Source organism: Catharus ustulatus, chromosome 5 (assembly GCF_009819885.2).
Source record: "Catharus ustulatus isolate bCatUst1 chromosome 5, bCatUst1.pri.v2, whole genome shotgun sequence".
Lineage (NCBI taxonomy): Eukaryota > Metazoa > Chordata > Aves > Passeriformes > Turdidae > Catharus > Catharus ustulatus.
Window position 1 is genome coordinate 67,449,561 of NC_046225.1, and position 144,179 is coordinate 67,593,739.

Here is a 144,179-nt window from a genome sequence, read left to right on the forward strand (position 1 = left end):
CCCAAGGAAGAGTAACCCAACTAAGGACAGAAATAATTGCTCTAGATAATAAGACCTGTAGAGAGCTAAATACAGCAACATCTACAGTTGTTTCTACTGCCCATACTACCAATTTCCTCTACCAGTTTCTAAAAGGAAACGACACCAGTGGACAATTCCTTTGTAAATCAATTTACGGGCAGAAGCAACAATTTTTGGTCTAGATTGGAATTAGTTTAAATACATGGGTTTAATAAATACAAATATACACATCTGTATACATTAAATGTTGTCACATGTGTATAATTTCAACATATACATTATATACAGAAATACATACAGTACATGCTCCTCCTGACAACACTATCTCATTTTTCCAAGTGTCACCAAAAGGTGTGATAAGAAAATGAAGTGAGGTTAAACATAGGATCTGACTGAGAACCAAAGGTATAATTTCTCTGTAATGAAAGACTTAAATACAACTAAAGACAAATGCTGTGCTAGATTTCCTCATGTAAAGCTTAGGAGTCATGGCATTCCCTGGGCGGTGAGTAAAAGTTAAATCTGGCCCTGTGTAGTGTCTGAAATTCATGGATATTTGTGTTTGTGTCTAAAGCATTATGGATACAACAGGTAATAAAAGAGGTTGTGTAATCTAACACTTTAGCCAGTCCCAAAGTAGACCACAGCAGCCTTCTGATTCTTTACTGCTGCCATGTATTTGTTTGCATGAGAGTGCTCCAGATGACTCCATGGTCTCAGTTAGGAAAGGTCAAATGGTTGTTGACTACTGGGGAACTTGCACCATTTTGTCTCTTAAAATGCTGTGCAGCAAATAAGAGCAGTTTCCTAAGTATCTATAGTCTGATCCAGAGTGACTAGTCCTCTTTTTTTACCATTATGTCTCAAAATAAAGGAATTCAAAAGAAGCTACAGTAAAGTGGATCACAAGAATGCCTCCTTAGTACAGTTTGTCAAGACAAATTAATCAACATATTCCAGTTTTAAAGCACTTGAAGAAAAAGTGAGATGCAAAACAAGATGTAATCTGTACAGTAAGATGGAATTCCAAAAGGAACATGAATTCAAGCACGAGGGGAAAAAATGAGGACAATACAGATGTCAAGACATTCAGTAGCATGGCTTTTGTTCATCTCCAATTACAGCACAGCTCATGCACCACACATCTTACAATTTTACATACTGTACATAATATAGAAATATTTAAGTTAAAATTTCTTTCACTGATATACTGTACTCAAATTTGAAATCCTGAGAAGAAAAAAGAAAAATGTGTGGTTATGTATGTGCACTATATCTCTGGTATCACCAACACATACACCACTGGATATCAGAAAGTCCAGAGAGAGATATCACATGCTGGAAGTGTAAAATCATAAAAGCCATTTTCTCTTTTCCTTGTTTGGAAGAGACATTAGGAAACAAATTCTATTCTGTACTACACAACAGTATATACAGGTACATAAAACTATGAAGTTGGCTAATGACTCAGGTTGCAATAAGTCTGTCAGTGTCTTACTGGCTGCACCACAGTGGCTTCAGCTGCATATTGAGAAGAAGAGGAATACCAGCTACCTTGCATGTGGTACTAGCTTATATCTTACAGCTAGGATGTGTGGCTCCCCAACATCACTTGAAAAACACTGACATACTTCATTCCACTTAGAGGTGCTTGGTGTCAACAACAACTACACTTGACTTCTCAGGTGATTTCCAGTGCTGCAGAGCACTTGTCTATGCTGGAAGGAAAACTCATAGGTCCGTATTTATCACAAATGCAACCCCAGGGATTTTCTTGATCTTGCATTCCTCATAATTCATATTCCAACACTAGTCATGCAGTTCCACTACACATCAGGATGTTCAACATGCTGTGACCTTGTGGACATTTTGCAAACAAGTGAGTAGGCGATGGTATGGGGTTCCTGGAGACGCTACCACCTCAAACACTGACTGGAAGGCTCTCCGATCCAATTCTTCATCGATCTGGTGTCGATAGAAGTCTATGGCCACCAAACAGAAGATGTTAACATCTACTTGCTCTGATTTTCCCATTCTGCTGATAATATGTGGAAGACTGAAATAGAAGTTAAGGTCATAAAATGACAGACATTGCTCCTCTTTTGGTTTAGCAGTTCAAACACTGTTCTCCATTAAACAGTTTATTCTTACGTTCACCAATGACATTCAAGTGCAAAATGTTGTCATTTGGCAATTAGCTGCTACTACATAAATCCTATTTCTTCATTAACAAACAATCTCCTATCCTCAGAAATTAATTTCAAGCTAGTAGTAGTTTTCTTTATCCATTGGAGCAAACAATGCAATCAGCAACTGCTGAGAGCCAAAGAGCACTGCTGTGATTGAGAGTCATTAGGATGTTTCAAACATGACAAATGGCCACTTTTTTGTCTGGTCACAAAATGCACCAGTTATTGTTCTGCTTGTTTCAGGGGTTTGTTTGTTTTTAAATAAACCCAGCACTAACACCACATATATATATATCCATTGCCAAGCTCACTGTTACTGCAGTACACAGCCAGGGGAATAACTGCAAAATACAGTTTGTATGCAGAGGATAATTCTCTTGATTTTGAGTTTGTTGGCTTCTTGCAATATATTTTATCTTGCAGAAGGAATAGAGACCAAAGCTTTTAAAGGTCACAGCAATACTATGTTGGTGAGTCTTTTAAAAAGTCCTTCAAAGTAAGGACTTTCTCAATCATCTTGCTTAGTGAAAAGGAACTGATCTTAAAGCAGTAGTTTAAAGCAGTAGTTTTAGATAACTTTGTTCTTATAATCTGTTTAGATGTTCTCTTTTTTCCCCACAAACCCAAGGTACCAACAGCACAAAGCAATATACACCATCACTATCTGCAGTAAAACTGCCTTTTTTGTGCCTTACACTTGTACTCTTATTCTTCAAGGCTCTACACTATAATTACCCAGAAATGGCATACATTCAATCTTTTTAGGATACATTGCTGAAATCCATTGACTGGTGGAAGCACTGACAAAAAAACAGGAAAGACTCCACATTGCCATTGCCACAGGTGTTCTTTGTGTGAAATTAGAGAGAGAGAGCATCACCCAGTCACGGACCATCGAGGATTGTCCAGTGCTATGCAGTGTCTGGAACACCTGCAAAATATTGTACACAGGAATAGAGGGTGGATGGATATGGGAAAAAGTTCAGTTTCTCTTGTAAAGATTCTCTCTGGCTACAAAGCTCTGAGGGTGACAAACTGAATTCCTGGAGACAACCCTGAGTCTAAAGAATAAGTGAACTGGACTCATGACAAATGTGCCAAACTGAAGTAATCTTATAGAAACATACAATTTGTGTGGTGTCTCTGTTTTTTATAGATTACATGTGCACATGCACTCTCCAGTGATGCACAAGTCCAGTAGGTGCTGAAGAGCCAAAAGCCCAGAAGCCCAGCTGAGGCACAGAGGCTTGCCTGTTGCATTCACAAGGTGATGGCTTACTCAGATCCAGAATCTGAGCACCAGGATCACAACCACTAATTTTCTCTTTATTTTCTCATTATCAGTGACTGAACTGTCCTGCTGTGAGCTTTGGCTTCTAGGTGACGTGGCAATTCTAGCCCTCAATGCTGTCTAGAATCCAAAACAGGACAGCTCAATCACTGGGACTGGTTTGTTAGATCTAATTAACAAAAGTGGTATATGGCCCTGAGCTGTCAATTATTTTAGAAATCTTCTGAAACATTTAAGAAAAATAAATGTATCAATACTACCTTATAAACTACTGTTGCCATGAACTGTGGGTATGGCTGCTGATTGGACAGAAATTCTCCAATGACTTTGTTCATTACATCTTGTGGGGGGAAGAAATCATCAAGGAACTGCGGAAGAATTCGAGCCACTACTCGAGCTTCAAAAGGAAATCCCTTCCTGATCCTGAAAATAATAAAAAATTAAATATTTTATGATTAAATTCCAGTACGTATCGTGTTCTTTCCCGATTTAATTGGCAATGGAAAGAACATTTCACTTTGATCTGAGTAGGCAAGTTCTCAGCACAGATGAATCCAAATCTTCATGCAATCTTAATAACAGACTACCTAAAGAGGTCTGTCAAAGCTGTCAGAAGCTGCTACAGGCGTGTCCTTACCCCACACTCTGCCCTTCTCTTTTTTAAATAGTCACATTTTTTGAAGGTCTGGAACTGCATCAGAGATGAGACTTACCAGCAGAATGCTGGAAAAACTAAACAAGAACAAAAAAGGACAGGTAGCACACTCCTCCTAGCTATAAGCAGAACACTAGTTTTCATTCATAACATCTTGACATTTTTTATTAAAGATCAGAATGACCAGCATATCAAACGAGAAAAGCAAGTTGCATTTCTGTGTAAAGTGGGGAAAAGACACTCCAACCTACAATTTTGTTTAAATAACACTAATTGGAAAGTCTTTCTAGTAAAGGCTGCATCTGTTGATGCATCAAGATCAAGTTACCATCATGTGATTCTTCCCTGCAAAAGTTATTTTTTGCTTGTAGTAGTCACATTTGTTTTGCCAGCTCTTCAGAGTGATATATTCAAAAACACTCAAGCACTGCTCTAGTTCTGTTCTCACCAAGTGCAGAAGTGAAACCCTCCTCCAGTTTTATGGAAAAACCACTGAACACTTTAAAAAATGTAAACCATTACCCACAAACTACTACACAAAATCTTAACATGCTATACTCACTTAAGACAGCTTGAGATTGTCAGATCAAAACAGAGGTTTTGAAATGTTCCCATTAATGAGTTCCATGTGAATACAGAAGTTTACTGTATCCTTCCACTGCAATTACTTAACAGCCTCAGAAAGAGCAACTCTTGTGAGGGGGGAAGGGGAGAAAGAAGTTTTAAACTCTTAGGGTGGTTTGAAAGATTATTTCCTGTAAATTGGACTTACATCCTTGATTATGTAGAAGACATCGTGAAAAGTGCTTAAGAGTTTGACCTGAAGGGAGCTGGAAACACATTTATGAAGTATTATGGTTTGTGCAACACATAGTATCAGTTAGGACACGTCTGGTTTTCATTTACATTCCTGCACATTTGTGCTGCCTTCAGCAATTCCACCAGTGTTACTGTGTATAACTTTTATGCAATAGCAAGCAGAGAAACATCATTAATTAACTGTAAGAACTGTCAAATAGAGAAGTGACCACACAGCAACAAACACCATCCTCTCCCTCCCAGAGCCCCATTTACACATTTTGTCCTCTTACCTATCAAAAAGGACAGATACTCGTTCCATAGCAACAATCACAGATTCACTGTCAGGAGCACCAGGATTTGCATCTGGGATACGGCTGGGGCTGATTTTTTCCTTTCCTAAACCAAAATAATTTGTTACAAGTTCACTGTGGATGTTAAGATACACTTCTTTTACTCTTGGTAACAAAAATAAATTAAGAAAATTAGCACTGTTAGTAAGCCAGTCTCCCAGCAATTCAGAAGTATCAAGAAGTGAATACCTGTGTACATGCAAGTCAGCATTAATCCCAGGGCTGCCATTGCTCTGTGGGGGCTCTGCACATTCACCCTGTCAACACTCAGCTTAACCAGCGACTCACTGTCCAGCCTGGAAAGCTGCTCTGAAAGAAGGAGCCGTTCCAATCCTCTCAGGACACAGTGATAAATAATGGATGGTGTTGATTCATCACTTCCAGACACCATGACTCCACACATCTTAAATAAAACAAAAAAGCCAACTACTTGATTTTGAGGTGTATTTAGGTCATCTTCTAGCACCATACCACAACCACATCAGGTATTAAAAAAACTGATGAAACTAAACCCAAGAGCATACCTACACCTCAGTATCCAAGCTCAGTATTCAACATAGCTATGTGGTGATCTCAGGTTACACAACCACCCCTGACTGGAGGCATCACAACATACCTGTATAATTCCTGCAGAGAATTCAGGCCCTACATCAAGTGGGTAATTCTCAATCAAATAGAAAGTAGCTGCACACATTACCAAAATGTGCTCTTGGTTATGGATATTCACACAACTGCAAATGAGCAAAAACACCAGTGGTCACACCAAAGTTGCTTAGAACACAAACAAAGTCACTATAAACGATTTCTAGAAATACAAAGTATTTTTGGAACATGAAATGTTTTGAACATTAAACCCTTTTTAAAATCACAGAAAGTATTGCTGAGATGCCGTAAGAGAACATTATCATGAACATGATAGAAAAATTAGGTTTAAGTAACACAATTTATCAAAGACAGAGAAGCCTGTATTATCAAACAGTCTTCTCACCCTCAAATATCATTTCACTCTGTAAATTAAACCTAAAATTGGATGATATTTTCAATGAAAATGCCAAAACCTGCTTGATACAACAGCCTGCTCTAAAATGTACTGGCAACCGCCAACAACAGAGAGCCCTTTTGTTCACACATAAACATGCAACAGTTTGGAGCCAGGGGGAAAGGGAGAAGAATCTTACTGTGCTACTCCTCTCAGATTGGAGAGCAGATACTCGCTGATAATTGGAATGAGTTGCTTTGCTGTCTCGTCGAGCAAGTCACACTCAAGGATATAAAGAATTCCATGCAGAGCTCCAATCCGACTTGGCATATGGGTGCTTCTTAGGGTTGATTCCAGCAGTCGACTTACTGGTTCAGCCACAGCTTTATCCTAATGTATCCAACAAGAGTATTCATTAGAAGTCAGCACTGGTTTAAATACTGGCAAGTCCTGTCATTCAGAAATACTTGGAACAAATTAAACAGCAGAAAATAGGGAACGAACCAGAGCCTGGCTTAAACTACTTTGAATGAATTAGTCACAAGACTAATACAATCAGACAAGAGATGAATTGCAGATTAGCTAGAAAACCGATGATACTTTTATTTGTACATAGTTATGTCACAATTTAAAATTAAAAAAATGCAAACAAGATAAGGATTAGTTCAGTAAATAGTATGTGCTTTTAAGAATATAGGAGTTGAATGATTGAAATTTTCTGGCCTTCCAGCTAAGCACAAAGGATGCTTCCATCTGAAACAGACTGGCACCAGACAACTCTACTCTGCCATTTACTATCTGTTGACTCAACTCATAGCATACAATTCCATTTATTTGTTCTCTGAGACAACTGGTACCCAGACCCACACATCTTTTCGTCCATCTGTGATCTGGATGAGGGAATCAAGTGTACTCTCAGTGGGGCATGAATGTTGATCTGCTGGAGGTGAGGAAGACTCTACAGAGAGCAATCTGGACAGGGTGGATCAGTGGGCCAAGGTCAGTGATCTGAGGTTCAACAAGGCCCAGTGCTGGGTCCTGCCCCTGGGTCACAACAACCCCTGCAGTGCTACAGGCTGGGGCAGAGGGGCTGGAATGGGCCCAGTGGAAAAGGACCTGGGGGTGCTGGTTGAGAGTGGCTGAACATGAGCCAGGTGTGCCCAGGTGGCCAAGAAAGTCAATGGTACCTGGCCTGGATGAACAGTAGAGTGACCAGGGCAGTCACTGTCACCCTGTACTTCACAGAATCATTAAGGTTGGGAAAGACCTCTAAGATCATGCAGTTCAGCCTTTGACCAAGTACCACCATCAACTAAACCACAGCACTGAGTGCCATGTCCAGTCGTTTCTTGAGCACCTGGGATGGTGACTGTACCACTTCCCTGGGCAGCCTGTTCCAATGCTTAACCACCCTTTCATTAGGAAGAAATTCTTCCTAATAGCCAACCAAACCTCCTCTGGCACAACCTGAAGCCATTTCCTCTTGTCCTGTCACTTGACAGAAGACACTGACCCTTACTTTGATATAATCTTTCAAGAAGCTGTAGATAGTCATAAGGTCCTCCCTGAGCCTCCATCCTTAGGGAAACAGTTTAGTTAGGTCAAGGGTTCGACTCAATGATCTTAAGAGTCTTTTCCAACCTAAATGATTCCACAATTTTATGTTCAGTATTCACAGGTCAAGTTGGTATCGGACATGTCACTGTTAGAAAATACCACAACTTACTGGAACATGCAAAAGCCATTCTGAATTTTAGTTTTGGAAAGTCTTTTCCTTACTATCTAAGTAATTAGTAGAAATTACTTGCTTTACCTTGTCCCTTTACTCATGAAGTATCTAAGATACAGGTCAGTTTGAGATAGTGTCTGCTCTCTAGTTGCTCTTTTAAAGTAGATTTTCTATGTAACAGAGCTTAGAACAACATGCAACTCTTGATGGAATCAACCTCTTGTTTTTTAAGTCTCACCAAGCTGTTACACTCAGCTGTTTGAGAAGGTATTATTAGCCCACTGAGTAGGAAATGACAGCCTAGTCAGAATAAGCTGATCTCTAAAACTGTTTCTGTATGTTTGCCATCACCATTCCCTGCCTTCCCTTGCACAGCTGCTGCTGCAATGGCTACTGAAAGCCCCAACCCAAAAGCCTTTCAGAATTTCTTTTACCACCACTACCCATATAGCTTTATATTAGCCTCAGAGTTTCTAGAAGTGATAACTCCTTCCAAAATGATTTGAAATTTTTTTTTCCTAAATAATTCCACTCTGAAATGTACACTGGAAAGTACCTCTGCTCTACACATTCCCAGACAGAAAGATGCAGTAGAGGGAAGAGTGAGGGAAAGAAAAGGGATGCCTGACTATCTGGGGTTAGATATTCATCACATGCACTGTCCCAGCCTCCCATGAGATTACAGCCATTCACCAGTAATACAAATCTAGCAAAAGCAGTTCCACAAGTCCTCATTTCTGGCCTGAAATGTAACAAATGAGGAGTCCAGGGCAAAGGCAACATTGAACTGAATAAGATAAATAAAGCACGTTAAATTATGTGCTTTTATAATATATATATATTTTTAAAAAATCAAATCAAACAACCTTTCTGTTTAAATACAGGGCAATTGGAGATAATGTTTGCAAACTGTGAAGGCTCAGAATACATATCCTTATTCTTACAGCCATGCACATCAGCTAAAGGACATTCTTAGAGACAAACCACTCTTACCAAGTACACCAGGTTTTGCAGTAGAAGTTGAGTTAACCTAAACAGTCAGGAATTTACAATAAACTTTCTGAGAATTTCTTACCATTCCAAGAACAGCAGCAGCTTTACAAGTGGCTGGTATCAAATATTGTACAAGAATCTCATCTTCTGATGGATGCACCTTTCGCAACTCTGTCAGTGTTGTGTACATCATCTCAAACTGATTCCTTTCTGTAAATAAGTCTGACACTGCCAGAAGCTGTATGGAAATTAAAATTGAATATAAAAAAATCCCATTAGCAGACAGTCAAAAATTGACTCTCCCTTCTGTTATAATTGTGAGTAAAAGATTCCTCGAGCGATCCATTAAATGTGTAAACCTTTACTCAAAGGTCTAAAATAACTATTAACTATTGCTATCCAGAATTAATGCCATCATTCATCTCGGATAATAATGACCTCCAAGAGGTCCTTTTTACCAAAAATTTACAAAATCAAAGGTACTACAGTAAGTAACACTGGGACATGAACAAACACTGCTATTTACAATATGCTAAACCATCCCAAAACATACAACACATAGTTCTCTTGCAAGGATAGTTTCATTTTAAGTCATAAGAATGGTAGTGAATAATGGCTGTGAAGACACATTGCACACCTATGTTCTTTAGTTTTGCTTCTACACTTAATAATCAACTTAATTCTCAAATACATTGTTGTTCCATCTTCATTTTCTTACAAAGGGATAGCATAAGCAAATCTTGCTTTAGCAAGCAGTCAAGTAAAATATCAACTGACATTAAGTAACAATAAAGTATTTGTAATGTAGCAGCAGAATATGCAATCCAGATGCTTATATAGCTTAAATCACTATAATGCTGTAGTTGCACAAGTTATGTTTCTGTAGTGCCCACAGAATAGCACTGCCAAGAAAATTCAGTGTGTTCCATATATTAAAAGATGCTTTATAAATGCTGCTTAGCTCTGAACACTTGGTAACAAATCCTCATTTATATCTCTGAATAATAATTCAGACTTACAGATCGCACCACTTCACTGATCAAAATGACTGGTGTTCTCTTGCTGGGGTTGGATGGCAATATCCACTGACTGTAAAGTTCAAGCAAGAACTGAGAACAAGAATGGATATCTACACCAGCCCGGTGTTTCCTGCATGGAACAACAAACAAGTGTTACAAGAGCTATTCTTAAGCCCTGCTAAAACACTTGCTTTGAAATAACACAGTTATTTACCAGCACCCAATTTATAAACCTGGCTTATTGAACTCAACATGAAGAAATAAAGCCTTATCTATGACTCAAAAGAGAGAAGAGACAAAAAAAATAAGATACCTGGTGTTGATAGGAGAAGTTGGTGGTGAGGAAGGAGCAGGTACATCATTCTCATCTTCTTCATCCTCACCCCACTCTTCTTCTCTCAAGGGAGTGATATTATTTCCTAACCATATGGAGTGTATAGAGACCTTGCAATATACACAAAAGAGAAAAACAAAAAGCAGAGAAGTGCATTTAACACTCCAATAGTCAGCCTACAAAAATCTTAGAAGCCAAATATACTTTTCATTTAAGTGACAGCCAACAGAGTCCTCTGGCTGAGGAGACACCCAGTTATGACCAGCCCTGCATCACTCAGAGCTTTTAGTTTCTATGTGATGTCAAGCAATGCTTCTTAACTAATCTTTCAGAACTGGAAGAAATGTAATAAAAAATAAGTTTTTGAGCTTTTAACAAACCTGTCCCAGTTTATAATCCATATCTCCTATTTCTCTTTCAGTATTAATCTGCAGTAAGAGTTTTTCATGGCTGATAAGAGCACCTGTAACAAAACACAAGAAGAAATTTTTAAAAGTGCATAACAAAGCACATGTGAAAATGGTTTCAATTCCTGCAGCCCGGATTTCCAATTTGTTTGAGAGTACCTTTTCCACCTTTTAAATGTGAAAGAAATCCACTCTCCCCTTCTCCCCCACAAACAATCACTCACCTGTAGTAGCAGGAGAAAGTGATGGAACAGGGTCCCAAGCTTGGTATAAGTGATGAGTAGCAATATTATCTCTCTTAGACACCATTGCCTGAATTTCCTGTTCAACAATTCCCCTGATAACACTCAGCTTCCTCCCAAACCTAAAAGCCCAAGAGAAATCCATTTTAGCAGATTTTTCCTTTGACAGTTTTGTGCAAGTCTGGCTTGCACATCTGCAATGTTCTGTCTATGCCTATTTTCAGTATCAGGAAAATTAAAATGTTGAAAATGTTGAAAAATACACTGTTTACTAGATTTTACTGTTACCTTTTTCAGATAATCTTTTAAGTCAGCAGGTTCACACTGCTAAGTCTATGCAACTTCTATGTAAATAGAACCATCCATATATACTCTTACTTAGAAAACACAATCTACACATATTTTTGCTACAACTAGAACTAAGCAACTGTCATTATGTATTAGCCACAAGTTTTATGCATTTGAAAACAAGTGAAAATAAGTGAAAACAAATACCTTGTGTCCAGAGCTTTTAAAGCTTTGTTGCGGGGCTGCTGCTCCAAACAACTAACTGCTGGATTGCCTGCAACAGGTATGGTCATTGCACTCAGCACCAGGGAGGTTATGGCTTGTACTGCAAGAACATTGATTTGGGTCCTCTCTGTATCTTCCTGTAAAATGAACTCACTGTAATTTGAATTGTTAAAAAAAAAAAAAAAAAATCAAGAAAATCCCGAGGCTCTGAACATTAGTTTGTCAGGTTTCACTAAATTATCATTAATAGGACTGACTCCTACCTTTTTCCCATCCAGAAATCTATGTGACATAAACAATGCACACAAAGCACTGACTGCAGCAGCAACATATCCTTCTTTCTCATCAGTCACTCTGCATGCATCCTTTCTTGTCCCAACAGGATTAAAACCTCAAGATGTCCATTTTGGAACATTTTGAAGTATTTAGCTACTTTCTTTGCTGCTACCCATTTAGTTACTTTTGAAACAAAGCACCTGACCACAAAAGTGTCTGATCCTTTTCAGAAGATGTAAGATGGACTAATGTTCAACTTTCAAAAAATTTTCTTTTTCTTTCAGAAAATATTAATATACTGAAATTTACAAGAGTGCTTAAAACAGCTGCAATTTTGAACATACTGGTCTGCCTGGAAAGCAAGGGAGCGATGTTGCTCTTGTTGCACAAATGCTCTCTACATGACAAATAAGGAACAATCATTAGCTAGACTGCCCTAACAGGCCATTATGCAGGAAACAGTTAAGTCAAGGTGTCCAAGCCTTGTAACTAACAGAAAATGCTAACCCACAGAAGAAGGATGATGATTCTCTATTCCTTTTTGAAATCTGACACCTAGGAAGGAAGAGAAGCAAAGCCCTTTGTCTGCTACTCAGGATCCACAGTTTGTCCTCTGAATTCTTCAAACTGCTTTAGGCTCTGCACCTATCATCAGGACCATGAATAAGCCTAGAAAAACAACCTTTCAGTTCAAAGAACTAGAACCTAGTAAAATCAGTTTGCTAGCAGGTTAAGACAGCTGAAGAGGGAAAAATCTCTTTCATGACAGCCAAGCTCACTCTCGAGTTTTCACAGAATCATCAAGGTTGGAAGAAAGCTTCAGAGACCATCCAGTACAACCATTAATGCAGCACCACCATAATCACCCCTATACCACGTCCCTAAGTGCCACATCCAGACCCCTTACTGAACACTTTCAAAGACAGTGACTCCACCACCTCCCTGGGAAACTTATTCCAATGCCTAACCCCTCATTCCGTGAAAATTCTTTTCCTAATATCCAATCTGAACCTCCCCTGGGGCAACTTAAGGAGTTCTCTTGACAGAGGAGACCATTGATTCTTTTCCTCACTATTTGCATGCTTGCAGAGGCTCTAAGGCAGAAGATGGATGTGCCTGAACTCACCAGGGTATAAGAAGAAGGAAATACAAAATAGAAAAAATTCTTCAGTGTTAGTCACTTCTTTTCTGCTTTACAGTTTTATTAACAGAAACACTTTTATTGGTTTAGTAAAATTTCATTTAAAAAATACAATGAATGCCATTACCTCTTGCTGGTTCTCCTCTTGGTCCATTACAATGGGCTGAGTTACAAGCACACCAAGCAAAGTAGCCCAAGTCTCTTCAAACTGAGTACGGCTGATCCAGCCTATGGAAACACTCAGAGATAGCCATTGATGTCTCAATACAAAGTTAAACAAGAAACAGCATAAAAAAAGGTGCATTATTTCCACACAGTTAAGTTTCATACCATTTCCCATTCACTCGGGTGGTTTTTGTAATGGAACAGGCTCCCCAGGGAAGTGGTCACAGCACCAAGCCTGACAGATTTTAGTAAGTGTTTGGACAATACTCTCAGTCTGTGCAGGACCAGGAGCTGGGACTCAGTGATCCTTGTGAGTCCATTACAGTTCAGTTTATTCTGTGATTCTGTGATCTACTAGGTATGGATGGGAATGGCAGAGAACAACACTGCAGCTTCTCTCCTTCAGCTCCAAGAAGGTGGAGAGAACTGGAAACACTGTGCTTAAAACACTCATAGAATGATTTGGGCTGAAAGGATTCTTTCAAGATCTTCTAGTCCAACCCAAATGCCTGATATCTGAGCTGAAGGCAGGTTACAGAGGTATCTTATCACAGGACTTTCTACTATGCATTAATAGAAAAAAGTGGGGTGAAGCAAAATATTCTCAAACATGCTCTCAAGTGTATGCTCCAGAAACAAGTGGTGATTCTGCAAGAGCCCACTGAAATCTCCCTGGGTTGGAATAACTTTTGGCTTTATTTCTATAATTTATTCTCTTCATTGAACAACATATAAGAATTACTGCAGAACAATTCCTAACCTGTTCTGAAATATTATCTATCTTCCACATAAGCAACAAAAGTAAGCAAACAGCTTTAAATATAGTTATTCAGTAGTTTCAAAACACAGGTAAATGCCCAGTAAGAGCCAAGTGTAGTCATTTAATTTTCTACATACCAAGTGTATTAATTCGATAGATAAACTCCTTAAAGATTTCCTTTTCTTGAAGAAATTCTACTGGGATTTCAGGAAAAACTGTGCCAAAGTCACCTGAAGGCTTTGGTGACCAGCCTAATTTCCAGACCTAAAGAAATATAATAAAAGTTTAATTATCAAAACCAGATATATCTATATATAGATAGGTTCTAAATATACAGGCACCATTCAAAGGCAACAAGACAACAGTAAATAAAGTAGTTCTCCAAATAGAAAAATACTCAAAGGAAGATGGAACATCTAACAAAACTTATATACTATGTAAACCATATTTCTTATTTTAGGGCTTTTTCCATCATACTTCCCACTGCAAATTAATTATCCAGTTTTATGGTCCAATTTTAGATATAGAAGCAAGTAAGTTTCTGTCATATATTTCAGGTTAGAGATTGTGCAGAAATGATGCTGAAACAGAATTCAAGGAAGACACCTCACATACTATTGATGCCTGAGACAGCACACTGATACATGAGAGAGGGGCCAAAAATGGCCAGAAATGGCCTTGCACATGTTGTTAGTCAGTGTTCAGAAAGAAAAATTGATTGATCAAACCAGCTTAAGGTTGAAGTCCTACTGTTGCAGAAGTTAAGAAGCAGCACTATGTTTGGTTTTCAAAGTTTTTCAAGAACTTTTAAAGTCCTGAAAGCAAAGCATAATAAACATACCAAAGGAGGTACTCTGGTGTAGCTGTTCACTAAAGGCAGCCTTGCTAAACTGATGATGATGTTCTTGAGGACAGGAGTGAGAAATGCAGGGATGCTGCTGTTTCTTTTGTGCCCCAGTGACAAGACAGTCTGTAAGCATTCCACCATCTCAGCTATCATTTCACATGCTGCAATAATGTGTTTTGTTTCTTTGTCGGGAGAGAAAGAAATTCAGTTTTACGAATCCACTCAAAAGCCAAATAATTTAAAAAGACAGAAACACAAAAAATTCTTAAAAAGGACAAAACCACAATAAGGACACATACTAAGAAATCTTCAAAATTTTAAATCCCACACTTAAAAAAGCTCAGTCTGTAGCATGCTACACAGCTAAGAGAATCCCCCAGAAGCAAAATCTGCATTAATGTGTAACTTCCAAAAAAAACCAAACTATATGCAAAAATATGGCAACCTATTATTTAATAGACATTTACCAAATAAAAATAAGGTCTCAGATGAACTTTCATTGTTAAAAATAACAGAAATTGAAAGGGTACCTAAAAATATTTCTTCAATGAAAGTAGAAGGCAGAAACAAAATTCACTGTTTACTTACTCTGTACATTTGAATCAATTTCCCCCTCACTTAAAGGTTTTGAAGTATTCTTCCTTTCAGGACTCAGAAGTTGATTACCAGGTTCCACAGCAACTGAATTGGAGAAAAATATTTGAGTCATAGAACTATTAACTATTTCCTATTCCATTTTTTTAATCAACACCACATAGTAGTCAAATGTCTGACATATCCAAGGCATTTGCCAAATTCAAAGTAAACACTAAATTTTAAACAGAAAATTGAAGTAGTAAAAACTAAATTTGTCAAACAAATAATTAATAAGGACTCAAAGAAAATACTCCATGCATGCAGCATTTGATCAATGATGACTGGCAATCTATTAACAAAATTATTCTCCTAGCTGATCAAACTGCACTCACCTGCTTCTATGATAAATCTAATGCAGTTAATTAAGGAGCAAGCATATGTCACATGAGCTGCAGAAGACAGCAAATTCCAGAGACTAGGCTGCTGTAGTGTCAGACAGCAGCAATCCAGAGCAGCTTGAAGATCTACACTCAATGGAATCTGGTCATGCACTAAATGCCATGATAGTGCCTGTACAAAAAGAGAAGTTTCCCATTAATAGCAAATTCTCACAACAGAGCAACTTCTAAACAAGGCTGACATTTTTTTTAATTCAGCAAAATTTACAGTTTTAGTAGCAAATAGTATTGGTTTTTTTCTGAGAAAACACTATTTATGTTAAGTGCAAAAAAATTATGACATTTATATACTGTTTATTAAGTGTCCCAAAAATCAGTGCAGGACCCGTTCTCCCAAATGCCAGTATCATTCCTTCCATCCATCCATCAAGCTCTCCTTGTATAAAGCTGTCCTTGTCCCACAGCCCAAATCTGATTTACTAGCACAAATCAAACACAAAAAAACACAGAAGAAATTTCTACAGTTAAGACAAAATAATTCCCCCAATTAAAAATTACTCAGTGGTGATGAGTTGAAGAGAGCTGTTCTGTCTCCCAACATTTCATCACATCTTTAATTCTAGTGCTGTTTCTTACCTCTACTGACATCACTACGAATTTCAGGATATCATCCTCTTTGTCAGGAGGAACACGGAGACCAGCTGGTAGTTTTGAGAGTAACAACAAATACTGAGCCAGTGCACGACAAAGTGTCATCATAGATTGATACATCACCTCATCTCCTATAAAACAAGACTGGATGAAATCTAGCAGTTTGAATTTTTTTCCATTCAATAAATGTTTTTCAGAACTATTTCATAAGCACTTTTATGCCAGGTATCTTGATTTTTTTTTTTAATAGTAAGTTCATGTATTCACAAGACATCTGTAAAGTATCTTTGCAGAGGGGAGAATAAACTTTAAAAGATCATTATTTCTATTACCAAAGATATCGCTCAGTTTTTTCCAGTAGGCTGAAGGCTCAGTTGGCAATAGTGGCTGAAAAACCTGGTGGTTGGCTGGAAGGTTTTGTACAGCAGAAGACACATGATCCAGAGTTACCCTCCGAGCTGTTTCAAAGAGGCTGCTCTTCTGCTCCCTTGAGATCTCATTCATGCCAAGGCTTAAACAAGGTGCTAACAAGCTAAGGTTGAATTCCTGAAATGAAACCGGAAATAAAAAGAAATTTATTTTAAAGTGAAACTAAGTATCTGGTAGTATTATTCTAACATACTAATGTGGTGGTAAATTTACACTTTATTGAATAACTTATTATTAGCACCTCTGCTCTGCTGTGGTGTAACAATATGGTTTAGCACACGTTGACTCCAAATTTAAATTTCAACCAGTACCATACTGGAAAGAAAAATCAATATCCTTACTCCAAATTTTCAGGACAATGTGTGACAATATAGGACGATAAAGCTTAAGGATGACATATACACAAGGAATACTCGAGCAGTAAGTTTTCAAACAGGCAAGTAAAACATCTTTTTAGAAAGTGCTTCCCAACTATTATTTCTGCATACCAGCAGCAAATATCATAGTGAGAATTTGAACAAAAGACATTCTTAGATACAAGCTGTCCTTTATACCAGATTTACTGTCTGTAGGCTGTTACTGGCTTACTGCAAGTCATCCAGCACAGATACTGAAGAGGTTACAGAAACAGCTGGCCTTGGAAAAGACTGTATGGCAAAACAAGATTATGTAACATGGTAAAATTGGATGATTCTGATTGCAATACATAAATAAACCTTTGCTTCCATTCTACCTACCCAACCTGTACTACTAATAAGTTACTATTAGCAACACTGCTAGACACAGACATCCACTGTTCTACACAAGTATCTACTATTTTAGTTTCTAAAATTAAGTGAATTGGTATTATCAGCACAGTTTATCAGTATCAGTATTATCCAAATTTGAAGTGTTTACATTTAAGAATGCAAACATTTCAGAATGTAATCTATGAATGTTCCTATGAATAGGAACACTTGAACTAATTCCATCCTCTTCCTCTGACAAAGAGGTTACCTTGCTGGTCATGAAGGAGTTCAGGTCAGGTTGAGGAATCCTGTTTACCAGCTCTGCTCCTTCCATCAGTGCTGAGTCAGACTTGATGTAACACTGTGACCGCACTAGCGACACGTACCAGTCCTTCAATAATCAAAAAAGGACATTTCTTACATACTTGTTTTCAGAAAACAACACAGTATATGGGGGGCAGAGGGAGAACTGCTCATTAGCACTGAATGTCTAAGACATCCATACACTTCATTAATATTAAAAAACCCCTTAAATTAAAAAGCAAAGCAAAATGAACAACTGGTGAATGGAAATGGAAAATCTTAAATTGCATCAATGGATGTTCAGTGACAAGTTGACTTGACATCCATAAAGTCTGGATGGGAAATGAGGAAAAATGAATCTTAATATATAGCGTAGGTACTTGTATTAGGATCCTAAAGCTGAGCAGACTATCTAGAAGAAAAGTATGGAATACTCAGTAGTCACACAAATACAACAGTAATAACAGAAAAACCAATACTATAACCAAGGAAGAAAACTCTTCAAATATTCAAATAAATAAAATGTAATATAATAAATATAAATAGAATACATTGTATATATATATATATATATATAAAATATTAAAATATTTTTTTAAAATTGCTGACATTAATTCATTAGAACATAACTAAACCTGTCAGTTCAAGGAGCAGCTAGACAATGCTATTAGTCATAGGATTTATTTTTAGGTAACCCTGTGAGAAGCAGGGTTGGACTCGTTGATCCTTATGAGTCCTTTCCAATGTAAGATATTCTATGATTCTGAGAAATATGCAGAAGCTGTGGGGGAAGCACACAAAAACTACTTTTGTTTAGAAATTACAGCGACAGACAAAGGAGATTTTGGGGGTAATTTGAAGACAAAGTTATGGGTAAATGGTTTCTGGGCACAGCATTTTCTGCTGCTGTCCAAATAGGTCTCAAAGCCTTCCCTAAGCCAATGACTGCTCAGTCTCATCCAAACTCTCAGTTAATCAAATAATTTCTGCCATCTCAGATACATATGTTTCCTATTACTGTGCATCACTGTAGAACATGGAGGGATGAAAAGGAGAAATTATTTATACCATGGGACAAAGTAGAAAAAAGGAAGACACAGAAGCCCCCAAGACTTGCTCATAGCCTTCCACTTCACTTGGAAATAAACATGTCTAAGTTCACAAAAGACAGAAACAGTTCAGTATTCTTGACTGTTCTCTGAAAGTAATTTAAAGCTGAGAAGGAAAAACTGAAAAGCAATGTTTAATTTCCAAGAGATGGCCAACAACTTTCAGCAAATGAATAAAACTAATAACTGCAGTAAAACACATCAAGAAAACAAGATTATTTATCTGTCTCTATTGAATTGTATATAAATCCTTCCATTAAAGCTGAGCAAAGAAGCTAAACTTGGTAAATTTTTCACAGCACTGTCAATATAACAAACATCTATGTTTGTGCTAATTATCCATCCTAAGTTTAACAGTCAGCCAACACACATGAAATTAATCACTGATCTATATTTGAGATACAATATGACAATACTGAGAGCATTAACTGCAAAGTAAAAATAAGCTGCATTTAAATATTTTGTAAGGAATAAAGCTTGTTCATAGCCAAGGCACTTCTAGTGACTCTTTCTAAACATAATCTTACTTTGTCTAGAGCTACACTCTCTAAAGCTGGTTGGTCTTCTCCATCTAGTGGGTGTGAGGTAACCAGAGGTGAAGGACTGGTTGTGTCCGGTGCTACCATAAGACGAAACCTATCCAAGAGCGAGTAGAGTCTTTGGTGTCTGAAAACAGAAGAACACACCAGCAGAGGGCTTAGTTTTGTAAATAATTTAAAACCAGAAAGACATCCAGTGACTCAATCCCAGTCCCAGAACAGAAAAGGAGTCAGATTGTCAGGTTTTTATTAGACACATGTAGTCATATGATGTAAACTTTCTTCAGGTATCAAAGGCCAAAATTAATTAACTCAGCACCACCAACAAATAAAGATTTAAGCTTAATTTAGTGCTAAAAATTGTGATATACTTAAGCTTAAAATACAGCTTTCTTTATCCAGCAAATCTTTTAATGAGTAAGAAGAATCAAAGTTAGTGTACAAATTATTTGACTGCAAAAGAAATACATTTTAACAGATGGTAATCAAAAATCCACTAAAGCTATACTACTGTTTTTAAAAAATGATCCTTCACTATACTAAAAACTCCAGTTTCTGGATTTATGTCAGTGTCAGAGGTGTATTTTTTTTTTTAGTGCAGGTTTTTGTTTGTTTGTTCGTTTGTTTTGTTGGATTTTTCTTTTTTTTTTATTTTGTTTTTCAAATTCCACTACTGCTATCAAGAACTTGTACAAAGTATTTTGGCTTTTTTTAAAATTAAATAGAACATTACCTATGTAGACACCTTACTACTGATCTACTGCAGTCTCACATTTCAGATTCTTTCCCCTATTTATTTCAATCAACAGGTATTAACCTCAAACAGCAATGACAAGAGGAGTAAATAAGGATCTTTCCAACATCAAACACAAGTTTTTTTAAAAATGAGTAATTTGCTCCTTTTTATACCAGCAGTTTAAACAGCCAGGAGACTAAACAGCTAAAACTTTTAACAGAGTTGTCTGGGAGAAAAAAAAACAAACAAACAAAAAAACCCCAAACCCACTTAGCTTGAACTGACAATATTTTGCAAGTTTGAGGAAAATAAAAGTTGGCTTTAGTAAAATAGATTTTGTCAAGAAATTAATTTGCAGCTGCTGTCTCTCAAAAGTTAAATACTGAGTGGGATGCATCACAGAGAATCGGACGCAACCCTCTAGAGCTTGCTTTAGTTCTTAAGAAGTTCTCACTGCAAATTCAGCACAGCCAATACAACTGCCCCTTGGGCCAGAACATCTTATAAGAGGCTTTACTCCCAGTTTACCCCCAAAACCAATTCACTATCTGACCTCCAGGAAAAAAGCCCAAGTGTTGGAAAACAGAGTTAACACAATTTGTATTAGAACATTACTTAGTTTGACATTTTAATGGTATTACTGATATTATTCACCTTGCTGCTAATCCACTGTTTTGAAGGTACTCCTGAATTCTGTCCAGTTCTTCAACTGGTAATTGAGCAATGCTATTCTGTATGAAAGAATAACAAGAATTTTATGGGACAGTTATATGTAAAATCCCCAAAAATACTTTTACCAGATTAACAAAGTTACAGGCAGATAAAGTCAAATAAACAGTCACATGTCTATATACTAAATTGTCTTGAGTTGCAATACAGAATGTGACCAAAAGTATGTATTCTATCACCATCTATGATGTTGAAACCAGGTGGGGCAGTGATCTTTATCTCCAGAGGGGATATCCTCTGCTAATGGGCCATCTGTTAAGACCAGGTGGGGCAGTTTCCTTTATCTTTTCACAACCCATCCTTCCTCCAGGGAGTTATCTTCTGTTATTGGGCCATGACATTGTGAGATGCTCCACCCAGGGGGAGGCGACAAGTATTTCCTACATAGATAAAATCTGAGATCTGGAACATCAGAGCAGCCTTTTTCCACTGGATTCCAGACCTTTCCACATCATGACTGGACCTTCAGAGGAAAATTGTACCCTTCTATAGAACCACTGCTTCCACCACTACAGAACCACATCTGTCACTTCAGGAGGATTGCAGCCACCATTTAATGGGACTGCTACCAACACCCTGACTGACCGGGTGTCAGATTGTATTCTGACTGTCAGTGGTTTGGTTCTTTTTTTCTTTTGTATTACTGTACTTTTATTTTAATTTTTTTTCTAATAAAGAACTGTTATTCCTATTCCCATATCTTTGCCTGAGAGCTCCTTAATTTCAAAATTATAATAATTTGGAGAGAGGGGGTTTACATTTTGCATTTCAAGAGGGGCCCCTGCCTTCCTTAGCAAGACATAAACAAAATTGTGTCAAATGAAATCACTTAATCATATTTTGCTGTACTTTAAATCATTGCTTTTGATATCACTGGTACTACCCAAAGTGCTTCCCAGGCATGGATTTGTGTTACCTGCAGAGTTGCTGCCAGCAGCATTTCCACACGGCGGCAGGCCAGCGTGTCCACCATGCGAGCCAGCACTCGGAAGGGAGTGCACAGCAGCTTGTCCACGTACAGGGTCAGCACAGCCCCAGACTGGCTCAGGTGGATTCCCTCCAAGCACTGCAAGGTCTTCTTCAGGGTTGTGGGCTACATGTTAAAACAGCACAGAACAGAGAAACAGAGAAAAAAATTACAATCTATTGGGAATACAAAGATCTTAAAGTTAAACGGAAAGGCATTCAGAAAAAAAAATATAGCAGACAACTACCTGATCAATATAATCTCTGTGTGAATGAGTTACCGGGTTATTTAATTAATATGAACACTCAGTTGTTTGATGTGTAAATGTAAAAGCTTACTTCTAAAAAAGTAAGTAAAACATAGAAAGCAAGTCTTTCAGGGGGAAAAAAGCTACAGATTTAAGTGAAATGGCAAAAAGCTTTGAACACATTAAGAAGCTTCAACTCTTTCTGGAAGAAGGCAGGAACATGTGCATAGTGAAGACACGTGACAGTACAGAAATCCAGACAACCCTTGGGGATTTTCTAAGCATTTGTTAAGAAACAGCAGCAGCAACTCAGGATCAAAAGGGTGTGTAAATAATTTTTTAAATTTCTTATATTTTTTTGAATATGAGCACCAATTCAGCACTAATATTCTAAAGGGAGAAACACAAAGAGAAACTAGTTTGACTCACTAAACCAATCTTGGTTTAGAGCAGTCTGTTAATACCAGCTATTTTAATTTTACTGTCTTTCCTGATAATCACCAAGCATTTCACACAGTGACTACATCTTCCATTAAAACATATTCAGTTTAGTTTTTTCTGTGCATTCTCAGCGTTTGAGGCCCAGACTAATATCATGTAACCTTAAAGATGCCCTAGATTTGCACAGAGACAATGGAAAGAGATAGGAAACAGCACTGAAGCTACTCAGGGTGCAGGTGGCATAATTATCTCTACATTATTATCATATTAATCACAATTGTCTCCCACAATTATCTCTAGAGAAAGTCCAGCAAATGACATTTCCCATGATTAAGAGAGATACATACAACATTACATCCCTATAAAACATCATCCACTCCTTTTAATTTGAAAACTAAATAATAAACAGAAATAATACCCTGAATTTCTCAGTGATTTTACCTCACCAAGTGGCTACAACTTTCAGAAGAGATCAATGAGGAAGGCACGAGCTCACAAATCATTTTCATATTGCCAGGGCCTATGAAGATGGACTGGTTCCTACTCCTGCTTTTGTAGTTAGTTTGCTATTTATACTACTAAGGTAGTGAAATCAAAGTTGAAAATTATAGTTTTAATTTACCCATCAGATATTGATTATGTGGGATAATATCTATGAAGGAAGAAGAGCAGCTTAACCATCTCCACTTGAATTCACAGATTTGACAGACTGGAACACATCTAATACTGAAGTTGCTAATATAAGGTTTGCTGCTTGCATTTTTAACTAAGTGACTTTAAAAATAAAATTTGAAGTTAATAAATTACCCAGAAATGTCAAACTTTGCATACTTATCAGTTAAACTTACACTGACATGAAGTGACTTAATTCTTTACAAGAAGTCAAAAAGTTAAACTTACAGCTGCAAGATTCTCACACCGTGACTGAATGGCCTGGATGAAGAGACCACTGGCTGCTGAATTCCTGTGAACAGCACTGATAAAGTCTTGTACTGGAGGCTCATGGGACAGATGAATCAAGTCTTGAACATGATTCACAATAAGCCAGGTCAGGTGTTCTGAATCATGTAGGTTTTGACACTAAAGGGGAAAAAATTAAAATCTGATTTTAGTAACACCAATGTTAAGATTTTAATTACTAAACATGACACAACATGAAGCTTCTTTTTACAAATGTTTTGCTCCGGTTGCAAATTAAGGTATTGAGCAAGAACATGCAACTTATTTTTCTAAAAACACTGAAAAGCAGATTAGAAACAAGTGAATTGAGAAAGTTGATTCAAAGATGCTGCTTTTAATGAAATAAGCATGCACACAGAATTGTCTTGTAAAATGTGATTTTCATTTAGGCTTCTTAAAGATTTCTTATTACTACTGGCCTTTAACACAAAATGAAGAATTTTTGGAAAGCAAATCCAAAGAGATCTGTCAATAATTAATGTCAAACCTCTAAAGGCTTGTGTGTATCAATAAGCAATAGAATGCAATACAAAAATATTGGTAGAGTTAACTAGGCAATGCTGAGAGCTTGCACAGTACCTCACTAAAGAGGTTTTGGAGAATTTTACCTTGGCAAGCCTCTAATCTGACTCTAGTGACTGTCCATTAGTATTTGAAGCGCTTCCTAAACAGCTTTCTGTTGAGTTGAACCTGAAAGGAATGTAGTTTCCGTACCTCAAAACTGATCTGAGGTGCAAAGCCAAGTGTAATACCTCCTACTGCTGAAGATGCACTACACAAGTTCCCAATGAACTAAAACTCTAATATTGAGGCAGCAAAAGGCCAAAGCCCCAGAAATTGTTCCCACTGGAGAACCAAAATGGAAGTTTAAACGTTAATGTAAAATCTCTTTTCTTACAGTGTAGAGATGGAAATGCATTGTCTCCTGGACACTGTGCAGTGCTACTGATGCTAGGAAGTCTGGAACTACTTAGTGTACTCAAAGTACCTCCCAAGTAAGGGATGTGATACCCAGAAGGTAATCAGTTCAGAACTGAAAATCATGCCAAATGAAGTCCTATCTAAGCTTACAGCAGCACCATCTGAAAATAAACTTACAGTAATTTCACGAATACAAGCCGCACCAATTTGACCAAAATTTTGGTGGAAACCCGGAAGTGCGGCCAATATTCCGGGGCGGTTAATACATTAACAAAATTCTAAAAGCTGCCAACACGGAAGTGAGAGCCCGCGGCAGCCCCAAGCCAAGCTGGAGCCCGGCCGGCCCCGGCAGAGGTGGGAAAGCCTGGCAGAGGCGGGGCCAGCAGTGTGGGGGCGGGCGGCAGAGCCTGAGCCAGAAGGGCGGGGCAGGGGGGGCGGCAGAGCCCGGGCCAGCAGGGCGGGGGAGCCCGGGAGAACTGGGGCTAGCAGTGCAGGGGAGCATGGCAGAAGCAGGAAGGCCGGTGGGTGGGGCTGCCTGGCAGCGGGGGAAGCCCAGCAGAATCGGGGCCAGCAGCGTGGGGGAGCCCGGCGGTGCGGGGGCCTGCAGTGCTGGCCAGGGCAAGGAAACGCGGCGGCGGTGCAGACGGGAGGGGGCGGCCGGCGAGCCCGCCGGCAGGGCTAGCGAACGCGGCGCGGGGTGGCCGGCGAGCCCGGCGGCGGCGGCAGCACCACCCGGCCAGCCCCGCCGAGCCGTGGCGCTGAGCTGGGCCACCCGGCCGGCCCTGTCGGCAACCATGAGCGGGCCGAGCCTTCCTGGCCCCGCCCCGAGCCAGTAAAGCCCGCTATGCCGCGATCCGGTTACTAATTGGCCAATTTGTGAAAGCTGCGCACGGATTCTCGCGACGAACGAAAGTGAGGCTAATATTCGGGGTGCGGCTTATCTATTGACAAAGACAGCAACGTTGTCGAGGCACTGGAAGTGCGGCTTATAATCCGTGCAGCTTGTATTCGTGAAACTACTGTACTAGTTTCACAGATCTTCATTTTTTACTTAACACACTTCACTTTTCAGTTAACACATATCAGTAATAAATGACTGTCAGCATGATAAAATAACTCAAAACTGTAGTTATAAAAAAATCATAATTCAAAACTTACAACATAGTCACAAAAGAGAATGAGTGCTCCTCTTCTCACTATCTCACGATTGCACATGCCACGCTTAGATTCCAAGTCAGATTCATCACTGTCTCCAGATATATGAGGGCTAAGCAATTTTGTAGTAGAAAGGCTGTGTCGCCTGCAGAAAGTACATTGTGTGTTGTTACTGTTTTCTTAGTATGGCTACTGAAACATAAACATCCTAAGTGCTTGGAGTATCCTACCCATGACCTTCCATGACATGTCTTTGCCTGTAAACTTCATTCAAACATTACACTTCCTTGAAACAAACACTTTGCTATATTTTTTAGCAATTGTTAATTACTTCTTCAGACAATCCAAAGAACTAAATGAGTTATTTAAAAGAAAAAGATGTACTGATGCATCTCTGGTAGGATAATAGAACCTATTACTGTATTTTCTTCTCAAACCAAACCAGTGTTCTTAAGCACTTATTCTAGTGTCAGATTAAAAGTGATGCCCAACCCAGAAAAGAGATTATACTGGTAAATTAAAAAAAATTAATTACCGCTATTTAAGTTGATAGAATCATCAAAGTTCCCTCTAAGATCATCAAATCCAACCTTTAATCTAGCACCCCATCATGGCTCACCACTAAGCCATATGCTGAAGTGCCACATGCACACATTTTTTCAACACTTCCAGGGATGGTGATTCCACCTTTCCCCAGACAGCCTTTTCCAATGCCCAAGTAGTAACCCTGCTTTGCTCACACTCCTGGTAATTCCATCTTTCCACAAATTAGAATAATATATTTTCAATATGTAAGGTTGAACTGAAGCAAGAATCTCACATTTGTGAAAGTATTGATGCACTTTAGTTGTAGAGCAAGATCAGACTGCCCAACACGCACCAAAAACGTCTCTCAAGTAATTTGTTCACCTCCCTCTACAGTTACCACAGAGGAAAACCCATCCTCACAGAAAGTCCCTTCCTTATCCACTAGAGGATAAATCATTCCAGTGCCTGACAGGTGGGATAAACTAACTTCAGACCAAAAGAGTTCTCATTTTAGTACCAATCTCCAAATTTCAGACAACTAGTGTTAAGTGAGGTTATTACAGTGCTCTATGCTAATGAACCAGCATGGTGCTAATACCATGTTTTGACAACATTTAGCAACAGACCCACTGAGAACAGATAATCCTGCAGCTACAGTTACAATTATATGATCAGATTATATTGTAACAAACACAACAGTGTCCATCATCTCCACTGGCTGGTTATTTCCTAGAAAGTGAAATATGAGGTCTCCATATAAACATGAAATGCTAAGTATTTTGCTATAGTTATTTCCATAGTTTTAATAAAAATTAGTACACAGATGAAGCTTTCTTGCCTTAGAAGAGGAAAGATTACCTAGCAGCTCTTTTGAGGAGCAACTTGACTTCAGGACACATTTCCTTAGTTTGGAAGTCACACCAATATCAACACAGACAATGTGTGCACACATAAACTAAACACAGAGCTACATCTCATAATCCAAGCAGCACCATTCAATGGGCTCACAGTCTTGGTAGAAAGCAGCTGGATTGTTTTACTATGATGTTAGAAAATATAATTATATGAAACACAATTCTAGGGAACAAAACCAAAACTTACTTTGGGGTTTGATGCACTTCTGACCACCAGTTGTAGTTGGTATAATTGACAAGAAGCAAGATGTGACACCAGAGGAGAACTAAAGAGGGATGAGTGGGAATCATGGACTGAACAAGGTCACTCAGACTTTCAAGTGTATAGAAACTACCATCAGATCCATCTCCTGTAAAAAGTCTGGTGGCTGCAGCTGTGATTCTTCTAAACATCCCTGAAAGCAATAAAATCATGTTAGAGTAATAAAGCTCTAGTCTGAATTCTGAAGTTTTACAATTATTCAGGGTAGAATTCCTGCAAGAAAGGTGAACTATCTGCAGTTTTACAAATTTAAGGCAAATGATGAAATTTGTCCAAGGGTAGTGTGTAAACCAGTGTTCTGGTGTAAACCAGAAATTACCAGCTCTCAGACTCAATAAATAAATATCTACATAGGTTTCATGACAATTCTCACTAATCTGATACATGAAAACCTTCACTGAACTGAAAACTGTTACCTGTGGACCAGGGTTAGTTTGTTTGTTTATAAATTAAAACCCAGATGTTCTACTTAAGAACCCGAGGTAACTACTACTCTGCATGTTAGGAAGAAAACCTACAAGTATCCTACTTCAGAGGATGGCCTTCCAAACACATTTAGTTGAAACTGAATTTATTCTCTTTCATCCAATTTCCAAAGTGCAAAAAATAGGTATTTCTGCCATTACCCTGAAAACAGAACACTCAGCAAAAAATCAGAATTTTGCTTTCTGATTTGCTGATTCTAAATTTGTAGAACAAAGATTGGGAAAAAAAGAAATCAGAAAATGGTGGGAAAACAAGAAAAGTTTCTAAAGGTATAGGCCTTTTTGAGTTTCTATGAGAAGATAAGTTCAGGGAAAAATTTTTTTCATAGTCAGTGAGAAACCGAGAGCTAATGAGAATAATGAAGGAAATCTGCAGTCTTGCTTTCCTTGCCAGACACACAGAAGAATGAAGCTCTAAATTCCACAGCCATGTGGACCAATTTAAGCTGCTCCCAGGACTGATAAATACACAATGTAAATAGCAAAGAATGGGAAAAATAGCTGAGTCTCAAATCTCTGGTTCCACTTACTAGCAAAGCAGTGCTAGCCCTATTCCAGCTCCCTGCATTTGCAGAAACTACACCATCTAGTGACTTCCTACAGCCATGAAAGCCATTGCATGCTCATCTTTTTACTTTGTCCATGCCTTTATTTCTAACTTCAAAGGAACATATTGAGAATGTTCACTTATAATCTAGTAGCTTCCTACAGTTAGAAACACAAGAGTCAGCAATGCTCACATTTTGAAAAAACTGCAATGAAAAGACAAAACATCCAAGTAGAACAGTGGTTAGAAATGACAGAACATACCTTTATGTTTCCAGACACAAAGTGCTGTAAGCTACACTCATAGTTAGGAGAATATAACTTAAAGAGAAAATAATGATGGAGGTTTTAACTGAACAAAAGAAAAGTATTACAAATTCAGGCAGTTAGTTAATCCTCAACCTAAATAAATATGTTATGACATGAAAATACAGCCCAGGTGTCTGAAGAACTTTTTTTTTTTTTAACTCTGTTACACCATACAGGTACCAGTGGTAATAATATACCTGAAGTTATTTGTTGTTTTACTTTAAGTTAATTTCTAGAGATCATCTAATCCACATATTCCAGTATTTTAATATTTAAATTCAATTTTGCATGAAAATTTCTACATAATTCCTGGCAGGACTCCCAGTGCAGCCTGGAAGCCAGTCACAGCAGCAGAACTAGTTGAGCCTTCCTTTCAATTATCCCCAAGCTTCCACTGTGGAAGAACCCACTGCCCCAGCTTCAATCACCAGCTTCATTTTCTGATTTCATTGCTCCTGGCTTGACACTATTTAATCACTTTACGCCAAAACATCCTGGTGTAAGTTGTTTGTTACACTATTTGACTCAAATATTTCTCCTAAACATAAATTAATATATAATTAAAATAGATACCATTATAATTGCATAATTTTATATATTAAAATAGTATAAAAACATATTAATAGTACTACTGTAAAAGACAAATGGGAACAGAACTGTCACTTTGTATGTCCAAAGCACACCTACAGAAATATTAATTTTGTACTTCTTCACACACACTCCTGGAGTCTTTGTACCAAGACCCTCAGTTTGGAGGACTCCCATTTCACAGACCAAGGCAACAGAACACAGAGTTCCTTGTCCATGTCTGCAAGGAAGCCTATGAAGAACCAGGGACTTGTGCCAAGACCTTTTAAATTGCAGACAACTAAGAGTAAACCAAAGCTGCATTCCAGTTGCAAGCTGAAAATCAGAAGGCAAAAAGGGCAGTCATAGCAAAGAAAGAATAAAAGAAAGGCAAGATAGTACCACTATTCAGAAAACAGGCTAAGGAATCAAGCTATGGACTAAGGAATTACCAAAGGGATAGACATGGGGTATCCAGTAGAAGAAAAGTTAAGGGAAAATTTCCAAACCTGAAGAAAGAAACTAGAGGCCAGCTAGCTGGAAAAGGGCTACCTTTCCTGGTTTTCTGGGGTGGTTTTTTGCTTTTGGTTGGTTAGTTTTTTGTTTGGTTTGTTGCAGTTTTTTTGCTTGTTTGTTTTGTATTTTTATTAATTATGGCACAACCCAGGAACCTTCCTTGTCATGAGTCTGAGTTAGTGGTCTGCAATTCAGTATTCTAAGTTAGACATACCAACCTAGTTCCAAACTGAGACAAAACATGAGAAATATAGCTACAAATTTTGAATGCTTTGTGTTTTTTGGACTGAAAAAATTTACATATTTAAAAGGAGAGACGAAGAGTCACTACTTACATTTTATTCCACAAAGACAGAAGAAATGTGTAAAATATGCCCTGTATGCATGAGCACCATGTTTGGTAAGTTCTCTACATGGAGTAAGACATAACATCTTCAGCACTTACATATTCCTTCTCAGTATTTCAATGCATTGATGAGTTGTCTTGGAACTTAAAAACCACCCTACCACTGCATGCTATGACATGGGCAACATTTCAAGTATTACCTGATTTGAAGATATGTATTAAGCACATAAGCAGTGTGCCCAGCTCCTGGCAGTAGAAAGTATGCTGCTGCTCATTCATGTCCACTTTTAATTGCTTGGTAACAATATCTTCCAGTAGAATGCCAACCAGCTGTAGTAAGAATCTTGAAAGAAACACATATACAATCAATAGGAAAACTATCAATCTTTCAAAAAGAGATGAGGTTAGCCTATGAAACTTTGGTTTGAAAAATAAAATAGGGAGTTCTTGCCCATTCATCCTAATAACATACTAAATGAAATGCTATAGAACAGGCTAGCCTAAAACAAATAGGATGCTATATGATCACAGGCACTTCAATAATTATAAATTAAATCTAAATTACCTATCCTCAGCTACAGTCACAGTAGCCTTCATATGCTGGCCCAACTCACTTACAAAGCAAATACTCAGAATGCTGTGGTGTCTTTACAGTGATTTGCTAAAAGCAACTGAGCTAAATTGAAGTAAAAACAATCTGTGACAGTTACCACAGCTCAGCTGAGCAGGGGTAACTCAGCAAGTCACAGTAATTCACCTGTTTACTTTACCTCATCTATCCACACTCTACTACACAGGTTCTTTATCAAACCTCCAGCTGGGACAATGTGTAGTGTCAAAAGTAGCAGCAAAAGAGGGCATTTGAGGAAAGCCCATTAGTTACATCGCTGCTGCTGGACAGAAGGTCAGAGTATGGGTGTCCACAAGTCCCTCTTCTCTCCACCCACCACCCTCAAAGTGAGCTGAATGACATGAAATAGCATTCTACTCCTATCTGAAGTTCCCTACTTAAGCAAAATGTTACTATTTTCTTAAACAAACAGCTATTTCAAATGCCTCCCACCACATTAAAAAATTATGCCTTAATGACAAACATCATGACAATATAATACTGCTGCCATCTCTCCACACTTCTTTTGCCTGAAGTTTGACACTGTGCAAGGACATCAACATGGAAGTCAACTAGACAAAGTTGGGTCTTTAAAGAAAAAAAGAGCAGGACTAACTCAATAGATTTGAATCCCACTGCTGCCAAATTTCTAATAAAGAATCTGGGCTTCCACTTAAAAAGGGATGTTTCATCATTCAGTCCCCACACAGAAAGGAAGGAAAGCAGTGAAGTTTCTGGACCTGATTTTAATAACTTCAGGATTCACCAATTTTAACAGCTCTTTGGGTCCTTCACCTGGTTTGAGAAGAGGTACCAAAACAATTCAAAGTCCTACTAAAATCTGCTCAACTTCTCCGTCTTTGTCCATCTCAATATTCCTTCCTCCACACACCCTTGTCCCATATCAACTCATCAACTCTGATTCCATTCAGACAGAAGTTTTACATGTGTTAAATACTGCCCAAAGCATTTGTGCTTTCTCAGAACTCTTTACCTTTCCCCAAGTTATTCAAAAGCCAGTGTACCTGGAAAATGTCTCCTCAGGTGGGTATTTCACCTGTTTGCCCTCAGTGCGATCCTCTGGGAGGGACATGTTGTTTTCTCCACATCTCAGTCTGTTGATTGCTTGACATGAAATCAAATATGGTGAGAAGGAAAGCTCTTGTATACGGGACAGTACAATGTCTTCTGTTGACTGTGAGATCAGAACTCTTAGGATAGCTAAAATTCCAGAAATCCACAGCTGGACAGTGCTCACTGAGGCCTAACACAAACACAGAAATACAGAAGACTGAATACTTTTGAAGTTAAATGACACAACATAGAAAGGCATTCAAAAAATAGCATTTTCATTAACTTGTAAAAAATCAGACCCTTTTGAGAATGGAGCAAACCAGGAACAAATTTTAAGCTCAGATCTTACAAAATGCTATTCCTGTAGTAAATGTCAAGCTCATATTCACTGGGAAAAAACTCTCACCTATAAAAGCAGTATTAATACTTGTATAAGAAAAATGTAATTTACCTATTAAATGGGATTCTGTTTTAATGTAACAGTACCTTTCTTTACATTCCTGATCCTCAATGTACAAAATGAAGGAAAGTAACTCATAAGCAGAACACTCCTGTATCAAGTGCTCCCAGCTGGTAAATCACATTAGTTCTAGTCAATTTGTTCCCAAATTCTGTTCCTGGTACTTTAACATCACTTAGCAAATTATTAGAGAGAAACATCCTCATTTGTTTTGCATGAAAGATATCAGATTCTCTCTTCTTTGAACACAGTGGCTTACCATTGTTTTAGGAGTAACAAACATACTCCTTAAAAGCATGTCCACAGGGCGAAGGGATGAGGGGGCCAAAATTTCAAACAAAGTGTTCAATACTCCCAAAGCATCATGAGAGTCTATGTGCATCTGTAAAAGAAAAACAAAAAACTAGTTTCTAACTGTCCACTAAAGGTAACTTCAACACAAAATTAGCACTACATGTTTTAAACATTTCTGTAACAATCTGTGTGTAATAAAGCCGTTCTTTACAGTATAAAATTCAGAGCAACCAAAAGCTATGAAAGATAAATTTAAGTTTCATTGCAGGCCTTCCTAGACATGCATTTTGAGAACATGGACAAAAAAGTGTGATATGAAATCCAATGTGCATACCACATATATTTCATTTGGAGAAATAGGTCTTATTCAGAGAATGAGACCAGAAGACTGACTTGTCATAAAATTTAGAGACTTTTCTCCTCCCTACACATCCTACCAGGTTTATTTATAGACTGCAGTGCTGGTCACGATTAAACTTCAGCAGGTAACTAGGAGAAAAGAAACCTAATCATCAGAAAAGTGAACAGCTACAGTGGTATTACTACAACAGAGGTAGGACAGCTTACTTGAACAGTTTTTTAGATAAATTATAAAGCAATGAACTGCAAAAAGCCATGGACTGGACTACAAATCTAGATGACGCCATCCTGAATAAATAATTGCAAGATGATCATGTGTAGTCACACAAAACAAGAGCACTTTCACTTTGTCAGCATATTAGCTCTGCTCTAAAACTGTCTGATCCTGCCCACTCTTCCAACCATGAGATCTTCTCATAGGATTGGGGAATTGCTGTCATGGAGTAAAGAATATCTGGGGCTAGAACACCCTTGCTGTGGAGACAAGCTGGGAGAGCTGGGGTTGTTCAGCCTGGAGAAGGCTCTTAACATCACCTTCCAGTACCTGAAGGGGCCACAAGAGAACTGGAGAGGGACTTTTTGCACAGGCAAGCAGTGACAGGACAAGAGGGAATGGCTTTACACTGAAAGAGGGTGGATTTATATTAGGGAGAAATTCTTTACTGTGAGGGTGGTGGAGCACTGAAATAGGTTGTCCCATCCCTGGAAGTGTTCAGTGCCAGGTTGGATGGGGCTTTGAGTAATCTTGTCTGCAATTAAACCCACTGTAGCCATGAAAATAATAATTCTGATGTTCTGTGAACATGGGACAATCTTCACACCGTTTAGTAAGTGTTCTCATATAATCATGTCTATAAGAGAAACAGAATGATCTTCCTCTGGAGACAGTCTTGATCATACTGCATATACTTCATGCATTTAAATATGAACTTCATCACTTCAAAGACTTAAGTTTACTTTGCAGCAGTTGTTTTTTCCAGATATGGCAACCACACGTTCAAGAAAATTTTGTCTTCATATAAAAAAAGGAAAAAAAATCAAATGCTCAAAGCCACTACTGATACATACATTAATTATTCAAGGTGTTCATAGAATTAAAACAATCATATAACCACCTGTTGTTTTGCAAGCATTGGGAGAATGATGTCAGCTATTTGGCGGGACAATCTCTTCCATTTGTCTTCATTTTCTTTATGACACTGTTGCAATACCAGGATAAACATTTCTAGCACCTGAGAAAAAGTAAAAAAAAAAAAAAAAAAAAAAAAAAAAAAGTAAGTAAACATCCATAGTAATAAAAAATATTCTAGTAATATCATAGCAGGAAAGAACATTCATTTCAACCATCTACCAAAAAGACACAATGGGAAAAAAACCCACACGAGAAATCACACAACATTTTTAAAACTCCATCTCTTCAGGTTAAAAGCCTGTTCTTAGTTACAATTTTTTTGGTGGTGGCTTTAAAGTAATTTTCCAGTTTCTCTTATAAACTAGAAAACAAAATGTTTGCTTTGTATTTTTTAAACGGCGTTTGTCAAAAGACTACTCAAACAGCTGGAAAAAGAATCATAAATCTAAATACCGCACCACTTATTCAACAAAAAGGGGAGGAAGAAAGAGAGTCATTTTCCATATGCATACTCTCTCTTGACTCTAGATCAAATAAAGTTTAAATTTGGTCAAGGAATCAAAACAGACATCTTTATGGGGCTCATTCACCTGAGATAAGAGTGACATAAGAGACAACATAATGGAGCACTCCAAGCTAGGAGTATCAGGTAGCTAGATGTGTTATAGGTTTGAGGGTTATAGAGACCACTTTGGAGCAGACAAGAGACACAGCAAGAAAGAATTTTAATATATGGACGGGGAAAGGGGAGAGAAGAATCTGTTTCAGAAAACAAGTTAGAACACTTGTAAAGGAAATTCAGGTAGTTTAGATTAAGGAGAGGGAGATTCCCAGGTGACTTTCTTCCCAAAAGATTCTCTCAGAAGAGAGGAGATAAATCTTCAGCCTGGAATCGCTCCTAATTGGAGCTCCATAGTGGCAGCTACAGTTGTAACAGAAAAAAGTTGAAGGCTGCAGCTCTCGGAACCTCTCAAATGCCCAGGGAAACCACTGCAGACCATCCCAGAACAACAGAACAGCCCAGCGTTGGTTCATATATTTATTATTTGTATCACACTAGCAGGACAGGGCAGAGTAAGAACTACAAATGGGATGGTGTGGGAAGAGCAGTGCATGGGTGGTCTTTAATAGGTTAAGTGTGTCAGAAGGGGATCTGCCAGCAATTGCAGTACCTTATGTAACACAAAGTTATTCACTATTTCACATCATGTGTCTACAGAGTGTCATTTCATATAGTTATATTAGTCATTTTATGATTATAAAACTACAAATTCAAAAGAAAATGTGGATACACAAAATTACCCCAACCTGAACACGCAGTTCTAACAAATTATTTTGACAAGATGTACTGACTTTTTTCAGAAAATACAGTGCTTACATTAGCATACACTAGAACTGCATTTTCACATTATGAAAGAAAGGCACATTAGGTTTGTTAAGCACCTGAATAAGAAGTAAGATCCCATGTTGATCATGACACTTCTCTTAAAATTACTTTTATGTTTTTCTTTAAAACAAATTGTATTGACGAAAGTCATTGTTACACTCCTACAAAGCAGAAACATGTTTTCCAAATGTGCAAAGTCTGGGTCAAAGTAGTAAGTCATAACAAATACCTCATTACCACTGTCATTACCTTGTTCAAGTAAGTGTTATTCAAGATATTGTTATGGTACAGCATTACCTAAATCATCTCCATGCAGCATCTTTCCTAATTTTAAACTTGTCTCTTTTTCCATTTTACTCCCATTCTCTTAAGTTTCTTCTCTTCCACCAACCTTCTGTATATTCTGTCTGCAACACAGCCAAGATCACAATCCTAACTGGAGCTTTTTAGTGCTCTGTTTTCTAGGCTTGACTACAAAATTTTACAGATATGTTACTTGACTTGAAATAGTGATTTGTAGTGCAGAACCTTTCCCATATCCTTAAAAATCTTTGCATACTCTCTCTGCAAGAAATGATACCACACAGAGTCCAGCTATTCCAGTTTTGTATAGAAAATCATTGTTGCCTGAAGCACTTTCAGCAGTCACAGCAATGTTGCCCTTTCACAGACCACAAAGAAGGACCCTTCATCCTTCTCTCCTACCTGATGGTACTGGATAAGTCTCAGCAGCATTGACACTACAACCTCCTTCTGAGTTTCCAGCTCTTTTCCAGCATCAGCTTTATTTGTCCCTCTTAACACAAAGAGATCATGAACAATGGGTTGCAGAGCTGGTATTGCTGAAATGAGATGTATTTGTTTCAGTATGAGACAAATCACTCTTAAACAGTGATTTCTTGAACTGACAGTTCAGTTACTAAAAGTAAACTGGGTTCTAGTTCATTAAAGGTTTTAACCCATACCTAAAAACCCACAAACCCCATATCTGTCATGCATAATGATGGCTATTTTTTAACTTCTTGTAGAAAATTTAAATTATGGACACATTTGCCCATTCTCATAGAGCTAAAAAAAATATTTTTTTATAAGGTATTTCTCAGCAGAATCACTGTAGAGTATGAGAGATGTGCTTCTACAAAGGCTGAAAGTAGAAGGAAAGGGAAGTGGACCAAAAATTAAAATCAAAGCCTTTCACATACTGTTAAAGTTGTGAACTTATTACTGAATAAAGTTTCAAATAAAAGTTTTGTTGCAACAATGAACAATGCAAAATGTGGGGCAACAGTGTTAATATAATATAATTTCCTGAAGGAATTAAGTGAGAAGTATTTCATGTCTTAAAAGTTAGTGTCTTCTGGAACACTCAGTATAAGAGTTTTCTATAGCTTATTAGTCAACACTGAATTTATTGCTGAACTATTACTAATAAGTGTCAATGTCTTTTTCTTTCTTCCCTTTTTTTAAATTTTTTTTTTTTTAATTACCATGCGTAACAGCTTTCCTCCCACTGGCCATGATGCCATCACACAGCTGAATGATCTTGGGAATTCCAATTATTTGCTTGGAATGATATCGCTCATAAGACAGCAACACCAGGAAAAAGAAGATATTAGGAATAATTGCTTCAGACTCCCTGAAAATAAAACAAAAAATAAAGTGTTAACTTTGAATTGCACAGCTTTGTTCAGTAAAACTCATCTTTTCACTATCACATTTTTTTTGAACAATATGCTGTTCTGGTTTCATACAATACTTCTTTAATTTCTTTGCCCTGTTCCATACAATTGTTTTTTCCCACAGGGATTTCTTTCAAGCTTTGACCCTTACAGTTACTAATACTGTAACATACTGTCTAGATTATTTCTGTAGAAGAGCAAAAGAATAACTTCCCTCTTCATCAAAACTCAAGTGTGAGAAAAAACAGAAATAACTGACAATAAAAATTTCACTGTCTTGCTTATGATCTATTAGGCTGTATACAATGTGTACCAGATGACCAGAGTACACATGGATTCACTCTGAATCCACAATAGGAAGAAGCGGCTCACCCTTAAGCAACTGCATCTAGCATTGAGATGCTGATTCCTGGAAGCACAGTTTTGGCAGGGGGGGCCCCAAAGGAATAGGTTTACAATACCAAAACAGAGAAACAAAACAACACAGCTGCCAATTATTATTAATTTCCATGCTAATTCCTGGCTTCTTCAGTCACATGGAACCTAAAATATCTGAAAGTTACCACTGGAGCCAGAGAATAAATGAGCACATTGCCCAGAAGAGAACTCTCCCTTTCTCACAAGGCAGAAATAACCAGCAAATCTAATCACTACTTGTGACACATCACTAATCTGTCTTTCAGAACAAGACAATTGCAAACCATCATTGTTCAATAATCTTTGCCAATTTCATACCTGAACTGTCCTACTTCAATGTATTCAAACTGCTTTAGCACAAATCCAATAAACACCTAAAGAGAGAAAAAAGTGTGCATCAGAAAAGAAACATTAATTTCCATTTGAAACCATTCTGACAGTTAGAGAAAGGCACTGAAAATCATTTGCACTATATTATGAAATTTTCCCTCTGCAGTTACAGAAGATGGAGAAACCTGTTGAAGCTTATTACAGCTTGCATGAATTTATAGTAGTCTGTATATTTTTAAGTATAACTTCATCTTTCCCTCAGGGAATACAATATTTGAGGTATTACAGTCAAGAAGTTAAGAAAGAATCAGCCAAATACCTAAACCAAAACAAAATCCAAAATACTGATGCATTTAAAAGAATTCTCTTTATGAACTTAACAGAAAAGTTAAGCATTGCAAGTCTTGTAAACCTGAAAATAACTGTAGTAAATAATACACTTCTAAGTAAACCATTTTAATTTTATGTTACAGATTCACTGCTTCTGTGGGCACCTACACAGACTACTGTATTTTTTACTAGCTCTCCTCACTGCCATTAACATCAAACAATAGTTGTCAACATGATGCTCATTATCCATCATAAGGAAGTCCACGCTCTCAGTATGGAAGAAGGTATTTCCATTTGTAAATGAAGTCTTATTTAATAAAACTGACTGTATTGTCCACACCATTTTATTCCTAAAATCAATCTCATGAGCAGTTCTTAAATAGTTGTTGCAGAACTCAGAAAGTCATTTAAATGCAAAAAAATCCCCAGAAGTCTGAAGTTATTTGTGGCTGGGGGCAGGAAATTGAGCCTCACCCTCCTTTAAGTCTTTGTTTTCATTTGTAGTATAATGAATGGACCGCTGGAAATATTTTTGCTGCAGATGTTAATTGAGTCTGCTGGTGAGATTGCTGTATGACAATTGGCAGATGTGGTGAGGTACCAACCTGATCTGAATCCAGAAGACAGTAGTTAACTCGCAGCTGAACCAGTTGAGCAAGCAAGTCTAGAACTTGTCTCTGCAGCTGTACCGACGTTGTTGTTGTGTATTGTTTCAGTGCTTTTATGACAAGGGGTTCAAATAAACGAATGTGATTGTGAATAGCATTCTGTAATAGAGAGATTTTAAAGTAATCTAACATCTGAACACGTCTCTGATTCAAAGCCAAATTAGTTTTAAAAGGAGGAAAATTGTTTTAAATCTAAGGTACAGCTCTTTCAGGAGAACAGAGATACAAGTACCTTATCAGCACGATGTTTTGCTGCACTGGAAATGCTAGTTTTCAGCTGTGTAGAAACTTTCTGCAGCACATCAAACCATCTGTTACAAAAAGAAATAGAAAAAACCCCACACACATTAAAAAAAATACAACCAATATACTGTCCTTAGATGCATTCTACTGTGCCAATGCCAACTTCTCTTAATCTATTTGACTGCTTCAAGAATCTTAGTAAAACCAAAGAGCAGAGACAACCTACAACATGCTTTGATCAGAGAAAGATTTTCCAGTCTTTGTTGGTTATCCTTCTGCCTTTCCTTTAAAATATTGACTATCTGCTGTATTTTTAAATTGGTAATATATTTTTGAATACAAGCATTTAAAACTATTATGCTTTAAAAAAACTTCAATCATATCCATTTTAATGACTTAACTTTGCTTTGGAAAACATGTCAGTGATAACTGCACTCAGGATGTCCTCACCAGGACAAGTTACTCTGCTTAAGTCTGTATTTTCAAGTTACACAGCACCATAACGATACTCACAATTATGAAAAACACTAAGGACAGACTCTAGTTCAAGTTAATATTATGATGTAAGGGAAGTTACCCTGCAGCATCATGCTCCTGCTCAGCCTGGACCATGTTCCTCAGACTGGCATCAGCGAGGGCCTGTGTGAAGTGTGTGTACGGGGCCATGAAGCAATAGTGGTAGAGCCCAGGCCTCAGATTGGAGGAACCCAAGCGCTGAGCTTTGCCTTGAGCTTTGCTGGGGTTTGAACACAAGCCATCGTACTGAGAAGCCAGGTTTGTCCCAAACAATGTCTTCAATAACTAGAGAAGAAAATTGGAAGGAAAAGAAGAAAAGTTAACATCTCATGGAAAAAACCCTTATCTCTAACAGTAATTAACCTGGCAGTCAGTTCTTTGCTTTCTAAACTGGGCTTTTTAATGCAGTTTATGGGTTTTTTTATACACTTTTTGTAAGGTAGGAAATAAGCTTGTTTCCTGAGCATTAGCTAAAATAGTTCTGTGAATTGGAAGCAGCTCAAGAGGAAACTACATTATCCAGATAGTATCAAGTTATAGAAAAAGTAGTGAAAATTAAAGAAATTATGCTCTGTTTGCTCCACCCGGGCCAATGTCTCTACATACCACTTACCTTAAAATCATGGCCATTCTTAGTATCCAACTGAAAACCAATCAGGATTAACATTCACATAACACATAAAAAATAACTTCTTACCTGCTGTACACACACTGTTGCCATTGTTGGCTCTCTGTTGAAACAGGATTTTAGATATCCCAAAATTTCTTCTACACACTAAAAAAAAAAAAAAATCAAAAAACAAGTGCATTAAATCACATTTTTCTTCATTACTTATAACACTACAGTGAAAACTGGCCAGTAGCATAGGTTTTTGTACTAAATAAAATTACACTAATTTAAGGGAAATCACATAAAGAAATAATAATTTAACATTTTCCTCCTAATCTTAAAATACTACAATGTCTAACACCACAGTTAAGGAGAAAAAACCATCAAGACACAGGATAGGGAGGAGGGCAGTAAGTCTTCTGACATTTAGTATATTTAAACATATGAATATAGGGAATGACTGAAGGTAAACCATTTGGCTGAGAAGAAAAATTCCACATGAAATTAAAAAACTAAAAAATTATTCCTGTTTTTAACAGCAGCAATTTAGTCTGCTTTAGTACTTTATTCAACTTTGTGGAAGCACAACACTTCCAGGACTACTGCCCCCTGGAAGAGTAGAAATCAGTGATATGTGCTTTCTCCCAATAAGGACCATGGATATTGGACAAGTACACTACAAAAGGAAAAACAAGTCTTATACCTTTCCAATATCCTGAAGAGTAGCAAGTTCCAAGATTTGAGAGAGAACATCTAAGGCAGACCGTAAGAAACATCCAAACTTCTCATTACTGTTCTGGAGATCCAAAGTAACCTGTTCCCAGAAAACAAAACCACATTTTTCCTTAACAATTACTTGACAAGGAGATACAAATTACTGGAAGAAGTGGGTATTGACACAAAAAGATCTTTTGTATAAAATTTCAGTGTATTTCAATCAACACCACTGAAAGTTTAGACTGCCTTATGCACTGCTGGAAAGGTAGGACTCCATTCTGACTAAGAAAAAAGGGAGATCTTCCTGCTTGAGGAAGGCCTAGGATGTTGAAAAACAATGGAGTCAGATGAGGCACTTCTGATAAACACAGTAGGTGCAATAAGAACACAGTCCTTGAAGTGTACTATCAGATGACCAACTCCCTAGGGAATCTTCTGCCACCTGAACTAATAAGGAAAAAGTTTTCCCATCCTGGAAAAAAGTGCAGAGAGAACAGACTTTGGGATTTCTTTTGCATTGCCAAGTCAGCCAAGAGTCATTTGGTACCAGCAATGATGACAGCAGAGAAATGACAGGATGACAATGCCTATCATGGGTTCCTGTTTGGCCAGCTTTTGTTTTTGCTGTGGTAGTCATAACCTTTCTTTAAATTCTCTTTTTATGTGCATAAACTGTTTATACAGGTAAACAAGTGAGTTGACAGAGGCAGAGCCTGTTTGAAAGAAACAAAGTGATTATCCAACCCCATTGCAGTCCAATCAAACAGTATCATGCAGTACCTTATAGTTAGCATGGGTTGCTTTCAAGACATCATATAACTTCAGGTATGATGGAAGATGATAAAAGCTTCCTACTGAAGATGATTTACTTGTTGGAACAGGTCCTGTAGCATCAGTTTGCCTAGAAGCTTAAAACAATATCATAGAATTAGCACAATATGCCTTTTCTGGGTTGCTCATGACATGTATACAATATAATTTACCACATCTGCATTATTAAACAGCATGTTTTTTTTCAATCCACATGTATATTACAAACTGCAGAAACACACTGTGCACAACTGGAAAATGAACAGCATTCCAGCCATCCAGCCTGCTGTGGTAAGAGAAATTAACCTAGAGGGCTTAGTACTGAAGTGTGTACAATTTACAAAATAGAATTAACATGTGTTTCCTTCATTCATTACCAAGGAAAGAAAAGGTTTCAAGATTCAGAATCTCATGTCCAAAAGCAATGTAAGTCACTCTCATCAAAAGCTGGAAAGCAATTTTCAAATTCTTTTAAATAACGTGTGCAAAAATTACTCTAGTCAATAGCTCAGTAGATTCAGAAAAAGTGAGGAAAGGATTCAGCAGTGCTTTGGATGTGTAAAGTACAGATAATTTTCAGCTTACAGTCAATAAAAACTAAAATAGTAGAGAAGCCCCCACCAACAGCTGCCTTTCCACCAATGCAGTACCCTGACAGGCTCTTGAACTGAAACCTCAGAGAGGTTACTCAGTTTTATTTCTTCTCTCTCTGCTACAACCACACAGTATGGGGCAGGTAAATGGAAGGGTTAACAGGAGTGATGTGCCTACCTGGACTTGCTTCACCACTCTTTTTAGGGCTCATGGGCACAGATGCCTGCTCCACAGGCTCCCTCTCTTTCCCCTTTCTCCGAATTGGACTTAGAGAAGGTGGGTTTGTGAGAGAAGGTAATGCTGCCTAGAATTAAAATAAGTTTTATTAGTTTTGTAAGCACAAGAGTCTTTCTACACAAATACAAGCATATTCTTCTTTTGTTTAAACTCCCCATCATTCAGTTAAATTCAAATGGTTTAGGTTCAGGACATGAATTTCCTGTGTGAAAAGGAAATAGTTTAATATATTCCCTACTTTATTTTCAACCTCAGTATAGGCCAATGAAATGAAATTTCTAGCTTCAGCATAAGCCAGTGAGATGAAATTAGAGCTCAATGACTACAGTACCTTTTGATTCCAGAGAAAAGAGTGTCAGAATTATATTTTAAAATATGAAGAAATTACTGATCTTAACAATAATGTCTTACAGTTTCTAAATCAGTCTACAAATGTATATGCCTCAAAAAAATCTCAAAACCCCCTAAACCTGGAAGTACCTCATAAAAGCTGTTTCAGAAGTCAAAATATTTTACAGGATATTCAGAAAAGAGTTATTTTTAGCCCCAAAAGGAGCTCAGTGCATTACAACCAGCCCACCAACCCAAAAGTCAGCACATTTCCCAGAGTATGCAATCCAATACTCCATGTACTCTATATACTCCTCACTGAATTAATGTTTCAAGTGAAGTCAGCAGGAATAAAAGACTCAAAATTCAGGGTAATATTTTAAACACTGCAGAACTAAAGAAAAAGCTGTTATGTGAAGAAAAATATGCATTTTTTTTCACGGTACTTGCTTTACTACACAGAGGGGACTCACCATCAAGGAATTAGATACTTACCTGTATCCAGTCTAAAATGTGAAGAGTGCTTATGGTGGTTTGTATATATAGCAAAAGAGTATTTAAGTCACATAATTTTATTTTTTTAATATATACCTTTACTGCTGGACCAGGAGCAACATCATCCATCACATGTGCACAAATATTAATGACCTTCAGCAGATGAGAAAAGAGCTGCTCTACTAAAGTGACAAGAGCTCGATCTGCCAGAGCTGGCCAGGGTTCCTCCTGCTTTGCAGCACCTTGGTTTGCATCCTCTTCAGCACTCCAGGGATTTTTTAAGCACTTGGGAGCACTTGCTGTAATTTCAGGAAATAAAAGAAAAAACTAGGAATTAAGTACTGGAAAATTTTGAAGGCAGATACAGTTATCATCTCTATATGAACAGAAATTCAACCAGAATTTCAAAGCCGGGGGCAGTTGCACAGTTTAAAACCAACAAAATTTGAGTTCTTTGTACCCAGCTTGTACCAAGCATGGCCTTTGGCAACTGGAGAAATTTGGAACTTAGCTACAAAGAGGCAGATTCTTTTCAAACCTCCTGGGTGCAAATTCCTTCTTTATTTCTTCTGCTCATCTTTCAAGTTTTTCATGGCATGCAATGAGAACAGAGTGAGATACGGCCCTTCTAATCCTAATCGTAAAAATATTAGGACAATCCTACTTTTCTTGTCCTGCCTTACCTGCAAGCAAGTTTCCAGTCAAAATCAAAGCATCCTGATGTGCTGAGAGGTCCAGTGGAAACCATGCTGACGAGAGGAGAGACAGGACCAAGCCAGCCATACCAATGGTGCAGCCCTTCTGAGCTTCATCTGAAGAACTTGGCTGGGAAACACTGGAAGTTTAATTTTGGAATGTCATGACTTTCTTCCCCTCTTTTGGCAAATTAAAAGTCTTGAGAAAACCAACAGTCAAGAAGACAGCTAAACTAATGAAATTAAATCAGTGCTACAGAAATACAAATTAAACACTCAAATACAACTTCAAAAAGCAGTTTGTAGCAGAAACCTGATAATACTTTGGTTTCTTTAAGAGTCATTACCTTATTTTTAAAAGCAATTATCAAGGCTACACTGACATCTACTGACAAACTGAAGAATTCCATACTTATTTGCTAACCACTACAGTCCTGAATTATCTTCAGTTAAATCTTGTGCATAAGCAAGATAGGGATGGAAGACAATAGCTGTATAATTGCAATGTAAAAAACAGTTCTAAAATGTCAAGAAATTAATTAACAATTGCACTCCATCAAATCCTCTATATTTTTTGAGTGAACACTATCCAAGACGGTAATTTTCTGCTGCATTCTGTATTTTCCTTGACAAAAATTGTAAGACCAGATTTTCCCATGGAAGTCAACTTGAAGAAAGAGCAGGCAGAGATCACCAAAAGATGTTTGGCAGAATACTCTGTGAATTACACACGTAACTTCAAAGCTGTAAGACCTAAATACTTTCTTTCAGGAAAAGACCTTACATAACCTCTAAATAAAGAGGATCTGGAAATCTTTCCAAATATTTTTTAATTTGAAATAACTACAATCTTCTAATATAATCACTCTGGTCTAACACAACTACAGGAATTTCAGAAAATTAAATTGACACTAAGTACAGTTATTATTTTGATAAAGCTCCAGAGGTAATTCCAGTGCCTTGCTTTGGTTTTTGTAAAGCATTTTCACAGGCAACTGTTATTTACTTCACATACAGTTAGAAATTCATGACTTAATCCATACTGAGCTGTACAGTGTTGGAATGCACCAGTTCTAGTAACTTGTTAATCATAAGAACAAGAATACTTAAGATAGGAAGGAATTTTGGCAAAATGTTACTATCTATGTTATTATATTCTTATTATCCAGAACAATAAATGTCCATATCATTCCATAAAAATAAAATTACAATCCAAATTAGTATAAACACTGGCCAAAAATTTGTGAAGAAGGAATCAGCAGAAAGCACAAAGGTTATGTCATTGGATCACTTATAAATATTAGATACATCTTTAAAACAGCATTTTTAAGCTTGCTAGAAGATCTATTGGTAAGATATATTTTTATTTGTGAGATATATTTTATTTTTCAGCTGAGTACTGCTCACATCCTGAATTCATTTGTTACCACTGGACCACACCTTTTATACTACATGTAAACAGCACACCACACTTAGGGCCAGCAAGGGAAGCAAGGGCCTGCTGACAAGAAAAGCATCTGAGGGATGCTTGGTTTTTTCGGTGTGGGTTTTCATTTTAAAATAAGACAAAATTTCCCAACTGAATAGAGTAAGAGACACAATGATAGCAAGAAAGAAAATCAACACAAATTATGTTAAATCTATTTAAAAACCAAACAGCTCCACAGGTACACATTTCCACCTTTTACTGCTCAGCACTAATAATCATAGATAAAAATCAAAGCTTTTAGGCTGCCACATGTACACTTTCATCCTGAAGAAACTCTTCAGAATGTAAGTAATTTGGGACTATCATGTATTACCTATATTAATACTTGAGTATAACAGATACCCAATTTGTTGTCCCCACTCAGTTTGCAAGTGAGAACAATTTGAATGCATCTGTCACTACCATAGAAGCCAAGATGAACCAGCTTCCTTGACCCACCATTTTTCAACATGAAACCAAGATGAAAATTTTAATGTTCAAAATTTAAAGAAATACTACAAAGTACAATATCCCAAAGATAAACATCCTTTTAAAAGCATGAAATATTTTCTCTTATGTCATATTTCATAGATGCTGACTGTATCTACCCTTCTGTAAGAGCAGTTGCAGCCAATCCCTGCAACCAAACTGTGGTTCCAGGGCTGACAAATGCTGGCACTTAATACCCTGACAACCAAAAATTATAATCTTCTGTATTCTGTATGAAGTTCTTAAAGAACTGCTAAGGTAAGCTTAATAGCATACATCTAATTTATATATAAGTTAATAATCATATACAGGACTTCCAGTGCAAGTTAAATCCACTTCTGTTCTGCAAACATGACTTTCAGAAGCTCAATTAACAAAAGAGGGAACATACCCACAGTGCCATCCCACACTCCATGTGCAGACTGGAAATGTTGTGGAGAGAAGACACAAAGCTTCACAGCAGCCAAACTGAGAAGTAAACACCAAGAATTGATTTAGTTTCACCAGGGGAAGAGTTGGCAACATGGTATCTTAGGAATGAGAATTAAATCTATTATTACTGCCATTGTCACAGTACAAAAACTGCAGATATAAACAGAGTCAGGAAATCATTAAAAATACAACAAACATGCAAAACAGGAGAAAGACAGTCACCATAGCAAGAAAACTGAAAGAAATTCATATGTACAAAAACTCACGTATAAGGAAACTCACCGTAAGTGCTCTTGTAGTGGATATTGTCAGTGCGTGGGAAATTGCTGCAATAACCCTTGAAAGGTTGTTTTCCATAGTGACATCTGTTGGACTTTGCAACATATTGTAACCTCTGTATGTTCTGAAATAAAAACATTTATACCCATTAAAACATGTACATAAAAGCTTCCATCCCAGTCAAAAATTATTAATTTTATTACTGATATACTTAAGCTTAAATTACTATTATGTATTTCACAGACTGCTTGGAACATACCAAACCAGAGAACAGCCTAAATACTATCTTATATTGTAATATTTTTGGGGTTGTATTTGTAAATGCTATTTAATTTATAAATAAAACCTCTTTGTTAGCAAACAGAAATAGCAGATCAACTGTCAATATCTAACAAAATACTTGAGAAATTACCACCAATTTAACATTAGCCTTTGTTGTTGCTTAAATCCATTCAACATTTTTGCATGCTCACAAGCTTTGGATTATTGGTGTAGAAAAAAAAATATTTTCTATCCAGAATAACACTGGATCCACAATGGTCTATTGCTTCCATACTATAGTATATATCTCAAGTGACATGATCAAGATCATATACCAAAAGGTATATAATTAAAATTTATGACAAACTGATAGAAGCCAATAACCCCTATAAATATACACAACTCATACTCTCTCTAAGACAGAAACAGCACAGTTGGCAGCAAAAATACAACAAGATCACACTATCAAAACTAGAACTTCTTTTTAAATAATAAAGGCAGTACAGCCTTCTGCAACTACCATCGTTAAGTAGGATATGGAGAGTTATAAATCCGGGATCAACATACTTGAAGAACAGTAACATACATACAATCAGCTTGAAAAGCTGTACCTGGTTTTATAATTTAATGGACAAATAGGTTGACTTCAGGATGGAGAGAAGAAGCTATCTCAAAACAAGGACTCTCAGTGTGTGAGCACATCACCAGTAATTCACAGCATACCCCTTGAACATGAGTCAGTGTCTGTGGAGCTTAAACCTTCTACAGGTGCTCCTACAGACTACAAAAGGAATTCATAAACACGTGGATTTGCAGGATTTAACTACAATCCAAAACACTGCAAAGTGACATTTGGGTCTCCATGCCTTTTGAAGCAAGGCCAGACAGGTAACACACCTGGTGATAGTGCTCACTGCAAAGTGAGATGGGGGCTGTGTTTCATGCATGAGGAGTTTCAGGTAGACACTGCTTTGGTCTCGTGCTACTGCCACAACTGGGTCAGCCTGTCCTTGATCACAGTTGTAAAAGAGTTTTGGAACAAGCCTGAAAGAAAATAAGTGTCAAAAAGAAAAATCATTATTCAGGTATTATTTAACACCCAGTTTAAAGTACATTTAATATACAGTTCAGCAAGCTACATATGGTAATTATACATATCAAATTGTAAATAAAAGCTGTTACCAAAATTCATTAAGCTGAATTAATCTTGATGTAACTGCTCTTCATTATAATCAAGGAGCTCAAGTCAGCACAAAGCAACTGCTCCAGATATACAGTAATTAAAAAAAAAAAAAAAAATCTTTTCTGAAGATACCTCCCCATACATACTACAACAAACACACACACAGGTTACTTCTCTCGTGCTATTCCCTGACATTTTCCCCATGAGAACTACATCAACTGAGAACAAATTTTTACCTGAAAAGAATCATTTTTTACCGTCTGATTTCTATGCAGCAAAACCTAAACATAAAATCAAATCCAGTCTTCTTGAACAATAATATTTTCAACTTATGTGAAAGTGAAAAGTTATTGTACTTGTGTTTTTTGTAATCTCAGTTACAGTACATCCAATGAATGTCCATACTGGATGTTTCAAGGGGTTTCTGCAAGCTTGTAGAAGCTTTCTTGGGCAGGTTTTCTTTTCTAATTTTAACATACCTCCTGTCACTAAGTCAACATGAAGATAGAAAAAACTTCAACTTGTTACCACTCAGTTAATAAAATAACTCCATTTCAGAATCAAGACCCTTAATAAAAGCAACAAGCTCTATGTGCATCAGTTCACGATTCCTCTGCTGAGCTGCTTTGGCAATATAAACAGTTTTAAATGCCAGAACTTTGAAAGTTTTGTTGTCCTTTACTAGGACAACTAGGAATGGATAGCATTTAATAGCATGAAAAAACAATGAAAGAAACTCCTCTGATAATAATTCCATATTACATGCTCCTAAGTTCTTTAAACATAAATTTTAAGTCTTTGAATTCCAGTAAATAAACTACCAGCTAATCCTTACCCTTCGGTGCATTTATCTGAACAGCAACTATAATTGTAGTAGGTTACAGCAAACACCTGCTTTGCAAACAAAATTAGCTGCTGCTAATGAACAGTGAGCACAAAAGTTTTAAGATACACTGTGTATGATCATGTGGAAACTGCAATGGTTGGGAGTTGGGACAAATCTGTAGAACTGCGACATTTTAAGTCAATCAGACACTGCCAGGATACTGAACAAACCACTTCAGTATGAAGAAAAATGTTCTGAAGAAGCTGAAACTGAAAGTGACCCTCAGAATGTAATACAATTTAATACCCTCAGAACCTAATTTAATGTAATTGGATTGCTAACAGAAAGCAAAGTACAACTGCCAGATGAGTCAGAATGATGCACATTTCAGGTACCATAAAGATGCATTTGTTTCCTATCTCTCTTTGGAACAAATATATACATATGTATATATTTGTATATTTATATATTTGTATACTAAAAACACCATGTGATTATTTTAGTTACAGGTACACATCAATATGCAAATATCTTTCTACAAATATCTTTCTAAACTACTTTTTCTTTTTCTATAAATAAAAATGTCACAAATACCTCATTAATGAAGCTGCAGCCACGTGTCTCACTCTTGGATCTTCATCTCCAAGCAGACTTATTACAACATTTTCAAGTACTCTCTCCTGAAGCTTTAATAGCTAGAAAATAAATTAGCACAGTAAATAAAGTTCACTGACCATTTTCATCATTTGACCATATTGTTAAAAGAGAGTTAACAAGTGAGATTTCATCTGTCATATAAGCCTGCAAGACCATCTTTACCTTAACATTGCCAACCACATTCTCTAACAACACAAATGTCAATTTTTTTTAAGTGAAAAAGGAACAAGCCACAAAACACACAAACACACCAGAGGAAACTAGGTATCTGAAGATATCTGAATCTCCATAGTAAGTATATTCCCAGTTGTAGTAAGTTTTAGAACGTGAGTCTATTTACACAAAAATTACAACAGCCATCAGCACTGACAAAATTTTTTAAAAAATGATGACATTGCACTGGTACCTTAATCCAGAAACACAATATACTGATCAAATAATTCACTTACACCAGTATAATGATGAATTCCTCTGTGCAAGTTCTCAGTTCTTCCTTCCAAGAAGTTGACTAGCCTATACAAAACAGAATTTAGAGTACATTAGCTAACATTGTGTGTTATTTCTCCCTTCACTGCTCTGAGGGTTCTTTTTGTTTGTGTTTTAAAAACACCACTATAGGGAAAATATAACTAGTAAACATTTTTTGCAACCTTTAGAAAAGGTAAGCTATTTGCTAACCTACAATCTGGCAAGTGTAACTGAAGAAAAATAGTCCTTCCATTAAAAAAACCCATTATTTAAAAGACCATAATTATAATTGTAATTTTCCCCATGCATAGAATCATCAGACTATTTTGAAAAGACAGTAATACATTTCAAACATCACTATACACAAAGAATGCATGTATTTTGTATGACTAAGGATAACCTGAAGAATTTTCCTATAAACACCTTTTGTTTTTCAGCTTGGAAGAACCAATAGAGAAGGAGAGAATGCAAGAAAAACAACAAGTGACATTTATTTCAGTATTAACAGAAACTGAGTGACAACAGGGGACAATTCAGGGACTTTCTCTTTAAAAACACATAAAACTGAATGGAAAAACTAAATTAGATTCCAAATTATGTGGTCCCTCTCTGATGGCACATTTACAGAAGACTTGATACAACACACCAATGAACTAAAAACTTACATTAATACAGTATTACTAGGATTGGGCTTGGTTGTGCAGTCAGTGGTAACTTGACAAAGGAATTCATACAGGACTGACTGATGTGAATTAGTTTTATGAAACTCGTTAATGCTTCAGAAGAAATTGAATCATTAGTTTCCTATACTTCTCTGCACTTCAGTTACTATACCCATGGAAAAACACAAACACTCACCGAAAATCTACCTCTGCAAGTGTTTCCAGAAGTTCTGTCCTCACAAGCCAATATGAGCTGTCCTTGAGGGTAAGGAGGTCAACAATCAACTGCAAACCTAGTTCACTGTAACTGCTACTGCATAAGCTCATGATGCAATGCTGAGAAGAAAAAACAACTTTCAGTTATTTTACAGAAGAGATTCTCCGAAAAGCAGAATAAGCATCACAAAAAAACCCCCCTGTTTTCTTTAGAATACTAAAAAAAGTTACTGCATAAGAGCTAAGACAAGTAGCAGGGTTAGGTACCCTGCAAGGCCAGAACACCACCTCTATGTGAACTGCTAAAACCTGCTGCTGAAATTAACTTCTGGAGAGGAATGCAGGCCTCACAGATTAGAGGGCAATCCTCTAAAGGAGGGTTCACAGGGCTTAAACACCACAAGCATTACATTCTCATCTGTTCAAAAACAGTCTCCTAATTTCCACAGGGTATTTTTAGACACCTGGTTCTGATTTCCAAAATTTTTGAAGAAGTCATAACTCCATATTTGAACGTTTGACTATAAGCACTATGTGTGACCTTTGGAAAAAGTAATCAAACTCCACACTTCCATGTGTTATTTAACTACACAAAATGTACTTTCTTGTTTGAGGATGAACAACCCAACAGGTTTAGAACATTTCTACCAAAATGTATAAAGTCAGGCCACATTATATACTGAGAAAAATCAAGAGCCAAAGTTGTCTAGTATTAAGTTGCCTGAATGGAACAATTCTGGTGAAGTCTTCCAAAAAGCCATTATCACAAGTGTCATCACACATGAAATCACTACACACAAACACGAAGATTGCTGAACAGAAGGTTAAAAAGACAGCCTCATTTACCTACCTGGATTTCCTTCCCTCAGCTGTATCACAGGTCCTCCTCTTCGCAAATAAAACCATGATTTCCATACACAAACTATACACATTTTACTAAAACATAGGCGCTGCCTCACTGGTCTTTAAGACGCAATAGTCACCCATCCTGTGCCTCTCCTTGATAAAAGAACTTCCCTTGGCCTCCAATTTGTCCATTTGTCCAATTTAGACATCTGCCCATAGCAGTATCCCAGTAATGAATCACAACCCTGTGATCTGTGGTGGTGCAAATAAATTCCTACTGCTTACCCTCACAGCTGTACAAGCCAGTTTGCATGTAACAGAGGACTCATCTTTCAATGTTTTCTGTAACAGAGGTATGCAGTCTATCAAGGAGAAAAGATTTCCTAAAAAAAAAAAAAAGAAAAAGAAAAAATTTTGAGCAATGAAACATTGCAATGTTACATTAAAAGACAAAAAATCCCTGTAAAATAAAATGTTACCTGTTGAGCTTCTGACATTTATGAGCCATTTTTCCACATCAAAGCGGGATTTAATTAGAATGGAGTTGACAATTGTTCCACAGAGAATGGCAGTAGCTCCTCTGATCTGGGGATCTCCATGGTCAATATAGTTCAGAATGTCCGACACATATTGCTCCTCTAAGAAAATAAGTTACAACTACTTTATTTTAAAAATACTAGTATTAGACTTTACTGATTCATAAAAATGTTACAATGCAGGTCTCAACTATTGGACAATCAACACTAGCACATCCAAAATATGCCCACCATAGCTCTCCCCTTCTGAGATCCTTTTCTGTGCATGCAATCCACAGATCGATCACACACCAGTCAGACCAATGATCACATATATCAAAACACTAGTGATTTATTTCAACAAAATGCTCCAGGGAAACAGAAGAAGCATTTTGGCCAATGTATCAAACCAGTTGCACACTCCAGGTCTCTGTGATTCATTTGCAAAAATAAACCAAATGGCTTAAAAACCATCTATAATATGGACTAAATTAAATTGGAAGAAAACATTTGTAAAATAAACAACCACCTTCTACATACTCATTGCTTTAAAACAGTTTCAACTTATCAGATGCTCTCCAAGTTCATCCACTGAAACCTAATTTTTACTACAAAAAATACACTTCACCACATGCACAGCCATGTTCATTCCAATTTCTGCAATATTTGTTCACAAATACTAAACTGGGTTTGGAGTTTTCGGCACAGATGCTGCCTCACTTATCTGAAAATCCAAACACACTATTAAAATGGAATATGTGAACTGCAACATACCATACTCTTCTCCCATTGCCTCCAGAGGTGTTTTATACAGTTTGCTGAAGAAAGACTCAGGGTGAAGTGCAACAGCTGCTCCAACACAACTTACTGCCAAGGCTTTTACACTGACTCTCACATCTCTATCAGGAACTAAAGCTGTGGGGAAGAAACAAAAAATATTTAAAGGAAGGTATTTAAAAGCATACTGAATTGTTTTAAATTTAATTAATAACACTATATAAAATAGAATAGCTTAGCCTGCACAAAAATACAAAGGCAGAGCAAGCAGTTTCAGTTTATCAGAGGTAGTAGTGATATACAGGCTGCTTTTCTGCTTTCCTCAAATGAACTGTATTTGAAATATACAGTAATTTCACTATTACAAGTTGCACCTGATTATAAGCCGAACTTCTGGGTGTTGGCAACTGTCTTGGGTTAAAATATAAAGTGTGATCAAAGGCATCTATTCCATCACCATCTGTTGAGGGTGAGGGCAGTAATCCTTATCTCAACGGCAGATATTCTGCTAATGGGCCATCCATTGAAACCAGGCAGGGCATTGTTCTTTATCTTTTCACAACCCATCCTTCCTCCAGCCAGTCATTTTCTGCTAATGGCCACTGAGTCCCACTGTGGCACTGATAAAATTACTGCATCCCATTGGGAGTTGCTCCAGCCAGGGGGAAGGGCCCAACACTTCTTACCAAAATAAAAAAAGAGGTTTTGGGACACTAAGGGAGCCCCTTTCTCCACTGGACTCCAGAGGAAAACTGGATTTCTGCACATCACCACTGGACCTCCGGAGGGAAACTGCACCTTGTAAAGGGGCACTGCTTCAACTGAGCCACATCTGTCACTGCAGGAGGATGCAGCCACCATTTAATGGAACTGCTACCAACACCCTGCCTGATGGGGTGTCAGGTTGTACTCTGACTTTGTGAGAGTTTGGAGTTTGTTTCTTTGTAGTACTGTATTTCTATTTTAATTTCCCTAGAAAAGAACTGTTGTTCCTAATTCCCATATCTTTGCCTGAAAGCCCCTTGATTTCAAAATTATAATAATTTGGAGGGAGGGGGTTTACATTCTCCATTTCAAAGAGAAGCTCCTGCCTTTCTCAGCAGACACCTGTCCTCCAAACTAAAACAGCAACTTTTCATTCTTTGTCCATATATAAGCCGCACCTGATTATAAGCCGCACTTTGGGTTCAGACCAAAATTTTAGTCAAAATGGTGCGGCTTATAATCGTGAAATTACTGTGTATACTTGAAATACTCAAACACAGCCATAACATAATTCCAGCTGATCTCCTTCCAAAAACAATACATTATATGGACATATGAGTAAGTAAGAGCTTAGAAAAGAGAAAAAGAACAAACATCTTAAATCAGTTGTATACTGTTGGAATCCAAAAGCCTGGGCGTTTTGAACTTTCTGTGTTTTCTGACACTGAAATTTACCGTGACAGGAAAGTGGTTAAGTCCCCATCCCTGGATGTATTTTAAAAAATGTAGATGTGGTGCTTAGGGACTGCCACAGAAAAAGTCCAATATTTCCAATAAAGTGAGATCAAAATCAAGACAGAGCAAAGTGGTCACATTCACAACTTTGTACATTGAGAGACACAGAGAACCAAAGAAGTATAAAGACAAACATACCTCCTTTGTCCCCTGTGAGCAGGAAGGAAGCCGACAGCAGCCTCACACAGTGCACCAAAGGAGCACAGTCTCTGTCAGTATAGTGTCCAATGTCCCCCTTCACCCTGGAGGGCTATTGAAGGCAAATCACAACATTTATACAGAGAAAAATTATTCTTCGATTGAAGCAAAATATTAGCACAAGATTTAGAAATACTGCACACCTTCAAATGTATAAATGTTTAATACAAAATGAATATATGATATTCATATGTAGTTTAATATATATTCCAAAAAAAGGCCTCCAGATGTAATGTTTCAGCGTTTATAACCAGTATCAGAACTGGTTCAATTTTATTACAGAAACATTATACTGTAGATTTTTCTATACTACCTTGTTGTTTGCATCTGAAGAGCATGCTAAGCCACTTGTTGCCATCAAACTTTGGAAACTCTCTATGAAAAGCATATTACTTCTAAGTTGTTTCCAAAGAAGATGGACAGCTTTTGGCAGTTTCACATTTAGAATTCCCCAGTAGTCCAAGCTGAACTAATTCTGCCTGCCACAAATGAAACTTTTGCCCCAGCTTAGAACAAGGTCCAAAGACATAGTCAAAAAGATGCAAGAGAAAATCAGTAACTTGTAGTTAGAATAGCACAAGGCTCCAAGACTAACCTCTGAGGAGATCATGAAGTTATCTACCCGGGTAGCAATCAGCACAAAGATACTTCAAGTAAAAAAGTATCAATGTAGCCTACTAATACACAGACAAAAAGGGTCTGTGTTCTGGTATGGTTTTGCTGGTGATTGCATTTAAGATATCAATACTTATGTATTCACCTTATGTTAAATTAAATTCAGGCTGCAACTCAGATTCTCTGTGCAACCTGAGTTACTTTGACCTATAACAAGGCACATCACACGTGCATGCATCCCACAATTACCACTAATTTACTTCATCATAACTGTAATTTTAATTTCTTTTAAACTTCATTGTCTAGAACTTTAAAATTGACCACTGTGACTACTTCTTACCTTGTTCTCATGATCACCAGTATCTGTTGAATCTTCTTTTGATGTGAATCGATCCACACTGCTATCAGAGGGCTGCCTACTATGGCTCATGGTTTTCAGCAGGTGAGATTGCTGAAGAGCTTTAGAAAAAGGCACTTCATTAAATACCATTTCAGATGCAAACCAAAAGCACTTGAATTAAACTTAATTATACAAACATTAAAAATAAATTAGCAGTGATCAAAACAAGTGATTGATCAAAAGTGTTGATATACTCCCTATTTTACATATCCATCTAGTTATCTGTTTTTCATATCCAATACATGACTCTTCACTCCCTTGGAAGTGCAGATGCACCTGAACAGCTTCTGAATGGTGTCACCACTCTGGCCCACCCCTGTATTTACTGACATACCAAGAGAAGAGTTTCTGAAGGACTCTGCTGAATCATCTTGGAGAACATTTGCCGCTTCGTCTTCCTCATCCTGTAGCTGCCCAATTTGCATTCCAGAATACTGTCCTTCGGCACCCTCCAAAACCTACACAGTGCAAGGACAGGACTTAAAATAATTTATCTTTACACACAGTATTAAATTTGAAACATGCAGTGTTAGTAATCTAGAAGTAGACTGAAAGCAAATATGAGCCTGATAAATATTAGTGTCCAGCTGCATGTAAGCCCCAAAGCACTTCCCCTCCTCCTGTAACTCTGGGGCTATTGGAGGCCATAGCTCCAGTTGAGTCTCCCAGCTGAGCCATGAACTTGGCTACCAACAGGAACAAAGTAAAACACTCAGTTCATTGCTCCCCTGCAGCTCCCCTTGCTCTCTCATCACAAATGTCTCTCTCTCAGCAGTTACAAATCACAACCAACACCTTTACTGCCACAAACAGAACTTGGCCCTGCAGTTAAACTCCCCCATAACCTCACTTGTCCTGGATATGTGAAGTCAAACTGAGAACACACTGTGCAGGACAAGAAATGGTAAATAAGTTTAAAGTATTTTAATTTCTTCATTCAAAATCAGACTACTAAAATGGACTCATCAGGATGAGAGTTTGACCCTTGGAACCAAGGCAATATATAGGCAGTAGGTACATGGAAAAATAACAATAAAAATTAATCATAATGATCAATGACAGTAAAAAAAAAAAATCATTAATTTTATCAGAAAACAGGACACTTCTTCAGTTACTTCCTCTCTTTATAAGCAGCTGGAAGTTGTTCATTAAAAAGCTTGTGTGTCAGTAACTTGGACAACCACTCAGTCTGTCAATTACAAAAGGATAATTTTACAGGTAATTACTGCTTGTAAACCATATGCCAACTGACATATGGAACAGTCTGACAAGAATTTGCATAAACACATTGTGCCAATAAACACACCTTGTCGATAAATGCCTGTTCACTTTGGCCTTTGCTCTGCCTTCATTTAATTCAGAGAGCAATTACCATCTCTCCTTTGGTTCTTGATTCCTCACACTTGCAGAAGTACTCGCTTAGCATGACTACAAATCTAGCACTTTTTGTAGTGTTAAGAGACTATTACTCTCCCAAATTACTATCAAAAAACTAGAATCAAAAGTTTGATAATGTTTGAAAAAGTCTTAAGAAGTTCTAAATTTTCCTCCTTTTGAATTATCTGTTTTTATTACAACCTCACAATACTATCCCAAGAGAGACAAATGTCTTAAAACAGATAAATGCTATGCACATTTCAGGTGTTTATTAGATATGTAACTGCTCCATTCATAAATCATGCAGTACTTCCCCTTTGTAGGAGAAATCTTTAAGATGGAATAAAAAGGAGTAAAAAAAGATGAGTTGTGCTGCCAAGTGTAAAAGCACAGGCAGAAGTGAAGGCAGTGTGAAGCATTCCGGTCCAAAAATATTCCTTTATCATTCCAAATGAACTGTTCACCCTTTAACACTTCCATTAATCCTCCTGAACCAAAACAATTATTAATATATAAATACAAAATTAAGGACATACTACTAAAGGGATATATTTGTGCCAAGACTTTGATATTGCCTTTCCTTCAGTGAGCAAAATCTGTAATGCCTTCACATTACCTACCGAGAGAACACAGATTACAGCTTTGTAGTTTTTCATTATTGCTGAAGTGAAAGTGTTAAAAGGAGGTCAAGCTCTCCAATAGAGGTGTGAGCTGCTGACCTTTCCACTGTTACTAGCTGAGGACTGAAAAGTAGAAGAGGAGAACGGAGACGAATCCAAGTCTGGACCCTCCACAGAAGAGCTCTGAGAAATGTCGGGCCCCTCAGTAGAAGGAGATCCCCCCTCTGCCCGCTGCACACTTACAATTTCAGAACTGTCTGAAGGGGTTACAGCAGAGTCTGGACCTTCTGTAGTAGTCTGAGAGCTATCACTAATTGGTGAGGAAGCCTGTGTGCCATCATTCAAATCCATAGTGGCGTCTGACTGGACAGCACTGATCTGGCTGGAGCTTCGACTGAGCACTTCATCATCCTCCCCTTCAGCAGCTGTACTTGTCAGATCGCAGCTGGCCAGGTCCACAGAGTCTGACTGCAGCGTGTGTTGGGAACGAGGCTGCTCTGTGATGATGTCGTGTCCTGTGGGATCAGCAGCAGAGCTCCCCACAGACCCAGCTGTGGACACACCTGATGAAGAAGCCAGTTCAGTGGTTATCTCACCCTTCACAGAAGCTGCAAAACACAGGCATTTATGAGTCAATCCAGGGTTTGAATTTGTGTTTCACTCTTGACATGAATTCATAGGCTAAACCACATATTAAACTAGGCTAAGGAAAGTGTTTAATGAAACAGTTAAACTATAGGTATGAAAATAGGTATCTTATAAAAATGCCACCCCATCTCTACAACTAACTCCCATTAGAAAAGAATGCAGTCAACTTCATGAAGTTTTACACTCAGCAGTATTCATGGTTTCAGTTCTGTTCACCATGATTTCTGAATGCCCATACACTTCCTCACCACCACAACACATCACTTAAACATTTTGCATAGAGCAGGAACACAATGTATTTGCCTACTGCACTGCTGAAGAGACAGGCAGGTACCTGTAAATGATGCAGTGCTGACATCAGATCGGGTTTCAGAATCATCATCCAAACCTTCTTCTTCACCAAGAAGTACTTTACCTGAGAAGTGATATATGAACAACCTTTAGTTTTCATAAATTATAGTCAGCTTGAAATGTTGAACAGCTGAAGTCAGATGTGAAATCTGTTTTTTGAAATGTTTATCCAAGGAATTTTTCATAGCTATGACAGGCAACAGATGAAAGGAAGAAGGGAATGAATAAAGTGCACACCCAGTCCCTCACTAATACAGCAGTGAAAAGGAAACAGAGGTAAGTGATTTTATTTACCAGTGCAACCATTCAGAAACTACCTGCAACTTATTACTTCTAGTTTACTTCTGTGGACTACATTTAGGTTTTGTGGACTACATTTAGGATCCTACTAATTTCATCAAGTATGTGCTATTCCTAGGGATACCAAGCATGTGGATGTCTGCCCTCAACTCTGAAGGGCATTAATGCACCACAAATAATAGAATAAATAACCTCCTCCTCCTTAAGGCTACAAAAATTATCAAAGGTTGCTTGGAACTCCAAAGATAACAGAATGGAAAAAGCCCAGGGGGAAAAGCAGTGCAGACTAGAAGCACAAGACAACACAGGTGGGACAGGGTGATGAGCTATGGACAACCACTGAGAGCTAAGGATTACAAAGACAAAAAATCTTCAGAGATGCTTTGGCCCTAAGAAACTTGAGAACCCCTTCTAACATAACCAACCACCACAGAGTTCTCTTACTCACAGAGCATGATCTACTCAAATTACAGGCAGTGGAAAGAGAAAGATACCTGCAGATGCACACTGCCTGGAAGGCAACCAAGGACACAACTGCACTGAAAAGTGTCCATGGGACAGCACAAGCAGTGCAGAGGGAGCTGTTAAACCCATCCTTCCAGATGCTGCAAGTCCCTTGCTGAGACAGAAGGATTCACAGTAACTGCTGTGAGAAGGAGCATTTTGCTTAGGCTACCAAGATGCACTGGTAGTCTAAGACTCATAATGCAAGAAACTAATGTTAGGATAACTCTGGGTGAATACCTTCATACCTTACTAGAGTTAACTGGAGGTAAAAAAAAGCATTAATATACTTTTGCATTAATTTCTTTTTGTCCACTGCTTCAACACATAGCAGTACCACTGTAAAATTATCTTCCTCTGAAAAGCATGACTTATGATACTCACACCTGTAAGGCAGAAAAGTAAACATGGCATTTCCATATACCTTCTATGTAAAATTACAGTAATTGAGAACTACATGCTCCTATGAATGAATGAGTAAAATCCTGCTAGGAGCTCCCAACAAAATACATGAAACATACTATATACTTCATTATTTTTCACATTTACATCCATTTCACTGAAACAAACCAGGATGTTGTTCTGCTTTCCATAGTTGACCATGCCTGAAAGTAAGTGAAAGTATAAGAACTCTGAAAATCAGTCATTATATGCTTAAATGTATTAAATGAGTATATAACACATGCAGCAGGATACTTTTTCTCTATTTGACAAGAAAAAAATCCAGTTAAATTGCTTTCAAAACATAGGCTCTGATTTCAGAAGGAATTTTCAGCCTTTTTAGCAAATAATCTTCTGAAGTTGAAACATAAACCAATGCAGCCAGCTGCTCGGAACTGAAGCCAGTCTGATGCAGCAAGATTGCAAAGATGTGAAACAAATTTCTGTAGATCAGCTTCACTTTACACCCCTACACACAAAGGAGTATAACAGCTTGAGAGTCCCATCCATTGCTCACTACTCTATATGACTGCAAAATGACCTCAAGGAGGAAGTGGGAACAGGTTTGGATTTTCCCTCCTTTCTACAACAGAGACCAGCAAGAAATGAACAATTCACAATTTGAAAATAAACCTGTACAAAGCACAAAATTGTCAAGAGGTTTCTTCAAATTGTTCATGCCATTGTTTAGACCACAAAATTTTCACACCATAATCTTGAAAAAGGAGGAAAGCTAATGACTCATACATGTTTTCTCACAGAGTGAAAGAAAGATTAGTATTTTAACAAGTACTTTAAGTGAATTTACACTATTATTAATACTTCAAAGTTACACTGAAGACTACCAACAAGACAAAAAGCCTAAATGGCAATTTACCATTTTTTATTTACATGTGAAATGCATCATTCTTCCAACTTGTTGCATTCTGTTGTCACCTTTGGACACTACAGCAATACCTACTTCAGACCCCCATTCCTTCAATCTGTGCTTTCTAAACTAGAAACGATAACTGCATCCATAAGCACTATTTCATTCAGCTTTAACCACTACTTTACATTCTGGTATACTCTTCAAGCATACTGATAAGGTTATTTAAACACTATGAGATTCCTTGCACAAAAAGATTGAAGGACATATTTGGAAAAAGTATAAGGTATAATGGTCCTTCAAGTTCATATAATCTCACTTAGTTTTAAACTACTTTTTCTTGAAGTTTTTCTCTTCAGCATTGCACATCTCTTGCTTACTAATGCTTGCAGTGACTGCACTACACCCACAGAGTTTCACTGCAGTAGCAACATTTTGCTCACCTAATGCAGGTGATGAGTGTTACACATCTGTACCTAGACTGATTCTGTCATAGAGATATGACTGGTTTTAACTAAAGTGAAAACATACAACTGAATATTAAGTACTCTCATGCACAAACTGGGGAAAGAATACTTCAGAGAAAACTATATTCTTTAAAATCCTGTTAAATGAATTACCTATTGAAGAAAGAAATGAAAATATACACAGCAAGACAAAAACATATAGAATTAATCAGCAAGAACAGAAAAAGAAATTAAAAGGCATCATATTGAAGCATGCAAGCATACACATGCACCAATGAATTACAGAGAAAAAACAGGCCTAACAAAACCAGCAAAGTTAACTATTTTTGCAAGTTACATTAATGGTTAAGAATTACCATGAAAAAGAAGAATGCCCTGTTCAAAGAGATTATTTTTCCATGTGCTCTTAAGAAGTTAAAACTGCATCAATAATCATCAACATAACTTTGCCAGTGAACTACAGCAAAAATAAAATTATATTGCTTTAAGTGATTCTAGAATATCTTGATTGCAATATCGGAAATTGCATCAGAATTCTTTCATTATTTACAATGATTAAGCTCAGCTGATAACACAGGCAATTGTGAATGAAAACCCAAGTTCAGCAAGACAATGAAGTGGGGAGGCGGAAAAAAAAACAACCCCAAAAAAATCAGGAAGGAATGCAATTAAAGATTTGTTTTCAAAAATAATCACCTTTATGCTTTCTTGCAAGAACAGGGCTGCATGAAGACCCCCCTCCAGCTGCAAATCACAGAAAGTAACACATCAGGGCAAAGACAGAGCTAATGAAATCATGAAGGAATTCTAATAGCCACGAATGGGAAACAAAACAAAAAGAAAATTTTTTAAAAATCCAAACAAAAACCAAAGCCAGGAAGAGATAGCAAAGTTGCTGCTTTTGAAGTCCAAGGTTTTGATCATTCGCCACTGGATTACTTTTAATATTCAAGCACCACTTGTGTGTAGTTTGCTTTCAAAAATGTGTTCTAAATTTCCCTGCTATGATTGCTTCCAGCCAATAATTTACCTTCCAGAAGCAGAATATTGGCTGAATCCATTAGTTCAATACAGACTCCTCACAAAAATCCAATCAGAGACTGATTCTTTTGAAACAGGCATGTAGCAGTTAAGAGAATTTCAAGAACATGCACTCCACAGACAAGAAAGCTGATAGCTGATTTTAACTGTTAAGGATAAGCTTAAATCATTTCATGCTGGTTTTGGTATTTAGCAAGAAGCTGTCAGTTAATGCAAATTACGATTAGATCTACTTTTATGAATCACAGTTGTCAGATGATTGGTAAGAAAAACATCCATTTTGTGGGGTAAAAAAAGCCACCATATTCAACTTGCTTTGTGTAACAAAAAAAAAATCAATACAAACTAAAAAAAACCAAACCTCTGAAGTTTGTCATTAATCAATTAATGTACACCCACTTAAAAGAAGGGAAAGAACTTCTACTGTACCTGCGGAAATTAGAATGCCAGGCATAGCTTCACACATTTTCTTTAACCTTCATGCTTTTGCTAACACTGAGAACTAGAGCTGATGATGTGTGCTCATTTTTTTACTCCAAGAACCAAAAGCAGAGCTTACCTATGAGTTCCACTATGCTCCCACTGCGGCTCCTGCTGGCAGGTTCATCTTTGGATACACTGACCTGAGCAATGCCCCCACAGGCGGTCAGGGCATGGAGCAGTTCAGGGGGGGGTGTTCTAAACAGCTGCTGGAGCAATTCTAAAGCTCCAGTCACAACATTATGATCCTGATGCTGGGTATAGTGCAGAGTCAGTTCATAAACCTGAAAGCCAGCAGAGTACTGGAGTAAGTCTCTATGAAGACAGAACATATTATGTGCCTTATCCTATCCAACATCAAATTTCAGCAATGAATTAAGAATAACTGATTCTTGGTACATCTGATCTTCACCACAATCTTCCAAGGGCGAAAAGTCAATCAATTGTAGCCACTTAACTGACCTTTTAGTAAAGTCTGTTGTTTCTTTTTCTTGTTACAAAAGAAATAATCACATCAAAGGCACCATAAGAAGTTTTCAGCTCCTTTGGGCACACCTAACAAGTACTGATGATTCATTTTTCTGAGATTTCTGGTCATTACTTATTAACAATTCCTGTCACTGGACCAACTATCATCTATCAAGATAAACAGGAATTTGAGAATTCAGAATGTTCAGTATCAGACTAATGCTGGATCAAGATTTATTTACTTTCCTACCAATCAGTACTCTTCAGGTAAGGGTTATTATTTATATTTTACCTGTATAAGTTGTTCTGGTGAAGGTGAAATCTCTGTTTCTTTCCTTGTTACACCAAAACTGCCTTTCAGGCTGGTATCTTTTACTTGTTGTTGCAATAAAGGTATGAGATACCTTAGTGTAAGTAAAACACCCAGAATTAAAAGAGTAGGATGATCATCTTCTACAGGAACCAACAAGCCTGAAGGGAGAAATGAAGTGGCCAAATAACTTACTGACAGTGGTTAGTTTCAACATAAATGTTATTTCATTTAGTCCATATAACAACTTCTTCAAATTAAAAAAACTCAACAAAACAGAACAACAGAAAACTAGCAGCAACTTAAGAGTGCTTTCCAAATGTAGAAGCATTGGAAAAATGTAGAAAATATGTATTTTTTTACTACTGACAATCAATTAAGCAACATGAGAGAATGATCAGAGGACCCTGTCTCACCTTCCCTGTTTCCTACCTCTTTTTACTCCATAAAAACACAAAAAACTATTTTTTTTGTAATAGCTGATGCTTTCACCAAATTATCTAGATTCTCTTGCTCCTCTCACCTGCCTCCTCTCTCCACTTGACAGTTTACACCCAAGTGGAATTCCCTTGCTCACAGATGCACTATCCTAATGAAAGATACTTGCACTTTGCCCTGTATTGGGAACTTTCATCCACATACCTACCTGCTAACCAAAACTGACCCCAAAGCATATTACAGACTAATACAAGTTGTGGAAGAAAACACAACCCTCTATCCAGGGAGGAGAAAACAAATCAGAATCAATTCTTGGAGTTCCCATTCGCGCTTCTGTTTGAATTCTGCATCATTGCCAAGGACATTATCACACATCACTTTAGAGGGAGGAAAGTCACAATGCAGCACTTGAATTTTTCACACCTCTTGAAAGCAGCAAGGCTAGCATGGTAACACCTTATGTATCTTTTGGTCTTCCTTATACCTCCTTTTGCAATACAGTCTACACAGTAAAGAATCCCTTGTCAGTGACAAAACTGAGGCAAGTTTCCACTGAAACCCAGAGATGCCTCTCCTCATGACTTGCAAAACAACCCGAAGATCATGCAAACTTCCCAGCTAAAGAAGCAAAGTTCCAAAATAAGGATACAAAGTTGTATACTTTAAATTTAAAAACCCTCAATTGCTGCTCTAAGTCATAACAGAACCTTCATGTTGGTCTTTCTAAGAAAGGTCACAGGGTATGTGATGATGGCCCAAAGCACAGCAGGGTACCCTCCACCTCAGACCTGCTGCACTAGCAACCAACCTGATGGACCATGCAGGTCTTCTGGCTCCTGATGCTGCATGATGCTTATTTTCCAATAAGCCACTTGCTTCCCAAAGCCTCAGCTACTTCTTTTCAATATTACTTATTAGCACTGCAGCACTGAGAGAGACAAATAACTTTAGAAGTATCTTCCTCCAATTTAGCACCAAATAGGGCAAGCATCAGCAGTATAACTGGCAGTCTATCCTTCCTTTACCTCAAAACCTTTCACATATGCAAAGTGATACATATCCTTACATGGAAAAATGTAATGTTACTTACACCTAAAGTGAATTTCTTTATTGCCCTGAATCTTACCTAAAAGCACATTGAGTAACCAGGCATAAAAATACTGTGTTCTTCGAGAATGTTGACAGATGCTTACTGCTGATCCTGCCGCTGTTCGACGGATTGTGGGGGAACTGGATTTAAGATTAGCTATGAAAGCCTTCAACAAAACCTAAAAACAAAGACACCTTACTTAACTTTTTATCAGAAGTGAACTAAGAAGCCAGCAAATGTATTTTTCATTTATTCAAAGCATTACTTCATGCACATCAAGCATAGGCAACTACTGCCTTAATTCAGACATGCAGCTGCAACACTGCTTTCTGCACCATCATCTGATAATGCTGATAACTCACCATGCTTTGGGATATAACAGGGAGCACTAGCAGGGTAAAGAAATGTACCTTAATCTCATTGTCGTTTGCAAAATTGCCGAAGGCTGCCATGATTTTGGGTATTGCCGCAGCGAGCGTCTCCTGTACCGATTCTTCAGGTCTCTTACTTATCCGTGTTAGACAGGGCAAAAGGTTCACCAAATACGGCCTAAGTATGGCACAGGACAAAAACTAATTTGAGATCAGAACAACTGTAGCCTTCTAAGTATTTTTAATTCATACTCAAGTTCTGTGGTATTACCGAATCATACAAAAATGTACCTATTAGCTACACAGAATGTAGGAAAAAAAGAAGAATCTTCAGAATGCAAGAGAAGAATACACTTAAATGCAAGTCATTATCTTCACAAGTTTTTTCCCCTTACAGTAATGTATAGAATTGAACTAAAATTCCATTTAAAAACCCACACTGATTAAATAAATTCAGAGAGAATAAGGTGATAGCAATTCCTCCAACCTCCTAATTACATACTTAAAGCTTTCAAAGAGTAACGCTTTGTTAACATCTGGATTGCCTTAGAGGTTCTTTGGAAAGTTCATGATTAGAATGTGTTTACCTGCACTTTTGAGGCCGAACTAGATGGGCGAGCTCAGCAAATCTCCAGAGTGCAGCACGCAGACTTCTTGAAGCACCATTCTAGACAGAGTATATAACTATCACATTTTATCATGCAACACCATTTCCTACAAAGAATTGCCTATAGTATACAATATACAATAGTGCATCTGTTACTTGAACAGATAAAAATATAAGGTGTGTGGAAATCATAAACCTCCTTTAGCCAAAAGGAAGTCAAGTCAGTTCCATGACAACCTTCATTTTTCTAGCTAGTATTAGGAGCTTTCTGAGGAATCCGAAATGAATAATAAGGAATACCACAAAAGAAAAGGAAGTGTCTGAGATCTGTGCTCTGTTGAAATCTGCTTAAAATACCACAGAGAAAGGCATCAGCCAACAAAGAAACACTGATGATATGAGAGTCTGAAAATCACTGAACACTTGCAGAGATATAAATACAGCATAAAATTGACAGCAGTGAAGATATGCAAATAAACAACATTCAGCTTCTGAGTGCACCAAAGGAAAAATCAACATATTCATCTGCAGCACTTCATAACTGATTGACTGCTGAAGTTTTGTATCTATTTGCCTGGATTGACACCTTCAGCTGAGCACCTGACTTGAACCAGAATGTCCTTACATTAGTATCTAGGGATGTAGTACAACTCCTTAGTGTTGTTGGAACTGTAGAAAACTATGGAAGTCAATAGATGCCTAGGAGGGTGTCTACCTAATGTAGTTCAAACCCAACTTGCTTCTCAAATTGCATCTCCTGAAGACAAAGCTGAAATGTTTAAAAAATGTCATTTCTTTATTACTTTCTTCAGCTGATATATCAAAGGCTTGTGGCCTTGTTAGCATGACAAGTAAAAAATACTTGCATCTGAATTACAGAACATGCATTTCTCAGGTTCACAGCCAAAAAACAGACTCTGGCATGGCTTCTGAAGTGATCCTGACACACAAACAAAACTCAGTCTGCTGGCTGCTCCTGTTGCACATGCTACAGTGTTACTTGTTCTCTCTCACCTGTCATGAATCCAAGAGCACCTTTCAAGAAGTACACGCCAACCGAACAACAAAATATTTCCTTCTGCATCTGGTTATAAATGTGCAGAGACTCCAGAGCAATTTATATGTTGGCTGTTTTCTGTTAATTAACTAATGCACCTTTCCACACCCTCAAAAACATCACATGACATTAAGGTACAGCACTACAGTAAGATATCCTTACATGGCCCTGCATCTAACAGAAGAAAAACTATGCACATTGGTTTTGTGACTTATTTTCTAGATTTCTATTATTCCCCCTGCCAAAACAAAAAAAAACCCCAGTATCATTGCTGTCTGACAAGTAACACCTATATTTTCTGTCTATACAAGCCTGACTACATGTTTATAGATGCAAGAGACACAAATTCAGTGATACTGTCCTAAACATAGCTTTTCACACAGTATTTCTCTTCTGCAGACACAAATTTCAAAAAGGTTATTACTAAATTTCTTCCTGTGGACATAGTTAAATTGTAGCTTTTAATATCTAGAGAGATGTTTCAGTATTTTTCTCTATGCCTCTGTAAGAAGCTGTAAGTACACATCATACATTCATAAAGTACTTGTATCAGGTTACTTCAAGCCTTAATTCTCCAGGAGGTTGTGTCAATTAAGACTGTCACTGTCCTCCATCCACTTTTCATCAAGCTTTTGGTTTGAATTACTCTTTCCAGCTTAGTCAGTGGAGCAAACATCATGAATATGCCTTATTCCTTTGGGTGGGGAGTCACTAAGGTTAACTCAAACTGCTGTTCAAACCAAATGCTCACATATTTTCTGCCAAATAAGCTTTCAGGAGTGGTTAAATCTAAACAATGGGGACAACAGTGAGGAATTCAGTAGAATAATACATTAAAACAGTCACAGATCCTTCTAAAATGATACTTGGACCTTGATCTTGAAAGATAAACTACTAATTTACACTAATGCTACATTCCAATATGTCAGAACACATACCAAATACCACATTTCAGAAGAACATGAAAGAAAAATCACTCACCTTTTTAATCTCTTTATACAGTTCCAATTGTAACCTGGGAAGATTGGAATCCATCAAAGCCTGCAATAAAATTCATTGAGAACATACTGTATCAGAGGGGAGGTGCTTTACAGGAAAAATGTTACACTTGCAGTAAAACAGCTTCAAGCAAGGCACAAAACAATCTAATGGTCCCTGTATTTGATGTATAAGTAAGAAAGTGATAAATGCTGAGAAGAGACACCTTTATCCTTCACAAAAATGTGGACAAACTCCACAAACTCTAACAGTTATTTGCAGTTAATACCGACTGTTTTACCAACTCTACCTGCAAAAGGCCATATGGGATCAGCCTCCAAGCACAGCCAACCCATTGTGCTTTCTGGCAATCACCAGGAACAGGTACTCATGAACAGAATATTAAAACACAAGAATAGCATTCACAAGCAGCAAAAGGCACTCCTTGCTATACTCCCCTACTGCCAAGCAGGCTTCTACTATTTCACAAACTGAAGCTGTATTTGTACCATTACCTTTAAGAGCCCCTGGAAACCCTTTGTTCCCTGAATCAGCCTATTTTCTGCACTCAGTACACACACCACAAGGAGCTGTGCACACCAGAACTGTCACATCCCAGGACCCAGTCAAGCATACAGCAACAGAGCATGCAGTGTAGTTCAAACCTGCAGTCTGACTGAAACCCAGTGTACATGAAATGAATGTAAACACAGAGAAGTAGTAATTTTTTCTGCTCACCTCAACTTGATCATTCTCTACTTTCAACGTATCCGAGAATAAGAACATATGAAAATATAAACTCTTCATACAGAACAAGTTGTATATATGCATGGTTACCCTTCTTCCTCACTTTTTTCTCTAGTGTGTACTACAATTTATGAACATTTCCACCAGCTCTTCCTCTCATGAGACCTTCATACAATGTGAAAGCGCCTACATTGCGGATTCATACAGTAGTATTTCATGTAGTATTAGTTTTATATTCCTTGCCCAATAATTTCTTTATTTCTAATTTTCTAACTGCCTTCCTGACCACCAACCATTAAACTCACATCTTCACAGGATTACTCATGATGACGACAAAATCTGATGGCACCCACTGAGCTAGAAGCCACAACTGCTTAAGCACAGTCAGTGGAGTGCCTGTGGTTTCTCCCAAGCATGATTTCCCCAGCCTAAAATTGTATGCTCCAAAATTCCATTCACCCAAAAACACCAGCTGTTACAATACAATGGCATTGCCTTCCCCAGAAAAATCTTATCTGGGTTGTATTTTTATGTTAACATAAGCACCCAACTACAGACTGCAGGTGGCAAGACAACAGCAGGTAAGATTTACTTCACAAAAGTTTGTTTATATGAGACGTTCACTGCCCCTAATATACATGAGAAAGTCAAGCAACACAAAAAGGCCTCAGCTATTACTTGGCTTCAAGGCTAAGTTGTCCTTACAACACACATAACTGGAGGAACTCTTTTTGTTAGTGTATAGCTGTATTTTTAGTAGGCCAGAATCTACAATGTTATCCCAATTGGAAAAAACCACAGTCAGCTCTAAATTGCTACAATAATAAATTCCAATTACTGAGACCAATTGTACTGCAATCTGTGTGAACAGTCCCATTAACCAGTGTCATTAGTACAGAGAACTCTACAACATCATGCACCAGCTGCAGAAAGTTTAACCTTACCCACGGAAACCTGCAAAGTCCCAAATCGGTACTTCTTCTTTTAAAAGCATCACCAAGGTTATTAAAATTTTGAGCCATTTATGCTGTCTTTGAGGTTCTAACAGGTAAACGCAGCAATACTTGAATATGACTTACAGAGTGTTTCTCTAAAGTTACGTGCTCAGCCTTGGTTACACAGAAGAGTTAATTTTCTAGTGATAGTAATGAGCATAAACTCCAGACAGACACACAGTTACACAAGTACAGCAATTTCACGATTACAAGCCACACAGATTATAAGCCGCATTTCCGGGGTGTCGGCAACGTTTAGGTCCTCGTCCATACATAAACTGCAATGGATTATTAGCCGCACTTTCGTTTGTAGCGAGGATCCGTGTGCAACTTTCACAAATTCGCCAATTAGTAACAGGATCCCAGCATAGCGGGGTTTACTGGCTCGGGGTGGGGCCAGGCAGGCTCAGCCTGCTCATGGTTGCCGACGGGGCTGGGTGGCCCAGCTCAGCGCCACGGCTCGGCGGGGCTGTTCGGGCGGTGCTGCCGCTGCTGCCAGGTTCACTCGCTCCCCCTGCCACCTGCACCGCCGCTGCCGCGTTTGCTCGCCCTGGCCGGCACTGCAGGCCCCCACGCCGCCGGGCTCCCCCACGCCGCTGGCCCCGGTTCTGCCGGGCTTCCCCGTGCCGCCGGGCTCCCCCACACTGCTGGTCCCGGTTCTGCTGGGCTCCCCTGCGCTGCTAGCCACAGTTCTGCTGGGCTCCCCTGCGCTGCTAGCCACGGTTCTGTTGGGTTTCCCCGCGCCACCAGGCTTCCTGCTTCTGCTGTGCTCCCCCACACTGCTAGCCACGGTTCTGCTGGGCTCCCCCACACTGCTGGCCCCGGTTCTGCTGGGCTGCCCCGTGCCGCCGGGCTCCCTCGTGCTGCTGGCCCAGGCTCTGCCGCTCGCCCCCTGCACCGTTGGCCCCGCCTCTGCCAGGCTTTCCCACCTCTGCCGGGGCTGGTCGGGCTCCAGCTTGGCTTGGGGCTGCCACAGGCTCTCACTTCCGTGTTGGCAACTTTTAGAACATTGTTCATATATTTGCCGCTTCGGATTACAGGCCGCACTTCCGGGTACGGACCAAAATTGTAGTCAAAATGGTGCGGCTTGTAATCATGAAATTACTGTAATGGTAACATCTATAGTCTTTTATTTCAAGAGAAGCTACAAAGCATCACACTAGCAAAAGAATTAGCCTCTAAAAATGCCTGAGACACTAAAAAAAGCTGAACTTTGACTAAAATGCAAGCTTGGGGCCCAACACCTCTGCTCTGATTACCACAAGTACCACAATCATTGGTACTTGCACAACCAAAAATAAAATTGGACATCTTTTTGTTTCTGCATTTATACACAAGTGTCTGCCTAAATTGCTAAATTGTTTTCACACAACATAAAGCACAGAAACAGAACACAAAGTACACTCAGCTTCCATAATAGTCTGATAAATCCTTGTGTGTGGAGTATCACAACTGTTACCACTTCAGAGTTGAGACCAACTGGCAAGTTTAATGACAGATAGAAGACACCATCATTAAAACCACTTTAATCTTGAAAACAAAACAAACTACCACACAAACACTTGGAAAAAAATTAGGTTTTTCAAGTTGAAAAACCCTGAAACATGCCAGAGAGCAACAATATTAAACAGATTAGAGAATTTATTAGGTAAATTTTATACCAAGTTTACATAAACATTTCATAGAAAGTTCATTCTTTAGAACTTGTTTCAGAGATGCTTTCAAAGCAGATTGAGTTAAATAATAATGAATGCATCTCGTAGAGTGCTCTCAAACAGAAAAACATTCAAATCAAAGTGAAAAGAGCAAAGTGTTATTGGGCAAAACAAAAAAGCAAGGAACTGGCACTTCCTCATTCCCTACCATTATGGAACACACTACACAATCTGTAAGCTTTTCCCATACAACTTACAGCCACAAGCTCAATCCCCAAAATTTAATTCATTCAGTATCAATGTTTAGTTTTCTTGCTTCTACACACCCCTTCACGCAAAAGAAAATTATTATTTGCATATTTCTAAAGCACTTAAACTTCGTATCAACTAGTTTATTCATGCAGATACTTAACAGTGTCTTAAAGTTGAAGTATTTCAGATAAAATCCAAACACAAAAAAGGGAAGTGAAGACAAGCCTGCTCTGGAAGCTGCGGAGTCCACAAATAACTCAAAAAGTTCATTTTAAGATACTTTGAATCAAGATTCAGACCTTGCGTGACCTCCTATGAATGCCCATCTGCTGTTCTCCAACAAGCTCTTCATTCTGGATCACAGCAGGGGAATAAACAATCTCAAGAACACCATATTTATTCTAATTACTCTCTGAAATCTCTTCCTCCAAGTCTCAGCAAACTACACTACCTTTCAATAGGTTTTTATATAATTTTTTATATTTCCTCATGCTAAGTGTCTTTATGTTTACAGAACAATAATAGTAGTATTCCTCCCACACAAGAAGATATTTCAGAAAAGCCCACATTCCTGTTTGGGTTAACTTGAAGAGAACAGAGTTAATGAACAACTGAAGACAAGAATAGATCAGAACAATGAATTACATAAGACAAGTTAAAGTTAAATATGTTGATCTGGGCATAAAAACCTCTCCTAAGAGTGAGAGAGCACATATAGAATCTAGTAAAGAAGCTTACTTAGCCTCTTATATTATTAGATATTATCAACAGTCCGAAAGGCAACTAAAAGAACATAATGTGAATTCAGACAGGACACTGCATCAAGAAGAGACAAAATCTAATAGTGAAAGCTCTTACTTTAATAACTTTATTAAGGCATTCATCTGCAACCATCCTGACATCAGATTCTGCATCCTCACTGCAGAGGAGAAAGAGCTCCATAGCAATGCCCAGTAGCTTCTGAAATTCTGGGGAATTCCTAAATAAACAAACATCAGAAAATTACAACGTGCATTATGAAAATGAACACCAATAATGTTTTTGAAAGGGTTTAATAATCCCACTACATATATATTATACACACATACACAAAAGGAAAAGACATTCAGTGTACTAAAGTACTTCATTAGGAGTTGGGGGATCATTTCCCAACTGTTTCCTACATAACCTGGTAAGGTATTTGTGTCTAAGCTTCTCTGTCTGCAGTAGAAGGAAACTGCCCACTCCACCAACAGGTAAACAGAAGTCCTTCTTAGATTTTGAGTTGGTTAAGAAAAAAATCCATGCCATTTCAGCTTTAAATAGAAGCTCAGCATTTAAAACGAGTCATTGCATGGAATCCTCCCTACAACTAACATCCCAAGCTGTTATTCATCCTAATGAATTAAAGATATTAATAAATAATCAATAAAAACATTGCCTTACCTTAGCGACTGAGCAACTATGTTTTCACATATTGTCAGACAGTGATTCACTCGATCTTTCTTGGTAGCGGAAAGTTCTTTCTTTCTAAAGGAAGAACACAATTATAATGAGTCTGAGACCAACTAAGAGTTCAAAAAAAAAAAAAATGACCATTCAAACACTCTTGCTAAAGCAGTGTTTAATCATTATACAGGAAAAAGATACATCTGCACTTTCTTGTCACTCCATAAACAGCTGTACACCAACCACCTGCAAACCCAGGACTTCATCTGCAGCTGCTGCTGAGAGCACATGGGCACTCAAGCAAAGGAGAAATATAAGCTTGGAAAAAGAATGAAGAAGGAATAACTTAACAGGGAATATCACATTTATTCTGTAACTCTCACTGAGAAAATCCTTGGGAATGAAAACTGAGGAACGAAGAAGAGTAAAGCGAAAGGATGGAAAAAAAGAGGCAGTTCTAGAACAAAAATAAAAGAAACCGATAGAAAGGAAAAGGTTGGAGACAAGAAGACATGAGAGCAGAAAATATCTCTTCTAAAAAGACCCTCCTCCCACATAGTATCACCTTAGACTTTTTTTGTCTGCCCATGTCTTGAAGCTTCAAGTTCTATTAAAGGGACCATTCTGCATCTGGACTGCACAGGATGACAAAGCAATGCTATCACACACTACATTCCTCCAAAGGTAATTATGAAACAGCAAAGCCCCAGGCACAGTCTGCCCGTTGAGAACAACATCACTATAGTAACACTTGGTATAGCCCAGGAAAGGCCAAGCTGAGTGTACAATAAAGAGAGCAAAGTGCACAGAAACAAAGAATGTGTATCTACAAACAAAGAGAGCACAATATGAAAAGCTTCTCCTTTGCAAAATGCGTTTAACATTCACTTCAACATGATACAAGCTCTTGAAATAGCAGCTCTTCCCTGCTCCACCCTCAATAAAGGAACTGAAAAAAGAGAGTGAGACAGACTCCCAATTCTGACTGTAAAATTTTACTTAAGCGTGCAGTCTCTCCTACTCCTAACTTTACTGACATAGAATCACTTCTAGGAAAGCAGATGTTACTTTTAAATAATTAACCAGTAGCATTACTGGAACAAAACCACCCACCCAAAGATATCTGTCCTGAGTCTGTTTCACAATAAAAAATTCTTCACTCATATTCACAGAGAATCTTCCCTTTTGTTTTCTAAGTGAAAACTGGCCCTTTTTAGTATTTAATTATTTCAGTAAAAAATAGCAAAAAAACACGAAATAGCAAAACAATGTTTCTGAACTAGAAGTCGGAAAACAAAGTGAACAGCCTTGAGTTACATTAACAGCAGTAACACAACATCAAGGGCCAACAGCAAGTGGCCAATAAGCACATTAAATTCAGCTAACTCAAAATACAGTGTTAGACAAGTATTTTTAAATAACTACACTGCATTATTTAGGAACTTCAGCTCAAATAATAGTAGAGGTTTCAGAAAAAAAGTCATTCTTTGCCAGTATCCCTGTGCCTTTTCTTGCATCAGGCTGAAGTGAGGGGTTCAAAAGTCTGTGTTCAGAAAAGATTCAGTGTTCAAAAAGATTTCACTTTTTCTCACGAAGAAAATCTTATCTCACCCCAGAAATACTTTCTACTTTTAGAAGTTTAAGGAATAGCCTGAACAAAGCCATCTTCTCTGTTACAGTTTGGCAGTATTTTATTTAGGCAAGCTAGACAGCAGAGAGGATCTCTTCTTGGACTCAAGACACTGGCAGAATACGAGCAGACAACCTGAATTTGTTTGAGATACACAATGTCTTCCTCTCTAGCTTGAAAAAGTGCCAGAGTCTTTAGGAGCATTTCAGATCATCTCTAACAAAACACCAAATACTGTCCAAGATGTCCAACTGACTGCAACACCAGCACCACCAATATGAGCAGGCACCTCAGAAAATGCTTATATCACTTCAACTTCCATGCTAATTTTACCCAGCAGTCCTAATCTCTTACAAGAACCATTTTCAGTACATATTCAACCCAAAAATAGAACAGGCACATCTGAAGTTGCCCATAAGCTCACTATTGCAGATACAAGACATACTGAAAATACTGCTGACAAAGGCTACTTCCAGAATAAAGTCCTCTATTATCTGCACATAACATAGCCCTAAGCAAGGCAGGCAGTGATGTTCAATACTGCTCAGACTAGCAGAGACCAATCTCTTGGGCAAATTTCTCTAAACAGAGAGTTCCACTAACACATAAACTACACCTTGCTGAAATAAGTAACTACAAAATTTTAAAAAGCCTAGCTAGAGAAAATAACAACTTTCAAAAACATAAAGAAAGAAGAAAGAAGTTTAATGTACATTATGTACATGCACATATTTTCTGTGCTACAGAGGGAGAAGGGTAACAGAACAGTATCTAGAGAGAAAACACATGATTTTTTAGTTTAAAAAACCCAAACAAAGCTCTATTCAGAAGTACCATAAAGTCCACAGGCAAACTGCTGATGAGCACACCCAGGGGGGCAACAAGAGCATCATACATTTGATAAATCAATCACACCCATCTGATGAGTTACAGAAGGCAGGAGACACTGGAAGCAGCAGTTACCAACAGCAAAGCTCCATCTCACATACAGAGGAGTTTAAATCTCCTGCACTTCTACAGACCAGGAAGATTAACAAACAAGCTAAGAAAACCAGCAAGCCCAGATAATTTTGCCCTCTGAATCCAGATGAGCTGACTACAAGCAGATGTAGATCACCAATGGTAATCTTTATTAGATCTTGAAATTCAGAATATGTGAAGAGTACAGAAGTTCTAAAGCTGAGCCAGTGTTAAGAAAAAAGTGCCAAACCAAATCGTTTGACATTAATCTTGACAAAAATAACAGACACTAAAAACTATTCTTTTAATAACAAAAGGAAATATGAGCAGGTTAGGAAATAAACTTAGTCCAAATATGGGGGACACTGGAAACAAGGTGCAGTAACAATCCAGTAATGGATTGTCAAATTAACTGTAGTAGATTGTCAAGTTAAGTGGTCCACTACAAATCCTTGATATGGTAATGCCAAAAAAACATATAGGAACCACTTCTGACAAGCAGGGCAATACCTAACATCCATGTAGTTTATTTGATCTTCAGTAAAGCAAAAAATTAATGCTAGGCCTCATATAGCACTGATCAAACCAACCTATGACCACAGCTTCAGTCAAACATAAAAGACACAGAAAAATTGAAGAGTATAGAAATAAAGTATATTGTTTGGGTTTTTACAGTACCTTTTGCTGCAAAGGTAATGGTTAGAATCATATGTAAAACAAATTTAAAACAATTACAGTAAATGACTATTAGAATAAATTGACAAGAGAAAATGTAAAGAATTCACTTTCAGATTCACAAATCAAACTCCAAATTTTTACACCATACTAGCAAACTTTTAAGTTAGTGGGAGCTTTGTGATCCAAAACAAAACGTCCAATTTCTAACCAAATTTAAGAGTCTGAAAAATCTGAAAAAATATAAGGAAGAAAATTAGTTGCCTAAGAAGAAGTGTGTAGAAGCAATAAGACAGAGAGCTCAAGTTAAGTTGACATAGAAGGGGAAAAAACCCCAACAAGAGATAAGAAAGAGGGGACCAGAGACTGACATCTGACTGTAAGGCATAATGTAAGTATAACACATGATTACTGCTGATTAAAATCTCTTGAAACAGAAAAGGCTCTTACCCTTCTTGGTAAAAGCTTGGATTTGATTAATATTTTAATAAAAAAAGACAGGATATCAGTATTATCAAAACTTCTGGAGTCACTGTCTTACAATAAAGTAAATAATGAAATATAGAGACACTTTTTGAGTAAACAATTAATTCTTCTCTACCTCAATCTGCCTGATCTCAAAACATTTCATAGCAGGTGACAGTCCTCAGTAGGATGATAGGAACTTACTACACAGAACCACAAGAGATTTAAGTGTTATTTACATAGAACCACAACAAACACGAACATTTCTCCCAAACACAGAATTTTCCTTGCCAGTCTACTACAAACAAGAAAAAATAAATGCAGATATCACTGTGAATTCTATTCAATATGCCACCTGCTATTTCACTGACAGTCTGGGAAGCCTCAGCAAAGGCTGCCATAACAGCTTTTCACTGGCTTGTACGAGGCTTGGTGCCGTCACTGAATTTGTACAGTTCCTGGGGGCACACAATCCATCAGCTTCCTGAAAACAGCCTATTTTTAAACACAAAGTAAAGTCAACAAGGACAACTCCAAAACTAAATTTTTAATGTTTGTAGTAGAATATGCCTAAATTTAGACCATCCAACCATGCATAATACCCCTCAGCAGGCACCGCAAATAATTTTAAGGATTTTCTCTTGAAATACCATGATCTCTCTCACCAGTAACTTTCAAGAGAGAAATGTGAACAGCAGATAGGAAAGATGGGAAATAGATGTTCATCCATGTCACAAAAAGTACTAGCCAAAAAAACCAAAAAATCACAAAACAGAGCAATTAGTCCCTGCAGACCAGTAAGGCACCTAAAAACAACTAGCTCATGAGGAAGGTGAGTTTTTTCACCTATTAAGCATCAAAAGTGTGAAAATGCATTGTGATGGTTTGAGACAACACTCTCCAAAGAGAAACAGCACCAACCGTGATAATTTAGTTGGCAACAGGACCAGAATGTGCAGTGGGAGCAGGTGGCCAAGAGCCCAGTGCCACTGCTTCCCTTCCTCTGCCAACGCCACAGGACACTGCCAAGTTAGAAGTTACCTGCTCCTCAACCCTTCTGCTTCTCCCTTCTCCCCAACAGCAGGAGAAAAAGCATTAGAGTGACTCATGTCTTTATCCTGTAAAAACCTTACTGCCTCCACACCTGCTCAATAGAAGCTGGTTTTAGAAATGCAAACGCAAGGGGCAGCACCGCGGTACTGAACAGCTCCCTGCCCTGGTCCACCCACTAATACCCCCCAAAGGAAAACCTGAACAGCTAATGGATCTATCCCTTATATTTAAAAAAGGAAAAAGATATTAGGAATATTTAAACTAACCCCTCTTAGGTCTCTGTGCAGCACATCACATCACAGCACAAGACTGTAAATTAACTTTGTCACAAACAGACACACACAACTCCTTCTGAAAGCATCAGCACTCAGACTTCAACTCTATTTAAATTTTCAATTCACAAACACCAAAACTTGTTTTTAACTTCAACGTGAACTTTCAGGTCACTGTTCTGATAAGAACGAAGAAATCCGGCTGAACAAAAATCAACACTTAAAGATATGAAAAGTGAATCACAGAGTAGAAGAAAATTCTCCTGCTCAGCCTTGAATCCTCATTTCAAGAAAGCTGTACAATCAGCTGGAGAGAGTTCACAGAAAAGACACTCATGCAGAAAGCTCCATGCACAGAAAAACAAGGTCTCAGTAAAAGCACTTAAGCACTTATCAGAAGACAAAATGCTGAAAGCAGTGCTTCATTCAAATTATGCTTAATGATTTTTGTCTTCTTTGCAGCAGTGTACGAGGTGAAAGGAAGGTTTTCGTTCCCAGAACCAGCCTGTGAAACCCACACAGCTTTTCTGTACCTCCCGTTCATTTCCCGCACTGGTGAATTTTCAAACGCACTTGCCCCAAAAGTTACTCCACGTCTGAACTTCAGCACAGAACCGACAGCAGCACCGCGACACGTCTGCGGGAGCCGCCACCTTCCGAGGGACAGGGTAGCGCCCGGGGGCGGCTCGGGGCCGTCCGCGGGACCAGAACCGGGGCGGCCCGGCCGGGCGGGATGGCACACACGCGTGTCGGGAGGCCCCCAGCCCCGGGTGCGAGTCACTCACGGTCTCTGGAGCGGCTCCTCGGGGAGGGCAGCGGGGCCCTGCTGCTGCTGGAAGGAGCGCAGCGACTCGAAGGCCTTCGTCAGCTTCTCCATGGTGGCCATGTCCGCTCCGCCCGCGCCGGCGGCACCGGCCCGCGCTGCAACCCGCCCTGTCACGGGCGCCTGGCAGGTCTGAGTGCTGTCTCGCAGCCGCTGGCGCTGCCCCCGGGCTCGCTCCCGGCGCTCTGCCGGCGCTCTCGCGGGCCCGGGCCAGTCACAGCCGCGATGAATGGGGCGGGCGCCGCTCGGGGCCGCGGATGCCTCCCGTCCGCCCCGCCGCCATCTTGGATCCGTCCCGTCGGCCCCCGCGCGCGCACCCCGCCCCCGGGGCTGCCCCGCCCCTCCAGGAGTGGGGCCCCGGCCCGCGGCTCGTCTGCGCATGCGCAATCGGCACCCCAGCCTGGCGTCCCGCGCGCTTTTACGTAGGAACACACAGAGGCACGTGGGGCGCGAAAGGGGCGGGGCAGCAGCGAGAGCGACGGGTGCCCTGGCCAATCAGAAGGCGGCTCCGCCCCTCACCGCGTGCCAGAGCAGCTGGGCGCTGCTTTGTGGCGCCCCCTGCCGGCAGCGGCGGAGGCGCTCGGGAGCTGCGGTGCCGCGCTGGGCGCTGGCAGGGCTGGCGGTGCCCGGGCAGGGCAGGGGGAGGCTCGGGCAGCCCCGGCACTGCCCCGCGGGATCCGCGCCCTCAGCGACACCGCACGGACCGCCCAGAAAGGCGAGAGCAGCCGCTCTGTGCCCGCATGGCACGGTGCACAGCAGGTAACGCGCCAGCCCCCGCAGCACAAGGGGCGGCCAAAGGCGCTGCCGGCACTCGGGTTTTATTTTGGGCTGCAGAGAGACTCTCACAGGAACAGGACACTTAAAACTTGGCACCATACGTGCTGGCCTTTCAGCGCTCCTCTCCTGAGTGTGGACTTGCCTTTATAAGAGGATAGTTCCTGTGCATAAATTCTAAACATACAGGATACAAGACAGACAGTATAGAATATTTAAATCATTGATTCGATTACTAAACACTCGGAAAAAAAAATCAACAGGCTTCTGAAGTTTCCAATTGCAACCACCGATTTTAATATATCTACTTGTTAATGCAGACTTTAAGTGACAGCTGATAAGAACTTGCAATTAAACTCATCTCACACACATGAAACTGGTTCCAGAAATAAAAATGGAGAACAGCTCTTGGAAATTAAAGAAAAGATATTTCCAGTAATTCGACTGGGCTATTGTTAGCAGACATGAAGAAATGAAGCAACGCTCATGTCTCTGAATGTTCAGGCCAACAGAAGTCATAGATTGCATTTTTGCCAAATATTCACTACAGTGCTCTGCCAGTAAACTTTATTAGCATGTTAATGAAAGTCAAACTACTTGAAACAGTCCTCTGAAAGGAAACCTATCCTAAGTCCTGAAAGCAATTAAACTTAAAGCAAAACCTTATTTCATTCTAGAAGTGCAACCAAATGCGGGGTTTTAAGGTAAAACCAGTACCTTTTCCCGATTATTTTATGATAAAGCTTGCAGAGACGTTTCTGCAATATGTGGATGATCATGAATTTTTCATTTAGCAAATCACACATGATAAAAGATGACAGCACCGTTGGAATGCTGCACACTCTGTGCATGTGCCACTCTACACTTTGAAATAAATTTGAGCACAGTAAAAAGAGCTTAAGCTCTTATCAAAGATTAAACAAGCCACCAACCAAGCCGGCTGTTGTGAAGTTTTCCATCAAAGTGCCAGTCCCCGTGGGCTGCTGACTCACCGCAGGAGCGCCAGGGCAGTGCCTGCCCACGAGCTCACTGCTCTTTGTTCTGCCTGTCCTTGCGAGCTCTGCCGGCACTGAGAGGCTCGTTAACCGTGAGCTGAGATAGCTGGGAGGTAACTCAGGTATCAGGTTTTTCTTTGGTAAATACCTTACCAGTAGATTGTCCCAGTCCAAAGTGACTGATCCATGGTTTTGCCCCACAAACGCCCACACTGGCAAAAATAAAGTGGTGTCAACCAAGCAAGGGGCAAGAAAAAGCAAGGCAAGATTAGAGAACAAGCGTTTTTGTAAAGCCTGTGCTACTTCAAAGAAAAATGAAGTCCCAATTAACAGTGCATACCTAAAAGATTATCTGAAATTTAGGGGATGACAACTAATTAATCTCAGCCTCCAGGAGAAAAAGAACAGAAATATGCTCTTACCTAAAGTTACCTCTTCATTTGGTGTTTTTAAGATGAGCATGTAAGAGTGTTTTTTACCTTATCCTGAAGTCCCACTTTGGCCAGCATTTGTGCATTTCCATGAACAGTTCAGCAGGTAATTGGTACTACTCCGTGAGACTGCTGGCCCATGTGGTTTGGCATATGCACGAATAATCTGCAATATGTCACAGCACTGTTGGATCTGTCGTTTTAAGGTCATTTAATTTGAAGCTCTTTTTTAGAGCATTTGGGGGCTTTGTCCTTCTACTCATGTTATAAAATTACAATAAATGTGCTAATGAAAAGCAGCCCATCCCAATAATTCTGTCTTTTCACATGGAAATCTATGCAGAAATCTAGATCCAGACCATGAGATAAGGTATCAATGGAGCCAGTACAGCAGAACCAGGGCACTTTTTCCTAGATTCAGCTATTGCACATTGGTAAACAACTTAACACTATGTAAAAGATTTTTTTCTGCTTCAAGAAATCGGATTTTTTTTTTAAATTACCATTTTTTTTCCTATCCCAGCTACCACAATAGGCATGGTAAATAAATCACATTAGACAGTAATACATGTGGTTGAGATATGTGGCAGTGTTTTGCTTTTATTTCAGGAATTACAATGCTAGAACATCCAGGAAAACAGCTCACACAAGAACAGTCAGTGGTTTGGAGATGCTGGACTAACACATCACATTTAACAGTCAGCTTCCTATGTTTGGAAAGAATTCTGGTGTTTTGGACACAACTGGATTGTGGAAAAAACGTTACCTACATCTCATGTGCAAAACTTAAGTTACACCACAAGAACAATTATGAAATAAAAAAGAATTGTTCATTCAGCAGAAGAGACATCATCATCACCAAAATAAGCCAGGCAAGTAATTAAAATCAAAGTAAATATGACTTCAGCTTAAAGATGCTTTCCAATAATTCAAATTTCACTTCCTGAAGAGAAGTGTTTTCTGAAAATCTGTACTAAAATTAAGATGATCATTCCAATGTTAAATTTGTATAATGCTAAATTGTAAACTATAGAAAAATATTACTTTTGTTGTCATATTTTAGTAACTTGTAAACAAGTAATCTGTACAAATGGCAAAGAAAAAAATTCTTAAATCAGTGTAGTTTGAAAAATAATTGAAGTGCATTCTAAGAATGGATTGTTAGTTGGTTTTAATAGCTTCTATCATTGATTTATCAACTAGACAATTTTATTCTGATTTGGAGATAATTCTCTTTCATACTCAAAACCATTCAGGACTACTGTTTAAGAATGATTTGGGGGAAAAAAAAAAGAGACAAGAACTAGTCAAGGCTAAGTTTGTCAATAATGCTCTCGTTACAGACATAACACAGGTTTTTTCCTATTTACTATCAGTTTTAAGTGCTCATTTTTTCAGCTAAGACAGTTCTGTTGTTGTTATAACACCATCTTTATTATGAACACACCTCAGGGGGCAGGGGGAAGCTGACAGCTTTTTTAATAGGGAAAAAAAGCCCTGAGGCATGAAGATTCTATTCTGCTGGTCACAACATTGGAAAGCATTAAGCAAACCAATAAGACACTGGTACATTGCTTCACAGTTTCTGAATTTTGAGCTAAATAGAGAGGTTTGAGGTACGCACAAGCAGACATGAAGATTTACATACACAAATGCTTGGAAACACACACCACAGGAAAGGGGGGTTGATCCCATGCAAATAACTCCATGGAATTCCATAGATCTTTCCAAATCTTGCACCAGTAGACCATTGGATTGTCTCACTGATATTAAAGCCTTCTAACACATGGGGCTAGAGAATGAAGTCATGCTGAACTACAATAAATTATGTTGGCTTCTGCCATCCCACCCCAGCAGTTTCATGGAGTAAAAGGCTACATAACCAGTAAACATAACCTGCTATTTCCCCCCTTCTTTGTCCCAGTTTTGTCCTAAAAAAAAAAAAATCAAGAGCTAAGTTCATATTAAATTTCTCACCATATATTTTACTTTCAGGTGTTCTCCCCTCTCCTTAGTCTTTCCCTGCTTTGAAGATGCCTCTCCAAGCTCCTAATACTGCAGTAAGGACCTTTAACCAATGCTAGTCACCTTAAACACCATAACATCTTCCCCTCTATTTTATGAGAGTTATGATGATTGCTGATGCTTCCAGTTCCTTGGTTTTTCTAACTTTTGAGGGGATTCACAAAAGATCTAATCATTAGTATGTGCTTGTATTTCTAGCCAAAGGGGACAAATTTATAGTACAATAATGCCATCTTGAGCCTACTGGGGAAGAACCAATCTACTAACCAAAAATAGAAAAAAACAAACCCCAAACCCAATGGAATTTAGGTCGTAATCCTGCAAACGTGTACTCATTCAAAAACAATTCAATAGTACTATTCTGAAGTTAAGAAAAAAACTTTTGAAATTGAACTAAGTAAAACTTCATAAAAACAAATGAATTCTCACTTTTTTACATGGAATTTCTTCATCCAAAGAAGTGGACATGTAAATAACCACTTCTTAGGAACAATTTCCCTTTTCATTTAGCCCTCTTTCTTCACAGATTCCTGGAAAATATGTGTGAAGTCTCAACACTCTAAAATAGAGAAGCTGATTTTATTTTTTTTTTTAAGTTAAGATTCCTCTCCATCCAATACAGAAAGAAAACTTGAAATACATGCTAAATACTTTCAGATTGTTTTTTCTAATTTGTTAAAACCAATTCCTGTATTTTCTTCATAAAAATTATTCAGCTTGTGTCCATGGTATTCTTGCCCAAATTTCAAGTTACTCTACACGAACATTAAATCCAGATAGTCACCCTGTATGTCTGGTGTTTATGCAGTCACCTTTGCCTCAGAATAGCAAACCTAAGATCTTAAAAATCCAAACCCTTTAATCAGAGATTTCTCTAACCACATAGGTATTTATAAAACACTTTTGCTACTTTCCCATTTTTCCATTCCCATCTTTTTAGTGTTCTTCTATTGCTGTGGTACAAAATAAAGAGGATCAGGTCAGACTGCCAGCTCATTGTCTCACATAATGGTTCTAGCCAACACCCTTACTTCAGATATTTCTGTCAAGCCTCCCATCCCTTCACTATTACATCAGACCATCTTCCAGTAATTCATTCAAACTCTCTAGCCCTCTGCCAATTTCTCCCTTTGTACTCTCTAAAAGAGTAATTTTGCTGTCATGTGTACTGTTTTAGACTGGAGGAAAAATGCACTGAAAACACAGAAAAATAGTCTAATTCCTCATTTCTGTGGCACAGTAGCCAAGAGGAACAATTTCAGAGAGACGCCAGATGAGCCTCAGCAGGGTTCTGCAACACACTGGTTTTCCAATTTTTTCAAATTCTAATCCATTAAAATTTTGTCTTTAGAGACCAAATACTGTGAATTAAAACCTGATGATAGGCTTGAATATCAAATATATTTTGTGAGTTTGTCAGAAGCAGCTGAAGTTTCTTCCAGTGGGTCTGCAGATCACAAGGGAGACCTTTTTGAGGTGGGGGGCTATTCAGTTGCTGTGTGAACAATACATGTGTGGTCTGGTTGGTGCCCCAGAGATTTGAAAGAAAAAAAAGGCATGCACAGTTGAGACAAATCTTCACATTACAGAATAAAATATGAAACTAAAATCATGTCTCCAACTCCAAGGGCATTCCATTATATTTCAACTCCCCAACTCAATTTTGAAAACAGAAGAGGCTCTTAATGAAATGTGCTCTTTAAATTGACTCTCACACCCAGATTAATAGTTTTACTAAAAACTTAACAAAATAAAGGGTCTGACCTACTGTGAGTCCAGAAGAATGGAAGTTTGCCTAGCTTTCAAGAAGCTTTTGTCAGTTTTACTAATGGACATCAGGTAACCATAACAAACTTCAATACCAGCTCCACGTCTGTATTAAGCAATCATTAAAGTCATGTTTTAATGTTTCTGCTTTAAAAAGCTATAAGAAAAAACATATTTACATAATTAAATTCAATACTTAATGCTACCTTTCCCTTCCCCCAGTGGCAGTGATCTCTGTCAACCCTAGAACATTGCATATTACAACATAAGCAGAGAGGACATAAGTAAGAAGAGTCCATGCATTGTTTTTTAACCCATTATAAAAACATAACATCCTACATGGAGTTAAAAACAATTTCATTTACAGAAAATAATTTAAAACGGTGTCCCCACAGGTAAAAAGAAATCCTTTCAGTGAAGACAACGAAGTTTCAAAAATACAGATATAAAATTTTGGGGTAGGTCAACTTGTATGGTTCATTGCCAAGAAACTCTATGGAGAGGATGTGTGAGATGGGTAGAAAAGAGAAGAATGGGATACTTCAGCTTGTTACAGGGTTAAGCTAAATGCTCAAAGTTCTCTTTATACAGAAATACAGAAAGAGATTCTACAGCGCCTGATAATAAAGAGCAATTCCTAATAGCTGACCACAGTGCACTGAATCCCTTTTTTTTTCTTAGCAGTTGCTTGAGAGATACATTAGGTAATAGCACTGCCATGCTGCTGGATAATACCAGAATTATTAAATTTATCAGTACAGCAATTTTATAGTTAAGAAAACTGCTAATAAAGAACCTAATGATCAAGAAGAGTTTTACCAGGAGCATACAAAGTCAAGTTACAGTGATGCCATAGATATTATCTCTGTGCTTTAAAATCCTTTTAGTATTTCTAGATTCATTCCACTGGGGAAAAATAAAATCAAGATAAATCAAATACATACAGAAACACACTCACTCAAATGGCACTCATTGCTTTTTGTACAATTAAGCTTTAGTGAAAATATACATCTTAAAACAAATGAAGTACAAATGTACAAAAATCCTTGAACTCAGATAAAAAATATATATAATACAATTTGCTACAGAGATATAAAACATTTAACATTTGCTCATCCTTTCTGAAGAGCATAAAATGATTTAAAGTCTGGAGGACTCCTGCTCATCATCACTGCAATCAGATTTAAAGCAGACCTGCAAGAGAAGACAAACAGACAACTCAGCTGTTGAACTAACACTATTGTTTATTTGTGTGTTTTATGGGGCACAGAAAAGCTGGGGGTGGGGGGGTGAGTCTTTTTCCAGCGCATTTTACTCTATCCTAACTAAATGCTTTGGGAAACTCAAAAGAATCCACAATCTCAACCCCAAATCTCAAGTCGTTAAAATTTAATTAACATTCTTTCCTTCTTTTAACTTCACAAGGCAATTAACTGCAGTCCTATTAGTTCAAAACCAACTGAAAACTTTCAAACCATATTCATTTTTCAGGATTTCTTCTCAATACCTAGAACCATATCTTGGGACAGTATGAATCCTGCTGACTTTTGGCTGGAAAAGACACAAGCTTTAACTTAAGCCACATGAGAATATTAGTACACTCAACCATCCCTTCTATTCCATTATTCAAAGTGGGGAGAAAGTGTCTTTGAAAAGGTGAACTAAAAAAGACAGTACAATTATACATTCCATTAGCATTGTACCATTTTAGAAAGGTGAATTGCCAGCTGAAGACAAAAAATTTCTTCATGCAATTTTAATACACAGCCTTGCTGTGGCTACTTAACGATATGCACCTAGCAATTTTAAAATTCCATTTCTTCTTGAAAGCAAAAGTAATTTCTACCCAAGTGTTCACTATTGGAATATACTCAAGCTTCTCTAGATAATTCTTCTCTAAGTGCAGGCACACTGAGCAAGCAGAATTGTATTTGTCAACTGCAAACCTTTACAAATAGTCTATTTCTTACATGCTGTAGACAATTACAATACAGGATGTGTTCTAGGTGGTAAATACTCAATTCTCTGAACAATAAATTATTCTACTTAAGATTAGAAGTCTGTCTGTAAGAAAAGGCTATGCATTACCAGCTATGTAAAGATCTATTAGGTCATTTTGGTGAATGCATTAAACTGCCCAAGATATTTTGTTTTATGATGCTTCTCATTTATTTTGGGGCTATCTCTACTTATTTATTGGATATATACTTCTTTTTTGCTTATAAACTTATTTATTACTAGTTTTTACACAGGGCCTCAGTTATGTCTGAAACATATCCACAGTTTTCATTTAAAAATTCTAAAATATATAAGAAGCAAGACCCAAATTAAACTCTTTAGCAAAGAAAGGTCTATAGCACAGCTTTTAACAGACCCACTCCCTTTTTCCCAGGTAACTAGAGGAGGACAGACTGCTGAGGTAGGAAAGCTTCCTGGAGTTATAGGGATTGCCATAATTCTGAAATCGGGTGGAGGGGCAAAGCCATAGCAAAACAGATTGCACTAGTTTCATTATGCAGTGAACAACTTGGTTTTCTATGACAGATTTAAAAAAAAAAGAATGGAAGTTAATTTTCTTATGAAAGAAAAGAAATGCCCTTACCTCTCCACTAAAAAGTCTGTGAAAGAAGCCTCTCTTTGGCTTAGGAGACTTCTCTCTGTCTGATGACACAGTACCATCAGTTTCATATGCATTGATATCTTCAAAGCATCCCGTTTCAATCATCTTTGAAACATATGAAATATAAATGAAATATCCATAAAAGCCTCTCAAACAAGTTCCAGATAATATCTATTTACGCTGGCTGGGTACTCCTAACATTTAAAAATTCATCAGCCAAACTACACCACTGTCTCCAAAAGGAGCACAAAGCTGACATTGACTCTCCTTGTGCACTCAACCAACTAAAGAATAGCAATGAGAGCACTCACACAGGTAAGTGTCAGCTACTCCCTTGCTTTTTTTGCATTCTTATCTTTCTTCTGCTCATGAAGCAATAAAGAGAAGCTTTTAGAACCAGAAACAGATTTTCAGGTATTGTGTTCATTTCAGAGCAGTCCAGCCAAAAAAAAAAATGTAGTATCTCTATGCCTTGGACTGAAGTTAATTAATAAATATGACATGGGAGGAAAAAAAAGATACAATGAAGATGGGTCTCTGGAGAGAAGCAAGGGATTTTGAAATAGTATTTGTCTGTGTACATAGAAACAAAAGAAATAAAACCATAATTACTGGGTACAGAAAGGACAGCAGGAAGACTGAATGCCAAAACGTAACCAACAGGCATGGTCAGAAAGCAGGGAGTGGCTAATGCCCAAATACAGCTGGCATTTACCAGTAAGTGTCACTGGCACACATCTGTCACAACAGCAGGCAGGCAAATGAATTTACCTTCTAAAGGGAGAGGGGGCATCAAGACCAGTAAGAAGAAATGCAGCCTGCTTTTTTTGTAAACCTTGACACTGGGTAAATTATGGAATGGTGAGAGAAAGTTTTGAGAGGCAAAAACTAGAGGGAAAGTTCAGTAACATGAATTAAAGGAAAAAATAAGCACAAATGTGCAATGAAATCTGCAGTTCTTCCTTGAAGAAAAGGATCTGCTATCGCAAGAATTCCACAACTACTTCCAACTTCATCCCTCTCTGCAGGGTTAGTTATTAAGCTGCAGTGCATTTTTTAATGACTAGATCATATTCTGAAGTTCAAAATTACAACATAGTAAAGGAAATACTTCTTTTTCCAAGTTTCACGGTTTCGCAGAGAAAATTTTCTATGTCAAATGACCTTTTCAATTATCCTTCTTAATGTAATGCAAAAAAGCAAAAGGAAAACAAAAGGGGTTGTACTTTTTCCTCCAAATTGTTCCAAAACTGTTCATCTTTTGTGTTCAAACTTTAAATAAAATGCAATCATACTGGGAGAGAAATGACAGAATTCAAGACAATAGTAATTTCAGAATTATATTCAGCCATGAACAAATTATAATGGGGAAGGCATTCATAACAAGAACTACAATTTTAAGTACAGTAATTTCACGACCATAAGGCGCACCGGACTATAAGGCGCACCCCCCGGGAGCCGGCACATTTTGCAACTTTGTAGATCAGATAAGGCGCACCGGTCTATAAGGCGCACCGGGTTTTTTTTTTGCAGCGAGGCTCCGCCCCCAGCTCCTCCCGCACGCTTGCTGGCCGAGGCCCCGCCTCAATCCGGCAGCCATTGGCTCCCGGGCCTGCCTGTACCCGGCAGGGCCGGGCTATGCCCACCGCCGCTCCGTGCAGCATCCCCAGGGCCCCGCTGTTCCGGGAGTTCCCTGGCGCTCCGGGTGACCCAATGCCGGCAGGCTTGCCCCGTGCCGCCGCTGCCCCGATTCCAGCTGCTTGCCCCCTCCCCGCGTGGCAGCCGCTCCGATTCTGGCGGTTTTCCCCCTCTCCGCATGGCGGCCGCCGTGCTTCTGGGGGTTTTCGCCCCCCCAGCGCGGCGGCCGCCGTGATTCCGGGGGCTTTCGCCCCCCCCCGCGCAGCGGCCGCCGTGCTTCTGGGGGTTTTCGCCCCACCCGCGCGGCGACCGCCGTGATTCCGGGGGCTTTCACCCCCCCCCGCGCGGCGGCCGCCGTGTTTCCGGGGGCTTTCACCCCCCCCGCGCGGCGGCCGCCGTGATTCTGGGGGCTTTCGCCCCGCCCGCGCGGCGGCCGCCGTGATTCCGGGGGCTTTCGCTCCCCCCGCGCAGCAGCCGCCGTGATTCCGGGGGCTTTCGCCCCACCCGCGCGGCGACCGCCGTGTTTCCGGGGGCTTTCGCCCACCCCGCGCGGCGGCCGCCGTGATTCCGGGGGCTTTCGCCCCGCCCGCGCGGCGGCCGCCGTGATTCCGGGGGCTTTCGCCCCGCCCGCGCGGCGGCCGCCGTGATTCCGGGGGCTTTCGCCCCCCCCGCGCAGCGGCCGCCGTGATTCCGGGGGCTTTCGCCCCACCCGCGCGGCGACCGCCATGTTTCCGGGGGCTTTCGCCCACCCCGCGCGGCGGCCGCCGTGATTCCGGGGGCTTTCGCCCCACCCGCGCGGCGGCCGCCGTGATTCCGGGGGCTTTCGCCCCGCCCGCGCGGCGGCCGCCGTGATTCCGGGGGCTTTCGCCCCCCCCGCGCAGCGGCCGCCGTGATTCCGGGGGCTTTCGCCCCACCCGCGCGGCGACCGCCGTGTTTCCGGGGGCTTTCGCCCCGCCCGCGCAGCGGCCGATCCGATCCCTGCGGCTTTCGCCCCCCCCGCGCAGCAGCCGATCCGATTCCTGCGGCTTTAACACCCCCCGCAAGGGAGCCGTCCCAATGTCGGCGGGCCGGCCCCGCGCGGGGGCGGCCCCGAAGCCGGCGGGGAGGCCCCGATGCCGGCGGGGGCGGCCCCGATACCGGCGGGTCCGCCCCGCGCGGGGGCGGCCCCGATGCCGGCGGGGGCGGCCCCGATACCGGCGGGTCCGCCCCGCGCGGGGGCGGCCCCGATGCCGGCGGGGGCGGCCCCGATACCGGCGGGTCCGCCCCGCGCGGGGGCGGCCCCGAAGCCGGCGGGGAGGCCCCGATACCGGCGGGTCCGCCCCGCGCGGGGGCGGCCCCGAAGCTGGCGGGGAGGCCCCGATACCGGCGGGTCCGCCCCGCGCGGGGGGCGGCCCCGATGCCGGCGGGGGCGGCCCCGATGCCGGCGGGGGCGGCCCCGATACCGGCGGGTCCGCCCCGCGCGGGGGCGGCCCCGATGCCGGCGGGGGCGGCCCCGATACCGGCGGGTCCGCCCCGCGCGGGGGCGGCCCCGATGCCGGCGGGGGCGGCCCCGATACCGGCGGGTCCGCCCCGCGCGGGGGCGGCCCCGATGCCGACGGGCTCTCACTTCCGGGGTGGCAAATGTTGCAACTTTGTAGATCAGATAAGGCGCACCGGACTATAAGGCGCACTTCCGGTTTTGGGGGGAGATTTTAGTCAAAAGGGTGCGCCTTATAGTCGTGAAATTACTGTAATTGTTACTAAGTGCTCTTGCTGAAACAGTAAAGAGGATTTGAATTGCATGCAGAGGCAGCAAAATTCTAGTACTCTATGCAGGCTACTAGAATATTCATTCACTAGGCACACAAAAAAAAATTTTAAGGGAAAGTCTGACTCAACTGATATTGAACTGTTTGTTTTGAAAACCTTGAAAAGGTGAGTCTGCAATTCTGTATTACTCTATTGATACACAGACTATACACAAACAGCCTGCACTGTACCTCTTTGCTTTTGAACACTTGGAATAACATTCCATCACTCTCCTGTGAACAGCAATACTGAATAGCATGTGACTGAAAAACAAGGAAAGGATGTAGTAGCATCCTACTGATACTAATACTGTTTTGTAAGCTGTGCCTATGATGACAAGATGCCAGACTTTGTGTATGCAAATTTACCATAGATCTCAGTTTTTAGCAAATTGTTTGTTTTTTGAAAAAAAAAAAATTCCAAAGCCTCTCAGCAAAGAAGTCTAAAGCAAAAACCTCTTTACATCTCCTTGAGAAAAATCATTATAATTATATCTTTTATTAAATATTCTATACTGCTGTACTAAAGAAAATAATCTTCCATGAAATGTACATTACCTCATTTTGCCAAGGGATTGAGACACAACCCGTCACAAATTTGGAATAGAAGTCATCATCTGTGGTATCCAGGTTCACTCCTTTTACTGTTGAGAACTGCTCAATGTCCAGGACATCTTTACAATAAACGGCACGTGGCTGCAGTACAATACAAGATTGCTTCATTAAAGTTTTGGATTTGGGGACTTTTAGTTCAGTTTTATTTTTCCTAGATGAGCAAAAGGGAGCACAATGTCTGCCATTTTACATTTCACATTGCTGATGACCAAATTACACTATTCTATGGAGCAGAAATACATAAGGCACCTGAGCAATTCTATCCATCCTGCAAGTAACAGAAAGGAAATATTAAAGCCAGAAATAGCTTGTCTGGATCTCTTAATGGTTATCATAATTCACTTATTTCTGTCATCTTCCTTTCAATTCTGTATTTTCTTCAAAGCTATTCCTCATTTCTTCTCCATCAGAGCAATGGAAGTGGACTTTTAAGGACTAAGAAGTCAGCTACAAAGCTCCCTAGGGAAATACCACTATTGTAAATTGTTCTCTGATCTCAGATGAAATGCCACAAAACAATTAGTTATCATCAATAGCTACAATGGCATTCTCCCACCAATGTAACTAATTTAAAGGTTCCTCTGGAGTTCATATGATTGCTAATATAGAATTATGACAGCTCTTGCCTTTTTATATACTAATCAAATCTGTCTCACCTACTTACATCTGGCAAGAATGGAGGTTCTAACATGTTAGCTTCCAGCCTCTTGAAGTTGATGTTCTTGAAAATAGGATGTTGCTTTACAGCAGCAGCTCCTCCTTCAGTGCAACCCAGTCGTTCCCCTGGATTCTTAGCAAGTAACTGGAGATAGATGGAAAAATAGCTGATCCATGATACAATCTCACAACTAAAAAAAAATCTACATGCACTGTCTTTCAATCAGTTTATTTTACTGCTTGGACACTTATTAGATAAATTTATCATGTATCAAAATTAACTGGAAACCCAAAAAACAACATTCTGGGAACAAATACATCTTCAATAGACAAAAGAATCCCTGAAAGCGATTTGTGTGAAAGCACACAATGCCCAAAGTTATAAGAAAATATTTTAATTGATGCCAGGTTGAGAAGACTTTACAGCAGAGACTCTGCACCAGGCTTTCCTTTCAGGAAATACATATTGTATTTTTCCCAAGGGCTTAAGCAATGCACATATCTTGCACAAAGTAGTACAGAAAACTTGTGAAGCCATTGTCTTGTAGATAATGTTTTAGGTGAAGAAACTGGGGTACTACTCAGCTACTTGCTCCCATGCAGTGTCCAAGCTGAGCATGCTATTGTACTCCATCTATAATTATGAGTGGTCCAAGCAGTACTAGACCATTTCATTCATGTGATGAATAATCAATTAACGCAGCTTTCCTTCATCTTGAGAAGAGTTCTGAATTCTTGAAGTTTGATAACTGAACATTACAGGAAAAATCACAAACTTTCATGTGAACTGAAGAAAGGTTCAAGAAATCCAGTTCTGAAACATTTTCAAGATTTTAAAATAAAGTAGTTGGTCTCTTTAAAAGGATTAGAAATTTAATTTTCAAACCTCTACGTCTCTTCACCCACCATCCTGCAGATGGATTTTGCCTCCTCTGAAAACTTGTCCGAGTACGTTTCCTGGTCTTCCTTTACTCTCCGGTCAATCTCATCCCGTTTAACTCTTTCCTTGTGCTTCCTGAATGGAGACTGTCCTTCAATCATTTCATAAATCAAACAGCCAAGACCCCACCAATCTGGACTGAATGTGTACTTTTCATTTTTGATCACTTCTGGAGCTACAAAACAAAAACAAACACACACCCATAACATTTCACTTTAAAATGACTAATTGTGTATATAGGAAAACCTCTCAGGTACTTTCTTTGGGTTCTGTGCAGACATGTTTGTGTGACTCCTCTGCACTTTGAAGAAACTTTAACTTCTACAGTGAGAACTCTGTTTATATCCAAGACAAAAACTTAATTTCTTTCATGCTTAAAACTAGTATTCTTTACAGAATGAAAAAAAACCAAACTTGAGAATGAAGTTTTTCAAAGCATGTAAAGAAATGTATTGTCACAGTAATTTCTCTGTTTACCTGTGACTATAAATCTCTTTTAACCTCAGAAAAAATTAGGTGCTTTCTTAAAGTTCTGCCTAAAGCTAGAATTTTCAGTTAAGTTTTCGAGTTTATCAGTAGGCTTATAATTAAGTACTAACATCTACAAATGCATATTATAACCTTTCTTCTTCCCAGAACATGTCTAGTAACTAATCCAGGCCCAATACAGTTCTTACATTCCTAGAAGCAAATTTTCTGGTAAAATGTAACTAGCAAAGGATTATTTACATACCCATGTAACCAACAGTCCCAACACGTCCTCGGACAGTTTCACCTTCTGGAATCTGCACAGCTAATCCAAGATCTGAAATCCTGATATGTCCTATTTATGTTAAAATAAATTATACCTAGTCAGCAAAAATAATGAAGTATTATCACTTTTAAAACAAACAATTTATATTGCACAGCTCATAAAAAACCCCACTGCAAAGTATCAAAACATTCATATAGCCCTAAGTTTATTTAGCTTAACTAGAAATGAGTGTTTTATTCACTTCCTTCTTAAAATTGTGAAGAAAGAGAGGCATAGATGTAACTGATTTTCTGAAGGTCATACAAAAATAAATTGCTCTTAAGCACTCTAATTCCTAGCTTTGGCATAGGCTGCTGTTCTTGGACAAACAGAAATGCTCATTTCAGATTCTGCATCTATGCATCAGACACTTGTGGTTTTCCATTCTCTATACCTACCACAAGCACTTAGCTTTCTGACTTCTTAATGAAACTTCAAAATTAACTTAATTTATTCCAAATGCGAGAGAACTGTAGCTTGTACTGAGAGAGTACAAGCTTGTTTTCCTGTAATGAAGTACTCCAATAATGCCAAACACGAGTACTTGGAATTGCTATCCCCACTCCACCCAAAACCCAGGGCAGCCCAGTCAATAACCTACTCAGAGTTATTTATATTGTAACATCTCAGTTCAATTCTGAATTTCCTCTTCTCATTAATCACTCCTAAGCGGAAAACAGCTTCTGTTGCACTTTATCAGCCAAATTTCTTAAGTTGATGACCTTTCCCTATCACATATGGCCTGTACAGCTGTACCTCTAACAGAGAAATCATCTGGCAATAGACTGGTTTGTCATGCACCAGTACAAGCAAGGCAATGGGAATAAATCCACCCCACTCTCCCTTACATTCCCATGGATATGTATAGTTCTTTGTCGAATAAACTCATGAACTGTTTTAAGCACATTCAATACATTTCAAGGCAAGAATTGTATTGACATTTTAATTTTAAAACATATTTCTTAATAAAAACGTGGAAGTCCAGACAGAAGAAAGGACAATTACATTTTCAATTAAATTTTAAAACCATTTTGTAGAAAGATTCATTGCCAAAAAAGACAAAAAAGAGCAAAACCCACACTTATTTTTCATACTGGTTATAAGGACAGGGATACTGTTGTTTACAGAAATAGCAAAGACTCACAGAATGATTCAGGCTGAAAAGGACTTCAAAAGGTTTCTACTAAAACCTTCTGAGCAAGCAGGCAACCCAAGGTGTCCAAGGCCTTTAAAATACTTATTTAGAAAGCCTCCAAGAGTGGACACTGCATAGTGATGCAGAAGTGCTCTGGGTAGCTCATTCCAATGCTCAATTAACCTTTGTCCATGTATGCTGTGGCATTCAAAAAGTTCTGCAGCATCAATATTAGTTAACTGCATATTAATTGCTTATGTACTTGTGTTAGATAATCAGGGGATAGAGCGAGAGAGAGAGAGAGAGAGAGTGGAGAAAGTCAAGTACCACTCTATATACTGGTTGGAAACAAGTAAATGCTCTGGAGCAGCAAATGCTATTTTAAATACATTCAGATGCTCTTGTATTCCCTGACATCCGATGAACTCCTTTTCAAGTGCAAGAGCTGAGCTCCTGAAGCGATTTTCTAATTAGTATCCTGTGCTCTCTGGAACTAGATCAAAATATCCCTGGCAGAGAGGAACATTCTAGTGCAGTCCTGCAAGGCTACATTCTTCCTCAAAGAAGCCTTCAGCTTTTCCAAGACATTGCTGGAGAGAAAAATGAAAGAATGCATTTGATGTCTAGCAAAGCTTTAGCTCATGGAAAGTGACACCTCTCAAGCATCATCTTTTTTGAAATTTATCAGTCAGAACATGCTGACTTTGAAAAAAATCCTGTGCTTAATGACTTCAAAAACTGTTTTTCCTCAACTAAAATGCTCAGCAGTTACAAGAACAAACTTGTAATATTCATCCACAGCTCAGAAGAGGATTCCTGCACATGTTCCACAGTCAATTCAAAAGATTCTGGTAATGACTTGCATATAAAGTCTTTAAAGACAATTAATTTGGCTTTTGACAAACAAAAGGCTACAAACATTTCTTCATATTGTTTGTACTTCCTTGATTCCTTCCAGCCACATATGCATCAGGGACCTTCAGATCTCTTAGTTGAAATGTTAAAACAGAAATACTTCAGATTTCTTCTTACTGTATAAACATTCTGGTTTACTAAGTAAAATTCTGGCTCCTCCATCTAACAAATCATGCTTCTATAGTTGAAGAAAAGACCAACAAAACAAATCCATATAAAAGTTTTAGCGATCTTAAATCAAGAGGAAGGGGGAATAGAGGAGTAAAAGGTAAAAAGTAGCCATTTGAAGGTAGAAAAATCGACCATTCAAACAAAATCATGGTTGACCTTCAAAGTTTTCCCCTGCTTTTAAAAAGCAAGGCAGTATTTTCTTTGCTAAATTAAGATGCATCAATTAGGTCTCCTTTATCATGAAGAAATCCCTTACATGTCTAGCATGGTAATAATTAGAGGTGTAATTCCTGATTTCAAAATTATTTTTACTTACCACAGTCATCAAGAAGTATATTCTCAGGCTTCAAGTCTCTACAAATTGAACAACAGAAATGTGAATTAAACAAAGACAAAACTATTAGCCCTAAAATGCAACAGATTCAACAGAAGACTTCGTGGTTCTGACCGAAGCAACTTTTCCAGTTCCATCTATAAACAAAAAAAAAGCTGTGAAGTTGATGGCCTACAATATCAATAGTTTAACCAGAGAACTCAAGATCCACTTTCCCTGACCTCTTTAATCCATTTACATTAACAAAGGCAACACAACACTAAAATTCTGATATAAAGAACTAGCATTTACACTGAAATTTGTGCTCAAAAGTGAAAAACATTTCTCCTGAGGAGTATCAGCTTTACAACTCCCCAGTGGTAAAACAGAAGTGCTTGCTGCAGTTTGATGCTGACCCCTGGCTATATTTCACCCCAAGGCATCAGAAACAAACGAAGAGTAGTAATCCCAACACTAAGCACAGGTTTAATATCATCCATTTAAAGTCAATTTCTTTATCTTGGATATGTAACTTCTAAAGCTTCCTAGACACTTCACCCAGTTAGGATTCTTTGCAATAACTTTCTGGAAGTTTCATATTACTTTACTGTAAACATCAAATCTTCACACACATTTTATTACTACTAAATGATAGCAAGACTCAGGAAATATTAAAAAGGCAATAAATTCAGCATAGCAATTTTGCACCTTGTGCATTTTTGCTTTGAGAACAAAAGATAATATTGAATAGAATGTTTGAATTTTCCTCTGCTCAGGGAAAATTTGGGGAGGCATTGAAGCTGAATCAGAAGTTGTTTTAGGATTTATTCCCTAGCAGATTCTCCTGAGAATATACATACATATAAATAGGCATGAAAATATGTATAAAATGTATAATGTGCATTATTATTTATAATAGTGCACTTTAGTTAGTTATAATATATATTGTTAACTTTTTAAAAATTTATGTTATTTTATATATATGTGTATTTGTGGTGTGCAGCAGTAAGCATGTGGACTGAGATGGTCTCAGATTTATTCCGCCATAAATATAAGCCAGAAATAGACATGCAAAACCCAGTAATTGGCTAAAGAATCAGTTATTGGAATAGATTATTAAAAACAATATGTATATATATATGTATACATACAGTTGTGACAAAAAGAATAGACTGAATAACATGAAAGAAAAAAAAATTAGAAAGAATGACTAAGAATGACTCTAGAGTTGACATTCTAAATGAGAGAACTGCTCATGAAGAGACCTAAGTAGGGTTTTTTCCTCAAATACTGGTAAATTGATGTTCGTACTATGTGTATTCATGATAAAGTTTCATTATCTTATGAGATTAACTGTATGCAGAAGTCATAAAGATGCTCTGCCTCTCATGGTTTTGAGTTTCGACAATCCCCATAATGTTAATAAATGGACATTAAAAATAAGATTACAAAGCAGAGAAACCAGGAGAGATCAGAATTTAAAAAACTGGAGAACACTGGAATTTGACACGTGTTTGAAGATCATCTTGTAGGCAAACAGCTAACAAGTTGGGTCACACAGGGCTGTGGTTTGGGGTCTTGTTTGTTTTAGGGTCTTTAGTTTGGGGGTTTTTTTGTTGTTATTTTGTATTTTAAACAATCAGCTTTGTTTTCATTTGGGCAATGTGAAATGACCTACTTGTAGCTGCTTCCCTCCTATGTGTATGCCCAAGACACACTGTAATACTGGAAGATAGGCCAAATTCTCTAGGGAACTACATCCAACCACCAGCATAAGCCTGGTTGACACTGGTCCTGCCACTTCCCACTCTGTGTGTCTGTGTTGGTCTTCTACACTGGGGAGAGAAAAGACTAAGACTCTTTATATTGAAGTTATACTTTAAATATTCTTTGAAACAAGTGGTACTTGGTGTTACACAGCAGAAGTATAAAGAAAGCATTCTTGGCCCACCACTAAGTTTGTTTTGCTTGTTCTGTAATATTAATGCATACCAGGGGTTAAATTATGTACAGAGACAAAATAGAGCATCAAAATCATACAATCTCAATTGCCATGCACAAAGTTTCTGAGAGTTTCAATAATTCAAAAGCAATAAGTTTATTGGAGGAACCTGAAATTAAAACAGAAGAAGGAGCTTTTCATATGGGCTATGACAATCCCGTTACCCTTGTGAGCATAACATGCAATGCAGCCAGGACTTCTAGAGCCTGCTGTGAACTACTTGAGAGTGGGCAGGAATACAGTCCCATACTCCTAAAACTTATTTATTAAAATTATAAATTAACTTGCTATGTAAATCATAGTTTCATTTCATTTTACAAGCAAATCTTGAATCAACTTTATGCTGTTTTAAAATATAACAAGCATCAAGACCTAAATCAACAGCAAGAAGACATGAGAGATATTCCTAGGGATATGCCATGAAAAGGACAACTACACAATTTTTTGTTATTCCTTTCCTACAAAATTAAAATACAAACTTGTTTTAGTAGTAAACAATTAATTGGTTCAATGCTGAAGAGACATGGAAAAGTACAGGTAATTGTAGATCACACTCACCTGTAAACAATTCTCTCTCTTTGCAAATCCTCCAAGCCACAGCACAGTTCTGCAGCGTAGAAAATAGCCCTTTCTTCCTCAAAGCCAGGATTTCCCATGTTATATATGTGAAACTTCAGATCCCCTCCATTCATTATGGTTAATACCAAACACAGGGCATCTTTCGTCTCATAGGTATAGGATAAACTAACCTAAACAGGGCAGGGTGAGAACACAACCGTTATTCACTCATAAACTCAAAATAATTCACAGCTCTTTTTGCCAGTACAATCAACTTATGAAATCCTTTTTTAAAGCAAAAAAGGACAAAGCACAAGTGGAAAATCACTCTTGCAGAGTACTGGCAGACACAAAGGATTTCAGACTAATTTGCCCGTGTACACAAACCATACATATACCACAAAAGCTTAGTGATGAATCTGTTTAGATACCACAGAGCTCCACCCAGAAAATACAATTACTGATGATGCCCCTCAGCTGCATGTCACCTGTAATACTCTTTGTCCAGTTCGTATAGGCATATTTTATCAGTATCTCAGGAATTATGCACTGCCAAACCACCTTCCTGAACTATGAGACTCAAAACTGCTCTAGAGAATTTCAAATTATTTAAAATCAAATGTGTACTTTCTATTCCTACCCCTGCCCCCTCAAGTAACTGCACATTTCCCTGATTTAGAGCTTGCCAACAGCAAAGACTCAATACATCTCCTTACAGCCTTTCTTCTCACTGTAGTGAAGTGTGGTGCTGATAGACAAGGACAAAGCAGCATTGTTTTTTTCAGGTTTTAGGTAAAAGTTTTTTAAGTGCATTTAAAGTAGATTTGTAAATTTTTAAAAAACCTTCCCCCATTTAACACAATGTACCATACTACAAATTTAACTGTTTAAGTTATAAATTAATTTTCATTAGAAAAAGTATGCACATAGATGGTCAACTGGTAGCATCTCCAAAATTACCTAACTTGTACTAAGAGCAGTGGAACTCAAACATATACAGTAAATTCACGAATACAAGCCGCACTGACTATAAGCCGCATCTCTGGGTGTTGGCAAACATTTCGGTTTTTGTCCATAGATAAGCCGCACCCGAATATAAGCCGCTTTGTCGTTCACAGCGAGGACCCGCGTGCAATTAGTAACAGAACCGCGGGAGGGCGGGGTTTACTGGCTGAGCTAAGGCTGTGCAGGCTCGGCCCGCTAGGGGCTGCTGACGGGGCCAGGTGGGCCAGCACGGTGCTGCCGCTCGGGGCCGGCCGCCGCTGCCCCTGGGCTCGGTCACCCCGGGTCGGCGCTGCCCCGCGGCGGCAGGCAGGGACGGAGCTTCCCCTGCTCCTACGGCAGCGGCGGCGGGCAGGGACGGAGCTTTCCCGCGCCTGTGGCGCCGGCGGCGGGCAGGGACGGAGTTTCCCCGCTCCTGCCGCGGCGGCGGTGGGCGGGGACAAAGCACCCCGTGGGCTCCCCGAGCCACGGCAATGGCTGCGCGGGGCTCCCGTCGGCTCCCCGGGCCACAGCAATGGCAGCGCGGGGCTCCCGTCGGCTCCCCGGGCCGCAGCAATGGCGGCGCGCGCTTCCCCCCCCCTCCCCGGGCCACAGCAATGGCGGCGCGGGCTTCCCCCCACCTCCCCGGGCCGGGGTAGGGGCGGCCCGGGTCCCCCCTCTCCTCCCCGAGCTGCAGCAATGGCGGTGCCCCACCCCCGTCTCTCCCCTGGGCTGTGGCAGAGGAGGAAAGAGAGCTCTCCCGCCTCTCTCCCCGCCCCCCGTGCTGCCTACAGGGAGCCAGGCTCCACCCGCAGTGCAACAGAGTAGCGATTTGTAACAATCGCAAAATGCCGACTTTGCAGCTGCTCGGCTCAGCACTCTGGCAGGCACTTCTGAGGTTGTATTAGCCGCTCCTGATTATTAGCCGCATTTCCGGTTTAGGAGCAAAATCTTAGTCAAATTGGTGCGGCTTGTATTCGTGAAATTACTGTACTTAGTTTACATTAGGTAAGCAAGCTAGGTTAAAAAATCAGTAGGGGTTTGTTTTGTTTTGTTTTTTTTACTCAATAAATGCATTTTAAGTGCAGTACAAGTAAATAATTGCTTTAATTCAGTAGTAGATCCAAACTCTTCCTTCAGAAGTGGTAAACATTAAAACTAAATAAATAAAGAAATCAGCTACTCAAGGCATAGATTCCCATTTGATGGTTTTAACTGATGTGTTCAGCTATTTATGACTGTACTTGTGACAGAGGCATGACAAGCTATCTACCCACTTCAAAACCAGGATTACTGCAAATGCTAGACCTACATCTTCTCTGTTGCATAAAAATCCACCATTGGATAGCAAGAGGAAAATAACTCATGCTCAATTTTATAAAGCAATTTCAAATTCAACTTGGATCAGTTATTGATTTACAGTGTTGACATTTGCTGAAAAAATGTTACTCGACAATAGAAGTTTCACAGTTTTAGTAATTTCTAGATAAATTCAGGTACTCTCTGGATTCAGTTTCAATCAATTCAAGCCCAGAAGCCATGTGCAAAAATAACATTAGCAAATTTATACAAAAACCACAATTTACAATAGTTTAAAATACTAATGTATCTGACCAGCAGGTTCTTAATCTTTCTACAATTTTAATTTTTTGTTTAGTTTTTCTTCTGTCTTAAGTATTCTACAATGGGTTTTTTTAATACATAGAACTTATCAGAAAATACATACATACATATTTTATGCAAATACATTTATAAATAACTTTCACTATCCTCTAAAACAGCTACTTTAAAACACTTTGAACGGTAGTACAAGATTTAGAAGTAAATGGATGTCAAACCAAAGCAAAATGTATTTGAAACTAACATTTAAATGACATTTCAATTAAAAAGTAAACATTACCGGGGGAAAGTTTTGCTTGGTGTATCTTTGAACATTTTAACTACTTTCACTGCTTAGTAATTAGAGTTACTAACAGACCATAATTTACATAACAGCATCAGGTTTAGATATTAAAACTAAGATTTCAATTACATGGAAGTTCCATTAAAAAGTTAATTGTTTCACACCCAAGATACCTCTTTAAGCCTTGGTACACAACAAAGCACTATAATCTAATCAATACACTATTATAATGTCATATTTATCTTACAGCATATCAGCAACAGAGTAACAAATACTATGAAAATACCTCAGGATATAAAAACTCAACTATTAAACAGAGGACAAAGATTCAGTGGCATCAGAATTCTGAAACACAGCCTAATTTTCTGGTTGGGAGAAATACAGCAGATGGACCAAAAAATCCCTGTGCACAGAACTATTCCAATCACACACAACATGTATTATTGTATCAATCATTTCCCTCTACAGTCATGTACTCCCTAAATCAATTTTAAAAAGAGTTTTGTGCCCACGAGCTCCTGGAAGAGACTGAAATGAAGTAAACAAAATGAGATAAATTTCTGAAAACAGATTGGAAATAGATACTTACTACAAACCTACTATTCACTTTTTCTAGAATTCTTTTTTCATTTAGAGCCATTGATTCTCCTTTCCTCTTCTTGATTCTCTTTTTTTCTAGCTTTTTACAAGCATACATTTTTCCTGTTGCTCGTACTTGACAGGCACACACCTACAAAAAGAAGAATGGTGTGTCAGAGATGCTTCAGGGTTTTTAGAATTTTTATTTTACAGAAGATTAGATTTAATTTTCTTTTCAAACTCATTAATGCTCTCAGAAAATGATCATCTGTTACTATCAATACAGAGCTTTTGCCCATGAAACAACTTTAAAAGTTCGTAAAAACTGGAACAGAAGTATAAAAAGTGATTATGCAGAGGTAAACACATTTCTTTGGGGGTGGGGTAGACTAGTAAAACTGTGGATCCTGTGTTTGTGAAACAAGTGACTACAGTAACAGTGTTAAGTGTCCTAGAATGTGTTAAGGGCAAATATTCACATCACAATCAAACAGGAGAAACATAATAGTAATTTAATAGCACTCTCCTTCCATACGGGGCTCTGGTTAAAACAAGTACGGGGCAGTACGATGAATTATAAACAGAACTAATAAAATCGATAGATTTTAAATTAGGTTCATGAATATTCTACATAATTAGCAAATTGCAACTAAATTCTCATTTCCAAATGAAATTTCTAAATAGAAGCAACATTGTCAGTTAGTACAAGTTTTCTGTAGCTTTGTGCATGACCTACAATGCTTAAACTAACAGATTAAAGCAGTTTGTATCTACAACAGCTTGCCAGGTGATGTGTCAAATGTAGGTTGATAGAGACAAGAGTTAAAGAAACTTTCCTTTTTTTATAATTCCTTAAGAACTGCCTCGCAGAAAGAAACCTCTGTACTCACCTCTCCAAATCCACCTTTGCCTAGTACTCGGTAATGCCTAAACGTGTGTTTGGTTACTGGCTGCCTGATGAACAGAAAGAAACAATTACTACAACAGAAATTACACGTGTTAGTAATCCCTCCCCACCGCGAGGTCTGTCTTCATTTTCTCCTCTCTATTCTGACATATTTCTGAACAAATGTTGCCTTAACCTCATGTAGAAGTACTACAACAAGCTGAATTTCAAATGAAAGGGGTGCTCTGCAAAGAAACATGGGCTCCCTCATGTGGTCACCAGGCACTGCCGATGGCAGGAAAAAAAGCTGGTCAGCTCGGCCCTTTGCTGCCCACACTTAGAGCCCTATGTGATCTCATCACAGGCCATTTATCACCTCCTGTTGCCTCCCTTAATTGACACGCTGACATGCAGACTTAATTTCAATGGGATTGTGCTTAAAATGCGGCATTTAAAAGGTCAACCATTTCTGATTTCACTTTGTTTTTTTCACAAAAGAAAGCTTGTGTTATGCAAGAGCAGTTCAAGAGCCACATTGTTAAGGTATTGATGCAGAGGAGGAGGAGCAGATAACTGGAAGTGGTAGAGCTGTTGATCACTGGGCTAAAACTCTCTTAAATGTGTCAATGCAGGGCTATTACATGGTAGTGGATTTTCCTGTGTCTTGCTTTAAATGAGCATTCACTGTTACTGCAGCTTTATTCTCAGGACAACAGTGGAGGTTCATTTAGTTTAAAATTTGAGTAACTTTCTTACTAGCTTTTACAATTCAGTAAAATAAACACATTGGATAATTGGAAGTTTTTTGTTTGAATATGTGATCACGATACCCAGGGGGCTGAATTTTAATCAATTTGTAACAACTTCAGCCTTCCAAAAGAGTCTGGACACTCATCTTGTATTGATTTTAAAGTCCAAACTAGATTCTGATATATATATATACCTTGCTATCTTGTTATTACTAGATCTGTATCTGTACCACCCCAGTAGTTATCCAATCACCCAGTGGGTTATAACACTATATTAATCTGTTTATTAACCACTAATTAGACCAAGTTTGAAACTAAGGGATGATAGTAGTCCCAAGAAAGATTGGTATTCCACTGCACGCTTGACAGCCAACTTGCCAAATACCACTTAAAGACTTAAGATTACCACTTAAAGGCTACAGACAGTTCAATTGGAGTATTGGTTCTCTTGCTGTCCATCAACATCATCTTGTCTTTCAGATCATAATTTCTTAGGCAATCTCATTTAGCATTCAGGTCTACAGCATTTCCAGCATAAAAATCAAAATTTGCCACAAAACAAAGCTAAATTATAATGCAAACATTATAAACAAACTTACTTTTCCAGCCATTTCCACTGTAAAAAACGGGAAAAATACACACTCTCCTGGTAAGCTTCAAAAGGTCTTTTGCTTAGGTACTCATGGACAATTCTAGAAGGAAAATAACAGAAAAATAAAATCCATCTTATTCTGGAAAAGCTGTTGAAGCAGGAGGTGCTATCAATCTCCAGACGTATTTAAACATATCGATGAAGCCGTAGGCGGAAAAACAGTGTGCTCTACAATGATTTTAACCTAAATGTCTCACATAGTGAGTGCCTGTTCTAGACAACTGCTCCTGTCAATACATTTGTGAAGGCCAAACTACTGCTGCTTACAGAACTTGACACTTCTGCATTTTTATTGTCTTCAAACCCACTTAAACATTAGCTTCTCAGCAGCTATTTTATTCATGTATGACCCTGCAAATATGACCTCTGAAAGTATTTACAAGGTTTCACACACTCTTTGGAGACTGGTAAATATTATTTTTTCCCTAGGATTTGAAATTGAAGTACTAAGTGCCATAACCAAACCTTGAACATCAAGCACCTTATCATTCCCTTTAAGAAACACACCAAGATGGAGGTGGGAGGGAAACAAGTAATTCAAACTGTAGCAAGGTATTTATTAGACAGGGGAAAGGGAATCACCTACATGAGACACTCCATTTGAGACATGTTTTACAAGCTGTTCTCACATAGCCCTTTCAATCTTATAATCTCAGCTTGTTACAAAGCATGCTTATTTCTGTTGCCAGGGAGATGACCCAAGCAGTGACAAAACCTGTACTCATCCTTCAGACATGATCAAGCATGCCTTGAAGAACCAGAAATATTAGAAACATAAAGGCTTTAGAAAGACATGTAACACTCATAAACACGTACCATGCCTTCAAGAAAAGCCTCCCCTGCTACTACAGTGTGAAATATCACTTCGTGACTGCAGAACAAAAGCAAGTTGTATTGTTTTATATTAACTATCAAAAGCAATCCTCTAATCAGCCATCTTAATGGCACATAAGTGCTGGCCTCAGTTAAACCTGTTTTCAAGAACCTTAAATGTCTAACATTGTTTAGAAACCTTTCAAGCTTCAACTTATAACTTCATATTTTTCTGAGTACCTTCATCATGGAAGAGAGTCACCCAAAAAGTAAGAATACAATAAAGAGAAATACCATTTATTGTACAGAATTCTTGGTGGCAGACAACAGTGTGATTTTATGCAAAAGCAGCAGTAAAGAAAAAGTTCTGCAAAAGTCAAACATCTAAATCACATCTTTCAGATTTAACATATCTGTTCCAAGTTTTTTATTTTTCTCATTTCAGAGACTAAGTACTTCTGGATGTAACAACTTCATCTTTCTCTTTCCTTAGAAGCACACAAATTTCTCTTGTAATTCTCTAATTTAGCATTTTAACTTACCTAGTACAGTCCATGAAAAGATCCTTAGAAGGGTTCTTTTCCAGTCTTGCTTTACATTCATTTACTGTTTCCTGAGGTATTTCTGGCAAGTGTGCTGCAGACTTAACATAATAAAAAAGAAAGGAAAGCAACAATGAAAGCATGTAAATCAATAGAAAAACTAAAAGTTTTGTATTCAAAGATAAATTAAAATTTTTGATATGGAAAAAGGAAAGGAGCAGTTTGACTAAAGAGAAAATCAAGAAAGTTGTATTTGAGCAAAATTTTTATTTATTTCTTGTTAGAGAACAATGCACTGAAAGTTTTTTCAGTTATTTACTATTTCAGTATCTGGGGGGGACAAACTTGGCAATGTCAAATTTCTTTTTCTTTCCACAAGTCTTTTACCAAAAAGCAAGTCACCTCTTTGGCTTGGCAGGATGGAAAGAGAGACACAAACACAGGCTAGGAAACTATTTCAAACCAGACCAAAGAAATCTGAGGTGTTTTAAAACATGTACATGATTCATGGTAGTCCCAAAGAAATTCTCAAAAAGATGTGGCAAATTCAGATTTTATCTGTTTTAAGGCATCTTCAAGACCTTTGGTATAAGATGGTCAAAGCAAGAGAAGCAGAAGGAGCATCTATTCATAAAAAGCAAATATCTAATTATATACCCACAGAAAAGCTTCCACTGTATATCAAAAAAAAAGACTCTTGATAAATGAAAAAAATCAGCTATTAATGATTACCTTGGAAAACTGAAAGTAACAGAATGCTTCAAAAGAAAACAGCATTTCACTTTGTGAAAACCTACAGCAATTCTGAAAATTTACAGCAAACTAAGCAAGGCCACACAGGAGTCTAAAAGAGTTCAGACTACAATACCCTGAGTTAATTTGTTTTTAAGTTTTCTTCAGGTGTTAAATGGAGAATAAATTGTAGTAGTTATAGAAGTAGTAGTCATTGTAGTAGTTATAGAGGCAGAGATCAGTCAAGTTCTCTGCTCAAGTTGACTGAGCAGAATTTTAGAAGGCAGCACACCTCTCAGAAAGACATAAATGGGATCAATGAAGTTTGAAAGTCACTTTACTAAAAACAATTCAACCACTTAGATCTCTTTATTTATCTGACACTTAAAAAGCACTTGGAAAATCTTGTACAATATATTTACCCCATTAGTGAAGTACGTCTCTAAAACTTTGAGGCCACAGTCTATGCGCTTTTCATCTGAAGATACCTCATATTCTGCCTGTGGAATGGAATCAAAATTATATTATGTTCAGAGCCACTTGGCATCTTTTACATGATGATAGGTAAATTTGATCAAGAATAATACAAAACTCATAATATAAGAGGAACAGAAGACTAAATAATGAAGTATATATGAAGAACAATCCTAAGGAAAAAAACAAAGCATACGGAATTTAATCTTTGGAAAACATACAAAACCTAACAATTAGTATAAATGCAATTACAGAAACTGCATCCTAGAGGTTAAACAAGATGAATTACAATGAAATAGTATTTATGTGGTACTGTAGGACAGCATGACCCAGATGGAAAATAATTAAGAGTCCAATAATCAGCTTTTTCTTCACTGCACATTTTTCCCTTCATGTATTATTCTTTGCTACAGTTTTGGGTAAAACCAGGATAAAACTACTTTCTACATGCTTATATATGAGATCTAAACAAAACATCATTCTTGGAAAAGATAAAATTGAGTAGATACAAATTTTGAAAGTTTTTGACTTAGTAACATCTGGTACTGAGATGTAGAAAAAGAATTGTGCAACACAGTGCATTTTGCAGATAAACAACTGGCAGCTGAATGGAGCTCCAGAAGTAACTACTTATGGAAAAAATCCACAACCAACAAATCACCACACAGATACTACTACAGAAAAACTCCAGGAACTACTTACTATTAATAGTAATTTTATGAAATAATCTAGAAGCAGACATCAGAAGTTACAACATTTAAAGTCAATTCAAAATCTGGGGAAAGATGAATTAGAAAAGAGCAATCTCAAACAGCAACGCGTATTAGGTTTGTTAGCTGGGCTTATTTCATATTTCAGGATAAAAATGCATGCACCTAAGAACAAAGAATACATGGCAGACATCCAGAATGGAGGACTGTATCAAACAAAACAACAATTGGGTACATTGGGTCAACAATCATTAGAAACATCATTGGAAATGACAAGTAATTGATCTAATCAGAAGTTATTTACCTTTATAAAGAAAATTGGAACACTAAAAAATGACAGTTCAAGAATCAAAACCACACACACATAGTATACTGGAAATAACAGAATCCCTGATTTCCAGTTCTGCCATTAATGACAACTAATCCACACTGACTCACTACTAAGTCATCAACATCTTTTTCTACTGAGACATTATGGTATCACCCACTTCAGCACACTACTCAAATCCATCAATCCAAATGGAAGCCATTATTTCTGCTGTTCAATTCCACAAAAAAAGTGTCATGGTAAGGAATTCTTCTGCAACTGCTAAGCAACCTAAGCAATTCAGAAAAGTTTATCAACCTAAAGTTCAGCAGTGTACTTAGCACCTTCAACACTAATTTAATACAAATACTTAGGCATGCTGTTTTAAGTGGATAGTGTAATTTAAATGGAATTTTGAGACGGCCTTTCCAAATAATTCTTATACAGGGAAGTTTGGGCTGTCACCCATTCCTCTTCATATGTGACTAACCCTGTCCCTAGCTAGTGAAATGAGTCACTGGATTGGATAACTCTAATTCCTCACTTTAGCTTCCATCACTTACATTCAGTTATTTCACAACTCTTCTTTCTGTAATGCCAAGCTGACTCCAGACTTTTAGGTCACACCTTACCAAGAAGTGGAGCTTACCAGACTCAGTATTCAGTACGGGCAGAGAGCATTGTATTGGCAGTACCTTGATTTTGGATTCCTGAAATAACCACACTGCTGAAATCACATTGCTTCATGTAAAAGAGTCAGAAAACTTTATTAACTAAGATGCAAAGTTTTAAGGCTATGACATTTCATTCGGGGATTTTTTATTTTTCCAAAAGGTTAAGTCTAAAATTTCTTTAACAATTTAAAAAGCTAAACTTGGCAAAAGACAAGGTAAAAACACAGGCTCAGCCTTTGCTTCCTGTACTGCCTTATAAAGAATACCAACCAAAAAAACCCTTCAGCCCCCAAAAGAACAAGCTTGCTGAAGTCCACAAAAGGGAATCAGGCTGTCTCAGGAGCCATCTGTAAGAGATAGTATTTAATCTCACATCCTTGATCAAGACAGGATGCTAAGTTCCAGATCTTAAGAGTCACCAAATAAATGTTATCTTGTTACAATGATTCCAAAGAATCATTCATCCTAATTTTTCAAATGGAGGTTAAACAACGAATAAAAGTGAATTGTGAAACCATCCCTTACATCAGATTATCTCAGTTACACCAGTCTTCGTTAATTCACAGAAGTGTTGCAATCCACACAACATTATAGGTTGCGTATTTCAAAACAATTCAAATTTTTCAGTTAGTGAAAAACAGTTACTTCTTAGACACAGTTTTAGCTGAAAATGACACCTGTAGAGCAAGGACGCACCTGCCTTACAGACATGCCTTAGATTCATTATCTTTTGTGCTGCCAAAGATTCTGCTACTCCTTATCTAAGATATAAAGATTAAAATGTGTACAGAAGTTGTAACCATTAAGGGTACATGCACAGCTGTCATTAAGGGCTCTGCTTTATATTCACTTCAGGAATGAAAGCTCCACTGTTCTGGATTTCCATTCAATCCTTTCAGTCTCAACTGGCAATCTACTCTCTGGAATTTGGTGCTCAAACAGCTCCTGGGAGTCCCAAGAGTGAAACACACCTGGAGAGTAAGCCCAGTTGCATGCAGATTCATTGACTAATATAAACAATTCCACTTATTTGACACTCAAATTCCTTTTTAGCTGATCTAGTGCCTCAGTTTTCACTCTCAAAAGGGAGGGAAGCCAGAGTGCAATGGGAGGCACAGCAATAACTCCATGTACATTCCTTACACCCTGCCTCTTCCAAAGCCATCTTGCATTCCAATATTGTAGTTTGGGATGCATGCAGGCAGCAGCATTACCCTACTTCTATCTTCTTTGGTCATTTGCTCTCTGCATGTAAGAACAAAAATGGCTGGTATGAGAAAATCTGTTCTTTCAGCAGCCGTCTCAGTTTGAGGCCGTATCTTATTGCTCTTGGATTAACTGTGAGGAACAAAGAATCAAAAGTTCTGAGCTGTTATTCTCTCCTCTTAAGGGCTGTTTTGTGCCTGCCTAATCTTCTCATTACTTTCCCCCTCCCCAAAGGGTTTTGGGCTGAGGATTTTTTGCAAAATATAGCTGTGGGCACACTTCCTTCCTCCCCTTGTTCTTCAGCATTAGATATCAAGATGCAAATATTTCAAGACCTTTTCCCTTAGTCTCAAAAAGTTGTTTTTTCTTCTTCCATAGACAGTTCTCTTAATTTCCATCTCCACTGTATTGTTTTTAATTAGCACATGCAGTGTAGCCTAGGGCTTCCATGCAAGTTGCAACATTTTTAAGTCTATGTTTATGACATTTTGAAGCCTGAGTATAGCAAGTAATACTCATAATACAGGCATTCTTTCAGGCCCTTGAAGCCAAGTAGCACGTCTTCCTAAAATTACCTCCCTCTTTCCCATCATGCCCATTTCTGTAGCTCTGACCATACCAAGATGGCAGAGACTTTATTGCAAACACTGAACATTTTCCTCTAAGTAACAGAGACAGTCTTATGATATCCATCAGAAGTTACAGCTTTAGTCAGCAAAGAGTAGATCACACCATGTTTTTTCAAGTACGCAGCATTAGGAAACAGAACCATATACAGAAAATTAAAATGGTTGTGACTTAAACCAAGCAGGCAGCTAAACCCCACACAGGCACTCACTCACTTCCCCCCACTAAAATAACCAGAAAGTCAGAAGTGAGAAATCTGGCAGCTTGAAATAAAGACAGTTTGATAAAGCAAAGTTGCAGGTACAAGCAAAGCAAAGTAAGAAATTAATTTCTTTCCATTGGTAGGGAGATATTTGGCTATTTCCAGGAAAGCAGGGCTTCATTCTCATGTAACTTCCCCCCTTCCTCTTCTTTCCCCCAGCTTTTATTGCTGAGCACAGCACCACATGCTATGGGCTATCCCCTGGGCTCAGCTGTCCTGGCTATATCCACTCTCAATTTCTTGTGCACCACCGGCCTCCTCACTTTTAGGGCAGCATGAACACAAAGGCTTTGACACTGTGCAATCACTGTTCACCAAGAACTAAAACATCCTTGTTACCAACATTATCGTGGTTTAAAATCCAAAATACAGCACAAAATGAGCTACAATGAAGAAAATTAGCTATCCCAGAAAAACCAGCACAAAAATCAAATATTTACATACAAGAATATACAAACAACTGCCTATTGATCACCACCATCCATTTCTCACTGCTTACCACTGCATCCAGAAATTCAATGCATCTTTTCAAATCTGGTCTGGAATCACAGAACTGTCTGAAGAGAAGTCTTCCTATTGGCTGTTTGTCACAAAGCTGGTTATAGTCTCTTTCTGGGAAAAAAAAAATTTAAAAAAATCTTTATTTTAATTTTTTAGCACTACAGTCATTACTCTCATTTGGGGTCAGAAAAATATCACTAAAACATGAAGATTTTACATTAAGGTATTTATCCAGGGTACAATATGCAACGATCTCAAAGAATAATTAAACACCCTTCATCACATCTGTGCTCTGTTGACTATCCTGTCTACTAAAAACACACTGAAATATATGTTTGAGGTTAATTTAGGTTAGGGTACAGAAAGCCACCACACTGTGAAACAGCAATACCAAAGCAAACAGGATTGTTTGGAAAGAGAGAATACAAGATAACACAAAAGGTTAAAAAACTATTACCAGACATTAACAAAAAGGGTAAAATATATTACCATCAATTTATAAATGATTCCTTTTTCTAATTCAAGGTAAATCTATTCTTTAGGAACAGTTTCCTTTAACAAAACAAGGAGCTGTGATACAGTTTTCAATCTTCTCACAAATTTTATTTCCTCATAAGTTCTCCATCATATTGGAAGTTTAATAACTTTTTCTTTTTTGCTATTTAGCATTCAGAAGCAAGACAGAATCCTTTCCATTAACAGCACCAAACTCTTCCCCTTGTCTGTCAAAGGAGAAGCTTTATTCTACAGGACACTCACCAATGGAGCACCGAATACCCTCACAGTGACTGACAGGGGGCAACTTCAGCATCTCTTTCCATTTTTTACTGCGCCCACTCCGTTTGCCTAAAAGAAAACATGAATAATGTAAAACACAATACTGTGTCAGAGTAAAATTGAACATAACATTAACAGCATAAAATTAGGTCAGTTCTACATAGATATGTCAAACTACTTCTCATGCCTAGAAAGAAATCCATCTACAAGGATATCCAAACCAATAACAAATGTGATATACAAGAACTTTTGTGCATTTGTTTCATATTTCATGTAAAGTCTTTTCCAAGACAAATATTTCACACTTTGGCTGTGCATGTAGAATATCTCTGCAGAGAAAAGACAAATATCTAGGTATTTTGAAAATCACAAACAAAACTGGAACATTGAAATTGGAACAAAAAAAATTTTTGAGAATTATCTCTCAACCATGGCAAAGAATGCAAGAAAATAACGTTGAGTAACACAATACCAAGAACAAAGTCATTAAACACATTTTTGCATAATAAAATTACAGATAAATGTTCTCTCTTTAAGGGTAGTAATAATAGTAAGAGTAGACCCCACTAATAAATGAGAGGGCATAGCCCAAATACACATTATTTACTCTAAACCATATAAGGATACCAGGAAGAACTTAGCTATTATAAAATTTAGGTATTTTCAGTGCTTCAGGTTTCACAGCACCAGTGTTGAATGAGTATTGATTTTAAAAAAACTACCACAGTATTTTTCTCAGTTTCTAAAAAAATATATCTGAGCTGTATTTTCTATGTTACACTGGACTTCCAGCACATCACCTTGGCCAATTTTCATTTACAGACAGGAACATATACACACTTTCAGATCCAAAACATTTCTGTAGGAGAGTAATTTAGTGCTGCAAAAGACTTTAAAAGATTTTACTAAGTGATATGATCAGATGCACTTCCACATGACAGAGCAGCAGCAAATCTGCACAGTAGCTTTCTCACCGTAGCAAAGCAGTGCACGCTGTTAACCACAATGGGACAAAAAGGAAGGGAGTTACCCAATGTAACCTGAATAGAAACCAAGCAGCAATGGGTACCAAACTTTCAGAATTAAATTGTTAGGGTGAAAGGAACTAACATCTTCAGAATAACAAGATGTGTGTTTTTAAAGCCCCTCTTTACTCAACCATACAACTTCTTGAGCCATTCCATCAGTGCAGTTAGACCAGTCCCAGCCAAGTGTACCTTGGTTCATACCAAATTTACACTATCCTTGCTAACAGGAATATTGACATCTTACTGTGTTGCTGCAACAAAACATTCTCAACTCTAGTATCCCTAAGAAGGTAAAAAAATAAGGAATAAAACACCTATAAATATTGGCTTGTGTACATTCTTTCAACTGACACCTACTCTCTACATAACCCCAAACTTCTTATGAACTTCATTTTCTAATAATCGCTTAGCAGGTCATTTGCCTTCCACAAAGTTTTAGAACACAAAATATGGACTCTACTTCCCATCCCATGTTTCAAGCAGTACCAGGACTAACAATGAGGCTGTAATTACCAACATCATTTAAAAAACTGTGACTATTTTAATAAAATATTTTTGATCTTAAAAGAAGCTGAATATATGCTTGAAGAAAAACAAATCACACAAAGCATAGAGCCCTTCTAAGAGAACTGAACACGAAGAAAATCAAGGAATATTAACATAGATAGTCTATACACATATATTGAATAACAAGGCCTGGGTATGGGTTACGTGATCATGAAAAACAATGGATAGAAGTGTCAAGTTTAGCCATGTAACTGAAAATTACACTAAGCTGCAAGAAGTTAAATTTCTTCTGTTAGAAACTGCCCACAAAAACTCAATTGTGCATGACACCATACAATCAGTACTGATCAAGAATGATAAACTGACCCCAAACTCACAATGCTGTTAGGAAAATGCAAAATGAACTGTGATATATATCAAAAATACCATGTTCTGAAGCACTGTCAAAGAAAAAACCCAACCTATCCCAACCCCAAAAACAAGGAGAGGATCACTAGCGCATTTTACTACAAGTCCAACACAAGAAGTTCTATATTTTGCCTAAATATTTGGCCTGTTACTTACAATGAAGTAAACTTCATTTTACAAAAAGAACACATGCTAGAGTGCTACTGAATTCACCACCCTACAGAAGTCTGTAAAGGTTACATATAATTTATTAATGATACACAAGAATCAAGTGCTTAGCAGTACCAACTAAATCAACGTGCTCTCACTTTTCTCTGAACTGAATGTTCTTGTATTTTACAGCAAATGCACTGTAAAAGTCTGTAGGTCCCTGTAATGTAAAGAGCCATTTCTGGTAAAAGTTATGACAGGAGGCCAATTTGTTTGTCATGTTATTCCCTAATTGCAAAATCCTTTTCCATTTGAGGCAGTTTAAAAGAAGTATCAAATCAAATTATAACAGTTGTGGTTTGAAAGTGTCTTAATATTGATTTCAGAGCTTCTATTCTGAATCTCATTCTAAAACACTTCAGATAAAATTCTTCCAGAAAGACCAACAGTTCACTTTCCAACAGAAAAGCCAGAAAGCCATTAGGTTAAGGTGCTTTCTGGCTGACCTCCGTGGTTCAGATGAATTACTGCTTTTGCCTCTTTCAGATGGAATCACAGCTAAGAGCAATGTCCAGCTTGAAGCGACTCATCTTGTACAAAGAGAATGCAGCAATGCACCGTTCAGCGAGGAGAAATTTCAATTGCATTTTCAGGTACACAAGAACCTCGCCTTTTCCTTCTCCCCAAATGACTTATTAGAGTTACAATTTCAACATTTATCTATTTCCCCATTTTTGCTTCTTAAAAAGATACATGCTAAATTCAGTTAGATCACTGCACTAGAATATGGTACAGGCAAAATATTTAGATGATTTATTTCAATTTTTTGTTTTTAACCTTCAGAGAAATATTTGAAAAAATTATGTAAGGCAATGCAGTTAGCTTATTCATCAGTAAAACCACAACTAGTTGCAAAAACTGAAACTGCTGTGGTCACAACTTATGTCAAGAAAAAAGAATATGTTTTAAGTCCTCACGAGCCACAGAAGTCTTCCTTGCAGATTTGACCTACAGACTGTCATTTCAGCGAGCACAGTGTTCACCAAACATTATTAAGTCAGTTTTCCTTGGGACAAAAAAATGTGGATTCTGTCATGCAGAATCCTACTTTACTGCACTGACACTGAGATGGTGGCATGGAGTTTTGTGGGGACCCCTGTGCCTCAGCATTCCTGCCTGTGCAGGGCAAGCACAGGGCAAGCTCAGAGGCTGAGAAGCACTGGGAGGCTGAGCAGCACGCAGCTCTGTAGCACTGGGGTGCATGATTGCTACAACTTCATTCTTGCAAAACTGATTCCACAAACCAGATTGTCAGATACTAGCTGAGAAATTCGTACTAGACCACACCCAGATAAACTGCGAAACCCTAAGACTGCAACAAGATGACAACCTACAGCACGCCTTTAGTGTATAAATCAAACCAATTGGTTCAAGGAAAAATGCAAAACAATTGATGCAGGAGCTCTACATCATCTACACTCAGACACATGAAAATAAACCAGGTACATAAACTGCCTTAAAATATGTCTTTCCCACAGCAGAGACAGTTGCAGGCAAGTTTCCTAATAGATTTAAAACTCACATGAATTCAAATCTTCTCCTAGTTCCAGACATATTTTCCTTCAAACCACTCACAGTAAGGATTAAAACCTTTCACTACAAAAACCCAAAACATTCCTGTTTAACTATGGCCTTATGCTATACAGACATTCATAAACACTGCCCATTGAGTAACAAATTTTGATTTTATGACCTTATTGGGTAAGATCCACCTTCAAGACACAAAACAGTGTGGAATTAATATACCTCAGCTGCTCAGATCAGACCAAAACACTGGAATAGCACCAAGTTCAGACTAGAAGGCAAGCTTACACATACCATGACTTGAGGAAGGCTGTCATGATTCCAGTTCTAGAGACAGCTCATTAAGATACTGCTGTGGGGGTTCACAGCAACCGTCTCCATTTTACAGGTCAGATGTATTTTTTAACAAAATACAACTTGTATCAAATTGTATTTTGACAGAATACAAGCTTGTATCAAGTCAAGCCCGGCCACAGCTTAACAATTACATTAAACAGAGTGGCAACACATTTCTATGGAGAAAGGTTGTTGGTTTTGTTTTTATTTGTTTTTTCCCCAGACATATGAGAAACACAATCTGGTCACTTCTCAGTAAACTTGTGAGAATCACGTGGCTGAAGACTCAGGTTTCAGCACAAGGTTAGCACCTAACTCATCAGCATTACAAAGGCCAAGGTACTTCTGAATGCAAACAAAAGCAAAAATGCAAGTAGTATAATAAATAAACAAAAGATATCTATTGATTACAGATCGTTATGGCATTTCTAAGATAATAGTCCTCACACTCCTGGATTGAAGTACATGGAGTTGGACTTCAACAAGGTAATACTCGAGTGCTCTTGCTCATCTGACTGTCAAGGCAATAACACAGCAAGCAGTTAAAAGCCCAGCTCTCTACGTGAACATTTGTGCCGTTTATGTGCACAATCATTTATTGTTCCCACAGCTATAACCACTCGAACAACTGGTTCTTCACATGGGCTCTCTATCCAGCTCCAGCGATCATGTGCACATGCAGGAATGCCAGGGCACACACTCTGCACAGCCCCTGCACTTCACCAATTAGGTGTGGAATGGAAAGCTTCTATCAACTCAAGTAACTGTAACTGATTTGAACAAAAATTTATTTACTGTTCTCAAAGTCAAACATTGTAACATCTCTGGATACATTTCGAGATGTCTGCAAGCAGCCAATTAACAGGGTTTAGGAGGGGGAAAAAAACCACCAACACTGCAATTCTACAGTCAACAAACAAGGATTTTTTTAGCATGATAGTACACTAAGAGTGCAACAGATATTAAAGAAATAAAATTCCTTTAAGCTGATTGTGAAACCTCTATTGTAACTGCCATATTTGAAACAAGCAAAGCAGCAGCATGTATCAATTACTGACTTCTCATGATGTGTTTATTTAGCAAATGTAATTATTTAAGATTCCAACTTGCCCACATGCATTCTCCTTACAGTTCATTAAATAAAGGACAAAAAGGCAGGCATTGTGCATAATTCTGTACAAACACAGGAAGACATGTTTCCTGCCACAATGAGTTTACAGGCAATTTAAAGCACAATGCAATAAGAGTGCAAAAGAACATAGGAGGCAAACGAGGGAAGAACTGACAACAATTGAAAGCAACTACAAAACCTCCCAGCACTCTCATGTTGAAATTCATATTTGCTGCTGGTGGACTTTCTGTCTATGAGGGTGCCTTCCTTTCCCACTTGTCCTACTTCAGAAATATTTAAAGAATTTAGTTCAGTTCAATAGCCAAACTACAGGGATCTGAGCAATCTCCATAGAATTATCTTCCTAGTTACAAACACACCCAAAATAGTGTACCTGCCTTGTATCATCAACACTACACTGAAATATTACCTTATACTGCAAACAAAAGTAGGATTTATTTGGCTTGCAGAATTATTCCAATTGTTTTCAAGCCCAGACAGATAAAACTCACTGTTTGAGTGGACTGCTTATTTTCTGTGAAGAATACATCATTAAGACAATTATTCTAAAACAAGTATCTTACAGGACTCACTTAAGCCAAACTGTGATCACATTCTGATACTGAAAGGCTCCTTTCTTCAAAATCCATCCTTGGACAGCACCTAGCAATTATCAAATCTGCAGGAGCTTACCCATCTTTTTGAAAACTAAGTTTGGGAAGAAAACCCCAAACCCAAAACACCCAGCAACACAAGGGAAAAACCACCTAAAAAACCCACACACCCTATATTGGTTAATGGATCCAGCTGGAAACTACCTCAACCATTCTGCAACCACAGGCTATAACCATACAACCAAGAGCTGGGGGAAAATTTATTTGAGGCATGGCCTTAATTTAGCCAATCATGACACAGAGGATATTATATGTCTAACAGCAGTCCCAATTCTCATTCCCAAACTGCTCCTGCCATAGCAGTATAAATTAATTTTAAAGTGGATGCAAATGGACCAGGTATGTTTAAAATGTACTCTTGGCATAGATCCTCACCTGGAGAAAACTGCCACTGACTTCAAAGGAACAATGCATCTACCCTTTGGGTGTATTTTTTAAGACTATTACTTTAGGCAATGAAAAAAGAAAGACTCCTAAGCAGTTTAAAACATACAGGGATTAATTGCCTTCCTTCTCAACATCACAGACTATGTGTGGGATGCTGAAGTGAATTTGGGGCTTACAAATACTCAAAGGATTTACTGAAAAAGACTGAAATAAAAACAGAAGATATAAAGAGAAAAGTGAATATAAAATAAAAATTGGGGGGGGACTCTTTTTTTGTTTTTCAGAATAACCTCATTTATATTTATTATTTCTCTTAATTTATGGGACAAATTCTTCAATGTCCCAATGTCCTTCAAGTGAAACTAATTTCAAATATTTTTCTCCGGGGGAAAAGCGAATGTGTTAATTTCTCTGCTCTGGTCCACAACTAGAAAACATTGTTGAACACTACTCTTTCACACAAATCTGAGCAAGGAGGACATGGACTAGCTGGTGTGAAAGCTTGCAATCCCAGTTCACACATCACTATCAATTAACACTTACCTGGTTTTGTATCTCAGTTCCTGCACTTCAACACTCATAAGATCAACTCTGAGTTTGCTTTATAATCTCTTGTTTTTCTACTGAGTCACCAGTGCTTGTTCCACCATTGGGTTCACCTTAAGAGGAAGTTTTCCCTCTTTCTTTCCCACATACAAATTTTTCTCAAAAAGCAGTGTAGGTACAAGAGGAAAGAACAGAATTGACACAGAGGGCTGCTTAACCCAGGGAACTGGGACAGGGAAGCCAAAACACCTTGCACTGCAGTTTTTGTCTGAAGGCAAATGCCTCCATGCTTTCAGCTTGCAGCACAAGCAGGTCAGCTGAGAAACTGGACAAGGAAAGAACTCCCAGTACAGCTCCTGGCTCCTAAATCTTTCATGCATGAAGTACCAAAAGGCACTTTGTGCCATCCTATCATCTTCTAGTTGTAGGTACATTCAAAAATCATATGTTGTCACCAACACCCACATGTGCAAAGAACTGGCATTTGATTATTTACCAAGTGGCTTTAAAAGAAGATAAGGAATCCTGATGGTTTCCCTTCTAATAATAAAGAAGCGTTGCAATTGCTACAGAGACACTAAAAGGCTTTAATGAAAAGAGACAGGCTTCTATTAAAATGGTGTTTTATTAAAAGCTATGACCATTGTCTTAGAGACAAAATTTAGAGTTTTGAGGCTGAGGGGAAGCTGGGGTTTCATATGACCTGAAAAACTGCATTAGTGAGCTCCTAAAAACAGATGCTATCCTCATGTAAATTGAATTAGAAAAGTCACACCTCTAATGAAATAAATCAACAGTAAGACTGAGTGAGAAGGTAGATAGTCTAGAAACAGACAGCAATAGCACCTTATTTTTATTGTATAGAAGAAGAAAGTAGCAAGAAAAGATTCATTTTATCTGTGTTCCTTGCTCTCTAATCACATAGCTCAAATTTACTTTCTGTGCATCAAACCAGATTTAAATGGTAAACATGAACCTCTATGTTCAAGGTGTGCTGATTCTGAACACCTACAAATGTAAAACCCAAATGATATTCACACCCTAACAACATTCACATCCAGAAGTATTGGAGTACCTAAAACTGGAGGAAAATTATGTGTACAAATCTAGGATCATGATTTTGATTGTTAAATCTGGTTTATGTGCTCAGGTAAGATTTGGTGTTATTTACTGGGAATTCTGAATTCCCATTAGGCTCCTGCCATACTCTTTCACCAGAAGTGGACAGGTACACATCTTTTATTGTTTCTATATTTACAAAATGAAAATGACATATCTCTGGGGTTAAGACTCTGTAAGATGTGTTCAAGGTTTTTTACTACTCTCATCTTCATCAGAAAAGAGTCTCAAGTTAGACTGACCCATGCAAGTCATAATTAAGCCTCACTGATTTCTTTTGACAAGCACTGCAAAGAAAGGATAAAAGCACAGTAGTTTACATGTTATTTTATTTGCTTCTACAACTGATATGTTTATCCAGGCGAACACCTTCTCTCAGCCACACTGAGGAGAAGGATTACTGACATGGCTAAAGTCTATGCATGAAAACAAGAGAAGCTGTTGTTGTATATTAGCTTTGGATTTTACTTTCTTCCACAAGAAATAATTCTGCACTTTTCCATGGTGGCTATCCCACCTCTCCATACACTATAGAGTGTGATAATAGAAATGTAGGCAGGAAAGTAATTTGGAAGTCTGCTCTTCTGTCCCATTTGTGAGGCCCTTTTAGCAAAGAATATATTAAAGCATCTATCTCACACATTAACTTTGCAAATTCCATCACCTTGCAGTCTATCAGGCACGTAAGAATAGAGCTGGGACAGGGATTTTATGGAATGGTCCTGACAGATGGAGTAAACCAGACATTCCCAGACCAGCCAGAGCATGCAACAGACAGAAAATACTTTCATTTCAATGAGTGCTTTGAAAAATGTGACATAAAAAGCACCCCATGCACAGGGATTGAGACCTGAAAAGGTAAAAGACCTTCTACCAATTCATCAATGGGGTTCTAGAGTTTCAAAGCCAGAATTCACTTTTTTTTTGTGCATGCTTACACAACAGAGCCCAGGCCAACTGAAGGTATAAAGAGAATAACAGATCATTACCATTACATTTTTAAGTTTCACGTCAGGTAGAGCTGATCTTCACATCAGCTGCTCTCAGACTTCCATTTAGTTCATTAAAATATCTTGTTTGGTCAGTTCTACCACTATAATTTATTTTAAACATAGTGAAACCTTAACTAAAGAGGCAGCCTGACATTAAGCAGCCACTTAAAAGCCTCTGCAGATTACCACTCCACTCTTTGTGGTGAGGGTTTGGGCACAGTAAAGTTTTGAGCCAGATTCCACTTTCCCTTCATTTCTCAGATCACTTCAATGCAAATTCCAAATTCAGGCAGCACCACCACAGACATGTTACCGTCAGTGAAACCAGCCAAAACATGTCCTCTAGTCTGAGGTGGTCTCTTCAGCTAAGGTTGGAAAATGGCCCAAAATTGTGATCACTGTTCTGTTTTCTAAACCCCACTTCAAAGTCAAAAAGCTGATTTTCCTCTCTTGCTGCTTAAGGCAAATTTAACTGGATACACATATGGCGTAAGTGCCAAACCCATTTAGAGTTGGAGGAACTTGCAAAACATACAGAGGCAGATTCTACTGTTCTTACTCACTTTAAACAGCCCCAGCTTAACTAATAGGACTTCTCAACACAATTAAGAGAGCAGGATCCAATCCAAAAAGAATATGCACATTTCATAGTTGAAAAACACACTCTGCACAAAGTACATTGGTAATCCAGGGAGACTTTCAAGTGGCCATTAAATGGACAGTTATATACACGAAAAGCAGTAGGACAATCTTAGTTCAGGATGTTTTTTTAAACAGCAACCACGTGCTATACTAAAACTAATTATCTACTCAAAACGTTTGTTAGCTGGGGGGAGCAATCTTCAACTCAAGGTGCTCTGGGGAGTCAAACTCTAAGTGCTAATCTAATGGAAAACAACATACTTTTGCATTAGGATAATACAAAATACTCGACTACAAAGTACAGATCGCATTCAACAGCTACGTTTTTCACAGGCAGGAATTTCAGCAAGATGGAGTGCAAGGTTTTTCTAGAGAAGATTTATGTCACTTTATCGTGTATATCCATATGCATTTATATTTATAAACAAACTGAGAACTACAGATTAAGGACCTTTTTAAAACATCCGGTAAAAACACTATTAGAATCAAGGGGGAAGGGAGGAAGGAGTGTTTTTTCAGAAGCAAAGCCACAAGCCAGTAACTCCAAACAGATCCCGCGGGAGGAGCAGGGCAGGTGCCTCAGGGCACTGCCCGGGACTCGCTGCCCGCCCCGGGAAGGCTCCTGCCGCCACCCCGAGGGGTCCCCGCCCCGCCCGGACCCCCTGCCCGGCAGTCTCTCCTCCCTCCCAGCCTCTCCTCCTCCATCACTTCCTCTCCCCCTCCTCGCGGGCCCCTTTCCCCCTCACCTCAGACCCTTTTCCTCCCCCGACATACGTCCTTAGCCCGCCCCGCCTCGAACTCCCGCTTCTCCTCCCTCTTCGCCTCGCCCCGCGGCTCTCACCCTCCCGGGCTTTCAGCAGCACCGTGTTGGCCACGATGTTCTCGATTTCCATGGTCGGGGGCTCCTTCCCCTCAGGGCAGCCGGAGCGGGGGCCGCCCCTACAGCCTCCTTCGCCCCCTCCTCCAGCCCCGCCACCGCCGCGGCGCCAAGCCTCGGCTCATCCGGCCCCACAGGACCTCAGCACTGCGCTCGCCTCTTCCCCATCACCCGCTGCTCGCCCCGGCACCGCGCTCCCCCTCCCCGAGGGCGGAGACGGAGAGCAGGCAGCGCCCGCCCGCCCCGGCCATGGCTCCTCCGCCCGCCTCAGGCAGCACCGCCCCTGCGCTGCCACCCCCTCACGGCCACGGGGACTGCAAGTCCCAGCAGGCAGAGCGCGGTGTGCGCTGAGGACACGCGCGCGGTGGCTGGTGGGCCTGCTGGGATATGTAGTGCGTCGGGCAACCCCCGGCCTTGTCCCAGAGCGGGCGGGAGCAGAGCTTTAACTATCGCGGTACTTGGGCAGAGCTCTCGCGAGAGGTGGAAGGTGCCGGTGCGCATGTGGTAGTGCTGGCGCGGCGGGTTGAGGGGTGCGCTGGGGCCGTGCTGCGCTCTCCTTTCTCTTCTCCCTCCTCTCTTGTGCACCCTCCTTCGCCTCACGCCCCTCCGACTCTCACGGAGCTGTGGCGGCGGGCAGGCGTCAGGCCAAGGGGGAATTCGGGGGTTTTTGTGCCCCCCTGGGCGCCATTTTGCTCGCTGAGGGCTGAGCCGCTGCCTCCACACCGCGTCCCTGAGGGCAGCCGGAGCAGAGATGGGGAAGGCGGCGAAGCGGAAGAAAAAGGTGTCAATGCCCTCCGCAGCAAAGGGCCCTGTGAAGTCGGCGATGGCCGTGGTCAAGAGCAACCCCTTTGAGGTGAAAGTCAACAGGCAGAAGTTTGACATCCTGGGGAGGAAGACCAAAAATGACGTGGGGCTGCCTGGTGTCTCACGGTCCAAGGCCATCAAGAAGGTAAGAGGACATCCAAAGCAGAGAGGAAGGAGGGTGTCTGTGGATGTGGGGAGATGATGAGGCTGGGGCCCTCTCAGGTGGAATAAGAGAGCAGCTCTGCGAGTGGCCGTCACCTCTGGATGCTCAGGGGGTGATGGAGAGCTCGGGGATGGCTCCGGCCAGTGCAACCCACAGGGTTCAGCAGTTATTATTCCTTATTGCTGGTGTGGGAATGGTTCTCTTCTCAAGTTAGCCAGGTCCAGAATACCGTGGCACGTGGTACTGTCCACGGCTGGACAGTACTGGACCAGAGTCAGTGTTCATTGCATCGGTCGGTTCTGGTGATCACACGATGTTAAGCTGCTCGTTAATGTTGTATAGTTGGTGTAATAGTGAAAGATTTAAAGGGCACTAAGGTCGAGATGCAGTGAGAAATGTGTAGCTACGAAGAAACTGCTGTTGATCTGGAAAACAAATGCAGGTGATTATTTTTGTGCACTGGTTAAATAATCATGTTGTAGAAGTATGTTGGGATGTGATGATCTCTCCCCTGCTGTCACAAGAATGACCATACAATTTGAGTAGAGTAGATTTTTTGTCTTCAACTCTTGTACCATTTTCAAAATGCCTCTTTTCGTTCTCTGTTGCCATCAGTAGCTACCTGACCAAAATCTGTGATGCATAAGGGAGAGTGTGTCATACATCTCAGATTCCAGCAGCCTACCTTATTTTTGGGTGAAACACTGGACTTCTTAGTGGTCTGTCACTTCAGACAAACCAGCAAAGAAGTTGAGACCTCTGAAGGTTAGGTTAAGGCTGAAAAGGGTGTAATTTGCAAGTATGTCCCTGAGATTCTCTGACATGTTACATACATACTGTTTAAAGTACTTCCTGGAAGGGCAAGTGCAGCAAAAGCAGAAATAGTTTGTCATTTTATGTGCATTGTGAAAGGTGATAGATTAAGTATTTTCTTTTTTTATCAGTAGGAGAAGTAATCAAATAATTGAGTAGAAAAAAATCATGGAAATGTTTTTTGGTACCCAATGTATTAAGAGGTATTAATGTTCATATACAGTGTCTCAACTGTATGATATTTATATGGTCACTGTAAGAAGTAAATAGAAGGTAGAACTGGCATAATATTCGATGAAACCTGAGTTTTAGTGTCATTTACAGCAGCATCTGAAAATTGTGAATGCTCAGTGAGGCTGCAGAGGTCTAGAGTAGGAAACCCAGCCTTTTCCTTTACTGCAGCACTTTGTGAGGTTCTGGTAATATGAATGGCACTGTATTTTTCTGTAAGAATCAGTTAATGTGCTTTAAATAAAAATGGATATTTCTTCAGCTTAGACATGATCAATATTTTCTTTCTTTAGAAACTGTATAATATCTTCAGGATGAAATTATAAATTAGCTTTCAAATTATGTTCCTATTAGTCAAGATTTTAGAAAACTTCATGAATGTTGTATATCACATTTTAGCATTTAGGGGTTTATTTTGTAAGATAAATCAGATACTTGTCATTAATTATGTCACTGGCATTGGAAAGTAAACCTGTCTCCTTACTTGTCCCAAAAGTAGGGCACATAGTAAGTACCTTGTACAGGTGTGATAAGCTTCTTTTGATGCTTGACCTCCCACACTCAACAGTGACGCAGGGCTGGATGTGTGGATCCACTCAAGGATTTTATATCTTGGATGAAATGACCAAAAATAGCTCAGCTGACTTTTGCTGGCTTTCTTTTTGCTTTCTTTAATATGTCATTCTTAGTTTACTAAGCTTGAGATGTATTGGAATTCTTCAGTGTAAATGCATGGGTTTTGTATGTGATAAAATTAAATATTGTGTAATGTTTTATCTTCACATAGGTGCTTATAGGAGAACTTAATCTGAATGTATTGTGTGAGCTTCCCATCTTTTTTTCATGTTAATTTTTCTTTCTCTTTCGTGGCATTCTGGTAAATTATTACTTATTATATGATTGCAGTATAGAGATTATTTTGTTGACAGGATACCATGGAGTCTTTTTTGCATTGACTTTGGAAGTAGATGTTCTCTGTTCTTTTAACTTTATCTCCTTTTATCTTTTTTCTTCTAGCGCAATCAAACATTACTGAAAGAATATAAAGAAAGAGAAAAGACAAATGTGTTTAAAGATAAACGTTTTGGTGAATATAACACCAAAATATCTCCCGAGGAAAAGATGATCCGACGATTCACTCTGGAAAGACAGGTAAACAATAAAAAATGAAAAAAAAAAAAAAAGAAAAAGACAAACTAAAAAAAGCCAAACACAAAACCACAAGGCACACTTGAATTTTTGGATTGGGAGCGCCCCCTTAATAGAGGATTTTACAGAGGAATGCTCTATTTCTGATTTTATAGGTTCAGAATTTACAAAAAAAAATTTTGTTTTGTGGAAATACAAGTTTTTTCATTAAATCTTTTTGGTTTTGCAGGACAACTGTTTGAAACAGAGATTTCTTTGAGCACTGACATGTAAGAAAGCTAGTTATAAGCAGATTAATTGATGAGTTGGTTTTCTTTGACTACTTTGTTTTAGAAGTTCCATTAGCAAAAGGTGGTCACCGAGTATATTCAGTAGCTGAGTAGAACTCTGTAACTTGCTGTCATTCTGTACTGTGAATTGAATGTACAGTACTATTCTTTCTACCTCATCGGTTTTTGTAGGTTGAAGTCTAGGTTTCATTAGGCCTGAAATGCAGTAAATAAAAATGGATGTTACTGATCTTTACATAGATAAAACTTCAGCTTTCCTAGTTTCCTGAGTTAGTCCATTTGTGCATTAGTATAAGAGAGACATGATACACTCTCTTAAAATGTATTTGAATGAAAATATTGGTGTGGCAGTGCTCTTATTCCAGTGTTAAGTTCCAGCAAAACACTGGAATAACAATCTCCTCAACTAGCACTAAAACTAAAGCTATATTATTTTGTTGCCTGAGAACTAAAGATCTTTTGATATTTCATGTGTTTGTTTTACTGTTCTTAGCAAAATTATGGAAAGAAGAATATCTACAATCTTAATGAAGATGAGGAATTGACTCACTATGGCCAATCTTTGGCAGAAATTGAAAAACTAAATGATATTGTTGATAGTGATAGTGACACAGAAGAAAGAGGAACACTATCAGGTAAGAAGTGCCAGCTGATGATTCACTGGTAATTTTATTACTGGTAAATGTGTACATCATTTGTTCAGTACTGTCTTTCAGTGAGAGAGAATATCATGTTCTTAGTTGGAATGTTTAAACCAGATTTGGTTACTTCTTAGCCAGACACAGACCAGCTCTCTGGATTTTAGCAGGGGTTAAGTGGGACATACTCTGCTGGTAAGCTTTTTTACTCTGTGAGCTTTTCAGCATAAACAGGTATCTGGATTTTGAGCCCTTTGTCAAAAATCTGGAAGTGTGAGTTTTTTGGTTGCTTTCTTGCATGTTTGGACCTTCCTGTTGGATAAATACTGGAAAAAAAACATGATCCTACCTCATAGCAAGTATTTGTCAGTGTAAATTATGTGTCTGACACAATCTCTTTTGGTATGGCCATTCCCATAGGGATAGGAATAATGCATGATTGGTTCAATAGTTAAAATTGCTCCCATTCTCAAAGAATAGGGAGATACTGTCCCAGTAGCAGGCAGCACTCTTGCAGTTATGTGTGGATTTGAAAGATTCACATTCTACTTTTTTTTTTTTCCTAGCTGAATTAACTGCTGCTCACTTTGGAGGGGGTGGAGGCCTCCTTCGTAAAAAAGTATCAAGTGAGCAGCAAGCTGAAGAAGAGGAAAAACCTAAGTCTAGGAAAGAACTCATCGAAGAGATGATAGCTAAATCCAAACAAGAAAAGGTGAGTTTTTAGCCCTGAAGGGTAAGTAAGCATGATTAAGAAGCTGTCAGCATTTCTATATTTGTAGAATAGAATAACAGTGGCATAGAAAACAAAGGAGGAAGCTGAGAGGACTCCAGGCTTCTTTAATAAGTCTGACTTCATAAGCATTTTAGATATAACTTATATATCTGCCATTCTTTTGTATCCCCAAATTTCCTGTTGTGTTCACACCTGTTTGCTGAATGCAACCCTTGTACCATTCAGCATAGGTCTGTACTGCTTCTTCCACAAAATGTTTGCAGCTTCAAAATGTTAAATATTTGGAATTATTGATTTGTTAAAGACAGCATTTTCGTTTTTAAGTTGTAAATGCTATGTCACGTCCATCTGAACATAACTGCTGCATTTGTTTTTGTTTTATTTTTCTAGCAAGAGAGGCAAACTCGGAGAGAAAGTGCCTTAGAACTGACAGAAAAACTTGACAAAGACTGGAAGGAAATCCAAACCCTTATTGCCCGCAAAACACCAAAGTCAGAGAGAAAAGACAAAGAAGTAGAAAAACCCAAGGTGAGGTTTTGAGTAGATTAATTTCTTTAGTTCTGGTAACTTGTAGTTTTGACTTGTGGTGGCTGAAGTACAAGGCCAAGTTCATCACTTCATAAAACAAAATATTTGCTGCTTCAATTCACACTGAAGGAGTGCTGCAGTTTTAGGACAGTCTGATTAGTTGTAGGAATATAGAGTTTTATATGATTTCTGTGATTTCAATTAGTTATTGCTTTTCCTTAGTTACCAAGTGAGAGGGAGGTTGCAGACTGAACAACACTCTTGACTACAGCTTATTTGTAGCACAAATAAATTTTCTTGAAAAATTAATTGTTCGAACCACTGATTTATTTTGAGTGCCTTTGGAGCGTTCCTTTGATAAAACAACTTGTACTTGACAACAGACATTTCCTTGTTGAAACTGGGCTCTGTCCCTTTCAAAAAGGGAATGAAAATAATTTACTTTTAAATAGATATTTTATGGTCTCATGATTTTTCAATCATTTGTATTCTATACTGAGGAAAATAAACTTTAAAATCTAAGAATAGGCATTGTATTGAGCTTCTTTATTTTTCTTCTAGAAATGTGTATTATCTTGCAGAATATTGTGAATTTCCATTTATTGTTTTGCAGTAGAATCCAGATTTTATAACATCAGTTAATTAGTTCAGTTAATTTAGTTCAGGTAGTTAGATCAGTTAATTAGCATTAAAACTGAGAAGATACTGGACCAAAAGTTCCTATTTTGATGTATTGATTTTTGGGTTTTAAGTTGCTCCATGGCATGTTGGAGCTCATTGAGTATCAACATCCCTTTTTATTTTCTTTAATCTAGACTTTTGTCTAGTGGAACTAACAAAGGCCTATCTCAAATGAAATGAGATAAAAAAGTGAAATGTAAATTATGAATTTATTAATTAAGACTGTGTTTTGTTAATAAACAATATTTTGAAGGGTTTTTTAAGTAACAAGTAACCAGTTCTTATTTAAGATATTATTTTTAAGTTTTTCAGTTGTGAGCAACTGAAGTGAGGAAGGGAGAAATTCCAGGAGAATTTCTCTTTAACCCTTCTTATCATTCCTTGTCTTAATTCTGAGTGTTGTTGCAGCTTGCTTTGGAAGCAGTCTTTTCCTTTTTATCGTAACAGTCTGATTCCTCAGCTGTTAGTCTGGCAGAGGGATGGCTCCAAAGCAGAATAATGAAACTTAAGATAATAAACAATTGCATAAATATTTCTTTAGCCTGATGAATACGATATGATTGTTCGAGAACTTGGATTTGAGATGAAAGCAAAACCTTCAGAAAGGCTGAAGACAGAAGAGGAATTGGCCAAAGAGGAGCAGGCCCGACTCCAGAAGCTGGAGGTATACCATTTATGGCTGAGATTGTTTGGGGCCTGTCTTTTGGGAGTGACTGCTTAAATTCATTGCTTGACCTTAGATTGTAAGTGGCTGTACTAAATTTCAGTTCGTCACAGGGTGAATTCAGGAAATCTTCTGTTTGTGTTTGTAATCTGATATTAAAACAAAAAAAAAACCACCCACAGACCTAGTATGTGACTGTGGAGGTTTATGAAATGAGGCAATCTTCCTTAATAACAATGTAATGTTACTTTGATTTGCCTTTAAAGGTTTTAAATTATTCAGAGTTGAGAGGTGCTTCGAAGTTAGTGGAATATCATGTTGGACAGAATTACAGTTAATACACTGGGCAAGTCATTTATTGCTATTGCAAGAGCATTTCAGTGGTAGCATGTGCATAGCTTTGCTTTGCAGAGGAATAGCAATGTCTTGGGAAATGTTGCATGCTGTTTCTGTTACATGGAGTGCTGGGTCTTATGGGAAGATGGAATAATTTGGCAAATGTTTCACACTTTTTTTCTTTTTATTTTGGTATATATATATTTGGTGTATATATACTTATATATATAAGTACACATTTAAGACTGTAGGGAATTCAGTACCTTCAGATTACATCAGAGCAGCTCAGTATCTAACAGCAGAACAGAAAGATACTTTTTTCTTTTCTACTCTTACCATTTTAGAGTTTGATGCTGTATCTGTATCCCAAAAATCTCAGGATATGGTTGCATTCACTACCAACTTTTACACACGTGAAGCAGATAAACACTCCAGAATCCTGAAACACTTTAGTAGCTTTTATTTTCTAGTAATGATATCCCATAAGCAAAAGACATAAATTTTAAAATAAGAGAACACAATGCTTCTGGTTAACCCAGTTTTAAAGCCTTTTAAATAAACCAATCCAATTGACTGTGTGCTCTTACCAGACTGCACTCCCTACCAAAAAAAAAAAAAGGTATTTTCAGCTTTTGCTCATAATTTCTTGAGTTCCTGGGTTTTTTCTTTTCACCTACTTTTTGAGTAATCCAAATTAACTGGTTTTTCCTTGTGTTTTCTTAACTATAATATTTGAGAAATCTTCCATTTTGGTGTAGTTGCCTGATTGATCTCAATGTCTCACATCTGTGTGTGGTATTTCCTGTGAAATACAGGCAGATCGATTACGTCGAATGCATGGAATAGATGAAGAGGCAAATAAAAAGAGGCCCAGCCACATGTCAGCTGATGATTTAGCTGATGGCTTTATCCTGGATAAAGATGACAGGCATTTATTGTCTTACAAGGTAAGGTTTAAAATTTCTGAATTTTCAGAGGTCTGAAAAGAAGATTAGGAAAAATAGTTGGCAAGTGAACTCTGTGGAGACATTTAGTCCAGCCTCCTGCTCAGAGCTGCAGTTTACTGCAGAAGTCACCAGTTTACTCAGATCCAGTCTGTTGTTGGAAAATCTCCAAGAATGGAGGCTGCTCAGAGAGATGTGCACTGACTGCCCTTACTGTGAAGAGGTTTTTTTAATGTCCAGGCTGAGTAAGCCCAGGTCTGCCTTTCCTCACAGAGCAGGTGCCTCAGCCCCCAGTAGTCTTGGTGGCTTTCTGCTGAACTTGCTGCAGTTTATTAATACTTTTCTTGTATTTGAAGGCCCAAAACTGGATGCTGTGTTCTGTGTGGCCTTACAAGTGTCAAATCTGTTCTCCTTGGAGGGAAGAATACCAATTGTGGATGTGAATTTAAACTGATGATTAATAAAACCAGGATGGGACCAAATATGTATCTGAGATGCTGTTTTAACAGATAGAAGGAATATGTTTTTATACAAATAATGTTTCCATCTTCTAGTTTTCCTTCTGTGTGGTTTCTTTTATTCCTCATATACTTCCTCTTCTCCTTCCAGTTTCTGACAGCCCCTTGAAAATACCCTACTTTCTTATATCTGTATGTATGTTCTCTCTCCAATATCCCTTCTTGGCTGCACTGCTGACATTCACTGCCTGGTCAAGGCAGTAAGGCTTAGAATCTCTCCATGCATTTTTAGCCACATTATCAGTATTTTAACTGCTTGTTTTCTCTATGGACAGGATGGAAAAATTAATATTGAAAATGAGGAGGAGAAAGAAGAGGAAGAGGGAGAGGAAGATGACGAGGGGGAAGGAGAGGAAGAAGATAATGAGAATGAAGAAGAAAGTCAGGAAGAATCTGCAAGTGAAGATGAGGAGGATGGTGCTGCAGATAGCCACTCAGATCTTGAATCTGATCTTGAGAGTGAAGAAGAAGCTGCAGGGAATAAAGAAGAGAAGAAACACAAGGCAAATGAAAATGAACCAGAGAATGTGGAGAAATTAGATCCAAAGAGAGAAGCTGCCAAATCAGAGCTTCCCTATACATTTACTGGTAAGTAAAGGACTGATCTAGAGATCCCTTGTTGTCATGGGGCTTGTAACAAGCAGTCAGTTTCTTTGCCCTGTAGGCCTTACATTCATTCATGAAGTTGTGCTTCAAAGTTTTCTTCCACTATTCAAAGAGCAACTGGTAGCTGCTGTTCTTAGTGAGCAAACCTAATCGTGCTTGGAGAAGTAGGAACCAGATCTGTTTCATCTTAGAGCAACTTCTGTGCCTCTGAGCAGCACCAGAATTGGAAGATAAAAACAGGGGAATAAAATAAAAATACCTGTGCTCCTTTCTGAAGGCAACCAGCTTATCCAATCACTGTTTTACCTAAGAGAAGCCAGAACAGTATTCTTTGATCTACACTTACAGTTTTTCTGCTGTTTGGACAGAAATTTTTGTCTGAATATGCTTGGAGAGACAGGATTCTGAAGCTTAATCCCTGTGATGTAACATTGCATTATTGTAGAGACACTCAAAGTTTGACTGCTCTTGGGTCCATGCCTAACAGGAAGGAGGAGATATGTTTCAAGGAGTACACAAAACATTCATTTATATTAAGTACATAATTCATCTAACTATTGTCCTAGTGTAGATTTCTCTAACAAAAGTATCTGTTGCAAGATTAAACAATCTTTCAAACAACTTCCTTAAGTGCTTGTGTTTTTCCATCAGAAGATGACTTACTACACAAAGCCTTTTGAATTGCATTCAGGATTTGCTTTCACCAGAAAGCAGTCATACTAAAATAACTCAAAAAAGCACAGCTAGTTAGGATGTCTTTTAGCATGTTGACTAAATCTATGCCAGGTTGTTGGGTTTTTGGGGTTTTTTAAAAATAATTTTCTATTTGTGGCTATTCTCAGATTGGAAATTTGTTGAACATTCACTTGAATTAAAGATGTGAAGTTTGAGATTTTCGTGTGGTCAATTTTTGTTTTTATTTTCTAGTTCCTGAGTCCTATGAGACATTTAAGTCTTTATTGGCTGGAAGAACAATAGAACAACAGCTTATTATACTGGAGAGGATTCAGAAATGCAATCATCCAAGCCTTGCAGTGGGAAACAAAGCAAAGTTGGAAGTATGTTTTGTTTTATGTTTAAAATAACTTTTCATTCCAGAGTAAGTTTTAGTAAGTATTCAGGGAGCACTATAAAATATGCATGCTTCTATGTTGTCAGTAACAGTAGAATTAAGATGATAATCTTCATTTTTTGACTCTGTATCACTCTTTAAGAATATGTACAATGAAGAAAAACTTAATAATTTTAACATATTATGCTTCTTGCAGAAATTGTTTGGCTTCCTTTTGGAATATATTGGAGAGTTAGCAACTCTGGATTTACCAGAGCTCAGAACAATTGACAAACTGGTCCTGTAAGTATTGAATCCTATGGACTTTTGCTTCTTTGGGGTTTAAAGAGAAAAGCTACCTAGAGTTAAGCATTTAACTTGTTGCTTGTTTCAAATATCCTGTAGAATTTGTTGGCAGCTGGTAACTCTCAGTCTTTAACTTTGTTTCATGTGTTACTTGAATTATTAATTGTTATTAATTGTACCGAGACATTTTCAAAACCTCAGAATGTATTTTTTGATTTGCAAGAGGCTTTCGTGGGTAGTGGATAAGTAATACCATATATGCATGAAACTTCTGTATAGGAGGTTATTTAGACAGCTGATAAAGGATTTTAAGCTTTGCAGTGACACTGTGCAGTTTCTGTTGCAATCTCTGTTTTTTCCGTGGGTTTTTGCTCTGTGAATTCACTCAGGGAGCTAAATGAAAATGGAATTAAAAGTGTTATAGAAAGCTCATGTGGAAGTTCCAACTAAACACTTTGCAGGAAGTTGTCAGTTAGGCATTGTTGTCTTCAAGTGCCTGACAGGCAGTTAGGCTGTGAGAAGAGAGCCAAGTTTGTCTCAGAGGTATACAGCGAAGGACAAGAGTCAATGGGCAAGGGCTGCAACAAGGGAAATTAGATGTAAAGAAAAATTTCTTCTCAGAAAAGGTACTGAACATTAAAATTAGCTTCCCAGAGAAGCTGTGGAGGTGGACAAATCTAAACAAAGCTAGGAGTAACCTGATCCAGCTTTGAACTTAGCCATGGTTTGAGCAGGGGCCTGCATCAGATAATCTCCAAAAATCATCTGATGATCCCATCCAAACAAGATTGGTCTGTGGTTCCTATCTTGACTTTGCAGGATAGACAGCTTTCTTCCAAGAAGTTATTTTTATGTAGTTTCAGCATATGTATTTTATTTCATGCTAAAGTCAATAAGTTTTTTTAAATCTGTTACATACAGCATTAGCATTTATTGCTCTGTTGCATTCATCAGGAAGAGCTCTGACCCATTGATACACATGGTTTGTACCAAAGGATAAATATGTTTTGGTTGTCTTTTACAGCTGGGACATGCTAATATCACTGCAAACAAATTTCACTGAAAAAACTGGGAGGCCAAACAGATGCAGGCTCCAGACTGCATATGCCCGTAACTGACCATAGGCCAGGAGCTGATCTAACTTTGTGTTTGGGTTTTTTTCCTTGTTTGCAGTAATAATTTTGCTAACCACATTGCTGCCTTACATGTTGTTTAATATTGCCTAAGAGTGTTTAGAATAGTGGACTGTCTAGTGTAAGCCAGCATACTTCACTGCAGTAATATCTAAAGTTAGGAGATTCAGAAGGATACGTAATAACCATAGCAAATGATTTATGAAATCTTTTCCCAAACCAGTAGGAGGAGGGGCTGCTTGAATCTGCTTTCTAGAGGGATCTCTTTGGAAGTTTCCTCCCAGATTTGCCCTAAGCCAGGACAAGAGTACATTTTAAAGTTTAAAATTATGTTTTATCTAAGATTTAGAAAGATACAACTCAAGGATTCTCACAAGGCCTAATGAAAAATACATGTCTCTGTAAACTAAAGTGTTACAGTAATAATCTATATTCTAAAAAAGAAACAATTGTTGCAGGTAATTTTTATTGTTTACTATGTAGGTGAAACACAAGAAATCTTCCTATGGGTTCTTAAAAACCAATTTTTTATTAACATCAGTGGTGTAACTTGATTATGACTTAAGTTTCTTGTTAATAGGCCATTGTACAATCTTTGCCAGATGTTTCCTGAGGCAGCCAGTGACAGTATCAAGTTTATCCTTCGAGACGCTGCACATGATCTGGGAGAAATAATTGAAGTCAAAGGCCGTGCAACATTTCCAGGTTTAGACACGGTAACAAATGCATGTTGCTGGGATAATCTCTTTGCATTAGTACAGAATGGTAATAAGTGCAAGATGACATTAATGTAGTAAATTATTAGCATCTATGACTTTCTAGGCTTTTCAATATTTTAAATTGTCTTTCTGGAGATAAGCTGTAACAAAAACCTCCACAACAACAAAAAAACCCCACCCCTAAGAAACAAACAAACAATACACACACACATTCTTCAGAATACAAGTGTGACTGTGGAATTAATAAGGAGAAAAAATCTAAAATTTGTCCATCCAGTCTTCATAGCAGAACATTGTTTCTTCTCCTGATGAAACTTAAATAGGTAGTTTTAGGAAGAAGTGATGTTGTGACTTCTTTAATTGTGTTAAGTACAAATGTTTAAAAAAAGTGTTCCATAGAAATGCAATATCTCTTAGAATAAAAAATCAAAAACAAAAAACACCCAACCAAACAAAAAAACAGCCAAGAAAATATTTTTATGTATGGATATAAAAATACAACATTTCTTAGTACTTTATATATTATAATAGCCAAATTAGTGACTTGGAAAAATTTTTTTTCCGTGTTGTATTGGTAATACCCCATTTTCACTTGCCATGTTAAATGTGAACAGATCCCTTTTGCAGTGTCTAGGTAAATGGTTGTTGGAGAATTCAAGAAGGGAGCATATGGAAAATGAGTATTTTTTAAATTGTAATGAAGTTTCAAAGACAAACCATAAATTTAATTCAGAGGGAGCTACTTGTTTTCTGTCAGCTTGATGAATTGCTGTTGCCTAATGGAGTAATTAGACTCTTGAAGGAAAATAGACTGAAGGCTTGGTTCTTACAGCTTGGAAGATATATTGAGTTCTTTCGAAGAGTCTTTATTCAGGATATTTTGGGTTTTGCAGGAAATGTATTGTAGAGAGCTTTTAACTTCTGTTTTTGATTTGTCACTGTCACCCTTATAACACCAGTCACACTTACAGCTTTCATTCCCTTCACTGGACTTTTCCAGGTTGCAGGCCATTGTTATCTTTTAGGGTGGAATTATATCACTTTGTATTTTCAAAGTACTTGTTTAAATGAATATTCCATAGATCAGCTGTCTTAGTACGCTTTTCATATGCCTACTGTTACCTTAGCCTGCAATTCAAAGTATGTAATTACCAAAACACTTCAGCAGAGTATTTGTTTACAGTGGAAGAGCAATAAAACTTTAGTTCCATCTGCTTTACTGTGTAAATATCCACTTAAATAATTTTCATCATTACCTTGCAGCTAATGTTTAATTTCCATATGGTCTTGGCAGGTCACTTGTAGCTTTCTCAAGTCCCCTTCAGTAAAAGTGTACCTAATTACTGCTTATTCTTTTGGCTGCAACTGTTTGTGTGCCAGTGCCTGAGGATTCTGGTCACTTCGTTGTCTGTGTTGAGCACTGGTTGAAAGATGTTGAAGGTCCTGTGTGGCCACTTGCTACTGTGTTTGTGGTGTGAGAGTATGTGGTTGTGCTGAGCTGAAGGGGAGCAGATGTCTCATGGGGTTGGGAGGCAGGGTTTCTTCTTAGTTGCTCTTTCAGCTGCCTCATTCAATCCAGTGTTAGACTTATAATGGATATTCCTTTTTCTCATGTAATTTAAGCAGTTGTCTCAATAAATAGGTCATGTATCATACCAGATTTCTCAAAATTATGTATGTTGTAGTATTTTTTACTATTGTGTGGCAGTTATTAATTTGAAAGTTACATATGTATGAACTCAAGATCCTGGGAATGATGTCTTGACTATACTTTGCCTTTTTCTGTTTTATGTGCAATCAGCTTGTTTATTTGAAAATTGTATCTCTACTGTTTCCAACTTCTGACTTCTGGCACCCAGTTGTAACACCTGCTTTTGTGTACATGAGTCAGCTACTCACTAAGGTATGTCTGTGGTGTTGTACCTCAATATATAATATTACATCTATTATTTCTTCCTTGGACTCCAAATATATATGCTAGCATTCAGATATATAGTAGAAATGTACTTGCAAAGGCAGCTTTGTGTTTGGTATAGCCACAGATAGTAATTGGAAGAGAGGGTGAAGAGGAAACCACCCTTGCAGGCTATAGTCTAACTCACAAAATCATCTCTCTTCAATTTTTCAAGCTGTCACTAAAGAATTCCTTCTATGGTAAATTACATGGGACTGATAGAACTGACTGAATACAATCTGAAGTCATTCATTTGTGGTTTCTTTTCCATATATTGTATTTCTTCATACTTGAGAGGTTATTTACTTAAAAATTGGCAATATTTGTTTTCCTTAAAAATGTAGCTAATGCAGTGCATTGAGCTAAAATATGTCCTTATTTTTCTATCCTATTTCCTGTTTATATGTTTTGAAAGTCTTGAGCTAATTGTTCTATTGCTGCCAAGTTGCTCTGAGCCTTCTATTTCACTGGTTCGTTTCTGAAGAATTTATTGTTTGTGGTTTAGCACCTTCTAGTGGCTAAATGAGTTCTGATAAACCTGTTACTCAGTTCAGCACATATTTTTCATTTGAGGACCAGGGAAAGCCAGTGTAGTTCTCATCAAAGATTAAAGGCTGTAATTTTATAGACTTCAAATGCTTACAGTGTAGTTAATAATTCATCTTTTTGGGAGATCCTGTGTTTGTGATGTATAGACTTTTAATTAGGAATATTTTGTTGTTTTTATTTCTTTCAGTGTCGCATTACAACATTGCAAGATGTTATTAAAGGGTTATTTGTATGCTGTTTGTTCGTGGAATATGTATCTCTCTCCAGAAGATTTGCACCAGAACTCATCAATTTCCTTCTCGGAGTACTTCACATCTCTCTACCCAAAAGCCAGGCCCAGGGTGAGTTTGTTTAGAGTATACGAGTATTTAGTTTAGAGTCTGTTTTAGTATTTGGGGTTATCTTTTAAATTTTCTAAATACAAATATTTCACACTGATTTCATTGTTTTTGAACAAAAGGCCAAAATCATCTGCAAGTTCAGCCAAACACAACCTTGATTTTTGGGCATCTTGTTATGAATTAGATCCTCTCGTGTTGTTGGCAGGAAGGAAAGGACTGAAGTTATTAAAGGAAATGAACTCATGTTGGCCACAGTGCAGTATTTTTGCAATGTTGTCATTCTAAACAGACTGTGTGATTGGACTGTGTTCTGAAATTCAGAGTTCCTAATGGATTCCTGATGAGTATCCTGTAACTTGAGGCAGAAGCTCATGCTACAGATACCCTTCATCTTCAGCTAATAGCTGTATCACCTAAATGAGATACATAAATCACAAAGCTGCTATTTTTCCTTATTTGACATGGATTTATACTAGTGTAATAGAGGGCAGCTGTCCCCACAAGCAGGATAGTAACAAAAGTGTGTAAACTTAACAATTTGTAGACAACAGAGTTAACAAAATATCTTTTCATTGTGATCCCTATGTTAGTATTTTTTTTTTTAATTTGCCAGTCTCTCTTCAATTATTTTTTTCTTTTATGAGTTTCTGTCTTTAAAGCTGTTCTGGTTCTGGGGCTTTTTTTATTGACCAGTTCAGTGACAATAATTTACTTTTAAGGAGTTTTGTCAGACTATAGTAACTAATTCATGTATTAATATCTCTGTCTGGGCACAGCATGCAGGAGTAGATTGTGCAGGCAGAATATTAGCAAGTAAGTGAAAAATTCAATTATTTCATAAACTCACAAGATATCTGGGACTTAATGAACTACACACTATGTATTAGTATGCTCATCACTCTTGTTAAGATCCTAAGCTTCTGTTCTCTAAATAGTCATCAGTCTGGTGAGGAAGGTTTAGCTCCTGTCAGTATTCCAGTACTTCAGTAGGCAGCTCCATCCTTTCCCTTCAGGACTTTTTTGCCTTTCCATGCTAGCTTTTTTGTTTTAAAGTTTTGAGTTACCACTGATCTCTTTTCTCAACAAACATATCACTGCAGTTTCACCTTTATTATCTGGCATGGCTGTAGTCTATAGACCTTTCCCCAGCTGCTTCCCACAGTGTAGCAGTTTCCTCTGAAGTGTGAGCCAAGGTTACACAGCTGGGCTGCATCAGAGCTAAGCCCTGGATTCTCAGAACGCCAACAGCTGAACCCTTAGGAGGAGGTGGGAAGAGGTTATGGAGTGGGTGGGTTACGTAGTGCTGAAAGTATTTTCTCTCCTTTGTGTACTCTCTTAGGAATATGTTAAATTACAGGATTCTGCAAAATTAGATAAGATACTTGAAAAATATTTAGTGGTAATTATTGATTAATTGTTACCTTGTTTAAAATATTTCTTTGTATTTCTGTTAATGATTTTGCACTAATGAAGTTTGCATGGTGTTGCTTTCTGTTAGCAGTGAGGAAAAGCTCAATAAAAGATACTTTAGAGATCCAGTGTTCTCTTTGAGAACTTTCCAGTCAATGTTGATGTTTTGAAGTTCCCAAGGTATCCAGTTGTGTTTTTAAATATTCATGGTGGAAGTTTTGCTGATAGCTGTGATGGTTAAGCTATCAACACAGAATACTTTAAAATAAGGAGACATGCAGCTCTCTGGAATGTTGATGCACCGTCACACCAAAAACAACCTTGGGGTTAAATTTTAGCATTAAGTAGAGTCAGCAAATAAACTCTTAATGTTTTAATTTTATTGTCTTGATCCATGAATTTCTCACATGAGAAAGATATATGGAATGCAGCTTCATAAAAGACTGAAATGCAGTCTGATTTATAGTAAAAACTATTACCTTAAAAAAGAAAAGCTGTAGGTGGAGGGAGTGGGAAGGCGTTGTCATGGCTGATAGCTTTAGCTAATTAAATTGTTAATGAGATCTGCTATCCTCTCACAAGTAAAGCAGATAATAAAACTCACATATCTTAGTTCCTGATCTTGCATAAGCCCGTGTGTGTCATAATCTCTTGCAACCTTAAAAACCTTTATTTAAATATATTGTCTTCTGGCCTGTGAAGAGCCACGTACAGGTCGTAGAGCACGTAAATAATCTGAACTTAAAGCTTAAAAAAGTTTTGAAGCCAATTCCTCTGCAAGCTTGCAGGACATAAGGCAAACAAAGAGGGCAGGAAAAAACCCCAAGGTCCAGCACAGAGAATGCAAATTATTTTGTCCCTTAGCCATGAAATTCCTCAGATGCTTCTTTCATATTGCTGTATAAGCAGTTTCACAGATCAGCCTGTGATCTGTGCATAGGGATTCTTTAGTGTTTTCCATATGTCCCGCTCCAGTACATATTCTGTGTTCCATGCTCCTCCTGTTTTAAAACCCCTCAGCTGGAGTGGGAGAGGACTTTACAGTGTGTCTGAGGGCCCCTGCTGTGGGCTCACAGGAGAGGCTCTGGCTGAAGCTGTGGGCTCTCCCTGCTCCAGCTCACTGTGCCTCATGACCGCCTTCTGCTTGTGACCCCATGGGAAAGTCCTGTACCTGCCCCCTAAGCATATCCAGTGCTCCATCCTGCACCAAACCTGCAGTTTAACTGTGCATCCTGTTTCCCACAGGGCAAACATGTACCTACATGTCTTAACTTTCCCCATCCACAGAATGAATCAAAGAATTGCAGAGTGGTTTGAGTTGAAAGGGACCACAAAGACCATCTAATTCTAACCCTCCCCTGCCATGAGTAGGGACACCTTCCACTAGACCAGGTTGCTCAAAGCCCTGGCCAATCTGGTCTTGAACACTTCAGGGCTGGGGCCACCCACAGCTTCTCTGGGTAGCCTGTACTCCAGTGTCTCATAGTGAAGAGTTTCTTCTTTTTATCTAGGGTAAATCTACCCTCTGTCAGTTTAAAACTGTTACCCCTCATCACCACACTTCTTGATAAAGAGTTCCTCCCCATCTTTCCTGTAGGCCTCATTTAAATACTGGAAAGTTGCTATAAGGTCTCCTCAGGGCCTTCTCTTCTCTAGGCTGAACAACCCCAGCTCCCTCATATGGGAAGTATTCCAGCCCTCTGGTCATCTTCATGGCCCTCCTGCATGCTTTCAAGCCAGGTCTATGTCCTTCCCAGCTCCCTGTGCAGGGATCTCAGAGCTGGACACATTCTTTCAAGAGGGATCTCATGACAATGAAGCAGAGGAGAAGAATCCCCTCCCTTGACCTGCTGCCCACACTGCTTTTGTTGCAGCCCAGGATACATTGTCTTTCTGGGGTGCAAGGGCACAGTGTCAGCTCAGACTTCAAATTTTCATCCACCAATACCCTGAGTCCTCTGCAAAGCTGCTCTTAATCCACTCATATTGCCCAGTCTGTATCCATGTGTAGGATTGCCCCAACTCAGATGCAGGACCTCACAGTTTATCTTATTCAAGAGGTTCATATGGTCCCACCTCTGAAGTCATGGGCCTTCTGGATGGCATCCCCTTCCTGTAGACTGTCAAGCACACCACTCACCTGTCACCTGCAAGCTTGCTGAAGGTGCACTCAATCCCACTGTCTGTGTCCCCAGCCAAAATGTTCAATAACTGGTCCTAGGACAGACCCTGCTCATAACTGATCTCCATCCAGACATGGAGCCATTGGCCACAATTGTGGCTGTGGCCATCCAGATAATTCTTACCTACTGAGTCATGCACCTGTCAAATTTATGCCTCTCCAGTTTAGAGACCAGGATGTTGTGCAGGACAGTCTCAAATGCTTTGTACAAATCCAGGTAGATTATACCAATTGTTATTTCCTTACCCATGAACACTGTAATCCTGTCATAGAAGGCCACCAAACCTGTCAGGCACAGTTTGCCCTTTAGGAAGCCATGTTGCCTGTCACTGAGCACCTCTGTGTTTTGTATGTGTTCTGTCGTGATTTCCAGGAGGATCTGATCCACAATCTTGCTGGGCAGGGAGGTGAGGCTGATCAACTTGTAGTTTTCTGGATCTCTTCTCTTTCTAGAAATGAGGATTGTTTTTCCCTTTTTCCAGTCACTGGGCACTACAACTTTTCAGATATGAAAGTGGTTTAGGAGCTTTATCTTGCTAGCTCCCTCAGGACCCAGGTCCCAGTGACTTGAGTGCATTCAGGTTCTTTAGTCTCTCACTGACCTTCTACAGTGGACAGTACTTGGTTCTCCTAGTCCCTGCCTCTGGATTCTGTGGCTTGTGCAGTGTGACCAAAGCACTGACCTGTGTCCCCATGCTCCAGTGTTTTCCATTGTTTCAGAAAAATTTAATACAGATAGAAGTACTTTTAAAGGTAGTACAATTAAAAATGTACAATGAGTTGGCTGATTTTCTTCAGAAAGAATGCATAGAAATGTTCTTGTTTAATGTCTCTTCTTGGTTTTTTAGGCTATACTGTAGTGCATCCATTTACACAAGTGGGGAAAAATTTAGAATTGCTATTGGTCTGTGATGAGGAGGATCTGAAAAGTTGGGAGAAGCAAAATGTGCCATTGAGTATTGTGACTAGATTAAAGGAAACCAGCAGAACAGAGATAAATCATACCAGGTAAGAAGTGCAGAACAGAAAAAATACCGGATCATCTGTTGTGTCATGTCAGTGACAGTGCTCTTTAGAAGTAAAAACAAGAGTAGTGGATAGTTCTGCTGTGTTCAGTGCACTGACATAAAGATTTGTTGCTGTTGGAATTCTTCTGGTATTTGCTTAGGAGAGTGAAATTTTTAGTCTGAATTCACAGCTGTTTCTATTTGTAACTGGTTCTGCCAAGCAGTCTTAATGGATTCTGCTAACAGTCCAAATTTCATTAATTCAGTTGATTTTATTTGAAAATCCACTGTGGGTTTTGCATGTGAAATTGTTAATTTTCTGTGCATTAACAGGTTATCATGTCTAGCCCTGTGTTTTGACCTTATTAAAAAATGTGCAGCTCTCTATGAATCGTTACCATCCTTCCATGAAATAATGCATCCTGTCAAAATACTCCTTACACAACATGTGCCAGTTAATGAATATCCTGAAAAACTGCAGGTATGTATTTCTTAGGATTTAAATAATCAGTATGTTTGTTTTATTAATAAATTCTGGTGTCTTCATTTGTGTGTAAACAAAGAACCCAAGTGTAAGCATTAATTTTTTTAAGTGTCAGGGATTTTGATGTTCCTGTGAAAAAAACAAAGAACAGAGAATATTTAGAAGAGGTATTTTTCCATTGTATGTGGTGTCTTGACTATCTCAATGAAGAGAACAGCACTTGGCTTGTAATAATGTAGCATTCAATGAGTGACATTTTGTAAGAGTAATATGGACATCTGGTTGCTCTGGTAATTTTGTAGTGAATCTGTAAGACCTTGGTGAAATAAATACATGTACCAAACTGGGGAGGTAAAACTAACAACTGTGTAGATTAAATGAACATAAATATGCCTGGTCATGACCTTACCTGGGACAGTTGCTTGTTTTCTAGCAATGAGATTCAAATTTTTAATCTGTCTCTCCTGAATTTAGCAAAATCATCTTTTCCTCAAAGAAGTATCATAGAATGTCCTTAGAAAACGAAGTTTTATCACTTAGATGAAGTCAAATGGCCTTTGTTCTCTGCCATTAAAATAAAAAACAGTCATTAAAATTACCATGAAAGGCTCTGAGTTAAACTGCCTTGCCTTTAACTGTCTTGCTTCTTCTTCTGTTAGGTGAAACTACCAGCAGGCAGACCTTACTTTTGTTCATGATACCATTTAAATAGACTTCCAAAAGCTTTTAAGAATTATCCAACTGGGATTACAGCATGTCAGCGTTAGTAGTGTCCTAATGTGTAGCTGTGACTTAACCCAGGGAAAAAATACATGGGGAGAACATTACCGTTAATTCAGTTTACAATA

General features: G+C 38.6%; 3 protein-coding genes across 5 annotated transcripts in view; 1 reads left to right on the forward strand and 2 right to left on the reverse strand.

The window, feature by feature from the left end:
• Positions 1–210: 210 nt before the first annotated feature.
• HTT (huntingtin) lies at positions 211–79,402 on the reverse strand. Of its 2 annotated transcripts, XM_033059552.1 has the most exons (67): positions 79,188–79,402; positions 73,345–73,428; positions 72,778–72,898; positions 68,274–68,333; positions 66,216–66,295; positions 65,668–65,806; positions 65,294–65,435; positions 63,712–63,890; positions 63,031–63,235; positions 62,127–62,174; positions 58,834–58,914; positions 58,095–58,459; positions 56,189–56,312; positions 55,795–55,913; positions 54,780–54,891; positions 53,139–53,279; positions 52,329–52,487; positions 52,135–52,232; positions 50,984–51,123; positions 50,107–50,170; positions 49,595–49,695; positions 47,889–48,035; positions 46,734–46,854; positions 46,411–46,487; positions 44,051–44,202; positions 43,464–43,666; positions 42,483–42,609; positions 41,682–41,809; positions 40,888–40,998; positions 40,272–40,349; positions 39,636–39,859; positions 39,048–39,126; positions 38,753–38,914; positions 37,806–37,861; positions 36,879–37,027; positions 36,097–36,233; positions 33,988–34,104; positions 32,478–32,600; positions 31,710–31,948; positions 30,275–30,417; positions 27,231–27,438; positions 25,605–25,746; positions 23,466–23,645; positions 21,827–22,003; positions 20,836–20,912; positions 19,434–19,572; positions 17,763–17,885; positions 16,670–16,883; positions 16,323–16,468; positions 15,681–15,858; positions 15,301–15,393; positions 14,707–14,894; positions 14,003–14,129; positions 13,068–13,168; positions 11,506–11,660; positions 10,993–11,132; positions 10,742–10,824; positions 10,341–10,471; positions 10,028–10,157; positions 9,091–9,246; positions 6,486–6,676; positions 5,924–6,038; positions 5,497–5,710; positions 5,248–5,353; positions 3,762–3,924; positions 2,981–3,141; positions 211–2,077 (listed from the first exon to the last, which is right to left on the reverse strand). In XM_033059552.1, exons 1-67 carry the CDS (start codon positions 79,286–79,288, stop codon positions 1,864–1,866), a joined length of 9,288 nt encoding a protein of 3,095 aa, XP_032915443.1. In that variant the 5' UTR covers positions 79,289–79,402; the 3' UTR covers positions 211–1,863. The 2 variants fall into 2 exon arrangements, with proteins under 2 accessions (XP_032915443.1, XP_032915444.1); XM_033059553.1 differs by lacking the exon at positions 62,127–62,174.
• A 2,592-nt stretch (positions 79,403–81,994) lies between these two features.
• Positions 81,995–123,340, reverse strand: GRK4 (G protein-coupled receptor kinase 4). Of its 2 annotated transcripts, XM_033060476.2 has the most exons (16): positions 123,062–123,339; positions 112,719–112,805; positions 111,958–112,070; positions 107,621–107,698; positions 106,467–106,567; positions 105,059–105,151; positions 103,715–103,778; positions 102,835–102,975; positions 99,362–99,552; positions 96,805–96,842; positions 94,208–94,297; positions 93,441–93,649; positions 92,542–92,679; positions 91,821–91,958; positions 87,820–87,942; positions 81,995–86,411 (listed from the first exon to the last, which is right to left on the reverse strand). In XM_033060476.2, exons 1-16 carry the CDS (start codon positions 123,111–123,113, stop codon positions 86,358–86,360), a joined length of 1,710 nt encoding a protein of 569 aa, XP_032916367.1. In that variant the 5' UTR covers positions 123,114–123,339; the 3' UTR covers positions 81,995–86,357. The 2 variants fall into 2 exon arrangements, with proteins under 2 accessions (XP_032916367.1, XP_042635218.1); XM_042779284.1 differs by lacking the exons at positions 81,995–86,411; positions 87,820–87,942 and having other exon boundaries at positions 92,534–92,679; positions 123,062–123,340.
• A 252-nt stretch (positions 123,341–123,592) lies between these two features.
• NOP14 (NOP14 nucleolar protein) overlaps positions 123,593–144,179 on the forward strand; it is a 22,436-nt gene continuing 1,849 nt past the window's right edge. The window contains exons 1-15 of the mRNA XM_033060091.2: positions 123,593–124,046; positions 126,126–126,260; positions 127,041–127,182; positions 127,752–127,897; positions 128,309–128,446; positions 129,669–129,791; positions 130,943–131,074; positions 131,865–132,177; positions 133,123–133,253; positions 133,464–133,549; positions 135,266–135,401; positions 137,206–137,307; positions 138,095–138,248; positions 142,689–142,848; positions 143,181–143,328. Coding sequence (XP_032915982.1) covers positions 123,849–124,046; positions 126,126–126,260; positions 127,041–127,182; positions 127,752–127,897; positions 128,309–128,446; positions 129,669–129,791; positions 130,943–131,074; positions 131,865–132,177; positions 133,123–133,253; positions 133,464–133,549; positions 135,266–135,401; positions 137,206–137,307; positions 138,095–138,248; positions 142,689–142,848; positions 143,181–143,328 — 2,244 coding nt within the window. The 5' untranslated portion in view covers positions 123,593–123,848. The remainder of the gene's footprint in view (positions 124,047–126,125; positions 126,261–127,040; positions 127,183–127,751; positions 127,898–128,308; positions 128,447–129,668; positions 129,792–130,942; positions 131,075–131,864; positions 132,178–133,122; positions 133,254–133,463; positions 133,550–135,265; positions 135,402–137,205; positions 137,308–138,094; positions 138,249–142,688; positions 142,849–143,180; positions 143,329–144,179) is intronic.

What these genes read in the sequence shown, in the direction of transcription:
- HTT (XM_033059552.1), bottom strand. Translation starts at nt 79,288, where the DNA reads ATGGCCACCATGGAGAAGCTGACGAAGGCCTTCGAGTCGCTGCGCTCC. An exon ending in GCTCACAGGGGACAAAGGAG is followed by an intron (nt 53,280 to 54,779) that starts GTATGTTTGTCT and finishes TCTTCCCCACAG; the next exon opens with CTTTAGTTCCTGATAGAGAT. An exon ending in TGGCTTGTACAGCTGTGAGG is followed by an intron (nt 51,124 to 52,134) that starts GTAAGCAGTAGG and finishes TTTTCTTCTCAG; the next exon opens with CATTGCATCATGAGCTTATG.
- GRK4 (XM_033060476.2), bottom strand. Translation starts at nt 123,113, where the DNA reads ATGGAAATCGAGAACATCGTGGCCAACACGGTGCTGCTGAAAGCCCGG. An exon ending in AGAGAGAGAATTGTTTACAG is followed by an intron (nt 96,843 to 99,361) that starts GTGAGTGTGATC and finishes TTCAATTTGTAG; the next exon opens with AGACTTGAAGCCTGAGAATA. An exon ending in AACCTCCATTCTTGCCAGAT is followed by an intron (nt 91,959 to 92,541) that starts GTAAGTAGGTGA and finishes ATTGTACTGCAG; the next exon opens with CCACGTGCCGTTTATTGTAA.